The sequence below is a fragment of the Abrus precatorius genome, unplaced genomic scaffold (assembly GCF_003935025.1).
Source record: "Abrus precatorius isolate BTA unplaced genomic scaffold, Abrus_2018 Scaffold11, whole genome shotgun sequence".
In the NCBI taxonomy this organism is placed as follows: Eukaryota; Viridiplantae; Streptophyta; class Magnoliopsida; order Fabales; family Fabaceae; genus Abrus; species Abrus precatorius.
Window position 1 is genome coordinate 21,723,057 of NW_020874303.1, and position 121,580 is coordinate 21,844,636.

General features: G+C 31.3%; 13 protein-coding genes across 22 annotated transcripts; 6 read left to right on the forward strand and 7 right to left on the reverse strand.

Moving 5' to 3' along the window:
• Positions 1 to 8,926: 8,926 nt before the first annotated feature.
• On the reverse strand, positions 8,927 to 10,488 carry LOC113855152 (nudix hydrolase 4-like). 3 transcript variants are annotated; one of them, XM_027486655.1, is made up of 6 exons: positions 10,416 to 10,488; positions 10,051 to 10,206; positions 9,758 to 9,857; positions 9,599 to 9,682; positions 9,249 to 9,377; positions 8,927 to 9,147 (listed from the first exon to the last, which is right to left on the reverse strand). In XM_027486655.1, exons 2-6 carry the CDS (start codon positions 10,119 to 10,121, stop codon positions 9,058 to 9,060), a joined length of 474 nt encoding a protein of 157 aa, XP_027342456.1. In that variant the 5' UTR covers positions 10,122 to 10,206; positions 10,416 to 10,488; the 3' UTR covers positions 8,927 to 9,057. The 3 variants fall into 3 exon arrangements, with proteins under 3 accessions (XP_027342456.1, XP_027342457.1, XP_027342455.1); XM_027486656.1 differs by lacking the exon at positions 10,051 to 10,206 and having other exon boundaries at positions 9,758 to 9,868; positions 10,420 to 10,482; XM_027486654.1 differs by lacking the exon at positions 10,416 to 10,488 and having other exon boundaries at positions 10,051 to 10,387.
• Positions 10,489 to 14,553: 4,065 nt separating this feature from the next.
• On the forward strand, positions 14,554 to 19,794 carry LOC113853713 (NF-X1-type zinc finger protein NFXL1-like). 2 transcript variants are annotated; one of them, XM_027484261.1, is made up of 2 exons: positions 14,554 to 14,762; positions 15,013 to 19,794. In XM_027484261.1, exon 2 carries the CDS (start codon positions 15,043 to 15,045, stop codon positions 18,235 to 18,237), a length of 3,195 nt encoding a protein of 1,064 aa, XP_027340062.1. In that variant the 5' UTR covers positions 14,554 to 14,762; positions 15,013 to 15,042; the 3' UTR covers positions 18,238 to 19,794. The 2 variants fall into 2 exon arrangements, with proteins under 2 accessions (XP_027340062.1, XP_027340063.1); XM_027484262.1 differs by having other exon boundaries at positions 14,757 to 14,820.
• Positions 19,795 to 22,434: 2,640 nt separating this feature from the next.
• On the forward strand, positions 22,435 to 26,171 carry LOC113853715 (potassium transporter 25-like). Its single transcript, XM_027484263.1, has 10 exons — positions 22,435 to 22,617; positions 22,801 to 23,026; positions 23,134 to 23,376; positions 23,499 to 23,555; positions 23,662 to 23,712; positions 23,920 to 24,180; positions 24,301 to 24,353; positions 24,445 to 24,562; positions 24,651 to 24,905; positions 25,071 to 26,171. Exons 1-10 carry the CDS (start codon positions 22,585 to 22,587, stop codon positions 26,138 to 26,140), a joined length of 2,367 nt encoding a protein of 788 aa, XP_027340064.1. The 5' UTR covers positions 22,435 to 22,584; the 3' UTR covers positions 26,141 to 26,171.
• Positions 26,172 to 28,533: 2,362 nt separating this feature from the next.
• LOC113855320 (mitogen-activated protein kinase kinase 9-like) lies at positions 28,534 to 29,874 on the reverse strand. Its single transcript, XM_027486914.1, has one exon. The coding sequence runs from the start codon at positions 29,824 to 29,826 to the stop codon at positions 28,891 to 28,893; it is 936 nt and encodes a 311-aa protein (XP_027342715.1). The 5' UTR covers positions 29,827 to 29,874; the 3' UTR covers positions 28,534 to 28,890.
• A 6,239-nt stretch (positions 29,875 to 36,113) lies between these two features.
• Positions 36,114 to 42,157, forward strand: LOC113853618 (potassium channel SKOR-like). Its single transcript, XM_027484093.1, has 11 exons — positions 36,114 to 36,410; positions 36,854 to 37,482; positions 37,584 to 37,879; positions 38,035 to 38,115; positions 38,357 to 38,455; positions 39,035 to 39,253; positions 39,741 to 39,929; positions 40,313 to 40,388; positions 40,478 to 40,772; positions 40,951 to 41,072; positions 41,478 to 42,157. The coding sequence occupies exons 1-11, from the start codon at positions 36,265 to 36,267 to the stop codon at positions 41,735 to 41,737; spliced, it is 2,412 nt and encodes an 803-aa protein (XP_027339894.1). The 5' UTR covers positions 36,114 to 36,264; the 3' UTR covers positions 41,738 to 42,157.
• A 2,078-nt stretch (positions 42,158 to 44,235) lies between these two features.
• On the forward strand, positions 44,236 to 46,754 carry LOC113853621 (UV-B-induced protein At3g17800, chloroplastic). Its single transcript, XM_027484096.1, has 4 exons — positions 44,236 to 44,317; positions 44,402 to 44,524; positions 44,912 to 45,192; positions 45,602 to 46,754. The coding sequence occupies exons 2-4, from the start codon at positions 44,417 to 44,419 to the stop codon at positions 46,413 to 46,415; spliced, it is 1,203 nt and encodes a 400-aa protein (XP_027339897.1). The 5' UTR covers positions 44,236 to 44,317; positions 44,402 to 44,416; the 3' UTR covers positions 46,416 to 46,754.
• A 2,829-nt stretch (positions 46,755 to 49,583) lies between these two features.
• On the reverse strand, positions 49,584 to 51,468 carry LOC113853623 (purple acid phosphatase 3-like). 2 transcript variants are annotated; one of them, XR_003502675.1, is made up of 8 exons: positions 51,251 to 51,468; positions 50,973 to 51,129; positions 50,740 to 50,847; positions 50,521 to 50,648; positions 50,280 to 50,408; positions 50,125 to 50,192; positions 49,769 to 50,043; positions 49,678 to 49,707 (listed from the first exon to the last, which is right to left on the reverse strand). XR_003502675.1 is itself a non-coding variant. In XM_027484099.1 (7 exons), exons 1-7 carry the CDS (start codon positions 51,428 to 51,430, stop codon positions 49,833 to 49,835), a joined length of 981 nt encoding a protein of 326 aa, XP_027339900.1. In that variant the 5' UTR covers positions 51,431 to 51,468; the 3' UTR covers positions 49,584 to 49,832. The 2 variants fall into 2 exon arrangements, 1 of the variants encoding a protein (XP_027339900.1); XM_027484099.1 differs by having other exon boundaries at positions 49,584 to 50,043.
• Positions 51,469 to 52,928: 1,460 nt separating this feature from the next.
• LOC113853624 (purple acid phosphatase 17-like) lies at positions 52,929 to 55,541 on the reverse strand. 2 transcript variants are annotated; one of them, XM_027484100.1, is made up of 7 exons: positions 55,123 to 55,541; positions 54,676 to 54,832; positions 54,479 to 54,586; positions 54,227 to 54,354; positions 53,719 to 53,847; positions 53,568 to 53,635; positions 52,929 to 53,483 (listed from the first exon to the last, which is right to left on the reverse strand). In XM_027484100.1, exons 1-7 carry the CDS (start codon positions 55,294 to 55,296, stop codon positions 53,270 to 53,272), a joined length of 978 nt encoding a protein of 325 aa, XP_027339901.1. In that variant the 5' UTR covers positions 55,297 to 55,541; the 3' UTR covers positions 52,929 to 53,269. The 2 variants fall into 2 exon arrangements, with proteins under 2 accessions (XP_027339901.1, XP_027339902.1); XM_027484101.1 differs by having other exon boundaries at positions 53,129 to 53,483; positions 54,563 to 54,586.
• A 10,862-nt stretch (positions 55,542 to 66,403) lies between these two features.
• LOC113853626 (annexin D5-like) lies at positions 66,404 to 70,594 on the reverse strand. Of its 2 annotated transcripts, none has more exons than XM_027484102.1 (6): positions 70,308 to 70,594; positions 69,786 to 69,931; positions 69,335 to 69,550; positions 68,450 to 68,665; positions 68,276 to 68,365; positions 66,404 to 66,881 (listed from the first exon to the last, which is right to left on the reverse strand). In XM_027484102.1, the coding sequence occupies exons 1-6, from the start codon at positions 70,381 to 70,383 to the stop codon at positions 66,678 to 66,680; spliced, it is 948 nt and encodes a 315-aa protein (XP_027339903.1). In that variant the 5' UTR covers positions 70,384 to 70,594; the 3' UTR covers positions 66,404 to 66,677. The 2 variants fall into 2 exon arrangements, with proteins under 2 accessions (XP_027339903.1, XP_027339904.1); XM_027484103.1 differs by having other exon boundaries at positions 66,471 to 66,881; positions 68,495 to 68,665; positions 70,308 to 70,570.
• Positions 70,595 to 73,849: 3,255 nt separating this feature from the next.
• On the forward strand, positions 73,850 to 77,467 carry LOC113853622 (monoacylglycerol lipase). Of its 2 annotated transcripts, none has more exons than XM_027484097.1 (7): positions 73,850 to 74,395; positions 74,482 to 74,520; positions 74,635 to 74,705; positions 76,233 to 76,297; positions 76,457 to 76,546; positions 76,648 to 76,740; positions 76,845 to 77,467. In XM_027484097.1, the coding sequence occupies exons 1-7, from the start codon at positions 74,019 to 74,021 to the stop codon at positions 77,244 to 77,246; spliced, it is 1,137 nt and encodes a 378-aa protein (XP_027339898.1). In that variant the 5' UTR covers positions 73,850 to 74,018; the 3' UTR covers positions 77,247 to 77,467. The 2 variants fall into 2 exon arrangements, with proteins under 2 accessions (XP_027339898.1, XP_027339899.1); XM_027484098.1 differs by having other exon boundaries at positions 74,641 to 74,705.
• Positions 77,468 to 79,222: 1,755 nt separating this feature from the next.
• On the forward strand, positions 79,223 to 87,948 carry LOC113853619 (putative 3,4-dihydroxy-2-butanone kinase). 3 transcript variants are annotated; one of them, XM_027484094.1, is made up of 22 exons: positions 79,223 to 79,316; positions 79,391 to 79,402; positions 79,525 to 79,576; positions 79,780 to 79,853; positions 79,981 to 80,044; positions 80,307 to 80,419; positions 80,526 to 80,573; positions 81,106 to 81,177; positions 81,274 to 81,363; positions 81,562 to 81,735; positions 82,013 to 82,096; positions 82,914 to 82,969; positions 83,829 to 83,959; positions 84,046 to 84,138; positions 84,349 to 84,413; positions 84,757 to 84,900; positions 84,993 to 85,033; positions 86,121 to 86,204; positions 86,306 to 86,379; positions 86,475 to 86,587; positions 86,663 to 86,758; positions 87,617 to 87,940. In XM_027484094.1, the coding sequence occupies exons 3-22, from the start codon at positions 79,537 to 79,539 to the stop codon at positions 87,737 to 87,739; spliced, it is 1,779 nt and encodes a 592-aa protein (XP_027339895.1). In that variant the 5' UTR covers positions 79,223 to 79,316; positions 79,391 to 79,402; positions 79,525 to 79,536; the 3' UTR covers positions 87,740 to 87,940. The 3 variants fall into 3 exon arrangements, 2 of the variants coding, with proteins under 2 accessions (XP_027339895.1, XP_027339896.1); XM_027484095.1 differs by lacking the exon at positions 79,223 to 79,316 and having other exon boundaries at positions 79,370 to 79,576; positions 87,617 to 87,948; XR_003502673.1 differs by lacking the exon at positions 79,223 to 79,316 and having other exon boundaries at positions 79,370 to 79,576; positions 80,832 to 81,177; positions 84,349 to 84,900.
• A 6,720-nt stretch (positions 87,949 to 94,668) lies between these two features.
• On the reverse strand, positions 94,669 to 95,175 carry LOC113855827 (zinc-finger homeodomain protein 2-like). The gene has a single exon (XM_027487457.1). The coding sequence runs from the start codon at positions 95,173 to 95,175 to the stop codon at positions 94,669 to 94,671; it is 507 nt and encodes a 168-aa protein (XP_027343258.1).
• Positions 95,176 to 105,542: 10,367 nt separating this feature from the next.
• Positions 105,543 to 108,607, reverse strand: LOC113854919 (zinc finger protein SHOOT GRAVITROPISM 5-like). The gene is made up of 4 exons (XM_027486254.1): positions 108,225 to 108,607; positions 107,860 to 107,973; positions 107,278 to 107,677; positions 105,543 to 106,489 (listed from the first exon to the last, which is right to left on the reverse strand). Exons 2-4 carry the CDS (start codon positions 107,969 to 107,971, stop codon positions 105,736 to 105,738), a joined length of 1,266 nt encoding a protein of 421 aa, XP_027342055.1. The 5' UTR covers positions 107,972 to 107,973; positions 108,225 to 108,607; the 3' UTR covers positions 105,543 to 105,735.
• Positions 108,608 to 121,580: the final 12,973 nt, after the last annotated feature.

Here is a 121,580-nt window from a genome sequence, read left to right on the forward strand (position 1 = left end):
TTATAAATATATTAAGCTAATTTTTATGTATGACCTGTAGATGCTCAGTCATTAGAAAACTCTCTTTCCCCTCTTCTCAAGTCACTACAACCTCCAATAAGCGATAAGGAAAATGCAAGTAAAGAGAGTCCTTCTGCTCTTAATGATAAATTTATCGTATTAAAACCCCTCTCTCTTCTATCTCCAACATGAATCTTCTTCTGTTCTACTATTATGAATATACATAGGGAGTTAGATTCTCTTTGTATATTAATTAATAAAAATGTGTTGTTTCCACCTTAAAATCAAAGGATCAGAAACTAATAATAATAAAATTTTATTAAAAAATAAATAATATATATATATATATATATATATGTATATGTAAATATGAAGAAGAATTTTCTTACACCAGTGTAAATATAAAAAATTTTACACTCAATCTGAAATTTTTATTTAATTTACATCTAATGGCTAGTGAAATAATAAATTATAACTAATTAGATATAAGTTAAATGAAAGGTTTAAATTTAGTATAAATTTTTTTAAACTTATATTAATGTAAGAAGATCTTTTATATATATATATATATATATATATATATATATATATATATATATATATATATATATAAAACTACACGTATTATTAACTTAAAGTAATCTTGTTCAAATTAAATATAATTATTTTTTGGCCTTCTAAATGTTTAATACAAATGTATTTATTCAAACTTAGACTTGAAAATATAGATTAAGTTTTTTTACTTTTTGATTTATGTACTTGTGATATATTTTTATAATTTTAATATGATAAATATATAAATTTTTATAATTTTTTTATTTATGAATACTTAAATTTAGTTTTAAGGGTTAAAGTTTAAAAAAAAAACCTTAATTAATTGATGAAACTGAAGGACAAATCCGGTCAAGGAATTAATTTAGCAGATCAATCATAACTTGTTAATGTTCAATAAGTTATTATTTTACAAACATGTTGGTTATTTGTATTTTTCTTCGTTGTGGCTTTGGATAATGATCAGAGGTAATGATATAAAATAAATTAATATTACATTATCATTCAGTGCTAATATAGAATTTGAAAATACACGGTTGATAATTAAAAAGAAGTATAAGTTATAATGAAATCTGACATCATTAATAATCATATAAGTGAAATTAAACATTTTGAACTTTCTATATTAAATTGTTATTTGTGATTGTTTATGCTATTTGAAATTCTTCTGAACTTTTTTATTGCTTATTTCTTTTTCATCTTGAATTATATTTCAAATTTCATATATTAAGTATAGTTCAAATAATTGAAAAATGATAATCTTAATACTTATTTAATAATTTAAGTGGGGAGATATTTTGAGATTTTAAATATTTATCGTTATTACTTATTGATTAATACAATAAAATATCAAAACAATGACATTTTAGTGATTCCTATGCAAATTAATTATGATAAGTTTTAAATGAGTGAATTTTTTTTTTCTTTTATTGTATTTGCACCTTTTAACATGTCAAATTAAAGTAAATAATACATGTTGTCTTCTCAATTAGAGTGAAACAAGACAGTTAAAGTATTGCTTGTATGACGTTGAATGATCACTCATATACTAATTTATTGATTTTATGATGATAAACAAGACAGTTTATTCTGTCTTGGATCCAAATCTCTAGCTTCTGCTCAAATCATAATGATTGGAAGGTGATAGAAAAATTAATAAACTTCAAAATCTATTTATACGTGCATAAAATCAAATCATCATAAAAATATTGAAAAGATTAACGAATATTCACTTTTGATAGTGATGACCTTGCCATAAAATAACTCACCATCAATTCATTACGCGTGATTAACAAATCATTCTTCATCAGAAAGTTTATCCACACTTCTTTAAGTAATTCTCCCATAATCATATCCAAATTATAGTCATTGACAATACTTAAGATAGTAACTTCATTAATAATGAATGATATATTATATCTTGATCCTTTTAATTAAATATAATTCTTTCATAGCTATTTTGTTATACCTCTAAATTTATACCCTACACTTATTAATAATTAAGATTAAGAATATAATACAAGCTGAGGCTGGCTGATTGATCAATATCCATAATTTTAAAGTAGTTTTTGAACACTAGTATTCTCAAGTGGAGAGACGTTTTTTCAAATTAACTGAAAGGAAAGAGTTAACATGCCATATTATTTTGATTGAATCAACTCAATTAACTAAGAGTGGAACATATATTATATATGTAAATTTAATTTCTCATGACATGATTCGTTTCCTTTCCATTTTCTTATTCTTTCTCTTTTGTAAGGCTTATTAAGAGTCTTTCTTCAAACTAAAAATGAAAGGAGTATCACTTTAACCTGATAACCACGAGCTCATGTAAATAAAAAGAAAAAAAAATGATGGTGGGATTTTTTTATAGGGTAAATTTGCTCTCAAGCACATTGGATTCTCGAATTGTAGCTCTTCTTGTCAACCATCGCATTTGATTAACTGAAAACCAATAAAAAAAGATGCTGAATATAATTTGGTGATGGATCTAATAATGAGGACTGGACCGACCAGAAATTAAACTGTGGGCCACATCTTAATCTTCTCAAATCTTCATTGCATTTTAAATTGCATGCCAGCCTCTATGTATCTGTGAACTTTCTTATTATAAGAGACAAAGTAATAAAATACGAAAAATTCCTCAACTGAAAAATATATAATTGGCAAAGGCTCCTAATGATTGCAGGAAGTGACAAAGTCATTATCTTTTTGTATGACTCATCTCATTCTCAGCTATGAAATTGAAGTTGTTTTTTTCCAGCAAAACCTTGTTCTAATCAATGTTTCCAATTCCTTTATGTTAGAGCCCGTGATTTAATTTCATGTCGGTCCTTGTAAAAAATTGACCAATTCACCAGCATTCAACGAGGATGTTTGATAAGTGCTGACTGTAAAAAGAAATAGAAACTATTAAATATTGGCTACTAAAAAAAAGTTGTAACTTGATTCTTTGTCTAGATTCAGACGAAGCTTACATTTCAAGGAAGCTAACCATAAGATATTGCCAACCTATCAGGGAATTGTGTAGCACCGCACCTTAAAGACGAAAAGGCCAATATATGTTTGCCGACAAATACGCGCCAGAGAGCCGAATTATCAACCTAAAGAACATATATGCTATATTTTTTAAGATTATAAAAGTGCTCATACAATCTCAATGTCTTGAATTTGATCACATAATAGCAGCTTAATAAAAAGTTTAAGATCAACAAAGACACGAACCCTTGCTGAATCCCACGAGTAAATATTTCCAGTCTTGCCGTAATGCAACGAGAAATATCTTTTCCATTTCGTATATATAGTGGAATTTGTATATGCAGTTTCTATGAAAACAACATTCTCAGTATTAGAATTGAGGCTTGTGAGTCCTGCTTATGGTTGTGAGAGAATTTGCATATGCATTTAACTTGAATACTAGTTGTCCAAAGATATTTTGACACTTTAGATTTATGGTCTTCTTACTTATATATATATATATATATATATAAATTATTTCTAGCTGGATAACATAATAAAATTGTGTTGCCTTCAAATGCTTATACAGATTTGCAGAATTCCAAAAATTAAAACGAGATACGCATGCATCGTAACAAGTTATATCAGTCTAGAACTTAATTATCTAGCAAAAACTTTGTAAATGGATTGGAAATATATTACATGATGCAGTATTGAAGTTAAGGTACAGGAGTTGTAAAGATGTCCTAACAACCCCAAGTAGCTAGCTCCAGGTTGTCTAAAGATTATATTCTCTAACCTAAACTTGGGATGACAGGAAAGACATTTATTTTTGGGTACATAAGGAAGACATGTTTGGTCACCATAAAGTTCGGCAAATCAAAGTGTACAAAAATACAATTTTTGATGACACAGATGATCAAATGTTTAAAGAACAATGAATTACAGAAAAATTGGCTCAAATATGGCAGGGTTTTCACATAAAGCTAGTTGTTCGATAAAAGAATAATTAAAGTATCTTTTTTTATTAAAAGAAGAATTTTTTTTATCGAAAGAACCAAAGTTTAAGTCCTTGGGAAAAGAGATCCTCGTCCAACCCTTCTTCCTTACTTTAGTTGTCAGGATATTGTGCTAAAGCTTCACTGAATACAGATAAATGATCCAACAATATGAAAGGTTTTAAAATAACAATAAACTTCAAATATTTGAGAAAGCTTGTTCATCAACTCTAAGATTATCTTTCACTACTTTTCCCTCACTCTTCACAAAGGAATAACCACTCTACACGTTTATTATGTTTCTGGTAAACTTTCAAGACCTTATAGTTTACAAATTAAATTGTCTTATTTTTTTAAACAGAACCTTTCTAAGACAACTTATTAGAATACTCAATCTAGTACATGATGTATATTTGGAAGCACATTAAAAAGTCGGTGGATCCACACAAAACTATAACTAGTAATGTAAATTAAAGGTAAATCTATCTATTATTTAACATCAACCCAAATATATTAATAAACAAATCTTTTGACCGAAATTACAAATTAATGAACCTTAATAGTCGTCAATGTTATCGTGTCCTCTTAAACACAGTCAATCCTCCAAAAGTTTGGACAGAATAACAAAAGACAAATTTGACACAATTTAAATAAAATTTTTAATAAGTCTTTATAGAAGTAAAATAAAATAATTTTTTTTATAAATTAAAATCAATTTATAATTCTATTTTTTTAAAGTTCTTTCATTTAACTTGTATAAAACTTGAAGAATATAAGTTATTTTTAACTTATAAAAAAGAGTCTTATTTAAATTTTATATCAATTTTCTTTTATATAAAGCCTTATTTAAAACTTACCCAAATAAGACCAAAATCAACTCAAGAAAAGCAAATCTTAGACAGCTAATTCCATCAAAATATATTTCGGTAAGAAAGAAACAAAAAAGCATATACCTTCCTTCTACAAGTCCGAATTATCACAAGAGCAATCACTGTCATGGTTTTTTATTTCTTTTTAATGCTAAAAAATAATAAATAATAAATAAAGATAAAAATATTGCCCACCCTCCCATTGAATAGTACGAGGAAAAGGACACATGAAAGATCATTAAGTGCCATCCTTGATCAAATGATTGTTATATATAGCTATTAGAAAAAAGCAGTAGCAGCATCCTTGCTTCAGACGTTGTTCGTACGTTTGAACTATTTTGACATATTTTTCAAGAAAATATTCTCTCGTGAAAGCAAAAGCTGTTAAACAACTACCTAAATTTTAAATTTTTTTTTCATTTTTCTAATGTAAGTCTAATGCCAGGAAATAACAGTCTATATAGTAAGTTCTTATTAGAAAATAATAAGATATCACAAAATTCTCCATCTTTTATTGTGCTTCCTTTAGTATGGCTGCGTCCATGCATCTGAATGTGCTACATGAAAAGATATCATACTTTAAAACTTAAATGTTCATCATTTAGTAAAACCAAATTGAACATAGATAATCAGAAATCATGTTGCAGTGGTACTCGGCATCTGATCAGGTTTTTTCTGTGATGCAAAATATCTTAGAGTTGGTTCCTCCGAAGCATGACTCTTTCATTTTAAGAGTCACCAACTATTAACACCCATCGGATAGGTTTGAGTACTTTATAAAATCTTTTATTATTAAAAGGATACATGACTTGAATATGGCTTCACCTTATGTACAAGCGAAATCATTTTTGTAAAAGATACTTTTTCAGTTAAAATTATAAATTTTCTCCCTTTTATTAATTTTCTCATTTTTATTTCCCTACTCAGTCGAAATCATTAATCTTGTGAGATGTTAGATGTGAGTTTATTAATTTCTTTATTATAAATACTTCTACAAAAATCTACTTATGTTTTGAAATTTATGTGATACGTTTTTCGTTCACTTTAATTTGACTGCTATTTGGTCCTTAAATCCCATTTTTCTTTAAAAAAAATATTAAATTTCAGTTCTCAAATGACAATGAGACATTATTAATAAAAAGTGGGCACTTACTAGATGAAGCAATTACAAACTATCCAACAACAGAGGACCTTTTACTGTTTATCAAATCAGACTTAATAAATGTAGATAATTGCAGCTAGCAGCAACAATAACCAATGAGCCATGTCTGTAAATAAATATACATTTAGTATCCAACCAAAAGCATTCAAGTTTTTTGTCCATCAAAAGTATCACTACTAACTCCTCTCCAACAAAGGAAAGCAAAAACAGCAAGCCAATGCGATGAGTGAAAAGCCACGGATAATTTCCACCAATTCAAAAGCTCAATGAAATAAAAAAATATTGTAAACCATTAAGAAGAAGCCATTATTTGGACATCTAAGACGTACAACTTCAATGGTGCAATCAAGGTGTGCAGGTGTTTTACTTTTATTTGGTGCCTGGTTTTGGAAACGGCACACGTGCCATAGGCTGAAATAGGAGAAGGTTCAGTATTGGTGATAACAATCATTTCTGTTTTATCTTAATTCATTGTAAACAATCAATTTTTTGACTGCTATTCAGGTAGAAACATTCAACAGGTTGTAAAAAGCATGCTAAGGATTTACTACCAAGGAATATAAACATAAACAAGAAACCATCTATCAAAAAAAATTTATCAAAAGATTCTAAACATAGGACTCGGTCAAAATTTCATCAATAATGGTCAGACAAGTTCCACGTCTATAGCCATGTAATGTCAAATAAATACTCTCACCCTTTTGAGTCATTTCACAAGACCTTCATTGACCACTTCTTAAAGAATTTTCTCCGCCTTATTTTTATTTTTATTCTCTAGAAGTTCATGAATAATTGTATCAAAAGTGATAGATTAGCAGGGCAACCATTGTGAAAATTTATGAAAGCAAGTTCTCTGCCTCACCAAACAAGGCTACGAATCAATCATAGCTCTATTAGTTTATTTAATCAAACGTTTATAGAATGCATCTTTTAGGTTTTGCTTGAGAGTTTAGAGAGAAAAAAAAAAAGGGAAGTGGGGTTTGAGGGGGAAGGGAAGAGGAGAGAAGAGTGGTTAACAAAAAAATCCTCCAATTCAAAGGAACTTAAAAAAATGAGTTCACAGGGATTTTGGAAGGTTTATATAAAACCCTCCCACTCATTTAAGAACTCACAAACAAAGGTTACCATCAAATAATCCTTCTCCTTCCCTCCCTTCCCCTCAAAAAATTAACTCCCAAACAACAAAGCCTTAAGAAAAAGATACTAAACATAACTAGTTCATTATTTAGTCTTCCTCTTTTTGTGTAGTCCACCAATAAGTATAGTGCATAAGCACACATCTGGTTAGGTTTTCAACTATGCTTAAACAATGCAGTTACCGCATCATTAGAAAATTTTCCATGGTAATCAAAATCAGAATATAAATCATATGTCATAGTTATACCCCATCGAGCAAGGTTCCACGGCCAATTTAAGTGAAATCCTTGTGTTTTCATATTGTCAAGTGAGGGAAAAAGAGAAAATTAGGATTTATATATATACAGGCACATATATTAGTACTTTATTTGATTCAAAGGTTTGAAGGGAATAAAAATGAAGAAATTAGAAATCCTCCTAACCAATTTTTGTCTCCCTTCAATATTGACAGAATTTTTTTTTCCTTTCCATTTCTTTGAAGCAATCACTCCATGAAAGGGACAGCAGCGTGCCATGAAAAGTTGCTAGTATACATAAGGTCTAGAGAAAATTCTAACCTACTATGTGAGTCTATAGCATGCAGTCTTTGAATTTGAGACCAATTCCACAACTTGTAATCCCTCTGGGTCAAATTGTGACACTCCACCATTCTCTTATCATGGTGATTACTGTTTCGTTTTTAAAAGGGAAAATAGACAAAAGAAAATAATTACTATCCCCCCATCAAATAGTTATAGAGAAAGAGAATTTTTTATTGATTGTGAAATGCAGAACCCGCGAATCCACCAATAAACGTAACGCACCGCACAATAGTGTCACACGAGTAAAAATTACAAAAGAATAGAGCTGAATTAGTGAGAATATTATGATTATACAGTACATAGGAGTGTTTATAAACAAGCTGAAATATCTTTGCCATCGATTTTATTTCATGGTATCGAGATCGACCATTAAGTACCTGTGTGTTTGGTTTTCTTTTGAGAGTTTAATGTACATTTGTCGTCGAGAAGCAAATAGTTATGATTTAAACAAAATTTAGGTGTATTTTTTAGTCATTTGTATTGTTCACTAATTAAAATTAGAGTTCTAATTCAGTAATGTGCAAAAACACCAAATACCTACTTTTTATCTATGTAAAACTCTAATTTTAATTAAAAAAACATATAAAAATACTTAAAGAATCGCCTAAATTTTGTCTTTTTTAATTTTTTTTTTTTAATGCATAAGAATTCATGCGGATGAGAAACTAAATGCACTAAGTGTCTGTTTGCTTTGACGTTGCCCTTCCTATAATCCATTTTCAATTCAACATAGACAACCGTGACACTTCTAACATGAAAACCAAGGCACGTTAAACAACAGTGATTAATTTTTGCGTTTGAAACGATCAATTCTTGGCCTTATACAAACAGGCCTTAAATTGCTTATGTTTTAAACAAAAAAACTAGCATAATTGTTACAACAAAAGGATATACCGTGCATAATCTTTGTGGAGAAGCCTGAAGTAGTGTGGATACTAAACACAATTTTATTAAAAAGTTGCATTACAAAAGCATCAAATGAATAAAATAATGAATCAAATTTGTACATACATCATAACTATGACAATTTGACTTTTGTGCTAGATCTCTGTCAACTACATCCTAGAAATATGTAATCTGCTGCTGTACTTCCGGTTGCACCTCCTACCGTCAAAATTTGAAGACAGGAGAATAAATGTCCTCAGGTTACAAATTACTTATAATGCGTGTTTAGTTTGGCATTGAGTCTCCTTGGACAAATGTAATTTGTAAGCTACAAAGAGTAGCCTCTGGAATTTAAACGTACATTTGCAGCATACATGACAGTATTCAGACATACTAATAATGTCCCTCATTTCTGGCTAGGATTGAGGTTGTCTACTGACCAATACATCTAAAGCCTCATTCATCCAGGAATGTGGACACACTTGCTTTGCTTCACCAACAGACATCTGCATGGTGTAACAAACAAAACTTTAGGACACCAAGGAAACCAACAATAATGATCACCCAATTGGGAAGATAAATCAGCTAAAACTAGACATATACATACCCATCTTCGTTTTCTAACATTCTTCTCTGGCCAATTCTCCAACTGCTTCTTGACAAGCAAAGGGAACATATATCCCTCGTGGACAATGTCTTGGCGTTTGCTCTTATAAAACCATTTACCCAATTTACTCTGCAAGAAAACCAAAAGGGTTAGAAACAAAGGTGAAATATTTGCCAAATAACCAATAGTTTTTCTATCGTGTGCTCAAATGCACGCAGTAAAAAATCAACATATAGTAAGTTTTTGTTGAAAATACAACATTTACTCTTATTAATACATTAAGTTATGTGATATCCTGTGATCTTCAATAACCAAAAAACCAAAGCCAATACCCAATTGTAAATACTAACTTCGACGTTGCCAGTGACCCCAGCTTCCTCTATGGTCTCCCTTAAAGCAGCTTCCTCCATGGATTCATCTATCTCCCAACCTCCCTGAAGCCAAACACATATTAGAAACCAAAATTTGAACCAGTTTTCCATATGACATATTCACTGACAATACAATACCTTAGGAAACTGCATTCCATTGCCGTTCTGAGCACTAATCACAAGAACCTCTAATTCGTTCTTTGGGGTTCCGTTTCCGTTGTATCTATATGGAATGCACCTGTGCATTTTCAAAATCACACAGAACATTACATTGCAAACCCCGCAACTTGAGCACAAAAACAATTTAAATTCAAAATCATAATGTAATGTGAAAGATTATCATTCTTTCTTCGTTTTACTGATTTTTTTTAAGCCATTTTGAGGAAACCCAATTGAAATTTGAAGTTGAATTTCAGAAATATAACACAAACCCCACAACTTGGCGACAGCCATCATCATAACGTTGCAAATGCCTGCCACTGCGAGCAACAAAGCACATCATGTGCTCGAGCTCCTTGGGGAACAAATCCCCAGAAACTTTCTTGGAGAAAAGAAACGGTAGGAAAAAATTGGAAGTCAAATTCCGAGAAAAGAAGATACCCATGAAGTCAACTTGTTGGAGGGAAACAAAGGATAAATCAAAATCAAAACTTGAGGGGTGGATGAAGAGAAAGAGCGGAGAATGGATGAGAAAGAAGAAGAAAATTAAGAAGCAAAGACATGAAAATGGGAGGGGCAAAAATGGCGGTAACGGTTTCATATACAGCTACCTATTTATGGCGTGCTTAGTTTATAGTGATTGGAGAGACCGCAACGTTAACTTGTGTTTGGGTAGCTTCCTGTGAATTTTCTCTGGACAAAGATATTTTTAAAAAACAATTTGTTTATAGAAATTATTATTATTTATGAGGAAATTTTGGGATCAAGTTGGTGAAGAAAATATTGCGTTTAAGTCCACTTGTAATTTCCTTTTCTCACGCTCTCTGCTAATTTTAAACAACACTTATCCATCAAAATTAATCTACCATTGTCATTTTTTTTAGTCAAGATGCCATCCCATTCCAATCTGGGAAATAACATATCCAATAACTTTCGAATTTATCCACCCGCCAAATCCAAATGTTTATATTTAATTCATTAAATAAGATAAGTTTAATTTGAGCATTATAATTTTCTAACATATTAATTTTTAAATACTCAATTCGACATACATAATTAGACATTTATCTTTAAAATTTAGTTACTAATTAATTAGACATACATGACTATAATTGGCAAAACAAGTTACCATCTATTTAGCTTAACCCGTTATAAGTGTTAAGTTTTAGTTAAACTAGTTAAAAAAAAAATATGAATCTAATTTTAACTTCTAAAAGATGTCTTAAATGAGTAAAACTTAATTTTTTTTAAAGTTTATTATCAGCTTAAACAAAAATTACAAGACTAAACATTTTGAGCACGTTTGTCTTTATTTATAAAAAAAATTCAAAAATAATTTTTTAAATAAAACAAACATGCTCAAGTAAGCATTCCAATTTAGTATAATTTTTATGTTGAACCATTCAGCTTTCTTTATAGTTTTTTGAAGAGGGAGTATTTAAACTTATAATATAAAAGGTGGATGAAGGTTGACATAGTTTGTATTTTATATTTTAATTTAAATTTCAATATTGAGAGATAGGGAGAAGGATGCAGAATTATTTTAATGATTAAGAATTAACCTTGACATGGCTTTTAATATAGTAACCAAAATGTGAAAACGTTGAGTTAAGTTCCTTTGAGGGTGACTAACACAAACAACTTGTATACACTGTTATTGACTCCGAGCAAATGTTGAAAGAAACTGTCCTCGTTCATGTTTCTATACACAGATGAGTTTCTTATTTGACTTTGAACGCACGCTGGTCGCTGTGCTTTTTCATGGGCGAGGCTTTAGTAATATCAAACAGACGAAATAGATAAATTTTGACTCCAATCTAAATAACATACACTATTCATTTATTTTTATTATAAGACTTCAATTCATACATAATTTATTTATTTAATATAAACAGCAGCACGTTCCTTTCTACAATTAAGCTTAATTGTCCTACCCTACAACGGTGTATGGCCAATGAATTTATAAATTTTCAATATATAGTTTTGATTTATGATAATTTATTATGAATAAATTATATAGTTGAAAGCAAAGATAGAGCTAAGTGGCGTGGAGATGAAAAACGAGGGAGGTTGGGTGTTACACGTGGCCTTTTTCGTAAAAGTAGACGCTAACGACGACCACGCTATCAAGCATAACTGCCCGCCATGTCGATCACGACGTTTCGCATTCCACAATATTGCTGTGAACTTACCGCAATGCCCCTACCTCTCATATACTTGTAATCGCAGCTTAGTTAGTTAAATTACCTGTTCACAGACACGAGTTTGATCCAGTTTTGACCTTAGCCGTGAGGATTTTTATTTATACTTTTTAGTTGAAGCCGTGTAGATATTTTCAATTCATCTCATCCGAGTGTAATTTGATTATTTGAAAGAAAAGATAAAATAATGTTATTTTATTTAATGCTTCTTATGAAGATTAGGAGAATTAACAGGAGCAATCATCTTATGAAAATTGTGTGTGTGGGGTGGCGATCGAACGGTGAGAAAAGGTAACAAGTTAGTGGTTTAGAGTGAGATAGCGCGTTGGTGATGGGAACCCATGGTATGTGTCAACGCCACGGTCCACGATCCCAAAAGTTAGACCTTTCCCACCAAACTTCTCTCTTCCCTTCTCCCTTGCGTTTCAATCTTGAACTCCATCCAATATTTATTTTTCCCTCTTCTCCACGTGCTCCTTCTCTTTCTCTATATATACACACACAAACGTGTTTGCGTGTGTGATTTGTGTAGCATGTACTAGTGCTTCCGTTGGTGCCAAGCGACGAGGAGAGTCTCATGCCTCAACATCAAAATCAAAGCTTGTTGAAGATGGAGCGCTGTGAAAGCAGAGAGAGCTCAAGGAACGACCAGAAAGGAGTTCCGGTTCATAGCCAAGTTCAAAAAATCAAGCAAGAATCTCAGAAAATCCTTGACTGGTCACCGGGGCATCCTGAGATTAGACCCCTTTTCCGAGAGATTAACCGCCAGATTTCCCGGTCACCCTTGGGGATTTCCGGTCGACCCATCTCCGTCGGTGACTTGTAGGGTTGAATTGCAGAGAGAGGGAGAGAGAGGGAGAGAGAGAGAGAGAGAGGTCTTGTATGCTTCTCCTGCTCTGTTTTTTTCTTTTAACGGAGAATATTTAGCTATATTAATATTCTCCCCCCGTTTTTGTAAATTTAGTTACAGTATATATAAAATATAATATGGTTTTGTATTGTAGTTTTTGGGTTTAAATTTTCTCTCCTATTTCGTGCCCCTTTTCAATTTTGAGTGCTTCAAAATGATCATATATTGGTACCCTGATTTCTTGCTCACTAGTGATGCTGATTTCGATGGTGTTCCGTTTGGATTTAGATTTAGTTTGTGTTGGATGAGAGGCTAAAAAATTGATTTTCCATTAATGAATAATAATAAGATTGAAGAGGATTTGGTCTTCTATGTTGGAATCACGCCAGCCATGATGACCCGGTAGGAGACAGTGGTGGGTGGGGGCAACGAAGCAGAAGGGAGGCTCTATCAACCAACCTAATCGCTTACGTAACCAAAAACAGTAAACAGAGGCTTAAAAATCACACAAGATTCGACCTTCACCGTGGCGGTAGCCAATTATCGTACGGAACCAAATAGCAATGAGAAAAACAACTCTGCTTCCAAATCATCATTAATTATTTTATTTTAATCGAAACTATAAGTTGACTAGTAGGTTTTTAAATTATAAGAAGTTCATTTAAACAATATAAAGATCACAAGGAGATTTTTTTTGTATTTTATCCTTTGATGTTTTAAATTTTAGTTGTCTTTAAATTAATTTTACTTATTAAACTCAAAATTATGTTTTCGGAAAAAAAAACTATCCAAATACTAGACCAACTTGCGGTTAGTTCAAGTAGCGTATTCTTGATGTTCTTTAAGTTAGATTTTGAGTATGAACCAAAAAAATTACCAGAAGAATTAATTTTATTAAGTTATGAAAATTCTTGATTTAAATAGAATTATTTCTTATAAAAATATTGCTGGAATTAGAAAAAATAATTGTGCGGAAATTAATTATGGGTAAAGATTACATCATGCAGAGAAAAAATACAAATAAAAAATAATAATACAATTAGTGAAAAAGTGTAAAAATTTAAATTATTTAACAGTTAAAAAATTTCTCTAAAACATCGAGTTGCTTATAATTTTTTTATTCTCTACCTACAGTTTCATCTGTTCCTCCTAATTATTAATTATGATAAGTTTTATGAATGAAAAAACATAATTTCAGTAATTAAACCCAATATTATTAAAAATAATTTTATTCAATTTAAAAAAAAATCTTACATATCTGTTTGACAAATATTCATAATCAAAATCTCTGATTACAATATAAATAATTTTAATGCATTTTGTGATTAACATTAATTGTATAACAATTATTTTTAAAAGATAGAATTTAAGCTCTAAAATGGCGAACTGATACTACAGGCATCAGCATGGGCCTATATTCATGAATATACGATATCAAATTTATCTAAGAAAACACTGATCTCGGTTCGCTGTTTCTAGTTCTTCTCGATATTATGAACCTCTGTGAAGTATACTTAACAAAGGAATTAAAAATTCTTATTTTTCAATTAGCAAACAAAATGTCATTAATTAAGTCAATACTACCGGAACTAAAATCGACCTTAAAGAAGAAATGGGAAAAGAGGGTAAAATTTATTTATTTTGATAAAGCTATAATTAAAAAAAGTAGGGATAAATTTTAAAATTATCTTTTAGAAATAAGAAAATAGGGCACATGTAGGGTTAAAAGAATGTGTAACGAGCACGCAGAGGAAGGAGAGAGGGACCAGCGCGTTTTGCTTGAGGTGCAAGGAGTGCGCAGCAGAAAGAATCCTATATAACCGCTTCTCCTTTGACCTCGATTCGTCACTCGCCTCTATTTCCGGGTCGAACCGACCCGATTTTATTCTCTAACACACAACTTCTACAAGTTTCGTTTTCTTCCCCAAACCAGGTTTCACCCTTATTTCTCTTATCGCAATACTATTTTTCTTTTCCGCTTCCTAATTCTAGTGAGTAACCTTTGCCAATAGCCAATAGATTATTGTCAGTTTATTTGGTGTTCGTTGGCGGTGCAATTTTCATTTTGAGAGTTGAGACTCAAACGTGCTAATTGATTGATAATAATAATGATATAATCAATATTTGTCTTTTCAATCTACGATTTGATTTCGATTCTTATGGTTTGAACTTTTTTGTCTTAGTTGGAGGTCGATCGATTGGAGTGGCGCAGGATGAGCTCGCAAGAGCGAAATCAACGAAGGGATAGGTCTAGGGTTTCTCGTCAGGAATGGATTCCTAGAGTGTCCACCGTCACCGCCGATCAGAGTCAGAATGGTGAAGCTGTTGGTAGCTCCAATCCAACTATTCGGCATAGAAGGAGTCGTCCTGTTCCTAAGAATCACGTGCACAAGGGATTGGTTTTGAAGGACTCTGATTTACCTCAGCTGCTGCAAGAGATTCAGGACAAGCTCACGAAAGGTGCTGTCGAATGCATGATTTGCTATGACATGGTTCGGAGGTCTGCACCTATCTGGTCATGTGCCAGTTGTTACTCTATCTTTCACCTTAATTGTATAAAGAAGTGGGCGCGAGCACCCACTTCTGTTGATTTGTCTGTAGAGAAGAATCAAGGGTTCAATTGGCGGTGCCCTGGTTGTCAGTCTGTGCAGCTCACATCATCCAAGGAGATTAGATACTTATGCTTCTGTGGAAAGAGGCCTGACCCGCCATCCGATTTGTATCTGACGCCACATTCCTGTGGAGAACCGTGTGGCAAGCCTCTTGAGAGGGAGCTTGGAGGGAACATGGAGGATCTTTGCCCTCATGTTTGTGTCTTGCAGTGTCATCCAGGCCCGTGTCCTCCTTGCAAAGCATTTGCGCCTCCACGTATGTGTCCTTGTGGGAAGAAAAATATTACCACTCGTTGCGCTGACCGGCAATCTGTTCTTACCTGTGGCCAGCCCTGTGAGAAGCTTCTTGAATGTGGGCGTCATCGGTGCGAACGAATTTGTCATCTGGGTCCTTGTGATCCTTGTCAGGTTCCAATCAATGCCTCTTGCTTTTGTAGTAAAAACATGGAGGTTATTCTTTGTGGAGAGATGGCTGTGAAGGGTGAAATCATAGCAGAAGGTGGAGTTTTTTCTTGTGGTTCCACTTGTGGAAAGAAACTTAGTTGTGGCAATCATATCTGTATTGAGAGTTGTCATCCAGGCAGCTGTGGGGAGTGTGACTTGTTACCATCCCATGTTAAGACATGCTATTGTGGGAAAACTAGATTGGAGGTGGAACGGCAGAGTTGTTTAGATCCTATACCTACCTGTTCACAAGTATGTGGGAGGTCCCTTCCTTGTGGGATTCATCATTGTAAAGAGGCATGTCATGCTGGGGAATGTTCTCCTTGTTTGGTTCTAGTCTCCCAGAAGTGTCGATGTGGCTCAACTTCCCGAACTGTGGAGTGCTGTAAGACAACAATGGAGAGTGAAAAATTTACTTGTGAAAAGCCTTGTGGGCAGAAAAAGAAATGTGGAAGGCACCGATGTAGTGAACGGTGTTGTCCCCTTTCTAATCCAAATAATATTCGAAATGTGGAATGGGATCCACACTTCTGTTCCATGCCATGTGGAAAGAAGTTAAGATGCGGGCAGCACGCATGTGAATCCCTGTGTCACACTGGTCATTGTCCACCTTGTCTTGAAACTATATTTACTGATTTAACATGTGCTTGTGGCCAGACTTCAATTCCTCCTCCATTGCCTTGTGGCACACCACCTCCCTCATGTCAGCTTCCATGTTCAGTTCCTCAGCCTTGTTCCCATCCAGCCTCCCACAGCTGCCATTTTGGAGACTGCCCTCCTTGTTCAGTGCCTGTAGCAAAAGAATGTATTGGTGGGCATGTAGTTCTTAGGAACATACCATGTGGTTCAAAGGATATTAGATGCAATAAGCTCTGTGGGAAGACCAGACAATGTGGTTTACATGCCTGTGGCAGGACATGTCACCCCTCTCCTTGTGATAATCCATCTGCTGCACAAGGCACCCGAGCCTCTTGTGGGCAAACATGCGGCGCTCCTAGGAGAGACTGCCGGCATACATGTACAGCTCCTTGTCACCCATCAACTCCATGTCCGGATATAAGATGTGAATTCCCTGTCACAATTACTTGTTCTTGTGGCCGAATAACAGCAAATGTTCCTTGTGATGCTGGTGGCAGCTGTGCTAATTATAATGCTGATGCTGTACATGAAGCTTCCATTATTCAAAAGATGCCTGTACAGTTTCAACCAGTGGCTGCAAATGGCAAAAAAGTGCCCCTTGGACAAAGAAAACTGATGTGTAATGATGAGTGTGCTAAGTTAGAGCGTAAAAAGGTTCTTGCTGATGCTTTTGAGATAACCACTCCAAATATGGATTCTCTCCATTTTGGTGAGAATTCTGTTGCTTCTGAATTGATTGCTGACATGTTGAGACGTGATCCTAAATGGGTTTTATCTGTTGAGGAGAGATGCAAGTTTTTAGTACTTGGCAAGAGCAGAGGGACTACACATGGTTTAAAAGTCCATGTTTTCTGTCCTATGATGAAGGACAAGACAGATTCTGTGAGGGTGATTGCTGAGAGATGGAGGCTTGCAGTGAATGCAGCTGGTCGGGAGCCAAAGCGCTTTGTAGTTGTTCATGTTACACCGAAGTCAAGACCTCCTCCTCGCGTGCTAGGGGTTAAGGGTACTACAACAGTAAATGTGCCTCTTCCTCCTGCTTTTGATCCTTTGGTAGACATGGATCCTCGACTTGTTGTCTCTTTTCTGGACTTACCAAGGGATGCAGATATTAGTGCGTTGGTGTTGAGGTTTGGTGGTGAGTGTGAACTTGTTTGGTTAAATGACAAAAATGCATTGGCTGTTTTTAATGACCCTGCCCGGGCTGCAACTGCAATGAGGAGGTTGGAGCATGGAACTGTTTATCAGGGAGCTGTTGTGGTTGTTCCAAATGTTGGGGCATCCGTAACATCTTCAGCTACCAATGCTTGGGGCGGATCTGGGTCAATGAAAGGAGGAGGAGCACTGGCAGCATTAAAGGGGAATCCGTGGAAAAAGGCTGTTGTTCAAGAGCCAGGTTGGAGAGAAGATTCTTGGGGTGATGAGGAGTGGGCTACTGGTTCTGATAATGTCCAATCATCCATTTGGAAGAAAGAAGCCCCACCAATATCTGCTTCATTAAATCCTTGGAGTGTCTTGGATCAAGAATCATCTTCAAGATCATCTGTTGCAGCCGTTAAAACTGATGTTTCTAGGAAACATTCTGAAAGCAGTGCTGTCACAAAGTTGGAGCCTCATGACGGTGGTTCAAATCTAGAAGGGCGGCATGCAGTAAACTTAGACGCATTAGAAGCTTCTGATGTAGTAGATGATTGGGAGCAGGCTTGTGAATAGTAAGGAGTAGACAAGGAGTAAACGGTTTTCCTTTTCTCCCAATTTTACGTTTTATTTTGTTGAAAAGGAGTCAGGTATTGTATGGGCCTCCCAGCCTCTCTCAGTTTTCTTTTGGCATGACGTGCCCACCCTGCCCTGGGGTTAATATTTTAATTTTCAAAATGCCGTGATGGTGTATGAGGCGATTGAAGGAAAAACTTGGCTTCGCGTTGATACCCTGAATTGTGGTTGAAGGACTGTAGTACATTTGCTGGTCTGAAGTGAGTAATTCAGTCGTCGTGCATTCTCATCTTACGTTTTTTCAATGGTTAATATACCAGTGTCCTTTCAATACTAAAGGAGGGGTTGTTATCTTAGCTTTTTATTGGTTATTAAGGAGTATTAATACATGAAAATTATGCATACCCGGCAATTATTTATATTCAAATGCGTGATATTAAGATTTAGTTTTTTACTTTATCTATAAACAATACAGCTATTAAGGTTCTAAAACCACTCTGTGTGGGCACAATTCATGCCATGTATAAAATATGCCTTTTCTTTGGACTTGTTTATTCTAGTGCTACTCTATTCTACTGAATTATAACCTCATTTGGGTGTTATCTCTCATTTTCCTTCCATATGAGAAACGCCAAATTCCGTATTCCCTTCTTCCATTCTTTTCTTATTGCCTGCACTAATAATCAGTTTTGAAATTTCAAATATTTCATTGTTCTCCCTTGTCTAATGGTGTCAAATATTTCAATTTGGATCGATCTCTTCCAAGCCTTGTCAAATGAGGTAATTAATATTATAAACTTTTACAGTTTTGAGTATAGATTTTTACGGATGAATTGCATGTTTGAATGTACCATTAGAGGGCTAAGGGGTAGGGATATAAAGAGTTGGGATGGGATGGGGGTTTGACTAGGAGACAGTCAAGATTTTAAATGGAAACTGGCTGTTGGTCTTAAGACTATATATAATTGAAATAATGCTTTGATGGTATTGACATCAATGACAGCAATTGCCTACTTGCTTTATAGTTACTCTGATTTAGCTTTGGAATCGGATCCTCTACAGCGGTATTTCTCTCTTAACTCTTCATCTTAAATTTGAGATGATAGATTCAAACTTAACTGTTAAAAAGCAATAAAAAGATAAAACAAGGAGCATATTGTGCATCTCCCCTGTCAAATGGTGTTTAATGGTGCGGTGGAATAAACTCAACATGGAGGTTGAAGCTCTGACGCGTTACTTTCGCTGGGTGACTGCAGTTTGCGAGAGGAGATGCACAATGTGTTGATTGTTCGCAGCGACCCGACATATTCAAACAACGCATCGGAGCTTTAACCTCTAGGTCGTGTTTCTGTGTTTCATCGTGCCCCAACGCATTGCTCAAACGCGTTACTTGATACTGGTTTATTTCTTACATGATACTTGTCAGAAATTGGCTTCTGCTGATCTTATCTTATGGCCGTTATATTCTTTATTTCTTCAGGCATTGTAATATATGAACAGTGAAAATTCCAAACCATTAAAATTGATTATTTTAGTTTGATTCAATTATGAAATTTCTTTAACATAAACGGATTGGTTCACAGGGGAGGGGGAGGGCGGAGGTTTTCAACCAGAACTTTAGCCTTTTCGAGATTGAGCTTTAACTGTTCAACATTGGTGTTATCCGCTGAGATGCGGTTAGTGACCGTCGATCAATCAGTTGTTGCAATCACATGAAAAAGAATTCAGAACCTAAAATGTTGTGCACCTTGAGATAACGTAACCTCCCTTAAGCAAGTTAAAAAATAGTTTAAAATGGAACTTATTTATTGTTAATCTAAAATTTATTATGTTTATAAAATGTTTAAATTCAAATTAATCATTAATAAGTTATTATTTTTCTATTTTGTACATTCTTTTAAAGAGCTAAATATAGAATCTATTAGTTTTTAAATTAAGCTACTCAATGTCCAAATTAATGGTTATTGATTTTTTTATTAGTTTGATTTTTTTTAGTCTTATTTACAAATATTTTTCGTGAGAGACAATTATATTCGAGTGAATAGAATTATTACGGATAGCAAATTTTTTTCTTTTGAATATTTAACACTACTGTATTGAAACTTAAATTTAAATATATAAATTAAACTATTAGTTAGTTTTTGTATTTTAGTAATTTTTATTAGTTTGGTTTGAGTATGATTGAATAAAATAATCTAAATTAAATCAAATATGTTTATTTTAATTGGATTTTTTAGTTTTAGTAAGTATCCCTTATGTACCATCAATGTAAATTTAGTTGTGAAAATATGTTCGTAAAATTCATTTCTAATATAAATGCATTAATTTAAGTTGAATAGTAAATATAATTCAAATTCATTTAATCTTACCAACAAAAGTTAGTACGAGTGGTAAGCGATTGTTCTTATATATGCAAAAAATTTATAATAGTAAATTTATTCATCACATCAAAGTGCGTGACTCAAAAATTAGATGAAAGAAAAAAAAACACATTTAATTTTAGCAAATAAACTCTGAATATATTTTAAATTATTAATTTCTATTCTTAATTCATAAAAAATATATTATAATTGCCTTAACCACTAAGTTTTGTTTCTGTATTTATTATTAGTGGAAAATATTTTAGTTTGGATAATATTTATGTTTATAAAATAATAATTTTATAATTTATATTTCCTGAAATTAAAATTTTAAATAAAATATTATTTATTATAAATTTTTTAAATATGTGTACAATTTATTTCTTTTTATATGTCTATTAAGACAAAGAAAATACATAAATTAAGAAATACATTTAACATTCTTATTTTCATAAAAAGTATTTTTAAGTTTTCTATTATACCATCCTTTATCTATTTTACATTAATCTCCTTATTGACTGATAATTTATTACCATTTAATAATTATAAAAAATATAATTAAAATTATTTTAAGGACCGGTTTGATAAATATGATACAATTTGAGAGTTAAATAAGAGTAGAATATTATTTATTTTACTATACATTTGATGTATTTCACAATAATAAATAAGATACATTGTATTATTATATCTGGACTATTTTTAACTTAGACTTCCATAAAATAAATTTTATACTAGAAAAAAAAGTATATGATAAGTTTATAAGATAAATTTATCTTATTAGTTAAATAAATAAAAACAATTAGAATAAAAAAGTATCTTATCCGATTCTTTTATCATATTTACCAAATAATGTTTAAATTTATATGTAAGTAATTACATAAAAATCATTTTATTGCTTAAAGTAAACAGATAAATAAAAATAGAAGCGGTAATTCTTACACATATAGTTAATCTAATATAATAATTAGACATTACTTTCGTTTTAGTATCCACAGGGGTTCAATAGTTTTTGGACGCTAGTCAACACATGTTCATTAATTGTTTGTATTATATGTCGCATCCTTCATGGTTTCAACTTTCAGCAATAGAACAGTTGGAAGTATAAATTAGAAGAAAAAAAGAGAGACACGAAAGAAACTATGGATCTTTTTAATGTGGAAACCATGTGATATGATTTGCCAATCATTTAATTAGTGATTGATCAAGAAAATGACGGCAATATTAAAGAACCTGTTTTAAGGTACTCTGCTTGTTGCGAATACGTCCATGTGCACTTGTTTCACACTTCGTCCCCAATTCTTGACGGAAATCCATGTGATTCTAAATAATGTTAAAAGTTTGCCAATTTCAATTTTTGGCCCTTAATTTTTACCTTTTCAAACTTTTTTTTAAAAGTAATTAGGTAATTTGTACCAAAAAAATCCATTAAAAGTATAGTTTTTTTTTTCATGATTTTTTAAAAGGGTAGTCTTTTAATGTGGTCTTGTTTGTACCATTTGACTCTTAATTAATGTTGCTTTGTGCATCCCATTTGACTCATATTTTTATATTTGAATGCATGAATCAGAAATAGAACTCACGCTTCTGAGTGAGAGTGTGTGAACGAGAAAATCTGGGTGTCCATGTCACTCCGGCATTCCCTCCCTACTACCTTTGATAAAATGATAAAATAATGGAAAAATAAAATGACTGTTGGTAGTGTGTTGGAATCAAGCGAATCACGAGATCAATAATAAGCCGTCTACAGAACTGATACGTGAAGATCACTATGTGATATCAATTTCATTTTTCTGTTTTTGACACTGTTGTGTTGTGTAGGGCCTCTAAACTCCATCATTTCATCTTAGTGTCCTCCGTCTGTGTCCTCTTAAGCATTGCCATAATCGCTTCTCATTCATATATACCTGTCGTTTTCTTTCTTCTCTTAATAACTTCCTTTTCTACTCTCACTTCCTTCTTCATCTTTTGCTGTCTGCCTTGTAATATGGATCCTGATGCACCCTTTGACGAGGATAAGGTAAGAATCCTTGCTTTGTACAACCTCTAGCTTGGTCAACACTGTAGCAGGATAACTAACTTTATTTGATTTTAATCTTGTGTTGCTGTGAATTAGTTTCTGTTGAATCTTGATAGGGATGGTAAAAGGATCTGGTGTGTTTTTTCTGCTAATCATAATTCATGTGTCCATGTTGTTGTTCAGAAGAAAACATGGAAGCAAACTATTCTGCTATCATTTCAAATTGTTGGAATAGTTTATGGTCAACTAAGCACTGCACCCTTATATGTATTTGGGACAATGCAAACAGGAGATCTTATATCAGAGGAGGTTGTTTATGAACTTTTCTGCTTCATTTTCTGGACTCTCACTGTAATTTCTTTGCTCAAGTATGCTTCTATAGTGCTGAAAGCTGATGATGAAGGAGAGGGTAATTATTCATTGTCTCCAGTAACAACATATATATCACTCCACAGTATATATAAATTTTAAAGGACTTGAACTTTAAGATTAACTTTTCATAGGATATTTTTCTAGGTGGTACTTTTGCTTTGTACTCACTGTTGTGTAGAAACGCAAAAGTTGGTTTGCTCCCAAGTGATAGAAGCGCCAATGAGGTTATGCTTTATGAGGAGAAAAGTCCTTGTAAGCTCAAAGCCGATTCAAGAGCACGAAGGGCCATTGAGAAACACAAGATCTGTCACTATTTAATATTGTTCTTAGCTCTCTTTGGTTCCTGTATGACTATTGGAGATGCAGTGCTCACTCCAGCACTTTCAGGTTCCTATCTAAATTTTATTTTTCTTAAAAGTACTTGCATGTGTAAGATTAAATAATTACTTTTCTTTATGTTATTAAATTATTCCGCCTTAATAATTATTTGTCTTTGTGTATATTACCAGTGTTCTCAGCTTCCATTGGGGTTCAAATATCCTTGTCGTCTATATTGAAAGACATATGTAAGGCCTTGTACTAAGACTAGAAATTATAAAACCCATGATTTTTTCTAAGGCCTTATCGTTAATAGCTACTACGTGTTTTGATTACCTTGTTGTCTATAACCAGTTGCCTCGTCGCCCCACACTCAAGACACCGTGTCAAAGGCTCTAAGAACATGTAAGACTATACATGCGGTTGATTCATCCAGTTTTTTTTTTTGAAGTCCCTTTGAGTTGTATAAGTGAATTTTACTTGTTTAAGTTCCGATTGTTTACTGAGTTATTTATTTGGTAAAGTAAATGAAAAATAAATGCATATAATATATCTATCTCCTGCAATTATTTTACTCGAAATCATGTTCATTTTGTGCTTCATTTATTCCAGATGTACCTGTTCCCTCTGCGTGTGTTATATTGGTAGGCCTGTTCATGCTGCAGCATTGTGGTACACGTAAAATTGGGATCATATTTGCCCCAATCATTGCTGTTTGGTTGTTGTTTGTTGGTGCCGTGGGAACCTATAATATTTTCCACTGGGATGTAAAAATTATGTATAAAATATCCCCAGTATACGTGTTCAAATTTATCAGAAATGTCGACAAAGGTAGATGGAGGTTGTTAGGGAGCGTCATTTTATGTGTAGCAGGTAGGTAGGCTCTTTTTTTATTTGAAAATAAAACTATGCAAATATCACCAAATGATTAGTATTCATAACTATGTATTTTTTTTCTAGTCAGAAATCATAATTGTTATGGTTGATTTGCAGGATCAGAGGCAATGTTTGCAGACCTAGGCCATTTCTCCAAGAAATCAATTAAAGTATAATGCATAACTTCTTTTGTAATTCTAATATACTAATTGTATATTGAAGATTATTATTACTAACTTGCGGATCATGTGTCTGTTGTAGATTACATTTATATGCTTGATCTATCCGCTTCTTGTCTTATGCTATGCTGGTCAGGCTGCATACATCTCCAAAAATTTAGGTGTTCAAGATTTTAATCATCTTAGTCAATCTATGCCACGTAAGTGACCGATTGCCTTTATTTCGAAGATATTCTTTTTCATGCAAATTCACTTTGCTTAAGTGATTATTGTTGGTTGTGATTTCAGGTCACAGCAAACACTTGTTCATAGTATTGTCCCTACTTTCTTCAGCTGTAGGAAGCCAAGCAACCATAACAGCGTGTTTCTCCATCATTAACCAGTGCTTGGCATTAAATTGTTTTCCAAGAGTAAAAGTTATTCACACATCAAAAACCATACATGGGCAGATTTACATCCCTGATGTCAACTGGTTATTGATGATCCTTAGTCTCACTGTCACTGTTGGTTTTAGAGACCTTGTGAAAATTGGCAATGCAACAGGTATGCTTTTGTTGACAACATCTTATATATCATGTTTCTTATAAAAGGATGGTTCTTAATATGTGTGTCATTGTGATTAAAGATAATTGCATCAAACTTCTAAACTATTCAGTTAGCATGTTCATGCATGACAAAATCATAATATAAGCTCACGATTTGTGGCAGCTTTGGCTATAATATGTGGGATGCTTGTGACAACTAGTCTCATGTCACTGATCATTGCTTTGTATTGGGAGAAAAATTTGATGGTATCTGCATGCTTTCTTATATGTTTTGGCTTTCTGGAGGCTGCATATCTTTCAGCATGTTTGCTACAATTCCACAAAGGAGCTTGGTATCTTGTGGTCCTATTGGTGGTGTCCATGACAATCATGATTTCATGGCACTACGGTACTATGAAGAAGTATGAATATGATATGCAAAACAAGGTATCAACTGAATGGCTAATAGATATTAGTCCAGGTCTTGGGATATCCAGGGTACCCGGAATTGGCTTCATTTACACTGACATAGTAGCAGGGATCCCAGCTTTCTTTTCACACTTTATCACTAATCTTCCTGCATTTCATCAAGTGTTGATCTTGGTGTCCTTCAAGTCTATAACAGTGCCTCATGTGCCAGAAAGTGAAAGGTATCTCATAGGTAGAATTGGGCCAAAAGATTATAAAATATATCGCTGCATTGTTAGAAGTGGATATTGTGATCATATAAGGGACACAGGTGATTTTGAGGAGCAGATTATTCGGTCTATTGGGGAATTCATTTCCATTGAACAAAGTGACATTGAATCCATGATTTCCCCAGATGAAAGAATGATAGTTGTTGGAAATTCACCCCTGGATGGAAATGCTTTAGTTCCTCTAGATGAAGCTGACTCATGCATGAGGCCAAGCCCTGTGAACAATGAATCTCAGATTAATCCACTAGATGAAACATTGGAGAGTAGTAATCGCTCTAAGAAGAGAAAAAAGGTTCGGTTTATGTTGCCTGATAATAGTCCTAAAATGCATGCATCAGTGAGAAAGGAACTTTTGGAGCTAATTGATGCTAGGGAGAGTGGCAGTGCGTATTTCTTGGGGCAGTCACATTTAGTGGTTCGTGATGGCTCAAATTTTGTCAAGAGATTCTTAATCATGGCCTATCGTTTCAGTGAAAAAAATTGTAGGGAATCTCCTGTAGCTCTTAAGATCCCTCATGCTGCTCTTGTAGAAGTTGGTATGGTATGTACTATATAAGTCCAAGAAAAAACCAATAGAGAAGTTATAGGTACAAAACAAAAAGAAAGGATAGAGATCATTGGAGTCTGGTACCAGAAAGGAAGACATTATAACCATATATATATATATATATATATATAATGGTTATGTATAGCTGGGTGAGTGAATTATAGGGTGCAATGTATGAAAACTTGCATATGGTACACAACTTAATGTGACATGCTAATGTAAGTTGTAAAACTTTCAGAAATTGGTTGTTTTGCAGCAAGCTCTTGGGATTTGTCCCATCTTTTGTGAATTTATCCTCATTATTAGTGTTAATTGAATTAGATTAATTCAATGTATTCGATAACAAACTAAATTAATTAACACAATTCAGACCTAGTTGGTTAGTCAATCTATTTCACTTTAAATTCAAAATGAATCAATTACTTTAATAATTTATTTTTAAGACTAAATCAATGATCCAACCACTCTATTTAAATCCGTGAAGCCTTAAATTTAAACTGGAATATGCATATCTATCAATTAACAACTCACATGAATCCCGTTACTAGAGAGCACCACCCAAAAGGATATTAACCTTTATTCGATCACCAAAAACCAATTATAGATAACGAATGGTTTGGTTGGTAATGTGCATTCACTAAATTCATGGTCAAATTGATAGAAACTATAAATAGGAAGAGCAAAAATAATATAGGGCCGGCGGGAATTCATCTTATAATATATTTATCCTCTCATTTGCTAACATAAAGAAAATGTCAAAGTGATTTTGAAGCTTTGATGTTCTAACAAATGCACACACAATTAGCAGAGGAACAAAAATATGCGTTAAGTAAAGACAAGAGGGTACAACTAACAGGTAATAAAATATAAAAAACCAGATACAAAGAAAACACGAAAAATATAGTTCAACTAAAGATATGTTAATGCTGGCTCCTGGATATATTAATTAGGAGCTAAACATTTGTTAGTAAACTTTTTATTAAAACAAATTGATGAATTTCATAAAATAATCTTGTAATTTAATTATATCGCAACGATGTCTCTTGTTAATTAATTAAGTATCTTAACAAAGCTCTTTTAAATTTGTAAAGCTGGTACGAAGATGCAAAGCTACGGAATGTAGAGCAATATGGAATTATACTTATAGGTTCTCCCTTGCTATAACCAAAGTAAATAGATTCTTTAGTAAACTGAGTTTAGGCTACTTGAGTGCAGATACAAGTTACAATAATTAACTTGTTAAAATTAACTTGTATACCCAAAACTTTATCATATAATTGAAACCTGACAAATAATCAAACATTAATACGGGATTCAAATAATATGAAACCTGTGTCCAGTCCTACTACAGCAGTAACACTAAATCATAAAAGACTAAGTTAAATAAGTTATAAAATATAATAATTATGTAATTATATTTATTATGTACAGAACATGTTATCTTTTATAATTTAAACAATATAATAATCGAGAAGAGATTAATTTATACTAAAATAAGTTACTCCAATTCTTATATGTCATTAATAATTATATATAAAATATTATTTTTTTATTAAAATATTAAATTATAATAATTTATTATCTTAATTATTTATATTAAATTCTATCAAAAATAAAAATGATAAAATATATTAATAAAAAATTATTTGTATGAATTTTAAAATGTATATTACATAAATTTTGTTATACATAAACGAAGTATCAAACAAATTATATTATTCTAAAATTTAAACTAACAATTAATTTCAGAATAATTGTCTAATAAAAAATGTAATTTATGCTATCTTTCATAATAATTTAATACAAAATAAATTTACAACAAATGATTATGAATGAATTGACTTAATTAATATTTTGTAATTGAAAAATGAAGTGGGCATGTGATGAGATGTGGTATAGATCTGCTGCATTGATAGTGTGATTCAGAAAATTTGTTGGTGATGATTAACATAGAAGTTTGATGTTATTAAATATTGTTTCATATTTTTGGAAAGAAAGGATTATTAAGATTATAACTATAGGGGGAAGTTGGTGTATGTAGGTTGAAGATATTGAAGTAAAAACAAAAATGATGAGGTGGGGGATGATGAGTGATGGTGAAGGTGTTAGTGATAAGTAATGAGTAATAAATGGAAAGGGGTGTCCTGTGTCCAAGTTCATGAATCATGCATTGCAAATTGCTGTCATATGATCTATCATACGTCCGTTTCTCCGGCTGCTTACAGCGACTGACAGTGCCACCCACCCACCCATCTCTACCCAACTATTTTCAAATTCTTATATTGCAACTTGCAACTTCCACTTTTCCCCACGTTAAGCACTCAAATTACAAAATATGATAACATAATATATTTAATTTATTACACATAAATATAAAATAAAATAAAATATATTTTGCTCTTATCCTATCATTCTTATGTCTTGGTCTTTGATAATCTATTATATCCACTGAGCACACCCTTATTCAAATTATTTTCTGAAACAAGCGTTCACCTTATATAAAGACGAACTCTTTTAAGGATCAGTTGTTATATACTTAATACATTTTGTTCTCATTCGTAGAACTCCCGGGACGTGCTGAGAGTGAGCTTGTTTGGATTTTACAAGACAGATAATGCAGCAGAAGATTTAAGAAAGAGATAAAATGGATTTAGAAGAACAAAAATTATACCCGAAAAGGACTGAAGAAGTAGATTGAGAGAATATACAAAGGGAATGATGGTGTTTACAAAAATGGAATCGGAAAACAGAAAGAAAAGCTAAGAATGAGAACGAAGAAAAGGGTGCGTTAATAGCTGAGACGCTGTCCACCGTTCAGTGGACTCCTTAATTAAGCAACACCCAATGAAACTCCCAAACTCTTCGGAAGCACCCTCAGGTAAAGTGGGTGGCTCCCCAAAACAAATAGCGCACATAAGCGTCGCCCAATCGGGCCTCTGGCCCATCGGAAGGAACGGAAAGTGGCCCACGTAAAGCTCAAAGAGGGTCAAGCCCAAGCTCCAAATATCACCCGCATACCCGTTATAATTCCCGCCATAGGAATCCGGGTCGAACCGCTCGGGACTCATGTACGCGCAGGTTCCTACGTATGAATTGCACGCGTCAAGAGTTCGACACATCACTTTGCTCACACCAAAATCCCCGATCTTGACCTCCATCTTCTCGTTCACCAGGAGGTTAGAGGGCTTAATGTCGCGGTGAATAATCTTGTGCGCGTGGAGGTAGCTCAGCCCGCTCAGCACCTGACGCGCCACTGCCGCCAGTTGGGCCTCAGAGAAAGTGCCGTTGTTTTTCAGAAGCGTCTCAACCGTGCCTAACTCCATGTACTCCATCAGGATTGCCACGTCACCAGAGGGTTTCTCGAAGAACCCGTGGTACTGGACCACGTGAGGGGAATCCGTTCGCCGGAGGATGTCCATCTCTCGCCGGACCTGCCGCCGCGTGGCCGCGTCCGAGTCGGCGTGGACCACCTTCAGGGCGTAGAGTGCGGAGGTGCGCTTGTGGCGGACTTTGTAGACTGTGCCGCCGTTCCCGTGGCCGAGGACGTGGAGCTTTTCGATGTCGCCGGGGGCAATGGCGTCAGGCCTGGCGGCGGAGGACGGCGGAAGTGGGAGTGGAAAACGGGGACGCCGCTCGGACGGTTCCGGGAGGGGGAGACGGAGGTTGAGATGGCGGCGGTCGCGAACAACTGCCATCGCGAATGAGAGAAAGAGAGAGAGAGAGAGATAAAATAAAAAAACGAAATTGTGAGTGAAAGTGAAGAGTGGGGTTTATATGAGAGAGTTGAGTAGGATGGAAGAGACGGCTACGGAAGGATTAGGAAAGAGGGAGGATGTGGTGTTCTCACTAACTGACAAACATGGTGTGTAGGTGTGGCGTCCAAGTTTTACTTTTTTATTGTCTTCTTATTTTGCATGTGACTAAATGTAATATACTACTTTTCTTTTAACCAAAGTAAGTGATGATTATGACATATCAATACATTTTCATGACACATTGTCACAAGCCTTAGCCAAACACTGTCTAACCCTGTATTAATATCCCAAGAAACAATGCAATTAGACATCTAGCTTGAGGTTTATTATGCACAATTTGGACATCTCAGTATAAACTCAACTTGCGTATACACATTTTTTTGTCTCTCCATGTTTTGTTTGTTTTCGATTGTATACAAATATAGCCAGACATGCTCTGTAATCGCAGAGGCCATGTGTACAGGAAATGGGTATGTCCAAAGTTTCTAACTTGCATAGGGCAAACATCAACGAACTAAGCCTCATTCATTTTGAGGTGATGCATCTATCTATGTCATTAATTGTTTACAGGTAAATGTGGCTTATAATTAACCACCGTATGCCGTCATAAATATTATGTATTGCATTCATATTTTTTAAACTGAAAACGATGTAAATTATGTCATACCCAAATTTTTTTTTAAGGTATCCTACGTGAAAAAATTTAATTAATAATATTTAGATACATATTTAAATAATATTTATTTAATAATAAATTATTATATTTAAATAAGTTAAAGAGTATTTAAGTTAAAATTAAATTAATTAAAATTTTAAAATAAAATAATAATATTATATTAATATATTTTTTATATTCTTGATTTAATTATTATTAATATTTAATCATTAAATTAATATATTATTTATAATTTTGTTATTTATAATAAATAAAAATTACTTAAATATAAATTATATTTTATTTAACATTAAAAATTATTAAAAATGATAAAAATAAAATAAAAAAATTTAATATACAATATATATATATATATATATATATATATATAACTATGTAGTAAATAATATAAATAATATAACTTTAAATAAATTATGTATAATAATTTTTTTTAACTTATCACGTATCTTTTTTTATTGTTATAAATTTTTTGAATACAATATCTATAAAAAAGTTTTAAGGTATCACAGCACACACTTAAAATTATATCCATATAAATCATAATTACTTGTATGTTATTTAATAATTTTTATTAAATAATTTAATCTTAAAAATATTTTTTAATTTAAAAATTATTTTATATTTATAAAATTTTAGATCAATTTAAAATTATTTAATATTTTATGTAAAATAAAATTAATGTAATATATTTTTTAAAAATATATAAAAAGCCCTGTTTTTTTTTTTTTTTAATGGCATGAGATTTTGTGGAAGGTGGTGGTGGGTTCGGTAATAAAGATGTTGGACCATTTGTCATTTTATTAATGGGCAGCCGGCTACAACTTGCATCCATAAGTTAGATCATCTAGGAATGGTGAGGGTATATAGATTCTAATACAATGTTAAACTTTTATGAACAAGTTCAATCTAAATCTTACAAATAAAGATAGTGATTATTCAAAAATTAAACATAAAAAGAGAACCGTTGAGTAAAAATTATATTGATTGACGTGCTAGACAACAAGGGCATGTAATCGTCACCAGCATCCACAAGTTATATTGTGCACAATAGTTTATAGCGTGTATACGTGCGGGATGTTAATACTTGAATTAAATATTTAAAATATAAACAAACATTTGAATTAAAATACATATTGTTATAGTTATAATTTATTAAATTTAAAAATTAAACTAAAGTTAATTAATATTATAGTAATACTAAATTTTAATATGTGTAAATTCATACATAATACAATATATTTATCATATAAACACATAAAAAAATGTATAATATAAGTCATTGTAGCAACGTAATAATAACAAGGAGGGTTTTGGAGGCATTAGAAGCTGTTGCTTCGTGCCCGTTTCGAGTTTCCGTTCCTATCCCCGTCACTTGACAACGAAGATGCCGGGCAAGAAGAGTGTGGCGGCCCAAGTTGAGCTGCTGAGTGCAGTCGAAAATCATGGTCCACTTCGTCCATTAGATATAGATAATGATGATATAGTCATATTATATAACTCAATTTTACCTTCAAAATATTCATTCTATTTCTTGTAAATAAATAAATAAATTTAACAGTAATTTAAAGTTGAATTTTTTTTTATTTTTTTTTAGCTTTTTTAAGTGTATTATTAAAATAATGACCAAATTAACACCATAAAGTATAGTATTAACCAGAAATAATAGAAATAAAAACAATATGAATCTGAAAGTAAACATTTATAGAGATGTATTAAATAAAGATATAATTGCAGGAAAAAAAAATATAAAATAAAACTGAAAATAAATTATAGAAAAATAAATATACGACTTCAGCAATGAATAACAACAATCGTGGTCTCTTTATAGCTAATGTCTGATTTGGTGTAGAATTTTAGCATAGAGAGAGTTTTAGGTGTAGTGTATGGATGTAAAAAATTATATCTGGAGTATGAAGTTTTATAATATTTATAGGCAGATGAACTATAAATGCTCGCCTTTTTTGCAAACACTTCTTAGTAATTGTTTTCTGTGTGTGCTTCTTCTCAATCGTTTTTGCCCGTAATTATTCATGATTGTGTCTTCTCCATAAATGCATGTTACCCACAATCATTTCTTCATACTCACGATCTTTGACCTTTAACTGATATTAATTGCTGGTAACTTCTTTGATAGTGACTTCAGATTTTATGATTTTTTGTCATGTTTCCTTCCCTCTTGGACTCTCTATCTTGTATCATGGCCTTAGAATAAACTTCTTATGTTTTGACAATTTCAAGAAAACCCTCGTGCAAAGGGAAATCTGTAAGCTCATTCTTATTCCATGACTTAGAATAATTCTCTTCTCAACTCCTATTCCAACAAGTTTTGGCTCTTTACAATGTGAGACTTAAAAATCTTCAAAAACTCCTTAAAAGTTTATTCTCTTTTTGACAAAGAATGAGACTTTTTATAACTTTTTAAAATTACTCGAAATATTGCTTTCTTTTCGACGAATGATAAGACTTTCTTTATGATCCTCTAAATTTCTTTAAAAAGTAATTTCTCCAACAAGAATTTGAACTTAAATATTTTTATAAGTTCATGATTGTCAAAGTGTAAAAACTTAATATTATTTAATTTTAGTCGAGAGATATATTCATGGCTAATTTTTGTAAGTATATTTCTAGTTAGAAATATATAGTCTTTTTTCTATCACGAAAATCTGACCAAAGTCTTTGTAACTTACAAATTTTTTTTTTCTCAAACAAATATCTTACTTTTCAACAAGCAACATACTTTTTCGCAATAGCATGGCGAAAGTATCAAAGCCGAGGATCAATTAGAATATGGGCTGGGCCCAAGACAAACCCAGTGGGCTTTAGCCATGTATTTCAACCTGAGACTCACTTGAACAAAACAATACCAGACTCACCACCTAAAACCTGAGACTAGGAAAAGTCTTTTCATTATTTTATTTCTGTTTTTCGTCCAAAAACTTATATGTTCCTCTCTCTCTATTTTTTTTTTCTTTATATTTAGTAGTTTCAAGTGGTCGAACTGTTCTTTTGTTAGCATCTTGTTTTATTTAATTTAGACTTTTATTATTGCATAGCAATACGTATGTTTTTGAGATCTTTTTCCTCCTATATTCTATTATAAAATAAAACCATTTCAATTATTTATTTCCTTACCTATAAAAGTTATCTTTGAGAATTTAAAAGAAGAGAAAAGGAAACATTTAAAAGTAAGGAGGAGAAAGAGAAAAAGAAGAAGAAGAAGTTAATAAAAAATTCTCAAAATTAAAATAATTTAAAAATATGGAACTAAGAGAATTTTAAATTATTCCCTCTTATTTAAATTTTTTTAGACATAGATAAATATCATGTAAGTCTTTCTCTTCTCTTCTCTCTAAAAATCAATTTCTAAACAAAGTTTTAAAATAATACTATTTACATTAAAAGTTTTCACCACACTTTTTTCTCGTTATCCTATCACTCATTTTATTTTATATTTATTTCTCTTCTTTTTCTGTTTCCCTCTTCTTGTTATAAACGTTATTATAAAAATTTATTGGAAAATAGCATCACTCAAAAAGTTAACTGTGGTGGTTAATTGCTTGCAATAGTTTTATCATATATAAGGTTGTGTCTGAACCGTATTTTAAAATTCAAAATGCAACAATGATTTATACAAAACGAAACCCTCTCATTCATAATTGGTTAAAATGAATAAAGAAAGTTAACTAATCCTAAGACCGAAGTCACTTTAATTAAAAGTAGTGAAATAACTGAATAGATGCGTATAATTGGACACAAGCGTTACTGCTTATTTAAAATAACAGTTTTAACTAAAATAGAGGATTTTATAGTGACGTTCATAAACTAGTACTCCCTCGATTTTTTTTCTTTAATGTTTTAAGTTTTATATAGGAATTAAAAAATGTTGACATTTTAAATTTCATAAAAAACTATTAATCAACTTCGTGTTTTATCTTTAATTTATTATATCAATTATCTAACTAATTTATTATCTTCTATCAAATAACATTATTAATTAATATTACAATAAAATAAATATTACTTGTTCACTAATTTTATAAAATAGCAATAATAAATGAATAAAATAATATTGCTAAAGTGTTAAAAAAAAAGAGACAAAATTCTATATATTCGAGCACAGATCCGCAGTGGACTATCCTTTCCCCTTGAGGTTGACTTGCGATACCTATTGGATCTGAATTCGAATTGATGCTCAGATGTTTCACCGTTCAGGCATTTAAGAACAATAATATTCTCCCCAGAAAAAAGAAAAGAACAGAAAAGAAACAAAAGACAAGGATAATGCTTATTTTCAAAAGTAACATCAACATCGTATTTTTGGATTGGTTCAATCCATTCAGCGTCAATATATTCTATGCAACAGCCAAAGCAATATAATTTTGAATATATAAAATGCAGTAGTAATATATTGAATGTCGTAATAAAGCTTATTAAATTTCCAGGTGTTTTGAACAAAGAAAGCTAGTTTACAGTATGCAATTGTAATGTTGTGTGGGAACAAAAACTTTGCATGAGAAATGGGTTGAAATATCATTTGTTACTTGTCAGCACTATTTTTTATCAGTAAGAAAACATTAAGAAAGAAATTAAAAAGTTACAAACGAAAACATGAAAATATCATTTGTTATTGTTGTTTAATCACTTTATTAATCCAACATTTCCATAACTTCATATAATAAAATACGACTACAAATTAAAAAGGAGTTGACGCATGTTTCAGTAGTGTCATAATGTGTGAGAACAAATATTTAACAATAAACACTTAATATAAAATGAGTATACACGAATCACGATAATGTTAAATTAGCGTGTGCTTATATTAGCTTATTTTAAAAAATATATTGTATTTTTAAATAAACTTACTCTTATTGCATGTTTAATTTAGTTTATTCGAAAAAATAATTACTTATTTGCATATCTTTTTGAAGAAATTTCATAAGTTTTGAAGATAAACTATTACAAAAAAGCACTTAATATAAAATATTTATAAAAGAATATGCATTTATGTTGTGCACAGGGGCAGGTAATAAGTCCTCCTTGAGATGGAATTATTTATTTATTTATTAAATTAATTATTCTATTAACGGTATTGTTTTCTATCGCACCAATTAAAATGATTTGGGCTCGATTGTTTTTTTTCACTTTCTTCATTCTACATTTAATTTGTTGGGAAAAATACATTTTTAAACTCAACCATTATATCAATGATACTTTTCCCTTACTCATCATCGATCCCAATGAAACGATGTTTTTGAAAGTTCTAGAAATAATAATTAATTTATAACTTGTGATTAAGGTTTCATCAAATATAACAATAACCAATGTGAAATAGGAAATGAAAACCTTTCCGTAACTTATGACCCAGATAGCGCAGAGAATTGATAAGAGGGGAACGGAAATGATTAAAATCACATAAAAAAATTTTAATTTAAAAAAAAAAAATAATAAATTCTTTATAGGATTCTGTTTGCCACCACTAAACTCACTGTTAAAGGTTCGGATGACATGGTGGCGTCCATAATACAAAAGTGGAGTGAGGAAGGCGAAGTCGGTTTGAGGTGAAAAATAAATAAATAAACTAGGCCTCACCTCACCCCTTCAGTGCCTATTTAAGTCACAACACAATTTAGGGGACAACCCATTTCTTTATATAACATTAATTAGTGAAAAGCTTTTTGTTGTGCACATAAGGAGGATCATGCATGGCGGGGGCGGAGGAAGGAAGGAGGAGGAGTAGACAAGACAGCGATAATCTGGAGAAGGGACACATGTCAAGGTTTAGGCGTTGTTATTATGACACACACGGCGGAGATGCAAGGCGGCAATTTGTGGTTTATCCTGATGACCGGTATGTATATATATATATATGTATGCATGCATCATGTATCTCTCACCGATTCCCTTTGTGTTATGCCTATAGCCCATGGAAATATGGAATAGGTAAGTAAGGATACACACAACACCAGTAAGACTTAAGCTGCGTTCACTAATTAATTTGCTCTCTTCGTTTGTTCTTTATTACTGTTACTTCTTTCGTGATACTTCATCACCTTTTTTTTCAACATTTATTCAAAGAAACAAAATAAAAATTAATTAATAATATTTTTATTAAAAATTATAATGTTTAATATTATATTATTTCCAAATTTACTAACTCAAATAATAATTTGTGTATTAGAATAAAAACAAGTTTGTTAATAATAATATACAGTAAGCTGAAAAAGTTAGTTATAACGGTAAGAATGAAACTAAAGCGGGTGTTTTGGCGGGCATGGGGAATGGAAATGGCAGGTGGTACCTTGTGTGGAAGCACTTCATTCTGATATGGGCAGTGTACTCATCCTTCTTCACTCCAATGGAGTTCGGTTTCTTCAGAGGTTTACCGGAGAAGATATTCCTTCTCGACATCGCCGGCCAATTGGCTTTCCTCATCGACATCGTTATCCGCTTCTTCGTCGGATATCACGATGTTCACGCCAACTCCATCGTCGTCAACCGCTATCAAATCGCCATTAGGTACCTCAAGTCTCGCTTCTTCCTCGATCTCCTCGGTTGTTTCCCCTGGGATTACATCTACAAAGCCACCGGCAAGAAAGAGCTTGTTAGATACCTCCTCTGGATTCGACTTAGCCGAGCTTGGAGAGTCACCGAGTTCTTCGAGAGGTTGGAGAAGGATATTAGAGTTAATTACCTGTGTACAAGAATTGTTAAACTCTTCGTTGTTGAACTTTACTGCACTCACACTGCTGCATGTATCTTTTACTATCTCGCAACCACCATGCCTCCTTCTCAGGAAGCTTACACGTGGATCGGTAGTTTGAGGATGGGTGAATACACCTATTCTGATTTCAGACACGTGGATCTCTGGAAGCGTTACGTCACGTCGCTCTACTTCGCAATTGTTACCATGGCTACTGTTGGTCTGATTCCGTTCCCTTCTATTTCTCTGATTCATCAATGAAATAATATTTTATTGTGATTTCTAGATTTGATGTGAGGATTGAATTTTATTATTTTGCAGGCTATGGAGACGTTCACGCGGTAAATGTGAGAGAAATGATATTTATTATGATTTATGTTTCGTTTGACATGATTCTCGGCGCTTACCTTCTCGGGAACATGACTGCGTTGATTGTGAAAGGATCCAAAACAGAGAGGTTTAGGGATAAGATGTCTGATATTATTAAGTATGTGAATAAGAACAACTTGGACAAGCAGATATGTCATGCTATTAAAGATCATTTGCGCTTGAAGTATGATCGCAGTTACACCGGACCTTCTGTTCTTCAGGACATACCAACCACAATTCGCGCAAAGGTGTTTCTAATGATTTATCTATTTGGCGCTAGTCATTTGAGGTCAATAGGTTTTCACACTCTTAGAATCAATTATTGATGTGCCATAGTATTGAAATGTCAATTTTTGTTCATCACTTTTCTGATATTTATGTTGTTATTAATCCGTGTTTGCAGATTTCAATCAGTTTGTATGAGAAGTTCATTCAGAGAGTTTCTCTTTTCAAGGGGTGCTCTGTAGGGTTTATAAAGCAGATTGTAAGATATTCTTTACATGCTCACACTTTATCATCTAGGATATCAGAATGGTATAGTAGGAAATGGAATGTGTAGTTTAAATTTTGGTATTTATACATTACATCCTTAAACTTTTCAAAGGGGTGCTCTCTTGAAAATACCACCAGTTTTTGTTATGTTACATTTATTTACACAGTCAGGAATTGTATAGAAACTTGGTCGGTTTTGTCAGAAATATCTAATCCAAAATGTGCTTTGATAGGCAACCAAAGTCCATGAAGAGTTTTTCCTCCCAGGAGAATTGGTTATGGAGGAAGGAGATGTTGCGGATCAACTTTACTTTGTATATCGTGGTGAGCTGGTAAGAACTCGGTAGCCCATCGATTTGTACATCTATATCTTTTCCTTTGTTTTTTCAGCGATGCACATTCTTTTATGCTCTGTGATTTCACTTCAATTCATCTGTAATATATTCCAATTTTTCAGTTCTTGATTGTTGTGATGATATGACAATATTTTTGCTTGAGATGAACGCTCAGTAGGAAAGATATTTGACATTGGGTTAAGGCAATAACGAAGGATAAAAAACTTAGTCTGATTATTTGCACCTTATATTCATAGAAAAACTGCCTTCTCTAGTGTCAACTGTTTGATTGAGAAATCAAAGTGTGCTACTCTTTATATTCTGGCCTAACTGTACCTGACTCCAACAAATTGTCATAGAAGATGGCCATGCCGACATTTTTTACGTTAAAATGTATGTAAGAGCACTTGAAATATATAATCAGAACCAGGAAGTGATATATTAAATTTTATACCTCAGAAAAAAAGGCATTTTTAATAATAATGAGCTATTTTACTTTTAACGTTCAAGCTTCTATAGTTGAGAATTATATCTCATTTTAAAATCTCGCTTGACAGCTTTTCTTGTTGTCAACAGCATGAGATAAGGAGGGAAGATGGCGACACAGAAGAGAAAATCCGATTGCATATCTATAGTTTCTTCGGCGAGGTTTCTTTTTTTTGTAATATGCCTCAAACTTCCATGGTTGAAGCTCATGAATTTTGCAAGGTTTTGCGACTTGATAAGAAATCGTTTACTGAAATACTGAAGATATACTTCTTAGACGGACGTATTATCTTGAACAACCTCCTTGAGGTATATGTTTTCTGTGCATTTTTTTAAGTGGAACTTTCGCGTTTCTTTTTTGCTTCCTTTTGATTATTACATCTATGACCAAAAAATTAGCTACTAGATGTATCAATGCCCCTGATTTACCACCAATACTGAGGATTTGGAAGGAGTATGTCGCACTAGATTTTTTTATTTTCATTTTTTTGTGGTAGTTTAATGAGTCTCAGGGAGAAGATTGCCTAATTGCATTGCTTCCAAACATGGCTCATGATAAAGAGGTTTCTTCGACAATTTTGAGATGATTTAGGTAACCGAGTCACTTTGAAATAATCACCATCACTCTCATGCTTATGATAGGTGTTATGGTAATTGCATTTGACATATGGAATATTTTAGGGAAGAGGAAAACATATGGTAGTCTCTGGTCTTTTAATGAAGGAATTCTTAGGCCTTTGGCTAGAACTTCTGAGTTGATAAGTTTATATAATTCATGCTTGTCAATGGCTGACAGGTAAAAGACTCGAGTCTCCAGCATAAGCTTTTGGAATCAGACTTCAACCTGACTATTGGAAACCTAGAGACAGAGCTGGCTACGAGGATGAACTGTGCTGCCAGTGATGGTCACCTTGACCTTGTGAAACGTTTGATTGGATCAGGGGCAGATCCTAATAAGACTGATTATGATGGCAGAACACCCTTGGTATGAACTCTGGGCATCCAACATATTTCCATGAACTCGATAATAAGTTAATAACAAATTTTCATTTCTGCTTTATACATAATTGCATATAGTTAACTTTGCTCTATAATATATTCTCTCATTACTTGTAAATTAATTTGTCTTGTCTCTACAGTATGAGTTAGTAAAGCTTGCGCTACAATCATAGTTAATTTGTGGATGAACAAATACTTGACACAGTGGCACCAAAAAAATACTAGTCAGGCCCTCAGTTCTGGATTTGGTTTTTCCTCCGGTTTCCCTCTAAAATCATTAAAAGAAAGAGCATAGAGTAGTCATATGATCAAATATATGGTGAGAAATTTCAATTTTTTAACTTTTTTGTTTGTTTGTTGTTATAACAGCATATCTCAGCATCAAAGGGCTATGTAGATATTTCTGGCTTTCTTCTTGAACAAGGAGTAAATATCAATTCCACAGGTTAGCTTTTGAGTAATAGCAGATAATATTTTATTGAATATGCTTGCTTGAAGCAATAATGTTACATTCTAAACAATCATTTGTTTTAGATAAATTTGGCACCACTCCCTTGCTTGAAGCCATCAAGAACGGACATGAAGAAGTAGCATCTGTACTCGTTAATGCGGGGGCTATCCTTACTATTGATGATGTTGGAAATTTTCTCTGCACGATTGTTGCAAAGAAGGAGTTGGATCTTTTAAAAAGGGTTATGGCTTGTGGAATTAATCCAAATGCCAAAAATTACGATCAACGTACACCTCTTCACATAGCTGCCTCTGAAGGCTTGCTTACAATGGCTGAGTTACTTTTAGACGCTGGAGCTAGTGTTTTATCTAAGGACAGGTATGATCCAAATTTTGTGTTAGCATATCTTATCAGAAAATACTTTCGTAATCCATTAGCAGCTCTATGGTTTTAATGCGAAATCATGTCATTGCTAACTTGGGGGTATCTTAGAATAGCATTTTCGTCTTGTTTATTGAGTTGCAAAATAACATGCTTCAATACTTCCTGATGGCAGATGGGGAAATACACCTCTTCATGAAGCTCATACAGGTGGAAATAGAAATATGATCAAACGGCTTGAAGTTGCAAAAGTTTCACAGTTGGTTGAGTTATCCAATAGTATTCATGAAACTCAAGGTATGATCATGTTTCTGAGCACAGGTTACCATCTTGTGCGTCCTTTAGGCGTTTAGTTCATTGACATTTGAACCTGGGGATGTTATATACTCAGCATTTTGGATGCAAGGGATGTCAAGATTCTTATGTTTTGTAAGTAATGAAAATTCATTAAAAGCATGTACATTATGTCTCCGAATGTGGGTAAGATATTATGTCCCCTACAGAATGAATGCAATCTTGGATTCTGAAGCACCAAACAAAGCATATGCTATCTTAGGCATCTTGCATTTTTTAGTTTAGGTATAGGGATACCAAACATCTAACGAAATACATAAATTCATTAATTCTTTTATTTTTGTTCTTTTCTCCCATGTAATCTTTCTTAGTTTCTAATAAATCGTGTAACATTCACCGATTTTGCAGCAACACCAATGTTGCAATCAACAGATGAAATTTCCAAAAAGAGATGTATAGTATTTCCTTTCCACCCGTGGGTTCACAAAGAGGATAGAAAAGAGGGAGTTGTCTTATGGGTTCCGCAAAGCATTGAAGAACTTATAAAGGAGGCGATGAAACATTTGGAAATTTCAAATGGTTCATATATTTTATCAGAAGATGGTGGCAAAATTCTTTATGTAGACATGATTTACAATGATGAGAAGCTATTTCTAGTGAGTGTCTGAGTGAAGGACAGAATGAGGCGCACAAAGTGATCAGATGTTCTGGTCAGCCAAGTGTCCAGGCACAGCAGTAGGAACAACAAATAATGCAAACGCAGTTACCACTAGCTGGTTTTAGTATACTTTTTCTTTCCTCACTCCATAAATTTTTCTATTCCAGCTTAGAGCGAGTGGAAAATAGATCCAGAAAGAAGCGGTTGTTAAAAGAAAACGGGGGTTCTATTAAGCTATTAACATTCAACCAATTTGCATTGTATTTTATTCATATTAGACCATATTTGTGATCGACATTGTATTGCAGACTCTAACGTAATTTACGCCAAAAAGAGGACTGCGGTTTTTGTAAGTGGTAACAAACGTACTATCACCCCTACGTCTTTCTACTATGGTACATGTCAATAGATAAAATTAATATCCTTATTCTTAATTTACATCTAATAAGCAGCAGACCTGCAAGCATCATTCAAGTTTTTATTGCTTCTGTTGTTAATCTGAGGGCCTCGTAACAAGGGATATAGGACTGTATTAAAATCTAATTCTTTTTCTAATTTACTTTTGGAGTGATTCTCTGCACTTTAGTTATCATTGGATGAATGTGCTAAAATTGAGGCAAATTAAGAGACCTTTTCTAGCTGATCTCACTACTCGTCATATTCAGTTTGGAGATGTCGAACAAAAGGTTCTTAGCCATTCTCAAACTATTATTATTATTATTATTATTTTTCTTGGAAAATGTTCCAATGTAAAAGAAAAAATAGGATCCTCGACGTGCATGTGGTTGAGAATATATGCGGCAGGCTGCAGCTACAAAATATTGGCGCCTCTTATCAGATTGCGACGCTCATTATATGCTTGCACTGATCAAGCGTTTTATGCTCCTTAAATCATGCACGTGCTCGATGAATTTTCGAGAAGAGAATTGGAACTGAGAAGAGAAAACTGAGAATTGTAATAATGATCAAAATGGTTTTAGAGAGTAATTGGTTTTATGCAATAACAGGAACCTATACGTTAATAACTTGGATCTTCTGACTCGGCAATATAACTATATCTACATTTTTTTGGAAAAATTAACAGGAAATATAAAAAATAATAACAATAACAACAATAGAATAACTAATAATTAATTATAATTATATGAAAAATAAAATAAACACAATAAACCCAGATTTGGAGTGAGACTTTAAAAATAATGGGTTAAAAGTATTTAAATTTTATTAACCTCAATCTTAAGATTTAAGATAAATAATTAATAATAATAAAATTTTATTAAAAAAGTATTTATTATATTTTTATAATTTTAATATAATAATTATATATTTTTTCATAAAATTTTTTTATTTCTTGATCACTCAGCCACCTAAACAAATACAAAGTATTTTACTCGGTCAATTACTTGCGGAACGGAATCAAATATGACAGCAAGAAATCTACGCAATTTAAAAAAAATGATACTGAAATCACGACAGGATGCCACGTGCACCACAGAAATGAAGCATCAGTGGCCAATTTTGCACCTCAAATTGGGACCCAATACTTCTCCCAATTGCAAGATTCAAGTTTGAACAAGTGTGTTCTTCTCTCTCAGTTCTCAGCCTCAGAAATCAGGAAACTTGGCCAAGGGCCTCATTTTCTTTTCCAAAACACGCTTCGCGAACTCTGTTTCCAAACCCCCTCCGTCTCTCTTAGCAAAATATCTTATTTTCTTTATCTCCAGTTCTATTTGCACTTCTCTTCTTTCCTCAAGTTATCATTTTAAATGAATTTAGTGTATTTCGATTTTATTGAAATTATAAAATCAAATAAAACACCATAAGAAATTAGTCATCTTTATAACAATATATATGCGTAAATTAGTTGGTCATTGAAAATTAAAAACGGATAAATTTGGCAAGATGGAGTTAACTCATTTAATAATAAAAATAGAAAGATATTAATTACAAACACTTTTTATGTAATGATAATCATGTAATCACAGACACTACTCTCGTAAATCACATATACGATAAATTATTGAACTGATTAACAGCTGATGCTATGTTTTTAACGAAAATCTTTAGCAAATTATTTCTCCAATGATAAATATATAAATCTATGAGACATAAAGTTATACTTTTAAATAATTTTTATTATTTTATAAGAAAAATATTAAATAATCAAAAGGTAAATATATTAATATCTTGAAAATAAAAGTATTATTTTTATCAAATGATTGAAAATCTCAATAAAAATATCTTAAATAATTTTGAATTTTTCTTAGGCAAACTTATAAAAATATATAACAGGCATAGTAATTTATAAAGGAATTTTATTTAAGAACAATAATTAATGAATAAATTAAAAATTACAACAAAAATATATTAATCTTGATGGTTACATTTTTAATAGAAATTTCTTATTATTGAACTTTGTTTGGAGGGCTGAATGGTCATTTATAGGGGTTTTGTGGGGCCTAGCCACAAGAGACGCCATATAAAATCTGACAAATAAATTTTTCCGATGATTAACGCCCATAGGAATAGAATAGTATCATCGACGACGCGATTATCACTCTCTCGGTCTCTCTCTAGGGTTTCTTCAGAGGTTTGTATTCTTTGCTCCTTATTTGTATTTCTCAGATTTAAGTTTATTTATTCACTTCTTCTATATATTCAACTTTTCTGTTAGCCCTCGTAGCTGCAAATGGACGTCGCAGCAACTGCCGTCCGGTCACCGGCGATGGTCCTCGGAAGACCGATCAACGGTTCCTCCTTTGCTCGGTTTGGTTCCAATATTCGGTTCTCCACTAAGGTACGTAATCACAGTGATTACGTGTTCTTTTGTTTGTTGTGCTCTTGATATCACGGATTGCGTGCGGGTAATTCAATTAAGGAATTGAAAATTGTTTTCTATTTTTTCTGATGTCATCAACGTAAAATGCTTTGTAAATTAATTTAGTTTTCCAACCAAACAAATTGCAATTGCATCCAGACGATTAGATTAATTTCTTCATTTTGTATTGTTAATTAATTGAGTTTTACAACCAAACAAATTGCAACTTCATTCATGAAGAGATTAATCGGTTTTATTGTTTTTAATTTTTTTTATTTTGTATTGTTAATTAATTGAGTTTTACAGTCAAACATATTGCAACTTCATCGGTTTTATTGTTTTGTCATTGTTATTGGTGTTTGGCAGCTACGCTGCACTTCATTATCTATCCCCAAACAAGGTCGAAGGAGAGGGTTAGTAGTTAGAGCTTCATCGTCTTCTTCAGAATCATCTGAATCGAGTGCCAAGATTGCTCCTCTTCAGTTAGAGTCTCCTGTCGGTCAATTTCTCTCTCAGATTTTGATAAATCATCCGCATCTTGTGCCTGCTGCAGTAGATCAACAGCTTGAGCAGCTCCAAAGTGACCGTGATGCTGATCAGCAAAAGGAAGAGCCTTCTGCTTCAGACACTGATTTGGTTTTGTACAGGTACATGCTTATTTAGTATGACTTCTGTAGGTGGCTATAAGCTACAAAATATTATCATGTACTCTATAGTTCAGGTTTTGGCATAAAAAATTTCAAATTTTGTCTGATGCAACTAATTCAACTTTTGTGACATATTCTATGGTTTAACTCAATTGATAAGTTCTTTTTAGAGTATATAAGAATTTCTCTTAAACTATAGTTTTGAGAGTATATTTTTGCCACCGGGCATTGCCAGAATGGTGAGAGTCACTTTTATTTTCTTCTTAAACGTTAACTGTATGTCACATCAGTGTGTATGGGGGGTGGGTTTGAAACATTTAATTCTTGCTCTACTTTCTCTCCTATTATTAAGTGTTAAACAAGTCCGCTGTTGACCAATGTACTGGCTCTGGCTTCGGAACATTTTCAGGAGGATTGCCGAAGTGAAGGCTAATGAAAGGAGAAAAGCTCTAGAAGAGATCTTGTATGCATTGGTGGTGCAGAAGTTCATGGATGCTAATGTTTCTCTGATACACTCCATAGCCCCAGATCCATCTGGTAGGGTTGATTTATGGTCAAATGATGATGGTAAACTTGAGCAGCTTCACTCACTTGAAGCATATGAGATGATTCAAAATCACTTGAGTCTCATTCTGGGTAACAGAGCAGGAGATTTGACATCCATAGCTGAAATCAGCAAACTCAGGGTAGGGCAGGTCTATGCAGCATCAGTGATGTATGGTTATTTTCTTAAACGAGTTGACCAAAGGTTCCAGCTGGAGAAGACGATGATACCTCTTCCGAATGAAACAGAAGAGAATAGTGTTCATCAAACTACCATGGACAATGCAAGACCTAGTAGTGAAAAGGACACTTCTCAAGTGATGTCTCATCCTGAAGTATCTACCTGGCCTGGTGGTGACGTCAGTCCTGGTGGATTTGGTTATGGTATAAAGGCAACTAGGTTGCGTAACTATGTGATGTCGTTTGATGGGGATACCTTACAGAGATATGCAACAATAAGATCCAGAGAGGCTCTGAGCATCATTGAGAAGCACACAGAGGCGTTGTTTGGAAGACCTGAAATTGTTATAACACCTGAGGGGGCAATCTCTAAGGATGAAAACATCAAAATTAGCTTTGGTGGTTTAAAGAGACTTGTTTTAGAGGCTGTGACTTTTGGCTCTTTTCTCTGGGATGTTGAGAGCTATGTGGACTCAAGGTACCATTTTGTCTTGAACTGAGGCTGCATATGTCTATCCTCCGCAAAGCCTTGTGCATTGGGTTGTCCTTTTTAGTTCTGTTTGCTCCCATACATCACAAGGCATAGTTTATAGTGTTTGGTACTGACTAATGGAGTATATTTAAATGTAACTTCCGTGTTGAAAATCCAAATATTGTTCACTGGTTGATCTGTATATACTATATAGTGATAGTGGCTCTGGATTTTGCTGATGAAAAGAAAGTTCTTGGAGGTAGATATTTGCTTATTTGTTCTTTCTGTTACCCGCAACAAATCTTTACAAATAAATTCCCAGCTTTTGCGATTGTCATATTGCGCAACGGTTAATTGCTGCTTCTTTCATACTTTGCTGCCTGAATTAGATAGCTGAAATTTCCTATTTAGATTTGCACAGCAGTGTATATGTAATTATATGAGAACGTGGGTTTACTTGGTTGAGTGGGTGGTTACATGGAAAGGAAAGGTCCTCCTGAAAATGACTTCGAACAGAAGTTATGGTTCAGAGAATAGGCATGGGGCAATTATAACGGCTTTGTTTTTACTAAAAAAAACTTTTTAAAAACCACTTACTAAAAATATAAAAATAAAACAATCTACCTGTATGAGATTATTTTGGTCACATATATGGTGTGTATCGTTCATGTCAAGATAAAATTAATTTTTAAAAATTAATTAAGTACTGTATACTCAAAGGGCTGTATTTTTTGACTAATTTTTTAAAAAGTTAATAAAGTATCACATGCACAGTGAATAATACTATCTGGGGGATATGTAACACATTTCTAAACAAGGATTGTGTAATGGGTGATACTAACAAAAATAAATAAATAAAAATGCTCTGGAAGAGTGCAAAATATAGCAAGTTCTATGAAACTATGATTTATGGAAGCTAAATCCAAAGGAGAGAGGGGACAGAACTCGATAAACTTCTCTCATTATTGCTTTTCTTGTTAGCTGCTTGAAGTTGGTCCCAAGAAGGAGTGGCCTCTACTTCTTGCTCTAAAAACAACACTTTATATTTGATATAAAGAATTTATCCAGTAGGAGATTCCTATACCAATGTATCTGATTCATGGTCGTATAACCTACAGGATATTCAAGCATAAAACAATTATCAATATTCTTGGAGTTCCTAAGCTCACCAATGTATCAAGCATATTTTGGATTGCCTGGAAACGATACAAAAATTGCAAGACTAATACATTAAAAAAGTTGTTGAGCCAAGTTAACACTAAAAAAGTCATCAGACCAAGTAGGTTACTCGGGAAAATTCACGAGGACAAGTTGTTTGCCTTAAGAGAATTTTTGATATTAGTTTTTTTTTTTTTTTCAATCAATGGTAGGCCATTGTCAAATTTACTATAAGCTCTTATATATATATATATATATATATTGTTTACGGTGAAAAATAACAGTTGTAAACAAATAATCCAAAGATCAATCTGGGAACTGGATTTAGGTCCTCTTTGGGTTCTTTTAAGTGTGTTATTAATGTAACGGCGAAATGGACGTGTAAATTCAGCAATTTAGCAAGAATAGTGAATATCAAACGTGCAGAATTGACTCAAACGTAGAGGTTCATTACAGAAAAGTATGAAATAAGAAATGAATTGTATAAACAAGAACAAAAGCAAACAAACGAAAAAACTTGAATTAAAATACAGAATGTAAAGGTACAAGAATGTAAATATGCTGAAATGTAAATGTACGACTCCTCACAACGACGAACAGCGGCCACTGTGGGTCTCCTTGTAGGTGGTGTCTGGCGCGGTGCAGGGTTTCAGCGTCTCAGAGAGTTTAGGTGCGGTGTCTGGGTGCAAAAAGTCGTCCCTTGTGAAATAGTGCTTTGGAGTATTTATAGACATGAAGATCACCACCGTTTTCCTCCTTTTGCGGGTACTTCTTAGTAACTGCCTTCAACTATTGATGCTCACTATCCACGATTACTTGTGATCGTGCTGTTCGTTGAGGCTTCTTTTGTAACCGCTATCGCCCATGATTTCCTTTGCGTAGTGGTGAATATTGATAACTACTGGTAATCGCTTTTGGATTTTTCAATACTCCTATTTTTCGAGTATTTCTGAGAGAAACCTAGGAGACTCCTTTAATGTTATGGCCTTAGAATAGTTTCTTCTTGACTTCTCTTTTCGAGCTATTCTGGAGTTTTGAGAGTCTGTCTTGGTCTTGTGGACTTAGAACATTTTCTTTGCTCATTTTTGTTTTTCGAGCAATTCTGGAGGAAATCTGGAGCTCAGCTAGGTTTGTGGACTTAGAATATTTTCTGACTACTTCTTGTTTTTCGAGCAGTTTTGGATATCAGATACTTGGAAACTCCTCAAAAACTCCTCGAAAAGCCATCAGTCTTTATGGACTTGGAATATATTCCTGTTAGTCCTGTTTTTCGAGCAGTTTTGAGTGTCAGAGACTTGAAAACTCCTCAAAAACTCCTCGAAAAGCCATCAGTTTTGTGGACTTAGAATATTTTCTTGCCAGTTCTATTTTTCGAGTAGTTTTTGGGTGCTAGTGACTTAAAAAACTTCTCAAAACTTCTCGAAAAAAGCCTTTAGTTTTGTAGTTTTGGAATATTTTCTTGTCTTTTAAGCAGTTTAGAGAAAAATCAATAATGTGACAAAAATCTCCTAAAATAGCTCGAAATGTGTCCTTTTTAATTAAAACTAAAGATCTTAGATAATCTTCCAATATTCTCTTATGTTCAGGCTTATCTTTGGCTCCTTCTTAAACCCTAAAACTTTGTTGAAATGTAGTTTCCTTCGAGATGATTTTCAACTTAAAAAATTTTTCATTATCCCGAACATATACATATATTATTGTACATTAAATTGACCCATATGTGCTGTATTCATAGGTACATATTAAAATATCAAAATTTAATTACAAATTTAATAAAATCTACACTATCCCTAATTATAGTAACTGCTCGTTATAATATCAACCCACGATAAATATGCTTTCTAACATGGCCCAAGGGTGCTGTTGCTATTGCTTCTTTCAAAGTTGAAACTCGAAAACTTCTTTGAAAAAACTCACATGGTATTTCACATTAGACCGTTTTCTTCCTTCTCCAAAGCTCTTTGAAGAATGAATTAGATAGAGATGATACGAAGCTTATTCGACAAAATTACTGATAAAACCCATAACAGATATGCTAGCAGGAGAAATGATAGTCACCACTTCGAGGACTCTTATCACGACCGTAGTATGAGTCCTTATTAAAGAAATAGTTCAAGAGTCTTAATAGTAAAATTACATAATTAAAGGAAATAATATATAGCCTAAATGAAAGGGATACATAATTAAAATCAAACAATCTAATAGCCTATTCAACCGGATTACATAATTAAGGAAACAATTCTACAAATTAAAGATAGAGAAACATCTTGTACTAGCGAGACTCTTCCTATATCTGGAGTGCAGCCCCCTTGGATAGACTCAGAACATGCAACATTTTGCCAAAAATATCATAATAAACAGCTTTGGCATTTGTTTTTACAAGCTCCACAGACATAAATCCTTGCCCATCGTAGTAAAACTTTGCCCCATCTCTGTTGTCTTGGATGTCTCCTTTCCATGCCTTTGAACCTCCGCCACTGGTTAAGTACTGAATTTGGCTGCATGAACACATTATCATCAAATATTTATCATGATTTAAAGGTGGTTCAGTTAACATACAAGTCTAAGTTAGTACACACCTGCTTGTGCTACTTATGTGTTCCAAGCAATGGTCATGCCCATTAATGTACATATCAACATTATTTGCCTGCAATTTTAATTTTATCAGCCTCATTTTTCACTAGGCTAGGAAAAGGATTTTCTTTTTATATAATAATATATTTTGCCAATTGACCTCAAGGATCGGAAGGAGCTGTTTTTTGAGCTCTTGTGTGTCACCATGGTGTCCTATGCTTCTTATAGGATGATGCGCCACAACAATCTTCCAGTTGGCAGTAGAACCCTTTAATGCTATTTCCAGATCCTATGTTCAGAACCACATACACACACACGAAAAAAAAAAGACAAGGAAAAAATTGTATTAGATTGCTTTCTATCTTAATTTGTTGTAATTATAATAAGATTGAGATATTTACCTTTAAGAGCTTTGATAAATATTTCTCCCTCGGAAGTACACCTCTCCAATCATACTTGTGGTCCTTTGGCTCAAGAAAATACTTGTCCACAAAAGGTGTTGTATCAACGAAGAAGAACTCAGCAATTTCTGGATATTTTTAAGATTAAAAGAGCACTTAATGATGTCCTTAATTTACTATCCAGGATATAAGCCTTTATTTATTTAGAAGTTACTTTACCTGTGTCAACAATGTATGATCTTTGGCAGATCCATCTGTTATCAATTTTCTGAAGGACTGGATTTAGTTGTGCTTCAACATCTCCCCTGTAGTCATGGTTGCCCAAGACTACAACCAACGTAGATAATTTTAGATGGACAAAAGAATGAAAGGTTGGAGGAATGGTTTCTCATGTATAAGAAGCTTGTTAGGATCTTTTGGCTTATATATCTTTCTTTGGTGTTAGAACTCACCATTGTACCATTGTTTTTGGAGGCTTTTGGCAGTGTAGATTTTTGAGAAGGAAGCTTCAAATGCAGGGTCATCTATACCTGTCAATCCATCATCATAGAAATTGTCTCCAGTGGATATCACAAAGTCAACCTTCAACTTTGCAGCAACTTTTCCCATCTGACATACACAAAGAGATGAGTGTTAGAGAAGTACCAGCTTTTGCTTCAGCAGAGAAATTTAATGAACATTTGTGTAACTAGTGAGACATAAGCATTATTGGATGAAGCATGGATGTAACCTGAGTAGCAACTTTAGATTGGTTGAACCCTCCTTTCCTTCCCCAGTCTCCAATGACCACAAAGCTAAGTGAGCCATCAGCTTTGGCAGGGTGTTCTAGGCGCTGGAGCTGAGCTGATACAGACAGAAAACACAGACTAATGAAAGCCATCCATACGAGACTTGTTCTAAAGCCAGCCATGTTTTTGTGTGTGGGTCTTGCCAACAAATGTAGAACAGTTTATATAACGTAGGAGTTGATGGGCAAGATGTATATTATTTTATTGAGGTAAATCTCTATTTAATTTGCTGGATTACTGTTAGTCAATTATTTATAGTGGATTGAATTATTGATATAAATTGTGAAAATAAATTTATTAATTTATTTAATTATGACACATGACCAGTGATGAATATTATATTGAATTTAAATGGACTAGACAATTTATTTTAAGATAAAACTTAAATGCAATATTATAAATACTGTTAACGTTGTATTTTGATCAGAATTAAATGTTTTTTTCCGGTCAAAATTAAAATTTTTACTTTTATAATATGTAAAATAAAAATCAATGTTAAAGATTAATGCATCAACATTAAAGATTGAGACACGTTACGGAAGTAAAATTCTAACTCTAGCCTGTAATACTTTATGTTGGAATGATCTTTGACAAATTAGTGAACTGTTCTCCATCAATGTGCACATACGCTCATTCAGAGGATAACTCTCTCATTCTCTCTTCGACAACTTCATAAACTAGGATGAATCAAACCCTATTGTACAGAAACATGCTATAGTCTTGTGTTTTTGTATTGTTGATCATATTAGGGGCTACTTTTAAGATGACATAATATAACTTGTACGTACCAATGGCACATTGGCACGCCATGCATAAATGTGCAATCAAAATAGCGTTAACGGACAAGCCAATAAAATGAACTGCTACGAAGTGGACGCAAATGATAGTGTCACAGGGTCCCACATGTTAGTTTGTGCATCTTCATTGCAACTTCCAAGCTCAAGACAATCTTGCTTTGATTCCCACATATATTCCATTCAATTAGAGCCAAATGATTCAATATCAAGTGCTTAAGGTGAAAGCAATTTGTGAGAGCGTGTGATAAATGCAGTTTGTAGAAACGTATTGGTAACTAGTCCCAAATAGTTTGATGTTGAAGCCGATTGGTGAAAAGTAGGTGTTGTCACGTTCCAATTTATCTTGCTGAAGATGGCAACTTCACATTAACTGGTCCAGAGGTTGATTATTATTGTCACAAATTCACAAGTAAATTTCCATTTGTACAATCACCCGAGACTTCTCTTCCTTTGCTCTTCTAAAATTCATTAATAAAATTGAAGTTATGTTAAGTAAAATTTTATTAAAAAAATATTTATCATGTTAAAGTTACGAAAGCATGGTATTTATCATTTTTAATAAAAATTTACTACTTTTAAGTGTTTAAATTTAACTCTAAGAGTTGGAATTAAAATAAGTTTAAATCAAGTTTTGGAGATCCCCTGTTTGTCTTTGTGATGTTCTCTACAGGGTGTTCAGTATGCTAGTATTTTACTGCTGGTGTATATAAGACACCAATAAATATTGGATATCAGCGATTTATGGTTACAATTGGCCATCCTTACAAATCCATTATCTTACAAAAATAACTGGCATTGCGTGCTTATCCACAAAATCTCGAGTATCCAAGACTTGAATATATTTATAGATAAATCAGGTTATACGGCACATACTCATGAAAATTGTCAAAATACTTAATAATTGACTCGGATGTTTACCTCAATGCCTTTCACAATATTAAGTCCTTAATCTTTCCAAATTAATAAGGTAAGAGGATTGAAATTAAATACATCTACTTCTGACATTACACCACCTTAAATTTAGAAATTTTAGTAATAACAATTCGTATATAGGCAAAACCAGTTTTAATCGATTGATAAATTCTCAAGATTTGGTTTCAAAATTTCATCAATCAATTTTGGCAGGCCTTGTCAATCTCAATCTCTAGTATCCTGCTCCAAACTTTATATGGAAGAATGCATCAGCTTTGAAGAGGTTAATCTATGCAAAACCTTGCCAAAAACATCATAAAACTCAATGGTGGCATCTGTCTGAGTCAATTTCACAGACATGAAGCCTTGTCCATCATAAAAGAAATTTAGGCCTTTTCTATTCATTTGTTTAGTGTCTCCTCTCCAAGCCTTTGACCCTGCACCACTAGTCAGGAACTGAATAGGGCTGCAAACAAGTTCCTCTATCAGACAAATCTCATAATTTTGTTTTACTCCGTGTAAAAATTTGCATGAATTCATTTAGTTTTACCTCTGTGTGTCACTGATGTGTTCAAGACAATGATCATGCCCGTTCATGTAAAAGTCAATATTATTTGCCTGAAATTTGAAAGTAAAAATCAGCAGAGCTAGGTAGGGGAACTAGGATCATCATCAATTTCTCAATTTTAGCTTTTAGTTACCTGAAGAATTGGGAGAAGCTGCATTATAAGTTCTTGAGTATCACCATGATGACCAACACTTCTAATGGCATGGTGACCAACAACAATCTTCCATTTTGCTGTTGATTCCCTCAGTGCCAATTCTATGTCCTGAAACATAATAATTCATAATATTATAACCTTATTTGAGTAAATTACTCTCACTTATGCAAGATGAAAGCACTATTTCTAATCAAACATCAAGTGGATGGCAACAACTAAGCTTGTCAAAACAAAGAAAATTTTCCAGTTTACATTCCCAAATGGTTAGTTTCATCTATAAAAATATGGTTACTCTCCTATCAAAAGCAATTATGGATTGAGCTAGGAATGTTTAATTTTAAATTCTGCAGCAAATTGAATATTTAAAATTCTCTCCCAACCAGAATTTCACAGCTACACTGTCAGCAGAAAATTCAGATATCATGTGCATAATAACAAAATGTAAAATACCTGACGTTGCATAAGTGGAAAAGCAATATATGCATACCTTAAGTAAGTTTGTAATATAAGATTTTTGTGGGCTAATGCCCCGCCAATCGTAGTCGTATTCCTGTGGTTCAGTGAAGTACTCCTCAACAAAAGGAGTGGTGTCTACAAAGAAAATCTCAACCAGCTCTGCAGAAGGAAAAAAAAATGAAAATGCATAAGATCACTTATTGCATAGATTTTTATCAATTTCAATGCCTAGAAGTAGAAAATAACCTCAAACAAAGAAAAACATGAACAAGCAAGAAAATACCTGAATCTAAAATAAAAGACCTTAAACAAAGCCATCTGCTATCAATTTCCCTAAGGATTGGACTCAATTGGGCCTCTGCATCACCTCTATAGTCATGATTTCCTAACACTGCATTCAAATTATCCAACAAGTTAGAAAAGTAGATGATAAGGTCTAGACTCTATTGTATGTCATCATTGATCGGTTGAGGAACTTGCCGCTGTACCACTGCTTTTGCAAGCTTTTTGCTGTGTAAATTTTAGTGAATGACTCTTCAAACGCGTTGTCACGGTCACTAGTCAATCCATTGTCATAGAAATTGTCTCCAGTGGAAACTACAAAATCAATATCAAGCTTCTCTCCAACCTTTCCCATCTACAATCATGCAAATTCATTTTCTCAGATATAGCACAAAAATAAACGTAACAATAACATCGCTTTCATCCATAAAGAATATATAGTAAACAGCATCAAACGAAATTAATCTAGAACATTAAAATGAATAATAAAAAAATTCTAACATCAATTCTTCTAATTCTGCATCACCAATTAAATGAAGATTTGACATAAATTGCATGCATGAAGGAATGATCAGCTTCATATATTTGCATGACTTCCATAATATTTTTTCCTTAATAACTCATTAGTTAAACATAAAAGCAAACCTGGAAAGCAACTTCAGATTGGTTATAAGCGCCTCTTCTTCCCCAGTCACCAAGCACCAAAAAGCTAAGAGAACCATCATGTTTTGAAGGGTGTGAAAATCTCTGGAGTTCTGCGGATGCATGAAGAATACACAAGACAATGCTAATCGTAAAGAGAAAGGAATGAATTGCCATGGCTCTAATGGGAACAGCTAACCAAGCCAATGCTTCTCAGTTTAAAACAGCTTTATGTCCTAATGAAAATTATTTAAATATGATATTTGGACCCACAATGTCAGATTTCGATACCACTAGAGAATCTGTAGACACATAGAAGAGAGAGGGAGAGACAGGTTTAGGGCAAATAAAAAAGGTTTTGGAACTTTAAAACTCACAAAGGAATGGATCCTAGGTCTAACGTGAAGTTGTTCAAAACTGATGTCAATCAAAATAAAAAATAAAAAAGAATACTTGCAAAATTGTTGGATTGCAGGGGTGTTTGGTAACAAGTTAATATAATAATAAGTTTAATGATACAAAATATATCATATTTTTCCAGCATGCACCATTCTTCTAGTTATTAACACCTAAAAGACATATAATTAGACAAGAAAATAGTAAATTTTTAAAAATATAATGCATGGTTCTCGGATATTATTTGGTTGTGCCAGAGAAACGGTGATGGGAAAATGTTGTGTCGTGTCCACATGCAATTGAACAGGGAAACATTGGCGATGGGAGCACAATTTGGTGATATATGCGAATATGCCATGCAGTGGCTGTGGAATGCGCAGAATATTCTGAACCCATATTCAAATAAAAAGGCATATTTATGAGAATATTCGGATGTTCTGATTCCAAAATAGCTCTTGTACGCAACTTTATTGACCATTTATAGCCTATAAACAATAAAAAAAAAATAAAAATAGAATAGGTGAAAATTTGTCTTTTAGCTTTTTCCCTCTCTTGGGATACAAAAAATAGTAGAATATTAATGACCAAAAGAAAAAAAATATTACAAATTTGGAATATAGAATAAGATTAGCAATTCTGGCCACTTTTGTCCAAGGAAAGTGTCTGATGATCATTTTCTGGCATGATTATATCCATGTGATGTATGTTTTTTTCCTTTATTTCTACTTCTTATGTCGGTTTAGTTTTCAAACTTAATGGTAATCAAAGCTGGAAAAAGAAAAATATGTCAAGAAATTGTTGTATTCACCTAATAACTCTCTTTATTATTTTATGAGGTAAGCAATAAATTTTAAAAAGTTTCATGTATTTATTATATTAAAAATATATAAATTTTTTATTTTTTTATTAAATAATTAACAAGATTTGTAGAGGATTTAGAACTATTCTTTTACGTTGCGTGAATTCTATTCTGAGCTGTTTACATTAAACTAAAAAATGAGTGGTTATAAATATGACAGCTTTCATACATTATATTTTGCAATATATATATATATAAATAACGAGTTATAATTTATTATTTAATTGACTGTTAGATTTAAATTAAATAAAAAATTTAAATTAAATATAAAAATTTTAAAATTTATGTAAGTGTAAATCTTGCTATATATATATATTACTTAATAACAAATGAACATAACATAGCCCAAAGTACTAGAAGTAAAGAAATGTTATGGTAAGGATACTAATTGGCCCAAGTAGTATAGTTTGGGACTATTAAAGCCCATTTGATAAGCCCAAAGGGGCCAATTTGCCTTGCATAAGATAGCCCAGAATGGAAGAAGGATGCTGTGTTGGGCCTCCGTATGGTCCAGCTTATATTTTGGATATTTTTCTCCATGATGGAAAAAATGAAAAAAATGATGATTATTTCCATCAATTAAGATTTACTTTTACTAAGATGAGTGATGACTGCAATTAGATAACAGTGCAAAGCAAAAGAAACGAAGCAATAAAGTCAAAAAGGGATTGAAAAGAAGAAATAAAACGCCTCGAAATCCCAAAAGTTGGCCATGCAAATGCCATTTTTTTCATAAAGCTGAAAGACTTCCTCGATGTGTGCCAAACTTGACTCTCCTTTTTCCGTCAAAAAGAGGTTGGAATCAATTCAGAAAATTAATCTCTTTTTCTTTTCAGTGATGTCATCTAATATTTTTTATTTATTTTTTAACATGTGTATTTTAATAAAATTTAAAATATTATATTTATATTTTTATAAATTTTTATTTATACTTAAGCATATGTTATAAAAAATACTTATTATTTGCCATTTTATTATTTATAAAATATTAAATGCATTTCCTAGAAAGCAATTATACTCAATATCTTTAAAACATAAAATTATTTAATATTTTATCAGATAAAAATTACTAAATATAGTGTAAAAAAATTAAAGTTATTTTTTTTTCTTTTCATGCTTTTCTGCTTTTCAATCATAAACTAAATGATTACAAAATCATTTCTCACTGGACTCTGAACTCTAGTGATGGTGTGCCTAAGGTTTAGGGACTCAAAATATTAACACATTTTTTTCACATAATTTTGAATTCATTTGTAATAAAAAATTATTATTAATTTCTTAATTTTAGAGTAATAGTAAACAAGACCCTAATTTAGGTAACTATCTTATTATATTAAAATTTTAACGATGAAGGAGAATAGTGAACAACTTATTTTAACAATGAAAGAATATACTTGATTTTACTTTTATTGAAGAGAATATAATTTTATTATTTATAAAATTTTATTGTTTTAAACTATTAAATGATATATTAAATTAATGAATTAAATATAAATGTGAAAATATTAACATTAATTTTTAAGAATAATTTTAAATATCTAAAGAATATATTTTTTATTTAAAAATAATATTTATCATATTTTAATATTTATTGTAATAAATTATTTTAGTCAAGTGTGGAGATAAAGGAAGATCAGGTCTGGATAACACAAGAAAATTTTAAAATGGTAGATTGGTTGTTGAAGATTAGATGGGAATATTTGATAGATTGAAAGGAATTAAGAAACCATGCAACCATGGAATTATAAAGAATGGTTCACAAATCACAAAGACCAATATATGGTAGCAAACAAACATCCCTTTAGGCCTTTTTTCTTTATCACTGTATCTCACTGTCCTTGTCTCTCTCTTCACACATTCAGGTCAATGGGTCCATTCACAGACCTTTCCCTAATTTGATTATTGCAATCACCATTTTGATTCATTACATAGAATGACAGAGTCATCTAAATCATAGAGTGTGTGATTATGTTGGAGACAATGATGTAAATGAAAGATGACTAAATTATTGCATACCGAATAAATAAATAAACAATCTATGCTTCTCCACGACTTTTGTTAATAATAAGTTATGTGTATCAATTTCGGTAACAGTATAAATTTTTTATACTGTTATTTGTCATAAATTGTGTAATTAAAAAATTAATATTTATGATAATTTTTTTAAATTTTTATTTAGTATAATTTTATTTCGTGTAAAAATTTTTACACTAATAAAGTCTAAACAAAACTATGAAGCTTTTAAAGAAAAATAAAAAATATAAAAATATTTTAAAATAATAATAAATGAGAAATAATAAATATTTATTTACTTTAAATTTAAATTAAATACTTAAAATAATCACAAAAACATATTTATAAGAATATATTCCAACCTGTAACTGAGTAGTGTACATGAAAAAAAAATGATAAATGGGGACTGTAGTTTTGGAAAATAAAAAATGAAAATTTATCATTGTTGTAATAATACAAGAATCATATCAGATTGTTGTGCAAATATTTAAAATAGTATTTGTCGCCATTATAATATTTATCATTGAATTTTTTTAAATAGTATTTGGAAAGATAAACACAAACATATAATTAGGAGAGCTGAATTGTATTTTTCAACTCTTTTTAAGATTAAGGGCAAATTCTTTTAAGCAAAAGATTAAAAAATCAAGTCTTGAATAAAATACTTAGCAAGTTAAAACCAAACACATAGTTAAGCAGATAACAATTTTTTGAAGAAAAATTATCCCACAAATTATTGAATTAAAAATCACACTAATTCAAATTTTAAAAAAGATATTAAATGCCCCCAAAATATCTTCAAATAAACCATTTGATGAATAATTTAGGATTCAATCCAAGTAGTCAACAGTAACTGACCAATTAGTTGTGTATAAAAAATAATTACTTTCTAACATATATTTTAAAATATTTATTTTTATTATTGATTAAAATATATTAAAATTATATGAATCATATTTTTAATTTAAAAATTTTTACTTGTAAAAAATGTGTTCCGGAGACTCTTCCAGCTACTAATATGTATTTCACAAATTCACAAAAAGTTTGCACTTTGCAGTGTTTTGCATCTGAGTGTATTGATATGTAAAAAAGATAGAAAAAGAAATAACATGGTTTACTAAAGGGTCACTTTTTCCTATATATATATATACCCTCAAAACTCGAGTTGCCGAGGAAACACAGGCATCTTTTTATGTTATCATTCATTCTCTTTTCTATTGTTTCACTCACAGCGTGCGCGCGGCACATCCCTCTCTTTCTTTATTCTATTGTCTTTGAAGGATGTCTGTTTTTACATGCAGATAAAAGGTCGTTTTTTATACCATTCGTTTCTTATACCATTGTCTTTCCCACAACACGTTTCATTTTCTATTGATTTGCACCTGAATTAATATATAGTTGTAGCTGTTTTTAGTTCTTGAGTTCTATCTCACTTATTATACTTGCATATCATGCAAGTAAAAAAGAACAAATGCATACACCCACTTGAGCCTTATATGTCAGTTATACTACACATGTTTTTTAATCAGTTCTGACCTCTTGCTCTTTCAGGTTGCGTTGGAATAAATGATTGAAATGCCCCACACTAACCAAAATCATGATCTTTCCCTGCACATTAGCCTCCCTCTCCAACAATCCCACAACCATATTTCTTTCAGCGTCACTCCACACCTCTCTCTACTCAATCCCACAAGAGCCTTTGAGGCTGAGACCCCCTCCACATGGAGAACACCCTTTTTTAAAGAAAGAGAAGAAGAAGAAGCAACAAGGCAAATAAATCATGGGATAAGATCTATTAATAAAGAACTATCAGTACCACCACTCTACAACAATTGTTCACTCCCCTTTTCTCCTTTCTACTACCCTTCATCATTAATAGACTCCATGTTTCCTCTTTACCCACTTCCATATCCACAAGCTAGTTCGGTTGAATCAGCTTCTTGTTATAATGGAAGAGTTTGGGGTATAGAAGAAGTAGAACTGGTCTCAAGGTTAAATGGGATAAGCAATATGGAGTGTTTAAAAGCCAAGCAGTTTCAGTACTTGAATCAGTTTGGCATTGGAGATTCTGAATTTTCAAAAGGATATGGAAGGTCAAGAACACTGCCTAGGAGGATCATGAGGCCTCCAAGAATGCGTTGGACACATTCACTTCATGCTCGCTTTACTCATGCTGTTGACCTACTTGGGGGCCATCAAAGTACTCATTCAATCTTTAATTTGCCTTGTGTGTGTGACTACTCCTTCTGTAGTTTTGGCTTTGTAGTGTTTTTAAGTTTTGTAAGCATGGTGCTTGTATTTTTTGGTGATAGGGGCTACACCAAAGTCAGTTTTGGAGCTCATGGATGTCAAAGATCTAACACTAGCTCATGTCAAGAGCCATTTACAGGTATGTAGACATCTCGTGTACAACAAAATTACAAAAGCCACTGTGTGGAGTCTGTTCGAACTTCAAAGTCCGCTATGTGGCACCACTGTCGAGATAAACAGTTAAATCTGTTGTTTGAAACAGGACAAGTTCTACTTTTTATGTCAAAGATAAATAAAGGCAAAGAAAAAAAAAGGGACCATCATTTCTCAATAATGGAAGCAATTATTGACTTTGTCAAATATCGCCCTCTTAGTTGTTAAAGAAATCCAAAAATATCAGAAAAAAGAAGTCTAATTTGATTGCTTTGTATTATGATAATCATATTTTTTACTTCTTCAGATGTATAGGACTGTTAAGAACATGGACAACCCTGCAGCTTCTTCAGGTAATTCTTCTTACCACCTTCAGTGATGGTGTAACATTTTAGCTAATTAATGCAATGTATACTAATTGATTCCTTGATTTCCGCTCCAATTCTGTGTCCACTTTTCAATTGTTTTGAAGATTCCATTCTACACTTTATGACTTTTCAAAAATTAAATAACGGTACATGCATGCGTGCACATTTATGCACATGTAACATTAAGTTAACAAGCACCCCATTGGAAAAACTATTAGTTGAGTCTGTATTGCATTTACGTATACTCTCTGATTAACTTAAATTTTTTTAATAATTATATATGCAATACCAGACGGTGACGAAGATTTCATGTCTCTAACTCCACCCCATATTCAAAATAAAAACACTTCAACTAATAAGAGAGGACCTTCACTAAAACAAGATATGGGCTACACTTCCAGTCATCATTGGGGTAATTCTTCCAGGTAATGTCTCTTTCGATCTTGTGTAAGTGTCAGTCATGTTTTAATATATTTTATGTACATGGATGTGAATACTATATTGTAAAAAGATTGTTAAGCTTATATGATTAAAAAAATGGGTATATGTACACAAGTAGCAGAGAGAATGTATCTCTGGAAGAAAAAATTAGCTCAATCCCTATAACTAATCCTCAAAATTAGCTAATGCAGCAAATCAGTATATATTTAGTAATTTATAAGACTCTGAATCAATCAAAGTAATATGTGAATGATACTTTGGTACAATACTACAGTATCACGCAACTTCTTTGAACTTACATAGTGAAATTTTCTGAAACTAGAAGCTTTTAAAAGTAAAGTGCAAATAAATTATAAACAACCCTCATTCACTTTTCTGTGACTTCTCATATACGATCAACATTCTCTACTTTTTTAACAATATATTCCTTGGATGCCTTTTATTTTTATGCTGTCTTAATTTCTAAGTCCTTATAATTGCACATCTTAATGGTTGAACCTGTTCAATAAAAGTATCCAATTTGATATGGGGGCTTCTCACTGTTCAATTTAGGTTTTGTTTAGAGCCATACTTTTAGGATTAATTCCATTGAACAAAAAACTTTAAAAATTGTGCTAGATAATATATTTTTTGTTTAAAAAAATTTAAACTATAAATATAAATATTGTAAGTCTATATTGACAATGTAATGCAATATAAGTATAGTGCAATGATAGTATCCATCTTACCTACAAAAGAGAAAGTGTATATCTTTGTTTATATTATATCAATAGAACTTCATTCTTAGTATAATACATTATATTAATTACTGTAGAACCACAGTACCTAATAATGGAGACAAACTGAAATCCTAATCATGAACATATAACATCTTTTAATCGTGTTGTCAAAGATTAATATTTTAATACTTCCACTTTTGCATTATTTATCTAACTCAAATATTCTTCAGTTACTAGTACTATAAAAGGAGGAAAATCTAGGTGAAAATACCTACTAGGGTTAAGAAGCAGAACAAGAACATATAATTTCTACCCGAAAAGGGAAAAGTGAGTAAATAATTCCTAGTATGTAATTGATGGTTAACAAAATCTTTTTTTTTTTTACATTAATCATTAATGTGTTTTATTTTATTTTATATTTTTCTAGTCTCTTGTATATATTGACCTTTAAGTCTTGGGCTAAAAATCTTTCATTAAATTCTCAATAAAGTTGCTAAATATTAAGTTTGAATATCATGTTAAATTTTATGAACAAGTCTAATTCAAATCATTCAGTATACATAGAGCTAGCTAATTTATTTTTTTTGTGTGTGAAACTAGACTTAATATTACTAAGTTATCAAAATATCTAATAAAATTTTCAACTATTACACTTCTTACCTATATTCTATTTACTTCATTTATTTTCAAAGAACCTTACAACTTTTAATTTTTCAAGAGATATGTTAAAAAAAAAATTTCCACTCATTTATATTTATATTTATTTTTTATCACATTATATATCACATTTTTTTCCTTTTTACATTTTTCTTTCACCCCAATGGTATGCACATCGTAAAAGGGTTCCCAATAGTTTACGTAATTGCATATGATGCTTGCAATAAACTCACAGGTTCCAATAGTTTACTGGTGTATTTGGTAAATTCTAGACTATGACTTTCCTTATTAGATATATTATTAAAAACATTATATATATATATATAATAAAGCTATTAATTGAGAACCACCCTATACAAATCCATAATTACAAGAGACAAAAATGATTTAAAAATAAATTATCTAAAACTTTAGTTCAAATTATATATGTAAAGAATGGAATATAATTTATTGGCTTTAGGAGGTCTTGATTATTTATTATGAAATTGATAGTATTTTCATCTAACAGAATTTATTTGTTCCATGAAAGTAAGTTAGTCAGGGTCCGCTCTTTTTGTTTAATAAATGTTAATTAAAAGGTATGTTTAAAAAATTAGAATAATTATTATATATGTAAATATTTTGAAAAAATATTAACAAAATCTATTTTGATTATTTTTTTAATTTACTAAAAATATGGATTTGAAAAATTAAATTATAAAAAAGCTCAATCGTAGAATCAATTTAAAAAAAGAAGAAGAAAAAAAACACACCTTAAGAATTTGAGAGGAGTCTTTTTATAGGAAATGGCAATAGTAAATAAACAAGTAGATGTTCCGAATTCCTTAAATAAGACCTTATAGCATAGAACTAAACAAATTTTAAATTGACTTTATAACATAGGTTTGAGTTTTTGTTGCTTCAAAATGAGATAATTTTTATATATTTGTCTTCTCATATATGTAATCAAGTGGTTAATTTTTTTTAACGCATTTCTCACATATGCAGTAAAAGATCAAGGATACAAGCTAGTTTTAGAGATCAGGATGGTTTTAGACCAGAAGAAACCATGTCATCTCAGCTCAGAATTGGAAAACTTTCTGAGGTTGTGACCTACTTATCCCTGCTCTACGACAATACCTAATTTCTTCCGAAAGAACATGCCATCAACAATGATATATAGAAACCTTCAACATATAAATTTTTCCTTTGTAAAATATATATTCACACTAAATTTATTTTCTGCTTGAAAGTAACAGTGGTGTGATTCCTGAGTTGTATGAAAAATGCTTACTTTTGTGCAGGAAAGCCAACCCATATGCTTCATTGTGGATCAAAATTTACACACTGAGATTCCGAGCTTGGAGTTTACCTTAGGGAGATAAATTGTCGCCTTAGAGAGAGAGAGAGAGAGAGAGAGAGAGTGAGAGGTACGTAACGCTTTTGTAAAGACAAGACAAGACCGTGTGTTTTCTCATGTCTAAAGAATGTATGTATGAACTATGAATTCCTCATTCAGCTGGTAAATAGTTAGATCTCTTGGATATGTGTTTATCAATGCAAAAAAGATTATGAAAAGAGATAATACTTATTCAGTGTTCTCGATCTCTGCCTAAAAAGAATTAATCTCGATCCTATATATAAAGAAATCTCTGCATATTCTATTTTGGGATAAAGCTTCACGTATTTTTTAGAACATAAATGCATGTCATAGTAACCGTAAAAGCTGAAGAAACTACCAAAAAAGAGGAAAGTAAAAGCTGAAGAAAAGAAGGATTATCTTGCAGACTCTGTCCATATATACTTTTTCGCGGCTTATCTTGATTCTTGAGTAATTAGAGCGTGAAAGCAGGGATGGGTGTGACTCAGCCAAGATTACCTTCAAGATTTCTTTCACATACAAAACCACGTCTTTTTGGTATTTATTATTCATGCAAAATTATTTGTGCTTAAAAATTAGACTATTTCCATGTTGCTATACCATGATTAGAATGTTAATTTGTGTTTGTGGGTTGCATTATGCCCCCACTTTTATGACCACCTTTTAGCTCGATGCATTATCTAACATAATTACTGGCTCGCAGTTGTATCCTTAAAGCATATTCAAAGGCTGCAAGTAACCTTAAAACAAAATTGAAAATTACATTACAATACATATCAAAAATTACTAGCTTGATCTGCAAGCTATAATTCTGTCAGCAAATTGAGAACTTCACAAATTCTCCAAGGCCATTTATACGTTCATTGAATTATTTATATACATGTATATAAAATATAATGCATATATACTATACATTCCTCATTTGTTTTGACACTAGTGTAATTTTGATTCTATAGAATGAGTGACAATAAACAATAATGTACCGGTATAAATGCTTGAGTTCTCCAGACATTTATAATATCCACAGTACTGTTTTGAAGGATAAAGCACACAAAGTGATGATTCATTTTGTTGAGAAATACAGCAAAGCCAGAATACAGAGAAATTTAAAAGAAATTGAAATAATCATAAAATATATTATTTATACAAGTGAAGATTATATAATTAGTCTAATATATCTTGTATATATAGAAGGAATTAATTAAAAACTAACTATGACTACTTGTAATTAATTTTTGAACGAATTATAACTTCCTAAACAAATCTCTATCTTCCTAATTAATTTTTAACTTATCTAATATCACCTCGATAAAATACTTTCACGTGCCGTTTTGAGGAATACATTTAATATTGTATATTTTCATTTTTCTTTTACACTTAATTTTTTATGTTTCTAGAATAAGGTTATATTGTAACTCCAAAAAATAAAGTGAAAATTATGATATTATTAAATCAGTGTTCAACAATGATTATAAATAAATAAGTATTATATTTAGTCAATCTGGTTAGTTTCACTTGTTATTCAAACATGCGTGAGCTTAAATTAGATTTTGAAAAATAAATTTAGTGAACACGATTTTATAAAATTAATTTTAATCAAAAGAATGTTTGAGTGAATTAAATTTTTTTTTAACATCTGCACAACAAAGAATTTTGACATAATTAATGTTATTTGGATATAATTGGTAAAAATTAACTTTAATTGTATAATTATTAATCGATATTAGCATGTAAATATTGTCATGTAAAGTCTTTCTTAAATGTAACATTTTAGCATAATGATATAAGAAGCTCCATAATTGACGTGAATGACAGGGAGATCCTTACATTGAGGAGAGAGAAAGGATAGTGGTGGAGAAAAAAGCAGAGAGAGTGGATGCTGTGAGAAGAATGCCGAAAAGAAAGGGCCTTGGCAATGGCAATGTTATCGTCTCTCACACAATCCATCCCTCCCCGGACACCAAAAACCAAGGTCATGTCTTCCTCTTAATCGTTTCATGATCATTTGAATTATGCTAAACTGGACTGATGTTGAGTCTAAGAATAGTAAATAAGGTGACTAGTGTATAAGGGGTGACGTTGGTTTAGGTGGACGTGTACATATTACTTACAAATAGTTTACACTGTCAACATACAAACTATTGGTACCTTTCGTATTCAACATCATGGAGTGAATTTATTACACACAAAAACATAATAATTGAACATTTTAACTACTGGTTGGGACCTAAAAGGGACAGACTATAATTTACACTGTCAACACACAAACTATTGGAACCTTTCGTATGTTCAACATCATGGAGTGAATTTATTCCACACAAAAACATAATTGAACATTTTGACTACTGGTTGGGACCTAAAAGTGACAGAAGAAAAGCTCTATAGTGGCCGGATGTTTCTGAGTGAACTGCATCGTTAAGTGTCTTCTTGTATTTCTTCAAATATTCGGCTTTGATATACTGCAAATCAATCTCAGCCCTTGTTACAATCACCCTAATAAGCTTCGTGTCATCAGTTCCCAAACCTTTCATTGCCTTGCGCAAGACCTGCACAGTGCCAAAGGTGAAAACGTATCTCCATGCTTGGCAGTACGAAATTTTAAAAGGCCCACTTCATGCATATAGAACCAACTACCACAAAATCAGCACTAGATATTAGCTTTTTGACCATTGGAAGTTGAAAAAGACGGAGAGAATGGAGCACATTACTACAACCAATCACTGAGGCAAACACTATTAGGGTAATGGCAATATATGCAAACAATGACTGAAAGATACACCTGTTCAAGTGACCCCTGCTCCTATAAAATGGCCTCCGAAAAATAAATGTCACAATTTCTTGCATATCAGAAAGTGTAGATACTGATTCACAGAATTGCTGAAATTCAGGTCACCCAAAAGCTTAATATGGGCATCTCAGCGGATACTTTTAGTTGCTCTTGTATATGAAAAATATACAGATAATTAAAAAAGAAAAGAGAAAGAAGAATGTTTTAATTAATCAGGCTAAATGGGGTTAGGATCATCTGCAGTGTATAGATCACTGCTACAGATTCCATATATATATATTGAGGTTTGATAATATAAACCCACCTATTTTTTTCAGAGAGTATTTTAGCAACCTACACCTTAGGTATATTTTAAGAAATCAAAGTTATAACTTGCTAACATACTCCTCCTAAAAAATAAGTAGGCGTATGTTAGCAACAATGAGTGCTAATATACATCCACTTTTTCATTAGTTGGAGTAATTATAGATTTCTAAAATACTCCTTCTAAATATAAGTAGGTACGTATTAGCAAATCCATTAGATATAACCAACCTAATTCAATGTCAATGTCAACCTTCTGATCAAATATCAAACACTTTCCTCTGCAGTGATTTTTACACTGAGGATCCTAACCTTGATAAAAGTATATACTCCATACAGATACATACTAAATGATTAACATATATCAGGTTTCTAATATTTTCAACCATATAATTCATTTGTTTCAAGAACTCGGAACTCAGCGTTGATGCCAGTAACAGTTCAGTGGAAAAAATATAAGTCACGAGAAATTTCCAGAATGTTGTGGTGCACATATAATTCATACAAAAAGGCTGAGGAAAATTTAGACACAATTTCAAATGAAAGGTTTTTGGTTTGTGTAAGATAGAACTGGTTAAGAATATCCTACAGAAGTTTCTGAGAAACCCAATCGTTGCTTACCTAATAATTATAAGCATACAGCTGCTTTAGAGAAAATATTATTAAACATTTTAACAGTAAGTGTAACATAACCATCATATCTTGCACCACTTATCTCTCAATTCTTAGTCATCCTTGTTCTTACAAATTACAATAAGTGTTGCCATCGAATGCAAACATTGTGGCCTCCATTCAAGTTTAATGACATTACAAGAAGCAATTACCCAAAATTGAAGTCAAGGGAAATACCTTTGAGAAATATCTGGCAGGATTCTCAGCACATTGGACTATTGTCAAAAGTGCATGAGCAAAATTTCCTGATGCTTCCTTCTTTACAGCCTGATACAAATTCAAATTAGATAAGCACCAGAAAAAGACCTGAGGAGAGACTATGTTCAAAGGAAATAAAAGTGATAAAGATACCTTTTTCAATGAGTGTCCATACATGTCATGGTAATAAGAACTTACAGCAGCCAAATGTGCTGAACTCCGTTCACTAAATATTTGCACAAAAGTCTTCTCATCAGTTCCCAGTCTCTTCTCTCCTGCTTTGTAGAGAACTTTTGCATCCTGCTGAGCCATCTCTCGATGGACCTCTGGGCCTTCAGGACGTGGTGTGCTTACATATGCAAGCAAAATCTGAATCAAAGTCACATTAATGTCTTAGTAACACTTCATTCTTCGAACATCTTGGAAGAAATTTTTACTGAACAAAGTTTCCCTCAAGAGACATATGAAGTGACACACATGCACATTCAAATAAATGTAAAAAAACATAAAATTAGTCCACATTCAACCCATAGTTGACTTGTGATTGAAATTTTACAACAGCCAACAGGCATTCAATCTTTTGTATGGATCAAAAAATCATTTTCTTGGCCTTGAGGCTATATTCTTGAAAGGAGTAACTAGAGGCCTTTGCCTCAAGTGACTTGATAGAAGCCATTCAGGTATTCAGCTATAAGTTTCTGAGAAAAACATGGAGACCACAAACAGTTGCTTTAATGGAAATATCCACCATTGATCACAATAGAACTATTCAGGAAGCAGCACCCCAAAGATTTTAGAAATATACACATATGCCATTGACAAACATCTGGAGTCCTATTATACTTTTATTTTTTTTCAGTATCTTGGATACTTCAACAAATAAACAATAGAAAGTGCCTAATTGATGTCACCTCTATGACAGGTATGGATAAAACTTTCAACTAACAAATAGAAACCTTAATGTGACTGATTCCTGATAGCAACGATGTCTTTCATGAAAGCTAAACACAGATAAGGACGGACAAAGAGAAGATTCACCTTTTTATGATCCCCGGAGGTGTTCCTTTCAATGTCATGCTCAAGGAAAACACCAAATTTAGAATGGTATATCTGTCTTAAATATTGTAGCTGGGATGGAGTTCGTGAACATATTACTTCAGTAGCAGCTTCAAGATTTTTGGCCACAGTTAGAGACTGCCTAAGGATTATCGCATCACGTCCAGCAGGGTCATGTATCCAAAGCAGAACTGCATTCTAATAAACAGAAAAATACAAGCCAAACCAAACCAAGTATAAATTGTTAGGAAATGAAGTATTGCCACTTCACTTGTATAAATTCTGAAGTACGCAACATATAATTTGGTCAATAAACAGAGAAAGGCATGATTAGTCTGTCATAAAAAACGATTTACAATGATAATGATCAACCAGTATATAATTCATCGAGTACAACTCATAACAAAAAACTTAATTGTGTAAAATTAAGTACCTCCAACTTGCCAGAAAGCTCCGAAGATAAGCGTTTGAGAAGGTCCCCAGAATACATAGCTCTGTATTCTTGTTGGATGTAGGCACGCTGTGTAGCATCTCGATGAGCAAGTATATTGATGACAACACTAGTATCACACCCAAATCCTGTAAAAGCATTGATTGAGTTAAGACAAAGAATGGTTCAGGGGATTAAGTAAAAGGGCCATCTCATTAAGGTAAAACAGGTCTTAGAAGATCATCAATAGACCGATCAACGGCAATCTCTACATGAGATGAACGCATAGGACAATTTCCAATTTTGTCAAACTTAAAAAAAAATAAAAAAAATAAAAAAAATTAAAGTATGCTTTCAAAAAGGAAAAAATCTACGAAATGATTTGGGTATATATACCACCATCAATTGCATGTTGACTATGTTAATGATAAAATTGTCCCATCCCATGAGACATGCCTTGAATATTATTGATCCACAAAGTTCCTAAATTAGCATTTAACACCAAGAGACAGAAAGAGAGGGTACCCTTGAAAGCAGTGTAAAGTTGTATGGCGTCGTCTCGGGGGGGAGGAGGAAAAGGGGGTACAATGAGGGTAGCCATCTACGTCCCCGTGTCCAAATTCAGGGTTTTTTTGTTTGTTCTGTTCTGGAACTATACTTAGAATGCAGAGAAAGGGTGATCTAAAATGTTTGAACCAGAAAGAAAATGATGACTGAATCTGAAACAAAAGAAAGAGGATCGGTTCACCCAATTCCATTTAATAATACAGAGTTACGACGTGTCGTAGCGTTCACAGCGGCCTGCGTTGATTTGGTCTCAACATTGCTTGTATATGATAATATATATCCTTGTCATCAAGTTAAAAATATATTAGAAATTATAAACTATGTTGTGTAGGCTTAAACTTGTAGGCTAGAGAAAATCAATATAAGTCCTAGTGATGCAGAAAACGATGATGCAAAGAATAAAATAATGGAGTCAAATAACAAGTTTTCGTAGATATACTTGAATCATTAGTTAATATTATAATCGATCTAAACCTTAAGTAGAAGATTAATTTTGATATAATATTAGATGAAATAATTTATATTATTTTTAAAACAATTACTATAAAATAAAATTTCTTTTAATAATATAATAATTTATCATTCATTAGTAATACAGAAATGAAGGCAATGATTTCAGGGCTTACTAGCATAAATCGGGTCAAAAGTGAGTTGTCGGTTTTTTTCTTTATGAATTTAATTTTGATTGGTCCAATATTTTGCAAAAATGTGGATTAAAGAATATCTTGGATATATTTAAACATGTGATTTAATCAATTACTTATTTAATAATTTTTTACATGAAAGTTTACTTTTACATTATAAGTTTGATGATAACATTTATTAAAAGAAATTAAAAGTTATTTTAACAATTTACATTAATAAAATTATTAAAATAGGATAAAAAGAATTTATAAAATTCATCAATTGTTTTTATAAGTTATCTATATACTATTAAAGTCTTTTATAATTTTTTAAATCTTATATCATATGTTATGAAAAGCTCTTATATTATGAACTTGGTTTAGTTTATCGTCATAATTATGCGTGTGTTTGAATCTAAAATTTACTTAAATATTATTTAATAATTTTAAAATAATATTTTTATTATAAATTTAATGATAAATTTTATTAAAATAAATTTAAATAACTTATGTAAATTATAAGCTATTTTATGAATTTTTTAAAACAGGTTTTGTAGCAAAAATGTGTTAAAACTTCTCTTTTATGATATTACAATGTTTACATGTCCATTTAGGTACAAACAAAGTCGTATTTCTTATGTTACATTAAATTATATATTTAATTATTTCAAATTTTAAAAAATTAATGTTAAATAGTTTTACTTTCATTTTAATTCTTTAATGTGTGGAATGTTAACACAAAATTAAAAAATGTCATTAGTAATAGATAAAAGAATCCACCAGAATGTTAAAATTTGTTATAAATCATTTATTGCTAAGAGAATCTGGAACTATATATATGCATGTATTCGCTTTATTTGATTTAAAAGTTAAGGAAGGTTAGTCGCATATTTTTAAATTTAAGATAATATATTATAAAGTATATTGGGTCTTAAAAGTTTATCCAAAGAACAGGAACAGCTTCCACGTGTGAGGTGGATATTAATTTCCTGATATATTACAGTGCCAACCAAAACCACTAGTTTGCTTGGTTTGATATGCAATCACGTTTCTGGCCGAGAAAAAAATTTAATAGTATTTTATTAATTTTATTTTAAACATTGAGCATAAAATTCAATTAGAGAAGGTAATAAAGGAGGAAAAAAAATGAAAAAAAATCCTTATTTATGAATTTTTTATTTTCCTTTCAAAATTTTTCTTTTTTTTGTTATTTTAAAAATTTTATACAAATGAACATTTAAAAATTTTGCCTGTCCTTATTATTTTTATAATTTGTCTAATATCACACATAATTAAAATCTGTATATAACATATTTTTATTAAAAATTGTAAATTTAACAATATTTATGCATTCAATTGTATTATTTTATGTAATTTTTAATAAAATTTATTATAAAAATATTGTATAAAATTATTTTTAACTAACTATAAATATTCATTGTTAATTTTGTGATGTTAAAAGATAATAAAATAATTGTAATGCTACGTTTAGATAAAAATAAAATAAAAATACAGAAAATAAATAAATAAAAAAGATAAAAATTTGTTATTTGAATCGATAAAAATAAGTTATGACATACTTTGAGTGAATAAGAAAGAGGATAAAAAATTAAAGTAAAAATTATTTTTATACTAAATAATAAATTTTTATTTTAATAAAAAAGTTGCAAAGTTTTTCATTTTATAAGAAATAAATAATAAATTTGATTTAAATTTTTTTTAATTATATAAAATAATTTTTCTTATATTTTTTTTTTCACTTAATTATTTGTTAAAAAATAAACAAAGCATTAGAGTGCGTTGGACCACCGCGGGGAACATGTCCTTGGAACAGTGATTTGGATGACATGGTCAATGTTATGCTTTAACAGTTGAGAATTTCTTTTAGCTGTTTAAAGCAACACAGCACTGACGAACAAATCAGTGGTCATAAATAATCAGAATCATTCCTTTGCATAGTTCTTTACTTGATTGACCAATCAATCACCAACTTTAATATTATGTTTTTATTTAAATAACAGAAGGAATCCTATTAAAGAGCAGTAAGATCAATGCAAACAATTAATTATTTATTAACACAGATTATCTTTAAGTATTTTTTTAATCAAAATTATTAACTAAGCTGAAACTTAATTCATGCACTCATTAGTTCTAACTTACTATTTTCTATAACATCAATTAACACTAATTTTGAGTATATAAAATTATAAATAATTTTGTATTAAAAAATAATAATATGTTGTGAAATTTGTTATATTAATAATATTGAATGTTATAATTTATTTATTTTAATTTTTAAGGCATTGAGTAATTTCTTACTTTTTATAATTTATATTAGAAAGATATTTATTATATAATAAATATTTTCTTAAAATAATAAATTTCAAATTAACTTTAAAGATTAATATTAGTATTTTTTAGAAAATGTTATTCTCAAAATTTTAAAATAAATTATGAATTTAATATAATAAATTAAATTTTAAGAACGGACGTTGACAAAATACAATTTTTTAAATATCGTATGGAGTAAAAAATACGCGTGATAAAAGCTAAGAAATCCAAACGGAAAGTTAGGATACGGACGAAACCTAACAGCTTCTTCGAGGCGTAAGTCATATTTTTCGCCGCATATAAAACACGTGTAGCGTGAGTAGAGTGACACGTGTGATGCGGTTCTTTTGAAAATACCTACCTATGGGGCTGAGGACCTTCTGGAACGTGGTGCACCTTCTGGAACGTTATTATCCTTTTAACTCCACAAATCCATATCAAAAATCTTCATTTTGCTTTCGTTTTTAATCGAAGCGAGAGAAAGAAAGAAAGGGTTCTAATTTTCATCAGCACGCTCGAATCCAATCGTAGATTCTCAATAAACAAAGAGGAAACTCTCAACTCACATAGAAGAAACGAGCTGTGGTAGCAAAATATCGTTGTCATTGATTGCCTATATTTGGCAACGAACTATTTTGTGGTTTGGATTTAGAGACGGGTTTCATGGTATATTTGTTTGACGGGAGAAGCAACGGTAACGACAACGGCAGCGGCAATGGCGAGTGAGGGTATGGTTTTGAAGGGAAAGGACGCGTCGACGTTGCTTTTAACGTCGGGGGCCAGTGGGCGCATAAGCGCCTTATTCTCCCTCCGAGCCTTGAGGGCTCTGCTAACCTTCTTAAACGGCGTTGTTTTGCTCCTCCTCTTTCCCTTCCGCAAAGGAACGGTGTCGTCGCGATTCTCTTGGAAGAGTACCGGTGCCGGTTCCAATTCCACGGCGAGGAGGGCGTTGGCTATTCGGAGAGTGTTGGAGGAGCGTGACTCGGACGCAGATGGAAGTAGCTTGAGGGAGTACCGTCTCTTCCCTACCTCAAGGGGTGACACAATTTTCACCCAGTCTTGGATTCCCCTCTCTCCCAACAATACCGTCAGGTTTCTCTCTTTCCTCTCGCTTGTTGTTTAATAATTTGGAGTTCTGAAATTTCTTTTTCTAAAATTTTGAAATGCTATTTGTGCAGGGGAGTTGTTGTTCTTATGCATGGACTTAATGAACACAGGTTTGTATTTGTTCATTAGTGTAAATTAATTTTCCTTCCCTTTGCCATTTTCCAACTCGTTCGCTTGATTTATTCCTGATCCTGATCGTGAGCGTTGTTTCTCTTCTCTGACAGTGGCAGGTATACTCATTTTGCGAAACAGCTCAATGCTAATGGCTTCAAGGTTTACGGGATGGATTGGGTTGGTAAGATTTGTATCTCCTTAGCACCATTATTGAATTTTGATTATTATTCACTATTGAGTATTGACCACGCGGGAACGTAAAACGATTATAAACAATCAATTTTCTATTTTCCCTATTGCTCTTAAGAGATGTTTTCTTGCCCCTATGCTCAGTACTGACTTTGGTTCTTTTAAAATAATTTTCAATCGTTGTTGTTTGAGTTTGTGGAAAATAGAGTTTAATTTGTGACCAGCTGTTGTTCTGGAAGGAGTACCCATTGGTTCCAATGGATTCAAATTTACAACATCCATGCTTTTAGTATGAAGTTTAATGATTTAATTTATTCTCCAATTTAACTGGTATTTCTTTCCTCCTCATCATTACTAGAGAATTTTCTAACTATGTAAACTTTCTTTACAGGATCTGTCTCTAAATTTATTTATGATCTTTGAGTATTTTCTAGTGCCAACTTTTATGTCACTGTTTTGCATATATGTTTATGGTACTCCAATTAGGCAATCTGCAGAAGACAGTGATCTTTTTGTCATGTGCTTTAAAGATCATTGCACTTCAACATTTATCTATATTCGGATGTTGCAGGACTGAGTTATTTGGATTCCATTTGTGTTATAAAGTAGTATGTGAAGCTCCAAGTAAGCTTAGCGTCTGACAGTTTTGTGTTTGACTTGCATTTTTAAGATTTGTAGATAATGCGTGATTTAGCACATACACGGCAAAGATTGTTTCTCTGAAGTCTGGAAATATATGCATTTTGAATTAAAATTTAATATTTCTACTTGTAGCTATCAAAAGCTCTATATTGAATAGGAATATGGTCCATGTACTCATTATAAGAATCTACCAATAGTCTTCCCTTGAGCTAACTCTTGGGTTAGGCGTAGTTATTTCGAATATTGTATTCGAGCCTCTTGGGAGGTCTAGTTTTGGTTGTAACTTGTACAATGGGTGCGCTAAGATGTCATGCATCAGCTAAAATGTGACCGAATTAGATTTTGTTTAAGCAATCATCTTCCCTTGATTTATCTTTTGGAATTGAGTTGGGTGTGTTTCATTTCTATTGTAAATCGTGCTTCTTCTTTTTTAGTTTTTTTGGGGGATGGTGGAATTTTGGGTAATTCATTTTGGGTTTATGTGATTATTTTCTTTAGCAGGTGTGTGATGCTTTTTATTAGTTCTATGGAACACTAGAGTGATTCAACTGACCCGCCTAGGTGCCTCCTAAAGCAGGAGTAAGGGTCATGGAATAGTGAGTGCAACGTATGTTACCAAGTTCTCTTTTAAATAAATAATTAATACAAGTATCTGATTTAAAATTTACTTATTTTGATTCCCTTTTCTTCATTAGTTAAAGCATACGTAGGTTTCATAAATGGTGATTTATTAGAATATGAAAATTTCAGAAACAATTATTTGGACTCAAAATCTATCCAGGAAACTTGATGCTTTATTTTCCTTTCCCGTATTATGCTTTAAAATATTTTTCATCCTGTCAATATTTGCTCAACTTATCTCTTATGTTTCACCTAGGCCACGGTGGAAGTGATGGGTTGCATGCTTATGTCCATTCTCTTGATGATGCTGTTTCTGATATGGTAAGTCCTGGAACTGCATGAGGTTGTGATTTCTGTTTTAAATCATGCATGAGGGTTAACTGTTAGAGAGGTGCAGTGGGTAGGATTAATATTTATAGATTTATTATCTGATAGGAATGTCTTTGTTCCGATAAAGAATTTTCTCTTTTCGATGTACAGAAAGTATTTTTGGAGAGGGTTCAAACTGAAAATCCTGGGCTTCCATGTTTCTGCTTTGGACACTCAACAGGAGCAGCCATTACTCTAAAGGTAATGTCTTTATGAAATATGATTCTTGCTACCATTAGTAAAGGGAAAAGAGGCTCAAGAATTATAAATGATTTAGCTCTTGATTTCTGTCTTCATTTTAGGCTCTACTTGACCCGAAGGTTGAAGCTCGCATAGCTGGTGCAATATTGACGTCACCTGCAGTTGGTGTTTCGCCTTCTCATCCAATTTTGGTGGTAAAGCATATTCTAACGATTCCATCCAGTTTATCATTTGATACACGAATGCATAGATCACGGCAGAATTAGAATATTCATCTCCGTAGTCCTCTTCATTGCAGGTACTTGCTCCTATAGCTTCATTTTTGCTGCCAACGTATCAATGTAGTTCTGCATATAAGAAAGGGTTGCCTGTGTCTCGAGACCCAGATGCTCTAATTGCTAAATATTCTGATCCATTAGTATGTACTGGACCTCTTAGAGTACGTACTGGCTATGAGATTCTCAGAATTACGAGCTACTTGCAGCAAAACATGAGAAAATTGAGAGTTCCATTTTTAGTTCTCCATGGCACTGCTGATTCCGTAACTGATCCTGCTGCTTCTAAAAAATTGTATGAAGAAGCCTCCTCAACTGACAAAACTATCAAATTATACGATGGGTTCTTGCATGACCTGCTCTTTGAACCCGAACGAGATGCTATCATACAGGACATAATTCAATGGCTGAACAGGAGAGTATGAGATTAGGTAGTGCTGTGAGTGAAAACATAATGAAAATTTTCACCCATAGAAAATTGAAGCAGCACCTCGTCTTAGTGGTTAATTTCCGGCTTTTCGTAGAGAGGGGAGAGAGATTTGAAGCTGAAGCTACATCAATTGAAGCATTCTTTTAGATGGAAATATCCTGAAAACATGAATCAGCTTCTTTATTGTTAGGATCAGATTTATTGCTCTTTTTTCTCGGACCCGGCAATCAATGGAGCACAGTACGTATTTACACTTCAATTAAGCCTTTGCTGCATTGCCCGTTGCTTGACCATTTTCTTTTCGCCGTTTTTGTTCCTTCTATTAACCCATTGCTTATTTTACTCTCTTAAGCTTATCATTTTTGGCCGACCAAGATTTACCATCCGAAAAGAGGAAAAAACGGAGTCCTTGTCCAAAAAAATGTCTTGAGAAAGGGCAAATGCATAGAATCTTTCAATGAGATAGTGCTTTTTCAACTCTTTCAAAATGGAATCTATTTCAAACATATATACTATAGTTCCTTACTTCGACAGAGTACAAATATATAAATTTCATATTTTTAAATATTTTTTTAGACCTATTGCCGATACTAAGTAGTAGTCAAAAATTTGTATCTATTTTTCATGATATTATGCATGGATCAGATATATCATGGCGAATTCTTTAGATTCCATTGTGTCTTTTACAGTGCAATCTGATAAGTGAAATTTTGAGTAATTATTTACATAATCTTTTTCTAACAGTCAATACGTTAAATATAAATTAAATAAAGTAATAAATTATAATAAATAAAATAATAAATTATAACATATATAAATTAAATGAAAGATTCAGATTTAGTAATAAATTATAACACATAGGTTAAGTAAAAGATTTTGTCAAAAAAAAATTTAGATTAATTATAATGAAAAGATACAGTAAAAGTTTCTTCAAAATCTCAGTAAACTGAATTAATTAAACCATTGTAAATCAATTTTTTTCCTCAAATTTTGTCAAATAAAATATTATATTTCACTTAAAAATAATATGCATTAAATGCACGTAAAAAAAATAAATCAAATAAATTTAGCAATGAGACGAAGTGGTATAATTAAATTCTATTAGTCTATTACATAAAAAGAAAAAATTAATATTAATCTTTAAAATTGATTTTAAGTATTTTAAAAATGTGATATTTTATTTTAAAAAAATATTAATCACATTTAAAACATGAAATATAATAAATATTTTAAATAAAAAAATTCATTTTTATATACTTAAAATAAACTCTAAAAAATTATTATAAAGCTGATATATAAGTTAGACTCCTAATTTAGGGAAGCAAAATACTCATTTAACTCAGTCTTTTACACATTGACACTTTTTTTCTATCACTACTCATTCTCTATCTTTATCAAATTCCTCCATAGTTTAATCCTATCTCTTTATGATTCAATTAATACTTTTATAAATAGTATAAAATAAAAATTCTGTGAATACTGTAAAATTACATATTTTTAAAAATTAAATCAATCATAAAAAAATTTAAACATACTTTTAGCTAAGGTTATTTTTAAATACACAAACAGAATACCAATTCTATGGTACTCCAGTGCTGATTTCTCACAAGTTTAGTGTGTGTATAATAAAGTAAGTTTATAATTTATTTTTTACATCTTTAACCATTTGTTTTTAATAATTTAACACATTTTAAAATGACCAAACACGCACTGCGAAAAAGGAGACGTGTTAAATGTTTAGGGGCACATATGAGCGTGTGGGTTAACTCTCATATGCAGGATTACATTTCGGAAATGTTTATGTACATTTTTGAGGGGATCTTCTTTTTGATTTTGAAAAATATTTCTACGAAACCTGTATACAAGAAATGCAAAAAAGTAAGTAAGAAAGATAAATATATGCAGCATTTTGAAACGAGGGAACTGATTAAGTTCGGTGATGAAATTGTTGTAAGTAAAAGGAGAGTGTACACTTGAATTTGTTCTTCTTTTCCTGTTCCTTACAAATTAGATGTATGAAGGAGGTGTTCATGAACAAAGCATTTGACATTGTTTGAAAACCCTACTCAAAATGTCAAGGCGTCAACTATAAAATCCAAATATTGTTTGATTTCCACTAACATGAGCAATGCATTCCGCACTCTACTCACTCCACTCGAAACAAACACTTTTTATACATATAATATTTAGTAATAACGCCTAACCACAGAAGAGAACCCAATAACTTCCCTCTCTCTCCGCCAAACCCATTTTATTTATCTTTCAATTTGCAGGGTTTCGATTCCATGTCGTTTCCTGCTAAGAAATTCATCAACCACCCCAACGGTATGCTTTTCTTCCATCCTTTTGATTTTAATTTTCTCATGTTCTTACTCATCTCTTTTGTCGCCCTTCCTCACAGTGAAATTCATCTCCTATGCATTGCAGATTTCAGATTAGCCATCCTCGAATTCATTGTTTTCTGTTTATTCCATATCATTTTACACTTATCTTGCAAGTTTTATAACCTCAATTTTTATTGATCGCAGATGTTGTCACTGAATACATTGAAGGTCTTGTGCAGACTTATCCTGGCCTCAACTATTTAGATGGCTTTCCGCAGGTGAGTCGTTACTTCCACCTACTTTGTTCTTTTTTGTATGTATGCGAACATGCCTCTTGTACTTGTATTAACTGTGAAAGTTCCTTAACATGTTTTTTTTTTTTTTCATTTGCTCGGCGGAATGCAGGTGAAGGTTGTGTTGCGTGCCGATGTTTCATGTGCAACGAACAATAAAGTTGCAATCATATCAGGTGAGGGACGGGAAGCATAAGACCATCCATTGAATTCTGTTCAGTGCTTTTTCCGTTTGATTTTGAGGAGTTGTATTATTAGGATTCACATCAAAACATATTGGGGTTGATAGTAGCCGGAAAGAAAACATGTATACCTTTACAATTCCTGATAGATTCTCATGGATGAACCAAATTGATCTGTTGCTTGTTTTTTTTATTGCTAACCTATGTCCTGAGGAGAATTATCACGTAGTGTGTTCCTTTCTAATTCCTCTTCCAGGGGGAGGCAGTGGCCATGAGCCTGCTCAAGCTGGATATGTGGGAGAAGGAATGCTGACAGCAGCCATTTGTGGGGACATCTTTGCCTCTCCACCAGTTGATTCAATTCTAGCTGTATGGGTCCATTTTATTGTTGGAAGTATCGTGTATATCACCCTTTCAATTATAAATATGCCGGTGGATTCTGCTTTATTACCCTGATACATTCTTTTAATATTAGGGGATACGAGCTGTAACTGGTCCGATGGGATGTCTTCTGATTGTCACGGTATTATTTGCAGTTTCTTTTATTGATACATTAGTGCCCTTTCCTGATAAGTACATGTTTTTATGTTGCACGTTCTGATCAAGAAGGAAAGGGAAAGAAAAGTATGAATGATATTTTTTTTATCTGATCTTGAAGTCCATAATGTTTTTGTTTTACAAAAGCAGAAGTCTAAATAAGAAAGTGTACATTAACTAATTTCCTTCATCCTTTTCTCTCCAACAATTGTGAATTTCCTTATCTTTCCAATGAATCCCACAGGATTGTGCTGAGGAGCCGGGAGTTGTTGCTAATAGATCAGTTTCTATGTTTGACAATCTGCTCATTGAAGTTAATGCTTGCTGTAGTTAAGACAGAGATGAAAAGAATTAGAAGAACTTACATTTTTTTCTCCTTAAATGTTTTTGGCAATCTGCAAAGTCAGTTTTAAATGTGATAATGTGTGGTATTTGCACTAGTATGGTCAGATCATGGGGAGTCAATAGGATCTGCTTTTGTTTCTGGATTCATAGTGTTCAAATTTGGGTGTTGATAGAACTATACTGGTGATCGTTTGAACTTTGGTTTGGCTGCTGAGCAAGCAAAATCTGAAGGTTATAAAGTAGAGGTATGTTTAGAATTTAGATGGAGATTGTTTTCATCTTTAAGCTATAATAATTACTATTATATAAGTAAAGAATGACAAGTATTATGCATTGTGCAGACTGTGATTGTTGGGGATGATTGTGCCTTACCTCCACCTCGAGGAATTGCTGGAAGAAGAGGTTTGGCAGGCACTATTCTGGTTCATAAGGTTCATTTGCAAATCCCTTCTGTGTTTATTGCATTATGTTTGTCTAGCTATAAGAAGGAACTTTCTGTTTCTGGCATGTGTAATAATGTGATTTTATTTTCTTGTTGAAAGTTGAATTAAAATTTTAGCAAATTATGTTTATAATCAAGTTCTTATTGACTTTCATATTTAATCATATTTTTGTATTGAGTGAGGCAGGTTGCAGGAGCTGCAGCTGCTGCTGGCCTTTCTCTTGTTGATGTTGCTGCAGAAGCAAAACGTGCATCTGAAATGGTGGGCACAATGGGTGTTGCGCTATCCATTTGCACACTTCCTGGTCAGGTTACATCAGATCGTTTGGGCCCAGAAAAGATGGAACTAGGTCTTGGAATTGTAAGATACCTTCAGTTAGGCACCTTGTCTAAACAAAAACTGTAAAACTTCAAAATTTTTGTAAATAGTACGAATAAGTCATGCAATGTCTTTTTCTCTCGTCTCATCTCTCTTTTTTTTCCTGGTTGATCGAGATGAATTGCTTATCTCACCTGTTTGTATTTCTCTCCTTTCTCTTAATACAGTCGTAATAAGAAAAAAAACTACAAAAAAATTATTATTTTGTCTTCACCTTTCACTGCTTTCATTTCTCATTCGAATTCCAAATATTATACAGCATGGAGAACCTGGTGCAGTTGTGGCGGATCTTCAGCCTGTAGATATAGTGGTTTCTCATGTTCTTAAGCAAATATTGTCTCCGGTATGCCACAATTTTGTATGGAAAGTGCTTGGTTCCATTGATTGATTGGTGTATACTAATGGAAACAATTAGTTTTTGTTTATCCTTTAAGCATGTACCATGTCACCTCATCAATGATAAACGAAATTACTAGTACATGTCTTATAATGACATACAGTGCTCAGCCTTGGACTGTTTTGGGAATGTTCCTATATCTGATATTTAGGGAGACTGTAGAGTTTGCGTGTTGAGTTCATCTTTTTACATTTTTTTCTTTGCATCTGAATTAGAGGTTTTTCTATTCTATTCTATCATCTCTTGATATGGTTTCTTGTCTGTATATTATATTCTTTATCTTTGAAACAGAGATTTTCTGAGTTTTTATTTTCTTCTTGTCTATGTATGCATGTTCATTATGTTTGTCATAGTCACCTTAGGCATTTATATACTAGTGTCTAACATGCATGACTGCATATGAACCAGGTTTTCATTTTTTAAATTTAGCTAATATGGAGAGTAAATGAATTTTTCTTACACATTTTACATAGCTACCTACTAATCTCAACTCCCTTTTTTTTAAGGTTAATGTTTATATCTTGGTTTATCCATATTATATCAGTATTAATTAGTATAAAGAGGAGAGAGGTCAGGAGAATAAATAGAGAACAACAGCTGAATTTTGCATTTAATTATCTTAAAGTTTTACTTTCTTGCTTCAGTGTGAGAGCTACTGTTTTAAGTTTGAGTCACTTATTGCATACAATCTCACCATGAAGCCTTTTATATGATCTTTCTTGTGAATAAGTTACAGTCATTTTACTTTTGGTAATATTTGCAGGAAACAAACTATGTTCCAATAACACGAGGTTGTAGAGTGGTCCTCATGGTCAATGGGTAGGTTCATTAATATTATTCTTGTTTGATAACCAAATTTATCTTTTTGTAATTTTTGAAAGCTTCATAATTTCCTTAGAAATAATATTCAAATCAAAAGCACCATTTTAAAAAAATCATGCAAGTATTTTCATGGATCTTTTCATTTTAAAAAGAAATTAACTTCAATATTGTCCACTTGAAGCTTTTTAAAATTGGTTATCTGCTGATTTATTAAAAATATGTTGACCTTTATTTAGGTAGCACTAAATTTTTATCTACAAATATGTCAGCTATCAAGAATTATGTGGTTTGCCTACTCTTCTTTTTCTTTTATATTTCACTATTGTTGAGGGCAAGTCTGTCATGGGTTCAAATCTTGGATTAAACTTTTCTGCTTGTAGAGTAAGGCTGCATACATCTATTCTCCCTAGAACCCAGTAGGTGAAAGATTCCTGTACTTGGTCGCTCCTTATATTTCACTAGTGGCTAAGAAAATGATTAGATTTGTTACTTCTTTGATTAGGAGTCTGCACATCAATTATTTGCTTTTGCTGAATACACTATTGTTAAACACACTTTTTGATATCTTGCTGTTTTAAGTGTTGAGCTGTTTTTACTACAAGGATTCAAGCTTCTATACTTAATTTGTCAATGGTATGACAATGAACTAAGTAAAGTATTTCTGAGAAGTGAGTACACGTGTGATTCCATGAACACAAAATAATATAATTTTTTTCAATGAGTCCTATTATTTTATTTAGATGTCTTGTTCCAAAATTTTAGTAAGCCCATAGCTCAAATGTTACATTAGACCATAATTTTATTGATATTTATGATTGCCTTTGAGGAATCCTAAAGCGGCGTTCTTCAAATGCAGGTTAGGTGGCACCCCTTTAATGGAACTAATGATTGCAGCGGGAAAAGCAGTTCCAAAATTGCAACTGGAGCATGGACTGGCTGTTGATAGGGTCTATACAGGTTCATTTATAACTTCTATCGATATGGCAGGTAAGCAGGTTTGTTATTGCAGATAATGGCTATATACCTTTTCACTCTGATTCATTAAGCTGTTCTGATTAGCATTTCTCTCTTAGGTTTCTCAATTTCTATCATGAAGGCTGATGCATCTATTCTTCAACGTTTAGATGCTGCAACTAAAGCTCCTTATTGGCCTGTTGCAGTAGATGGTCAGTCATCGCTCATTTGCTTCCTTTAATTAAATTCATTACTTGAAGACTTGAAAATGTTATTAATATTATATGTGACTAGTGTATATATATTGGGCTAATAGCCTAATACCAACCTGATTTTTGTCTCTTTTAAATCATTTGTTAACTGTCACAAGCAAATTAATTAAATAAAGCATTCATTGAACTTTTGAAGTTCCTTGTTGACAGGTAATCGCCCACCTGCGAAGATTCCTGTTCCAGTTCCACCATCTCTGTCAGCTAAGAGTGACAAAGTACATCCATGGAAATGTTTTGTTTCCCTTCTATGAATTTTCAAATAATTTTAGTCTAGAAAATGTTTACAAACAAAATTATTTTTTGTCTCGCAAATGTACAAAGAATATAATTGGAAGTTCTTAATTAAAATTAAATATGTATACATCATCCAACTGAAATTTTTGTACCAGTAGTTGGTTTGTTTAATGGGAAATTTCTAGCTCATAACTATGTTGAAAGAGAAAAAATTATATACCGGCATATTTTCATTTGTATGTTTTCATAATTTTGTCTTATCTAGTGTTGATTACGTATTCTAAATGTGGGACTGCTTCTGTTTACATTTTTGCTTCATGTAAGCCACGGAGTCAGCCATTTCCATTAAATGAGCAAGGCCAGCTTCTTCAGGAAGCCATCAAAGCTGGTGCAAATGCAATTATAGATCTTAAGGACAGTCTAAATGAATGGGACAGCAAAGTTGGTGATGGTGACTGCGGATCAACTGTGAGTCCTGTCCTCAAAATCATCATGGAACCTGTTATATATTTGTTGACGTATCCACTGCATGACTTACTACATCTGGTCTGCTGTTGCAGATGCATAGAGGTGCAAAAGCAGTTCTTGAGGACATCAAAAAGTAAGTTTATGCTCGTCTTTGCTCTAGGGAACACTGAGGACAATCTGCACATATGTTTTTGCAAGGAATGCTTATCTCATTTTTCCTGGACTTGTAAATCCCTTCTAGAAAATGGATAGGTGAATTTTCATTGATCCAGAGAAAATGATATGCTTCAAAAGGGTTTCATTATTTATCTTAATTGCATCTCAGAATTTTCTACCAATAATTTTTATAGTAATTGTATTATCTAATTTCACGTTTAACAAGTTAATAATCCATTTTAAAATAGCTTGGGCATAAGTTGTAATGCTTTCTAGGAGGCAGATCTTATGAGTGAATTATTTAAAATATTGCTATTTGAAAATTTTGTAGTTTTCCAAAAACATTTTATCGTCTGAGCAGAGTCAGCTTTCCCTGGAGTTGAAACTGACATTATGAAGGATGAATCATCAGTTATTCTGCTGAGTATTTATAAATTGGCTTGTTGCATTTGCTTTTTTTCTCACTGTTTATGCTGTTTTACTCAATAACGAGAAAGAGTCCCATTACTCTTTATTAATGGACCAGCTTACTCTTTGAACAATTTGATTACCTGGTGCAGTTTGGTTTTCAAAATGCAGATTTTAAGGGTGGGGTACGGCCATATTGAGAAAACACTTCAATACCTTATTTGGTAATGAAGTATTCTTAGTCAAATAAAAATTCAAAATACATACCCATGGAACAGACCCCTTAAGGATATCTGTGATTTCCCATAGATTAACTGTTGTAATAACCAAGCCAACTTTTAATTCTTCTTCCTCCTGCCAACCCAAATTTATGTATTAATTCATCTGTGCAATTTAGTCAGTTGTGTGTAATGGGTATACTCGTAACCATGAATTATTGGCACTAATATTTGCTTTAACACACTATTTGTGGGTGCACAAGGGTGACCAGTTATTTGCTCATGTTCTGGATTAATTTTGTGTTGATGCATGTTGTGTTAGGCCTTCTATGTGCCCTTGAGAAACCTCAAAACGACTGATGGCTGCTTCAAACTCATTGTTAATTTAAATGGTAATCATGATCTGATATGAACTGACTGACATTTTTTTGTTCATAGTTATCCTCTAAATGATGCTGCAGAGACTGTTAATGAAATTGAAGCATCAATTGGACGAGCTATGGGAGGAACAAGTGGGATCATGTATAATGCCATTCCTATGTCTTTCATAACCCATAGTATTTATGCTGTCTCGTTATTATCACTTTCACATTTAATTATATGTGTGTGTGTTGTATTTCCAGATATTCAATTTTTTGTAAGGCAGCATATGCACAACTTAAAGCAATTTCCCACTCTGGTGTCACACCAAAACAATGTAAGAATATTCTCCTAATCAAGCAACAACTTATTTTTATTTCATTTATCTTGTCTTGGTAGAATCATCTTCCATCGTTGATTCTTTTGATTCAGGGACTGAAGCACTTGCAGCTGGCATTGCTGCTGTCAGTAAATACGGGGGCGCTAGTGCTGGTTATAGAACATTGCTAGATGCTCTTATTCCAGCATTGTCAGTTCTTCAAGAGGTATCAACAATATTTTTCAATTGCCCTTAATTATTGACACAGCCTTATCACTGTTGCTTTTCTCTGGGCTTACAGAGATTAAGTTCCGGTAATGATCCTTCCACTGCTTTTGTTCTTTCCTCTGAAGCTGCATTAGCTGGAGCTGAGTCAACCAAGAACATGCAAGCACAGGTGACAATCTCATTATATATTCTTTGCTGTTGTAGGCTGTTAGGAGCTAGTATATGCTAGATTGATCATGTGGGAAATATGAATGAGGGGCAGTAGAGGGATTTGGGTTGCAACAACTTTACGTATGTGGCAAGAAAGGGACGACGGAAGGGGAAATGGTTAGACTTAGAGGCAAAGAAAAAATGGAGGGAAAGGTAGGAGAGAGGGGAGGCCGTCATTGAGTGAGTTTGGGGGGCCTTTAGGCCAGGAGGTGCAGATCCTTGAAGTTCTGCAGTGTTCTATTCTCATCTTAGTAATTGGGGCTGACTTTGTTGAGTAAAACAAAAGTTGTAGGTGATAATTGATGCAAATCAATCTCATGTTAATTAAAAAACATAACAAGCCTCTGCCTTTTAAGTTATATATACAATCCTACTGGTGGATCAAGGTTGTGTTGCTACTTGCTTGACGACTGACTGCCAAAAGATAAACGGATAATTACATACAAAAAAGGTTATTGGTCAGAGATAACCTTCTTCCCACTGCATTCTAATTTTGATTATATTAAGTTGATTACCTGTGCTTAATTGATCTCAGCCTCATTGGGTCTATGAATTCTTGACTTGCCATGCATGACAAAGTGGGGCTAAAATACGGGGATTTCCTATTTTGAGATGCTCCTTTTGAGTAACAATAACCTAGTCACATTTAAATATTCAACCTAAGGATTCGTGGTAATCAACTAATCATTATGCACTCGACTAGATGAATTGAAGTTCTGAATAGGATTTAAAATTCAGAAATTGTTCCAGAAATTCACTTCCAACTTTTTATTGTGTTGTCATGGCCTATATGGGTCTGACGATGTAACAAATGCAGGCTGGGCGTTCAACTTATGTATCGAGAGAGATTCTTTCATCAGTTCCTGACCCCGGTGCTATGGCTGCTGCATCATGGTACAGAGCTGCAGCCTTAGTTGTGAAACAGCAAAGCAAGAGTTAAGCTACGCATATAGCGCTTCTGTGTCTTCTTTATGTGGAGATATAGCAAAGTTGTTCTGGATGTTTACTCTGTATAATACCAGACAATAAAAATTATGTAACTAATAACTAATTGTATTACTGTAAATATTAGTCGTACTTCCATTTCCATTTGCCAGTCGCTTTTATATATGCTAAATTAAGTTGATGTAAATTTGAAAAATAAATTACTACCATCGACAGCACTATCCTTCTCAATATGACCTTAGGATTGTAATGCTCATCGTTCGCGTGTCTATTATTAGTTTAAGGGAATTTATTTCTGGAAATCAAACTTCCGGCAGATGATCTATAAATCACTTGCGGAATTAAAACTTTGCAAGGATTTTTTTTTTTTTTAATTTCGGAATTAAAATTTCGGATTCATGGGTGGGGGGTAGGTATCTTCAGTTTAATACTCCGTGCTGGATCATAAACTATATTACCCGTCCTGTTATTTGCTGTGGCAGTTATGTCCTTGCTTCATTCTTTCATTTCTTTGATTTTGCATGAGTGATTACGTCCCACAAAGCGCATGAATGACTGCTAGTAGGGATAATTATCTTTTTTTTAAGATATGACACACGGATTAGAATTAATGAATTCTGATTTCATTCGATCAATATTAAAGGCTTATAAACAGGGGGTCATCAATGATAACTACATAACTTGTCAACCACCCTAACTAAATAGCTGCCTACTGTATAAATACAGTGTGTACAAAATACAGATGAAACAGATTATGTTAGCTCCAATATACCTGGCAAGTTGGAGAGTGTATGTCATGCACTGCTAGCTTGGATACTAAGTGTGAAAATGGGTGAAGATCCGAAGGCCTAGTAGTAAGAATATCAGCCAACTGAGCTGAGTTACAAATCAGGAATAAATGAAAGAGCTTGACTTACAACTTTTATCTTATAACATAGCAATCAATACCTATATGTTTTGTCCTCTCATGAAGGCAAGCATTAGCAATTATATGTCTAGCTGATTGGCTACCACAATACAAGAGAGCTGGTGAGAGAAAAGGAACATAAAGTTCTTGAAGAAGGCATGTAAGCCACTGCTAATAAAAAGTGGAAACAAGAGCACAGTTCTTTGCTTCAGAGGAGGACCAAGGTACAATGTTTTGCTTCCTTGAGTGCCAAGAAATCACCAAGGAAGATACCGTATTCGAGTTAACACTGATGATCATCAGTAGTTTATACACACTACTTGTACAATGGTAGGCTCACCCTAAAGCTTCAGTAACCTCTAGTAAAAACGCTCAAACCTATCAAGATCCATCGTTAAATTTTTTAAGCCCATTTTAAATTCACTCTAGTGAAAATTCAGGCTTTATGCTTGTTTCTCTGCCACTAAATGGAAGCAATTATGACTCATGGAGTTGAGGCATAAAGCACGAATTTACTCACTAAGAACAATTTGAACTACTGCTCCAAGCTAGTAACAATGGTTCCATTATTGCTTCAGCTATTAAGAATCCATGCACTCTGCGAGACATGGGATATGCAACGTTATGGCGATCTCTTCAATTACCAGAAGCCTATCTAACTGCCTACTGTATAAATACCATGTTTACGAAATACAAATGAAATATAATTTTTCTTCAATGAGAATTTTAGGAAGACTAATAAGAATGTTTTTTAAGATAAATGCTAGTAATATTCTCCATACCATGTTTTTTCAAAAATTATTTATTATTTAAAATTTATTAAAAATTATAAAAAAAATGTGTAAATTTCATTCATTCATACTTTATAGTTTTTAATAAAATTTAGTCAATAATAGAAAATATATTTAAAAAATTTGGTTTTAGTATTTTATTTTTTTAAGTATAAAATACACAATTTATTTCTCTGGTTTCGATGTTTTGGGCAAATTTTGTTCCCTAATACCATTTCTTAATTCTCATAATACTTGAATGGGATCGAATAAGGATAAGGGTCTATCATTGTCAAATTAAAATTAAAATAACTACTAAAATACAGCTTAAAAGGTGGAACATCAATTAATCCATGAAAAAGAAAGGGCATTGTTAAAACTAGGTACATCCAGGCTTCGCGTGGAGTGCGTTAAGAACTGATACATAGCTCATATTTTTCATAGTAATTTCTTTTTTTATTTATTTTGACTCTTGTAAACAATTGAAGAACATGTGAAGTAATTACAGAAGATGAGGATGCGATTGTTACAGCAGCAAAACTAATGATTTACAAATACCTTATATAAATAGAATTTTTCTTTGATGAACCTCAAATATGTTGGCGTGACAAATTCATGAGAATGCTGAAAATAGCTTAACTGGCAGCTTCACGGTCCAAGCTTCGCATATTATATATATTATATGCAAATTTGAGTAAGAGGAAGGAAAACAACGTAATTTCTTTAATTCTTTAGATTAAAAACGGGAAAAACATTAATTTAATAAAAAAAAAAGTAAAATTTCCAAATTTTTATAGTTTTTAATAAATTTTATTCAATAATAAAAGATGTATTAAAAAAATGTTAAACAATATATTGCATAATGTCTACTGGCAAAATGTTACCGATTAGAATGGATTCAAGAAAAATAATAATTTTAGAAGCTACAACTTTATATATTGGTGAATCTTTAATAAATGTTAGGCATGACATTTTAAGCATATTTAATGTCATTGTAATTTAAAATTTATTTTTGATCTCAATAATTACTCTAAACTTTAATTCTAAAAAGATAATATCAAAATATATAAAATGCTACACTTAATTTTTGTTTATAATATTTTTTTAGGTATGAAATAGGATATCTTGTAACTTTTTTTTTTCTTTATTGTGTAACATTGAAGTATTAATGCTTTCTCTCAGAACAAAGAATGTGTTAGCTTTTTCTAGTTTATAGAGGAAAACAGTTGTTCAGGTAGTTTAATCACTACCATACTGCTTGATTGGAAAGAAATGAGGGAAAGGAGAGAAAAAAATTAAGGAATCAAAACTTCCCCTTTCTCCCTCTAATAGTGGAAGGTTTTTATCTTTTTTTTTCTTTTCCTAATTCCTTTTATTAAAATTTTTCTATTTCTCTCCTTTTATCCAAAAAGTCATTCCGAGTCACCCAAACAAATATACAGTTTTTGTTATTGGAAATTCAATTTTTTCTAACAAATGTAACATTACACAGTAAAATTTTATTAAAAACTATAAAATTTAATACATTAAAATTATTAAATATGATTTTTAATCATGTACGGCATTATATGAGTTAGAAAATTTGTTCTAAATAAGGAATTTGGCGTCTGTAGACGTGTAACTGGTACTCGTTGGTACATGGTTCACTTTTTTTTTTTTCTTGTTTCTCAAAGTAATTCTCAGTTTTCACATTTCTTTCCCAAATGTCAGAAACAGACACAACGAGAGGTGACCATGATGATTCAAGAAGTGGATGTGGATGAGCTCAAAGAACTTCTGACGACTTCGTCTCAATGATCCAAAATACATGGCTGCAATTGCTCTTTTATCACAAAACAAATAATATTAAATCATAAAATTTGACGGTGGTATCAGATATCCGCATTATATCAATTGTCAATTTGTCACATATTTAAGTTCCACAGCAGATATGCAAAAATATCAACGTATATTTGAAGAAAAAAAATGTTGATAATCGATAGCCCTCTGAAAAATAAACAAGTAAGTAAAATGGCCTTCTGTTAACGATTTTTCTGTTCTATGCAATAGGTTTATATATTAAATAGTTGAGAAATAATTTTTTAGTAAGATATTTTTATTTTTAGCAGAAAAACTAAAATAAGATCCAAGACCTGTAATGCAGTTCTATTGAAATTTAACAAAATGAATCAGCGTGATAGATGGGTCCTTTTCTTGGAAACGTGGCCATTGGAGATGTTAATGGATTGCGAATTCGTGCATGCATTGCTACTAAGCTGAATAAGACATGCCCTTCAAAGAATCTATCGTGTTATCATAGTGTCGTCTCTTTAAACATGTGCGTCCCCCCAACTTCTGGTTTCCATTCATTAGATATAGCTAGGGACCATATTCTCAATCTACCACTTCACCTGTGAATAAGTAAATAAGTGTTAATTATATTTTCAGGTGGAAGGTTGAAGTTTTTTACCTCCTTTACCTGGTGGTAAAAAAAGTTACAAAATCAAAGAAAGAACACTTTTTATTTAGATTTAAGTATTTTCTTTAGAAGAATAAAAAAAACCTACATAAAGAATTTGCAAAAATATAAGTAATAAATACATATTTAATCCTTTCGCTTATCATCAATAAAAGAGTTCAATCATCTGAGCAATTTAATCATTAGTTATGGATATTGAGTTTGATCTCTTTCCATAGAAACCATTTGGGTAGGGCTCAATGTGATGTAGTAACTGAGGTTGGCCCTCTACATATCTAGATAGCAACATAGGAGCGCATGTGCTGTCTTTTCTTGTGTCCCTAATTGGAACGGCAACACCTGATTACTGGCAACATGCAGGGTGGTTTCACCAAAACCATGTTCTTGTCTCGGGGGTTCTATCTAAGTGCTTAAATTTCATTAACACTTGATTGCCTTTTATACAGACAGTGCACAAAAGCAAGATCATCTCAAGTTTGAAGTTCCACATGGTGTGACAGTGTAAGTTAGAAGAGTGGGAGCCATTATCCATTCTAACACTAACTTCCTTTCTTGTGGAAGAAGGGACTTCAACAACTATTTCATTTCCTTTTGGATTTGCGTGCAGACCATGTGAAGATTGAGGGAGGGAGAGAATGAGTTTGTCAATTACTGTGCTTACTGCAACAATTGTGATAGATCAAAGTCATTTTTTAATAAAATTATATTTGTGTGGAGTTTTGGTATATCCTCTTATTTATCTTTTTAATAATTATTTTATACAAAGTAAGAATTAAATAAAAATCACACACATTTATTATTTTCAAAGCATAAAATATATTTAATATTTTTATTTATTATATAGAAATATTTATAAAAATTAAAAAAAAGTATGATTATTTATCTGTACATGTTTGTACTATAATTAATTTAAACTATTTATTTATTTAATCTAAATGAATAAATAAGAATAGAAATAATAAAATAAATGCGTAAGAAGTCAATCTCCACACTCAAGTTAATAAATTTATTATATTTACTAGAATGAGTGATACCTAAAAGGCATGCCTGATATTATTCTTTTTCTGTTGGATAATAGTTAACAAATTTAAAACATATTTTTTTATTAAAAAATACAGTAAAATATATTTCAAATTTTAACAAATTATTTTTAATAATAATTTATACTTTTTTTAATTAGTGTTTTCTTTTTAGGTGTAGTGGTGAGAATACGCCATTCATCAACACAATTGTCAATATCTATATAGACTGCGAGCATGGGATTCTTCGGATTGGTTAATCCTTTGGGCCTAAAGGTATAAATATGGCCCATGGGCCCTATGATGCTATCAAGAACAAAAGACAAATTCAAACAAAACAAAAGATAAAACCTCAATTGTTCATATTAGTGTAGTCTAATTCAATACAAGAAGTTAGTTAGTTTGATATTTTTGTTTTAGTTAGTTATGATAGCTAAAACTCTTTTTTCAAGTATTTTTTTTAATGTGTATTTAAAGGTCACACAATAAAATAATAATAATGAATAATTTTTTTATTAAAATTTATAATATTTAATACTATCAGTATATTATTCTATAATTTAAAAAATTATATATAAATTTTTATTATGTATACTAAAAACATATATTTTTTTCATTTTTTTTATTGTTTCTCAAAATAATTTTCAGTTTCCACCTTCCTTTTCAGATGTAAGAGACACAATGAGAACTAACCATGACAATTCCAGAATTTTTTAATTATTAGTATAACAAACAGTGAAATTTATAAAATGTTATTTTTACTACTTTCTATATAAATCTTTAAAATAGAAAAGAAAATAAAAAAAAAATAGTAATAAAATGTGATTTTTACTACTTTCTATAAAATTCAAAACTAATAAGCTCCATAGCTTTCACGTTTTACACAAATTTAGAATACTAATCATTTAACCATACCAAAGTCCTTTTAGAAATTCGATTAAGTTCTCAATAAGTATTTATAAAAGAAAAAAAAAAAAAAACCAAACTCCTATAAATAAAAAATAACTTATATTTTCCATTTTTATTTTTTATAATTAGCTTTTTTAAAACATGATACAAGATAATTTTAACTTAAAAGAAGATTATTAATTATTTACTATTTTGTTCCTCCTACAATTATTTCTATATAAGTTTACCTAAATTTGAGAACGAAAAAATTGTAATCTAGATGTGATGTGGCAATCAATCTCAAGGTTACAAGAAATGAAGGAAATTAAATGAACTTAGAGATTGAGTGAAGTGGCTGGGCAAATTGCTATTATTAGTTTATTAATTTATTTCGTTAGCTCTTTACTAAATGATGATAGCATAATCCTCACAACTCTCATTCTCTTCTCACAGTGTTCAATTAAATTAGTACTATTAAATTTCAAATTAATGGTAAAGAATACTAATGAATTTTCACGGTACATTGAAAAGTTTTATTATAAAATTAATTAATCCATCTAAAATATTACCACACAAGTGCCTTCATTTTGGTGGTAACTAGAATGATTTATCATAAACACTTGTAATTGGTTTTTTTTAATCTTTTTCATCGCATTATCGATCTGATCTCATGTTTATCCAACACTCTTTCTCAACATGCAGTTGCAATTTTATCTTTCTAGTTATTATATGAATATTTTAACAAAATTAAACTAAAAAAAGATAGGCTATGCTGATGCGCGGAATTAATGAGGAAAAATAAATTATAAGAAAGCAAGCGTTGAGAATTAATTAAAAAAGAAAAGAGATTAACGACAATAATGTTGTTAATTAACATAAAAACTACTGAGTGAGAGAAGAGACATTGCCGGTAGAAGCAGAAGCAGAAGAAGAAGAAGAAGAGTTCTTATGGTTATGCATCCAAACTTTGAAAACTTGTCTACTCACGCCAACACCTTTGCAGAACCTCTCAATCTCATCATCCATATCCTTCCTTTGAAGCTTCCAACCAAGCTTCTCAGCAAACGCCAACATCTTCTCCTTCTGCTCCGCCGTGAACTTCGACCTGAACCGCTTCTTACTCCCTGAACCCGACTCAACCACCCTCCCTCCTTCCCCGTACTCCACCACCGTCGTCTCCGGCGTCGCCGCTGTTGTCGCCGCCGGGTACTTCACTTTCCGGTGGAAATTGCGGTGACACCCGCATGCGGCGCATTGTAGCGCCTCCGACATCTCCTCCACCGTGAACTCGCCGCAGCCGTCGGTGGCGTAGCTTCCGAGGCTGGCTGCATGGTTTCTTAAGCACTCTCTATATACACTGTTCCACTTCTCTGCAGATCCTCCGTCCATTTTAATTTCTTCTTTCTCTCTCTCTCTCTTGTGGTTTGGTTTGTTTCGTGCGTTTGATGGTTAATTGCAAAGTGCATATTCTATATAATCACATTGTGAGCTTTGCAATGACTACTATGGTCATATTTGGATAGGATATTTACAGTGTCCCCCGTTTTGTGGACACTACCACTATGCAAAAGAGTACACAAATTCAACACTTGAATATTATCTATCTCTTATTCAAACAACATATATATACATCTACGTACTATTTATAAGTAAACGGAGAGATCCCAAAATATAGCATCCAAGTTCAGATAATGCTTTTGTAGACATTGGTTGTATATAGTGATATGCAAAAAGGAGCACAAGTCGTTCATTTTTTATGTTAATTATTTGCTTTTATTTATTTTTTAAGAGACTTTTTTCTATAAAAATTGTTTTTTTTTTTGTAAATTTAAGTAATTTCAACCATGGTATAAATAATCAACTTTATGCAGTGAGAATATGAACTTAACAATAATTATGATTGGGGGATAGAGGAGTTAAATGGAGCAGTAATTTAGAGCCCTGGGAAGGGACAATGGCGTCTATCCAAGGAAATAAGGAAAGGTTGAGAGGCAGTGGGTCCCACAACAGTATGGCCTCTGTCCAATAATTGACTTTGGAATGCAGAAAACAAACCCTTCCGGAATTTCATTATTTTCTATACAGACAGACCCCTCTTTTTGTACTTTTGTACTCTTTCCCTAAACCTACTCTGTATCTTCCTTTCTTTTCTACTATAATATGGACAAAATCTACACCAAACCATTTTATTTATTCATTTCAAACACTCCCCATCTCTCTAATTAACCCTCCTATCTTGTTATTTACTACTTTTTAACCCCACACAAATTCATTTGGCACAACCATATATACATGTTTGGGAGTTTAAATACATCATATATGCTGTGCTTTTTATTTGATTTTCAAAAATGTTACATCTATGATATAAATTTAATTTAAACTCAAGGAGTACCCATACTACAAGAGAATAAAGAGAAATATGAGGGAGAGAATGATAGAGATTGACTTTGCAATAGTTGATTGAAGACATGAGCTGTATAAGAATGGTGCGAGCATAAACAAATGTGAGTGAAATAATCAGTGGGTGGGAAATTGAGAGGGCAAAAGATGAATTCACTTGATGTGTCGGAAAATAATAATGCTTTCTTCAGTGTCTTTTGGGAACCATTCTGCTTTGCTTCCTTTTCTCCCCTCAGTGTCCAGTCACTGTACTATGTGACCCTTCCTACAGTGCCCCAATGCCCACAAACCCAATTACCACTTTAGGTGTAAAGTCTTGCTCTGTATGCCTTTTTTTGGTTAAGGCTGCAACCAAAATATCCATGCTCCATCTCCTTATATTATTACAGATTCTATCGTTGATTATCATACTAAACAGCAAATCGATGAATACAAATTTAACTTGATAAATTAACAAATTTAAGAAGAAAAAAAAAGTAAAAGTACTATAAAACATCATTATAATTGGTCGTTTCCAAAGGAAGTAAAAAGGCTGCTGAAATTAGTTAGCATTTTATTAACTTCTGCTACATACGAGACTTCCCTGTTCGTCATCTAATGCTCTGATGGAACTTACCCCCATTTGCCTGCTCTTGCCTCAGATCCTGCCAACCTATAAGTTTCTTCTTATTTCACTGAAATCTCAATTTAGTCGAAGTACAAGTGTTTAATTTGGTTCTTGATATTGTCCAAAGAAGATTTAGATTTTATTTTATCAACCATCTCTTTAACTTTACATTTTATATTTAAATTTAAGTGTTTAAAGATTTTTTTATTAAAAATATATGCTTAAATTGGGTTTTCAGTTCTCGTATTTTTATTTTTATGTTGTTTTATTCTTTTATTTTTAATTACTTTTATTTAATATTTTTAGTTTTATAATTCTTTAAGTCTCTTATTTTAAAATTTTATCTACTAGTTAATAAAATTTTAACAAGAATATAATATATAATTAATTTGTATAAATTACAAAAAATAGATAAAATAATTAAATAAAAACAATTTTATTATATTTCATTTATATTTGTTAAAATTTTTATTTAAATGTTTTTTATTTATATAAATTAATAATACGTTAGATCTTTATCATATCTTCATGAGTTATTGAGATGAAATTATCATGTAAAGAACTTTTAATTTAATTTTTTAATATAATTTAGTCAAAATGTTTTAAAAAATTATTATAGAGAATAAATATTTATTAAAAATTGCAACATTAATTTTATTAACCTGTAACTTATAAATAAAAGTTCAGTATATATAAGTAACTTGTTGTCATGCATTTTAAAATATATTAAAAAGGACGGTTTAAAGAATTAAAATGATTGAGGATCGTAATTTATTGTATATTATACCTACGAATAGTAAAAACGAGCAAGTTCATATAGTTTAGAAATTATAAAAACAGTTTATATTTTTTTATAAGTCATGTTTAATTTATTTTAATAATTTTTTAAGTATATTTTAAAAATAAATCGTTTTAAATTTATCACAGTATATTTTATTGTTAAATTTATTATTTTAAAAATTATTAAACAAGTGATTAAATAAGTTTTGTATTAAAACATGCTTTTTAAAACTTATTTTTTACTAAATAAATTAGGATAAGACATTATTAAAATTTAATGAATTAAAAAATCAGATTTAAAATGCTTTTTAGGTTTAACAAACTCACTTATTTACATAAAATGTATATTATTATTACTGTTATTATAAAAAAAATATAAAAATAGTTAAATCTATTAATTAATATATAAGTTTAGACTAATTAATCTAATTAAAGATATTTTTTTTTATTTAAAGGACATTATTATAAAATAAATTTATAAGTGAAATTATACTTTAAAAAATAACCTATATTAAACAGAAAAGTGTGCAATCCAATAATTGGCATTTGGCATGAAAGAGGATGTGACTTACATCATGTAACTGCCACATCCAACATAAAGATCACCATAATCAATTTGAAGAATGCCGCACGAACTTCCTAGACCTGAATTTTATATTCAGTAAATTATTAAATTAGTTTTTCAAATTTCAAAAATTAAATTATCTGATTTATTCAATTTTACTTTATTTTATTTTAATATAAAATAACAATAAAAAATAAAGTAAATATGACTCAATTTAATAATATTCTGTAAAGTTATAAATTAATAGAAAGTTTTAAGATGTCATAAATTAAATAATTATTTCATATAATTTCAGAAATTGACTTGAAAATTTACTCATTTTATAAATTAGTTGTTATTCATGAAATCACATATGGAGGGCAATGTTAATGGGTCCCAGCAAAACTCCTTAACCAAATGTTTTCTTTTTATTGCAAAAAGCGTTTTTATTTTTTATTATTTTATGTTTTTAAAACATAAAATTAAGAAAAAAAATAATCATACATGAGTAGAAATTACTACATGCATCACTTACAGCGTTTGAATTCTGAAATTAAAAATTTCTCACATCTGCTTTTTACCCTTTCCCAAATTCTAATCTCCTAGCCAGTCGTCAATTATCAATTTTTTTTTAATTATGTAATCTTTATCAGTTTAAATTACTTATACTTAGTTAATTCTAAATTAAATTTAAATTTAAATTTTAGCAACCATATCAAATTAATAAATGCACAAATGATGTGTCTTAATTTACATATTTTTTATATTTTTATTAATTTAAAAAGTCTAACTTTCTAATTCAAATTTATTTTATAAAAAATTACCATTATTAATAATAATAATTCCTATTATAATTTACTTTATTTATAAAACACATAATTTTGCCAATGTGCCATTAACTTGTTGATAAAATTTGAATAGTGTATTAATCGGTTCAAGTAACATAGAATTTGTGTGTGTGTGTGTGTGTGAAAATTGAGATTCATTTACCAAAATTTCTATATTTATACTACTTAAACTACAAATTTGATTTAAAAAAATTGGTTTTCTTGATATATAAATGTGAAAAAAAGACTAAAAATCAAGAAAAAGTTGTATCACGTAAGATTCAAAAAAACAATGGTTATTAAGTGTAAAGATTAAAATTCTTTCATTTCTCCTTTTATGTAATCTTTTTTTTTTGGGGGGTTCTAATTTAAGTCATAAGTCTCCAAATTGCAATAAATAAATAAAATTACTCAATTGGGTTATATTCAATTTTTTAATGCCTAGTTCTTTCATTTAATTCATGAATCATAATTTTTTAAGTAAAACTTAAATCAAGCAAGTATTAAACAGTAGAATTTTAAAATGTCTCTTTATTACTTAGTTTTATTTCTAAGATTTAAACAACTAAGATGGTTCACTTCACGCTTAGTTTTCAATTGTGAAGTAAGTGTAGGTTTATTTCGTAGGCGTACAATTTAAGAGAATCACAAAACATAAAAGAAATCATATTAAGATGAAAGAATCAATTTATGCAAAAATTAAAATGAAATTGATATCAAGAGGTATTATATTAGGAGCAATTGTTTAGACTATGTAACGAGTTGTTTCAAGATTAACAATAACACATGGCTTCCAATTTCTTGTGATGGGAGTGTTGGAGGTCCTCACTCCTCAAGTTGGCCATAGTGACACAAAATTTGACTAGCTTATATGTTTCAAACATTAAAACTATACCCATTAGCATGCAAAGATCCCTAAGAGAAAAATAAGAATAAAAAAGATAAGTAATAAATGTGGAATAGGTATTGATATTGTTAAGAGTCTTTATAAAGTGACAAGCACTGTCTGGCAAGGAAGCTTCGAGTTGTAGTTAGAAGAAGCATTGATCAAAGAAAATTACCAATTACGAGCAAAGCTTGGACCACTCTTTTTGATTGGGTCATCAACCCATAAATTTGGTTAATGTTAAATGTAGGCCTCATTTAAACTCATAACCACAGGGAAACCACTTGAATTAGTAGGTCCAGTTTACAATGATGATTTCTTGCATGGAATCCTTCACAGACTGGTCCAGTGGAGGCCCATTGTCATGTGTTCTTCCATTACTAATGATGGCATCTTTTTTTGTAAGTATCTGTTTGGATCATTCTCCAACTTGGGCCTCATCTCTGTCTCCATAGCCATTGAAAATTGACCCTTTCAGAATAAAATATAGGAATTAGAATGAAATGAAACGAACGAAACAAGACCCACTATCCTTTTTTATATTCGGTGATTTCTAAAACAATATAACATTATTTTCACCAACTATAGATCTTTGTCTCGTTTAACATTTAATGTTCTTTCAATTAACGACGATCGCTATATCATATATATATATGTATGTATGCATAACATGTTAATTTTAAATAGAATAAAAATATAATTCTATTACATTTGAGTTTATCTTTATAGTAGAACAAAGTGGTGTCATTATATAGATAATTAATAGAGAGTTTCAATTCTATTATAAGAGACTAAATGCTTAGACAAGGTCCCTATAAAAGTGACTTAGATTAAGAATTTCAATTAAAAAATTTTGCTTAAGAAAAAGTAAAAAATAAACTAACTGAAGAACATAGTTATGAAAGAGAATTTTGATAAAAGAAAAGAATGGAAGTAAAAGAGAGAAGCACAGGATAGATCATAGAAAAGCACGTCATATATTTTTCGAACTTAGAAAATATCACATCATTTTTTTAAATTATAAATTTATACGTCGTTACGTTCTATTCATGAATTTAATTTATACGCCGTTATGTTCTATTCATGAAATACATTAAACACACGAGATATTAAATATATATATTCCATGTTTTAGCATTTCAAGTATTATTTTGTACATTAAATATATATTTAATTTAATAATTGAAAATTTAATTTAAAAATTTATTTTTCAACTTAAAAGTTACCTATTTATTATTTTTTAATCTTATATCGTGCTTATTATTAATAATTAAAATACTTATTTTAATTTTATAAAACTATCAATTTCTAAATATTTAATTTTATTGAATGTAATAAAATATTTATTATTTATAATTATGATTTTTAAAATTCATACCAAATATATCAATTAATTTTATCAATGTTATGAGAATAAATTGAACGTTAACTATTTTTGATTGATATCAAATCGGGTAGGGATAATTAACTGCTGATACATCATCGACTGTAAGAGAAATCGTGTATAATTTTAAACAATACACAGTTCTTTGTAATCGATATTAAATATATTAGAACAAGATGCATTAAAAATTACAATGCATGAGATTGCATTCTTAACACTTTTTATGAAAAAAATATATTTTTTAACTAATGTCCTTGTTAACATTATAAAAACCACATTAAGTAATTATTCTAAAGTTATTATAAAGTGTTAAACAATGTTATGGTTAGAAGCATGAGTTGGTTTGGCTATTGGGACTCTACTTGGAATGGTGGAGGAGATGGATAGATGGATGGTACATTAAGAAAGACACTCTGATGCTGAATCACAGACAAGAAAGGGATAGATAATTGGAATTGCATAATATGTAGTTAGTGATGGAAGACTATCATCCTTGTACAGTACAACTCAGCTCCGAGGTGCAACAAGTGTAACTCCTCAAATCCTAGGATTGTGGCTTTTATTTTTATAGTTATTTTTTGTCAACTAGGATTGCATTTGTGCCTAAATAATTGTTAGAAATTGCAAATGCTACATTTGGGCCTGCTATCGTATGGGTCCGATTCATCTTAATTATATTTTTAAGAAAAATATCTTTTTACACCATTTATTAAAAAAAAGGAAAATTGGAATGGAAGAAAAAAGCAATAAATATAATAAAATATGTAATGAAAAGAAAAGAGAAATAGAAATAGAAAGGAGTTTAAGGTAGGATAAAAAAGGGATGTGAAAATAATTATAGTTGAATGTTTAAGATTTATCTTATTATAAGTGTAACGAGGTGTAAAGTACAAAAATAATTTATCTATTTTAATAATTAATGTTGATTTTTAGTGTCAAATTGATCGTGTTGTTTGAGAGAGATTTTGAAAAAGAAGAGAAAGGGGAGAAAGACAAATTTTTTTATGATAAATATATAAGTAATATACTAAATTTGTCTTAATCTATTATTCTATACATCTTTTATTCTCAAAAAAATATTAAAATAAATAATAATTATTTGGAATACAAATTTTGTCCTCCTCTCCCTTTTTCCTTCAAATATTTTCAAACAAATTCTCGGCTAAAATGTTTAATTTGATTGAAGAATAATGTCAAAATTAACTAAGATAGTATATCTAAAATTTTCACTTAATTTATATCAACGGTATATAAACATATATTTTTTACTTCATACCAAATCCGATTACGTTTAATGTTGTGACAGATGTTTAATGCGTTTTTGTTTAAGTTCTTTATATATATATATATATATTTGAAAGTTCTGAAGGAGTACGTAATTGTATTCTACAAATAAAATGGTTTATTATATTAAAAAAAATTTAAACCCTAATTAATTCGAAAGTTTAATTAATCGGAGAAACTATAACTAACACGACAATCACAGTTTTCATCCCATTAATAACATAGTTGCTCTAGTAATTATGTACCATATATGAACATATCTCGTCGTCCTTTGCATTGATTTCAGCAATTCTCAAACATTACAACTCCACATAACATTTAATCTTTCTATCCAATAAAATTTCCCCCTTTCAGTTCTTAAAAAGACAAAAGAAAAAAATGAAGAAAGATTCCCTATTCTAAATCACCTACCTTCAGAAATCAGAAGATTGAGATGTTATAGTATCGTATGTAGTGATGGTGGTGACTTGTTCAAATCTAATAACCATTAGGACTGTATATGTGAATGGCTGAACTCCACATTTAATCGGATATCCTTGTTTTACGGGCCATGTCAATGTGATGCCAGGACAATATCGAAGCACCAAAGCTTTATCTATGGAAAGGTCTTTTTCCTTCTTTTCTTATTTAACTATATCTTCCTTTTTTTCCTTTCTATTGTATCCTTAGTCAGGTCCATATAAATCGCCCATTATTGTTCTTCTTCTTGACTACACAGCTTTATAGCGTAATAAGCTCAATCTTATCCAAGAGACCAAGACTTTTCAAAACAAAACAAAACAAATCCTTGTGAAAAATGCCACTTGAGTTGCGTAAAATTTATTTCACAAAATTTCTCAATTTAACAACTTGTATTTTAGGAATAGAAATTTTCTTTGAATAATCAATAAGCAATGATTGACAAATTGAAAAAAAAAAAAAAAAAACCAGGTCTAGGTGAAAAAATACAAAGTTTTTGAACTGGGTTTGTATGTGTAGTATTCAATCATGCTTCGGTAGGTTTCTTGTTTTGTTTTTTTATGTTTTGGACAGTCTCTTCTGACAGTTAACCGTGCTATTTAAAAGATTAGACGCTGTAACTCTACTAACACTGTTCCCCTCTCCTATCCATTTACCCAAGTGAATCACACATGTGTCAATCATTTATTAAAAATATAATTTAACAAGCAGTAATTCATCACGTAACACAACAAAGAAGCCATACAAGTGCGCCACTCTTTCTGAGTCTACGACCGCGAGCTGTGTCCACCATAATAATTAATTAAGTTGCAGAATATCAGTTAAAATCAATTGCCGTGTAATTTTTCTTTGAAATTTTAGCATCGGATTCTTTACAAGAAAGAAAGTTTTAGATTGGATTATATATATTGAGAAGGACCTCTAGTATATTATCTATGTTTTTTCTCGTTTTGGCAATTATCATACTTGTACATATTATCATTGCATTCAGATATCACAAAAACTAGGGTATGTTGTCTATGTTAAGATAACCAAAATGATAGGCTATGCTTATATGTTTATCACTATATATATACGCACGAATGCATGCATAAATTAAAGTAATCTAAAGTTTAACAAATAAAATAATTTAGTCGGATCAAGTCCATTGTTGATGCATGATTCCCCTAACGCTAGAAAACCACAGGGCCGGAATTTAATTGGATGCTAACTATATTAACACGATTTCTAAAATTTGAATTTGGACAAAATGAAAAATGAGTTTAGAGAAAAAATATTGGTCCGAAATGAAGAATCATGTCACATAATTTATATAGTTAGCGTGGTAATTTATCCGATTTTGTTGATTTGTTGAAGATGGTGGGGATGGGAAGTTGAAAACAAAAGGGGTGGTAAAATAGGAGCGAAGGCACCCACCAGTTAGTTAATGTGAAGAAACGAGCATAGAAAGGGGATAGGACCCCTGGGTCAATTGACAGTGCAACCTCCACCACTTAATAATAATTGTACAGCAAATGCAATTTTTGTGCGTCAGGTAAAGGTGAAGACTGAAGACTGAAGCTGAACCTTGCAATTACAACGATACATAGACGAGAGAGAAGAAGCACATGGTCCAAGATAAAAAGCTACTAGCTGAGGAAACTAAAGAAATTCGACTCTTTAAGCTGATCATATCTTTGGCCTTTCTACGGCTTTTTGTATTGGTTGTAGCAATGAAAGATAACAAGGACCACAGAAGAAGCACACGCAGTGTGAGTGAGTGAGTGAGTTTTGAATTTAATTTATGTTATTTACATCACAAGTAATTCGTTTGTAACCCCAAAAGCTTAGAATGGTCTCTGCATATTTGGAAAGATGCTGGTTCTGGTTCTGCCTCTCTCTGCGCCCACTACTGTCACGGCCCTGATTCAGATGCAAGAGACGTTAAGGTGGTCATCATGAATAGAGTTTGTTTGTGTCTGTGCGCTTTGAGACCCTTGAGAGGGACGACTGAGTCTGCCACTGTCATTAACCCCTCACACCAGTGGCACTGAAAAACATGCTGCTTTTTATTCACATTTATAAGTCACCAGAATAGCAGTCCAAAAGGAAGGACTATATCTGATTCCATTTTCTCTCTCTCTTTCTCTCTCTCTCTCTCTACTCCTTCTGCACTGTATTCATTTCCTTTCTGATTTTTTTTTTATTCACTTTAGTACGCTTCTTTAATGCTCGTTAAAGAGAAAGACTCTTCTTCGCTTTCTGGCCTACTCGACCAACTAAGATCTACACATAGTCCAAACAGATAATCCAAAACAACCAAAACTAAAGGGTAGCCTATTCAGTGTTTTTCTGACTCTCATTCATTGCAATGCACGAGAGAAAAACCTAACGAGAATCAATATATATACACACACCACATCATTACACCATCCACGATATTATTATAATTAATATCTACACAAATTAATTAAAGAAACAGCTTTAACCATACATCCAGCAGTGCAAAACTCAAGCCCGTTCATCATATAATAGTCTGCATTTATACCAAATTTAATTAACAAATAACACGACGCAAACTGCGGTTAATTTACATTTATAACTCTCGTTTTCTCACCACCTCCCTTGCTTTTAATCCCACTTACGTAATCAATACCACTCACTTCATATGGTATACAAATTCACAAAGGATATTAATTAGGGTACAAAAACAAAATGATAATAATTAATGAGAAAAAAATTATAACAAAAGCAAAGAAGGGATCAGAATAGAAAAGAGAGATAGAGGGGTGATGATGTCTAAGAGTTAGCGTTTTTGACATGGTTTTCTACTTCGCCACCTTCTGTTGTTATGTAACTCAAAACCAAAGAGTTGTCGTCCGGTGAAGCTGTTGTGGTTCGTGATTGAAATTCTTGTTTACAAGCATGGCATGTGATTTGAAGCATGGTTGAATTTATCTGTTTGATGGCATGTTCCTTCAAACCATAGGCTTTGTCCAGTTCCGTTTGTGCTTGTTGTCTGATCCTCTTGGCGTTTGTGAACTCAAGCTCAGCCAGCTCGATCTGCTTCTTCGCTTGCTTCCTTGCCTCTTCTGCATAGGCTTTCTCCGCCATCGCTATCCTCAACTGTTCACGTGCCTGTTCCTTAACACTTTCACCCAATGACTTTTCACTGTTTGGTGATGATTCATTCTTCTCATTCACTATTATTTCCGATGACCCAATGGATAGCTGCAACTGTGTGGAGCGGTTTCCCTCTCTCTTAGCTTTAGGCGATGCTACAGAAATAACATCAATGGGATTGGATGTTGTGGTCGTAGAGAGCTGAAGCTCGAGATTGGGGTAGAGATTGTTGTTGGATAATGTGGTTTCAATAACTGTGTGTTTTGGAATGATTACGCCCATCGGCCAAGGACCACCTGTGCTGAAATTGGTGTCGCTTGAAGGGCTTGAAGCTGTTCGAGACAAGCATGCAGTTGCTGCAGCTTGCGTTTCTGGCTGTGTAGACCTACCCATGTTGCATGCGTCTTGGTGCTCAATGAAACTCTCCACCCTACAAAACAATGCAACAGGAATGAGAAAGAACCGTTCCGTACAATTCAAAAGACTCAACAGATCCTTTCCTTGGTTATGTTGTATAGCTACAGTTAAAATAAAAAAGAATACAAGACAAAGAAAATAGTGGTTATAAAAAGGTGCTTGGAAAAGAAGTCAAGAGGTGGGGGAGATCCCACTAAATAAAAAAGGACAATCAAATCTATAAGAACTCATGTCATTTTGAGCAATCTAGCTTCTTCTCCTCATCAGTTGGTCCTTGAAGAAAAATACACAATACAATGCTATATATATATATAGATAATGATCACACAGATTAAGAGAGAAAGTATACAAGGTATTGGAATGCCGGAAGGTTTCTAGGTAACGACTAACGAAAGATGAGTTTCGGGAACCGCGTGTTCCCAACTGTCAATTATAAACAGCTAGCTAGCTACCTAGCTCTCGCTTAACATTTTAATTAAGGTTCCATCAGTCAAATATCAAACTTTTTATTTATTATTTTCCTTTTGTTTTCCCCATTGCTTACTTTATATCCCGTTTCAAAAAATATATCTGCCTTTTATTGAAGTCAAAACCTAAATAAAACAAAAGAGCTGGAAGTTTAGCCAAATTGATAAACATGGGATTTTAAAAAAGGCAATAGAAATTATTTAAAACATACAATAGAGAGAAAAGGTGATGAATTAACACAACTATTGACAATGATTTAAATTATGAATGACAAGGATCGATGAAGAAGCTGGTGGTGTAGGAAATGATGAAAGATGGAAGTAAGTGATTAACCTTGAGAAAACGCGGCCACAATCACAAGAGTGGCCTCTGGTGCCACAAGTTTTGAGATGTGCTTTGTAATCAGACTGCACTGCATAGCCTTTGGAGCATCTCTCACAGACCCATTGCTTGTGATTGCTGTGTTTCCTCCTGAAATGCTTCTTGATGCCAACGAGATCACCAAGAGCATGGCAAGGGTCATGGTGCAAACAAGTAGGCTCAGGGCACACAAACACTCGCTTCTTCACCACCGGAGTTTCTCTCTTTAGTAGCTTCCACGGCACCTTGTGGCGCCGCCGGTGCATCTGAAGGTTCTGGTCTCTCTGGAATCCCTGGTTGCAGATCTCACACACATAACGATCTGATTCAAGCAAGGTCTTGGGTGAGAGGGATACCACTTCTGCATCTGGATCTGTGCTCAATTCACACCACCCCAGCATAAATATGAATTAGCTATAAAGTATATTCAATTATTAAACAAAACAATTAAGATACATAGACCCACCATTCCAAAATAGACATAGGTTAGTGAATAATTGATAAAAGAATTTAGTTTTAACAAATTAAGAAAAAAAAAGGATTAGAATCGTGCACCTGGTGTTCCTGCAGGCCTTCTCTTCCTTTTATTAGTAGAAGTACCATTCTCAGCGCAGGAAAACGGTTCAGAAGTGGGAACTAACGAGGGAGATGAATTATTGGCTAACATAGCTATGTGAGGATTCAAGAATATTCAACCCTCACTACTTGTTTGTGCTATCTCTTAATTCTCTTGTATGGTATAATAGCTCAAGTGTGGTGTGAGTATGTACGTTAGTGATAGAATTAAGAGATCATGAGGGGGGGGGGGGGGGGGGAAGAGAGAGAGAGAGAGAGGGGTACTATGAGGCCTAAGAGGAGGAGATAGAGAGGAAGAGAGAAAAAGTCTTTATTTTTTTTAAAAATTGTTATCTTGGGGTTACCTCATGAGCTTTCTTTTAGCTTGCTTTTGAACTTTAAGCTTTTGCAACAGCTTTCTCTCTCTGGGTTGCTCTCTTCCTTCCAACCCTCATCTTCAACAGGTATTGTCTGTAATTGTATAGCGCTCCTTAATAAACTCTCAAAAAGAGACAGAGAGAGAGAGAGACCCAATCACAAAGCTCGAAACTTGATCCCACAATGGGCTCCAGAAGAAAAACATCCCCACAAAGAAACAAAACCCTCTCATAATTTCATAACACAGTAAAATTTTGCTTTGCATGCAAAAATACAGGCCAAGCCCCCAAATACACACGTAAGCTTCCTATTTTTGTCACTCTCATAATCTCACGCACTACCTTCTTATTTCCTCTGCCCCTGCGCACACTCTCTCTCACCTGTGGTTAGTTAGGAAGAAAGAATAGGGAGGGGGCAGATATATCTATCTTTATAGACCATTGTACCCATACGCAGGATTTCTAATTAATTTCACTTGAGGCAGCTTTTATAAAGGTGATAATGAGGATGTGAAGTCACCCTCAGGGGCATTCCCGTCAATTTCCCTCGTTATTTTTTCTGTCCAAGATGCTTTGCTTTTTGGTAAACTATTCGCATCATGCTAGCAGTTGCGAGTAAAAATTGGCAACATTGTCTTTTCTAGGTCAGCTTCGTAATCTTGTTCAGGGGAAATGTTCCATGAACGTAAATGTCGGATAACAATTTTTTTAATTTTATTTTTCCTATACGTATTTATATTATTATTATATACTTTATCATATAGTGCATCAGTTTTTTTTTACGTTCAAATCATGAAACTCGTTGCAGAAATGCCCCAACATGTGCATATATATACATACAGTGCTGCAAACATCATTTTACTTGAAGAAGAGAGGAGCAGCAAAAAGCTAAAAATGAAACCATGTCATCGCATAAATGGCATTGATGTCACTTACTTTCCTAGTACTGATTAGTGATTACACCAGATGAAGAGTATTAATTCTTATGCGATTTTTATTTTTTTTGTACTTTTTTCCATTTTTAAATAGTTTTATCATATTATCTATCTGTTTCTTCTCCTTTACGTTTCACGCCCCCAACTGGGTGCCAAAAACAAAAAACATTACCCAGTCTTATTCCAAGTTGCAACATCGACAAGTCCATAACAAATGTTCAATTCAACTAATTTTGATTATGTCTAAAGAGCATGTATGTTAAAAAAAAAATACATATATATATATATATATTTATAAATATTTAAAGTGTGTAAAAATTCATTTACATAATTTTCATGATACTACTATAATATGAAAAATAATATTATAAACGGTAAAATATATATTTTAAATATTTAAGTTAAAATCAATAATATTACCAAATTTAATTAGATACTACTATTGGTATATGTAGCCGCGCGCTAGCAGAGATTACAATATACTATTTTTTTTTAACTATATACTATCTATTACCTCGTCAATCGTCATTGATATTTCCATACTTAATAACATGTCTTTAGAATCAATTTAACGATCTTAGATTATTTCGAGTAGATGAAATGGAACTCAATTATTTTGAATTGAGTATAATTAATTTAGCAGCTATTAAGATTAATTTTCAATATATAAATAGTATTTTTATTAAAAATATTTATCATGATTTTATATTTTTTATGAAAAAAATATTTATTTTTAAATAAAATTTTAATAATTTTTAGTGTTTAAAATTAATTTTAAAGACTAATATTAATATTTTTAATTTAATAAAAAACTTAAAATATGTCTAATCATTCAAATAACTTTATTTATTTTTATATAAAATGATCGGTCCATAAAAATTGATTTGACCAAGATTCAATGACTCTAAGTGTCATATACTTAAAATAAAATAAAATAATGCATTTCGAAATATAAAATGTAAAATTAAGAAGCAAAACCCATGCGTCAACTTGGTAATCCACTTAACCCAAAAGTCGCTTGAGTTGTGAATAAAAACGAAAAATAGCAAATATTACAAACAACACAAACTTAAATCCCAATAAACTCCATCTCTCCTCCCTCCCACCATCAACACGATTCCTACTATGAGAAACATTACCATTACTGACTGACCCACAAAAATTGTCAATAATTGTGAAAAGTAATCAATAATAAAAACTAATGAAAATGGCATGCTCGAAGTTTGATCTCCTATACCTTGGCATACTTCAACCTTCAAAACCAGGTTTAGGCAACATGATCATTTTAATTAGTTTCATTTTCAAGCTGGGAATATGGACGCCACCACCCTTCACCCTTCGTCTTGTGAGGGGTGTTAATAGAAGTCATAACATGTTGATGTTGAGCATCAAACTATGCTTTCACTGGTCAAGTACTTAGATACGTAGTTAAGCATATATTAACTAGTCAAAATGCATGAGTTCAGTTAAATACTCAATTAGATACCTTATAGTAGCTTCTTCTGCTATCTTTGTTATAAATACAGAGACGTTGTATTAGCATATTGTAATATTGAATAATGAAACTGCATTAGCTGCTCTTTGCCAACTGCTCTTCTTGATGTTCTCCCTCACCCTCCACTTCTAATAATGGTTTTGTACTTTCTCCATCATCTTTTAAATGTTATCATTTAATAATTATTATTTTAAGAAAACTAATAATATATAGTTTTATTATATTTTCATTTTTCATACCCAATAAATAAATATTCATTTGAAAAAGTTCTTATGTATAGATGATAATTATTCATGTGAGAATATAAAATTATACAAATGTAAAGCTTTAAAACTTTGTTTCAAACTTAGTTTCAAAAAAGAAAAAAAATGTATTTAATAAAAAAAAGTAAGAAAAATAGATGAAAAATTTATAAAAACTCTTTAAAACTTTTATAAATTCATATGTTAAACTTTTTTTCTTATTTCTCCTCTCTTCTCTTATTTTTTAAACACTTTTCTTCTCATTTTTTTTCTTACTCTCAAAAAAACCTTTAAATCTTATTCATAATAAATTTTTTATTATAACTATTTTTTTTATAAATATTCATTATAAACACACTTGTAAATAGCATGCAATAAATGTTTTATAACAAGATAATACATTACACACATATATATATATATATATATTTAATTTGATACATTTTAAAATTAAAGAAGAACAAAACATAAAACTGAAAAAAAAATCCCATTTCGTTCTGGTGACACGTATGCAATACCTAGAATAATTTTAGTCCGATGAGCGCTTTCAACCTTAAAATAATGGAAACATATCGTCGACTTTCAGTGCACCTTGAAAAAAAAATGTTGTTAACATATTTTTTTAATGTATTTTTTTATATATTTTATGTGATTAAATTATTTTACTAAAAAATAAAAGATATATAATAATTCGAATTAAAAATAAAAAATATTACAATGTAGAATTTTAATAAAAAAATATATGAAAAATGTGATAAAGAAATCGTCCCTAAAAATAATATAGTAAAAATTTTGAGTAGATGAATGGTGCAGATTGTGTTTAACGTGCGAGAATGATTAGGCAACACGTGGAAGGGCGAAGGATTGATAGGTTTGGCGGTAAGATGAACGGAGGAGAGTAAGTGGACGGGCATGATTGGTTTGAGGGGAGGAAGTATCGCTGTCGCGGCAACACAGTGTGATATCCACAGTTGTGAAATGACGAAATGGACAGCGAATAATAAAGGAGAGATTCCGACACCAAAAATAAGGGCTGTAGCTGCTTCTGTTTGGTGGCTGCCTGGGCCAAAAGCAGTGGGCCCCCTTTCTTTCTTCTTCCTTCTTTCTTCGTTTAATATTAAATGCATTACTTTAAATCGTCCCCATGCAAATTTCCACCAACAAAATACAACTTCTTTTCAACAAATATCATAATACAACATCCATGCAACTCAATAAACACTTTTCATTTTATTTTAACATTTTTTTATCATAATTTCTTGATCCCACCATCCCATGTAACTCCTTTATTATTACATGTTCTTAAATGTATTTTGTCTTTAAGTTTATTTTAATACATTGTTAATATAAAAATTTTAAGATTATCAACCATTAAATTATAATTTTTATTATGTATCAATTCATATTCATTGAATGACAGTATAAACTTTTTTAACAATCTGAATGAATTTAAATTAAATTTTATATAGATCCAACCTTTAAAAAAATATTGTTAACATTTCAAATGTTACTATTATAAAAAAAAATATTATCATTAACTCTAAAAATTAATTTTAAATATTTAAAAATAGTGTGATTTTATTAAGAAACAAAGTATTTATCATAAAAAATATAATACATATATACTTTCTAAATTTAAAAAAATTACTTTTAAATATTTTTATCTACTTAACTAAAAATTGTTTGTTCCATCAGTAAGCATATAATAAAATCAAATAAAAAAATTAAACATTATAGGCATTTGTTTTCTCTTATACATATAGTGTTAGTGTTAGGACAAAGGAAGGGCAGAAAAAGGTTATAATTGATAGGAAAAAATTAAATTATCTCTTATTGAAATTTAACTCAAATATAACTTTTATCAATGTATATAAGAATAGAAAAAAAGGAAAAAATATAAAATTAATAAAGAATTACAATTTGATTTGATCCAATTTAATTTAAATTACGAAATAAAAAATAAAAAAATTAAATTTATTTAAGCAGTTTTTGTGAATTAATTTTTATTTAATATTTTTTGTACAAATTTGCGGTTTAAAATGGTTTGGCTCGAATCGTGCACTCCCAGTGCAAATGACTAACTTGGTGTAATTTCATTCGTTGTGTCAATGCTGTATTTTGTTGAAGTTTCTTATGTCTAACATAATGTTTTGTGGTAAATGTGTGTTCTTTACTAAACAATTAATAATTTTATCAGTTAATTTACTGCTTAGTTAGCAAGAGTACAGTTTTAAAGACTATTTTAAAAAGAGTTTTTAAATATACTATATTTAGAAATAAAAACAGAAAACTCTTTAATCAAACATACTCTAAACATCATATTAATTAATTGGGTAGGTGTACCTTTATGTGTCTTTTTTGAAATAAATTTACTCTGTTTAAATTTAATATGACAGGTTAATGTACAAATTTTGTATTTATTGCTAAATATTAAATTAGTGAGTCTCTATTAAGAATTATAAGTAAAACGATAAACAAAAAGTTTATTGTAATCCATCATGTATATGAAAAAATTCCTTCTCTCCTTGATTAACGGACAATTGATTTCATTGTTAGGTAATGTAAAATGTTAACTAATTAACTATGTTAAAATTGGATGAGAAGAGAATAATTATTATAGAATATAAATTTTGTATTAAATTATTAAGAAATAAAAATAAAAAATAAAGTGAAAACATATTTGAATTGACGAAAAAAATGAAAAATAAACTCTTAATCCTTTGATCTTAAAGTCTTTGTGCATAATTGTTATTAATTTTTTTAATAATAAAATATTAAAAAATCACACATTTAACTTTAAAACTACAATCCTTTATATATAATATTCAAATACCATTTCAATAATAGTCATACATTCAAAACTTTTTCTTTCCATAAAGAAACATTGTTTTCAAACTTTTCTTGTTTTTAATTTATTGTGTCATAAAAAAAAAGTAGAAAATAGGCTTATAATATTTATACATAATAAAATTCACACTAAAATCTTTTACAAAATTTTAATAAATGTATCTAAATAAATATATTTTAACAGAGATAAAAATTTACAGAGGTGGTTAATAATATATATAGGTCCGCATATTGGGAAAACATTCAACAAATTAAGAGACACATTTTAAAAAATAATAATATTTATAAAATGGTGACATTTTATTTTATTAGTATTTTTATTATAATTTTTAATAAAAACTTATATTGATTATTGTTAAGTTAATATTTTAAAAATCATTAACAAAACTTTTTAATTTCTTTAATTGAAGTTTGAAGATCATTAGTTAAGTTTTGCCTTAAAACTATGTAGTTCTAAAATCCGTATTTTACAAAGTAGCTTAAACATTATGGTTATTACGATAAGAGTTTAATTATTGAAATTACGTTCCCAATGTAAATTTTATGTCTTTGAAGCATTATTTTGGTTAAAAATCTGGTATTACTTGTAATTTTAATTTTAAGTGAACGTAGTTATGTTAAATATTAAGAAGGAAAATTTTAATTTTTATTAAACTATATTGTCTGTCATAAAAAATACTTGCGATATAAATAAAAAATTATTTATTAATAAATAAAACTAATAAAAATTATTATGAATTAACTTAAAATATTCATTTGAATTGGTAGTTAAGAAATATTTTTTTGTATTTTGAATTCTTTTGAATATTTTTATTCTAATTTTTTAAAAATAAAGGCAATATTTATTTATAGATTACTATTATTTAATTATTTATGAAAAAATATTTCATTTTTAATTATGTCTACTTTTTTAAAGATAGCACACCTTTATTTATATTTTTGATGATTTTCCAACCCTTTATACACAAAAATTAAAATAGAGAGTAAAAAATATAATTAATATTTATATTATTAAAGTAATTTTTAACTCTATGATATAAATTCTACTATTGTTTTTTCATTTATAAGAAGTATACAAATATTTTAAAATTAGATAGAGATTGAACAAAATTAAAAGATAATAATTAATATCACGTTAAACTTTAAATAAATGAATGAATAAAAATAGTTTTTTCTTCTACAAGTGGAATAAAAGGAAATAATGGATTAAGATTTTAATAAAAACACACGTACGATAAATTATAAAACTATCAGAATGTATTTATTGATTTATTGATTAACAATTATAGCTTTACACAATATCTTTTAAAGCTGCTTCTCTTTTTTCTTAAAAAAAAATCGTCGATACTAGTTATGATTGCTGTTACTTTCCTTTGATCTACTTCATATCGTAATGTTAATGTGTAATTTACAATTTAATTTGTATCCATTTCTTGTAATTTTCTTACAATCATTTAATTATGAATTGATGACACTGTATAGTTTGACTTTATGATTATTTAGAAAATATTATCAATGATATAGTATTGATAGGAAATTAGATGCAACGTAAAAGTTTTGGATTGGTAGGGATATGTTTAAATTAAAGAGATTTTCCCATCACATAATATGCCACAAAATTTATATAATTGTTAATTGAACGCACGCACGTACGTACCAAACTTGAAGCATCTTCCATGAAGTTTTAGAACGAATGAGTTTTGGCAGCTCTATGTTCCCTCCCATATATGCTATTTGATACACAGACACTGAAGAGAAAAATAGATAATATATGTAGTTATCTATTGTACACCCAAATCTATAGCTACAAAAACAAATCAATAAAAAGTATATTTGGTAGATGTGATCCTGTTTAAGAAATTATAAAATAAGATAAGCGGTATAATTGTGTAAATGAGACCAAATATGGGAATGGAGAGGGTATGAATGTTGGGTGAATAATGGTATCTCTGTCTACCCTAATAATTTGAAGATGGGTCCCCTTACCACACACTGTTCACTATTGCCCGATGCCTATTTGTCCTTTTTGTATTTGTTTGTATTTGCAGGGCAGTACCATACAGACATTATATATACACTCACACTCACAAACACAATCTCTCTCTCATTATGGAAATCTTGAATCTTACTTCTTACGATACAAGTATCAAGTGCAAATATTCTCTTCCATTCAAATTATGCCTACATAAGACACTCTCCGTAGCAATTTATTTGGTTATAACTTTTGTCATCGTCTAAATTTCACAGCCTTTTTTCGCAAAGATCATTCCATGCTAAAGAAAATCCACATAACACACGCGAGGATATGAATATGATCCAATCTAATTTTAAATTTTCAGAATATTCACAAACTTTTTATATTGAACATTTTATTTTAATTAAAGTGGGTGTGACAGGGTTATGATATAATGGTTGTAGGAAGACAAGCTCTAAAGGAGGGCCGTGTCTGTAGGCAGGCTGCTGACAATGTTTATGACAATAACTTGTCACCCAAGACCGTCGTAACACTGCTATACACATATTTCAATCAAATAATCATATTCGCAAACCCTTTTTCTATAAATTTATATGTCAACAATAGAAGAGAAATATAATACACCCAAGTGTGATAATATAGAAATGTCAATAGAAGAGGAATTTTCTCTCGCAAAGGAAATTCTTCATCAACACTTTCTTTTTATTAACTCATCCTTGTTTTCCATTTGCGTATGTTTTCAGCCATTGGGAAATTCTCTTTCTCTTGTGGTGCTAACAATGATTTGCATAGTTAGCAGGAGTTTCTTTCATATGGTTTGAATGCATAACTAAAATTGATTAGGTTTAGCGGTCATACAACACCATGGAATTATTTTCAAGAATTCCATAACTGACCATAATAAGGTTTTGGAATTAAACAAAGTCAAATGAAATTATTTGAACTAGTTTTTATTTGCCCATTAACAACTTATAAGTATTTTACTATACTTAATATTTTAAAATTTTAGAGGTTAATTATTATTTTTTACAAGTTATTCAATTAATATAAGTAAACTTTCGCTAGTGGTTTGATTTGATCTACTTTGCAGATTAGGTTTCTATCGATAGTTTGAGTTGAGTTGAAGTTATAATTATTTATTTTCCTAAAATATATAATCATCACTGATTGAAGTTGAAGCAAAATTCAAGATTCGCTTTTGATCATACAGCAAACGTGGTTTCTACAGCGCCCCCTACCTCTATAAATATAAGCTAAGGCATTTCATTTACAAGAAAACCGCATGCTGGTATCTAGTCAAATGCGTTACATATGTAAAATGTTTGATAAAGTTAATGAACAATGCGTTCAATGTCTTCTTCTTTTTGTTCTAATTTCATTAATTTGTTTCGTTCTTTTTGTCTTACCATATGAAAAAGATATGAATCTGGAATGCTAATTTCATGGTTCCCACATGTTGCCATCCAAACAATAACGGAGCGAGAATAGAAACAGTAGGATCGTTCATAATTGATGGGTTAAGATCACAAAGATTGTGAGAAAATGGATGTCTACTAAAAATAATAAATTGTTAGGGCTTTAGATGTCAATTTCCTTCTTTTCGTAATATTAATTATTTATAGAATTTTAGAGTGATTGTATATTGATCAGCAACTCGTCAGTTTGAATTGTTTGCCTTTCAATTTGCATTGAGTTTTAAGTAAAAAAATCAGTAATAACTTTGTTTATATCAATTTGAATATACTATCGAACTCAATTTAAATTTTTTCGGCTTATATTTGATTAATTATTTGTCATTTTCTTTCTTAGGCACGAGATATGTTAAATAAATGTAATAAAAAACTTATTCAATATACTAAATATCTAATCATCAATTATAATACGATTCAAATTATAAATCACAAATTAAAATAATTTATTTTTTTAAAAATATCTTCTATTTTTTTAAGTAAATTCTGTGGTACCCTTAAAATTTTTTAAAATATCATATATAAAAATTTTTAACTAATAATATTTAGACACGTATTTAAATAATAAATTTATTTAATTATAAATTATTATATTTTTTACAAATAAATTAAAAAACAGTTAAATCTTTAAATTTATGCAATTAAAACTAAACAAACTAAAATTTAAAAATAAAATAATAATATTATATTAATATATTTTTTATATTTTTAATTTTATTATTATTAATATTTAATTATTTTTATTTATAATAAATAAAAATAACTTAAATATAAATTATATTTTATTTAAAACTAAAAATTTATAAAAAATAAAATAAAAAAATTTAATAATAATAATACATAATATAATTTTAAATAAATTATATATAATAATATATATTTTTAACTTGTCACGTGTTTCTTTTTTATTGGTATAAATTTTTTATATATCATATCCATAAAAAAAAAATTATTCTTTATCAAAATTTATGGTTCGGTATGAAACAAAAAAGTTACATTAGATGAACAAGAGGTAAATATACAAACTTTAGCCTACTAAACTAATAAAATTAGAAAAAATCAGTATAATAAATTTATAAACATGTATATAAACTTAGTTTGAATTCTTTATTTAACTTTCAAAACTACATCTAAAATATAATCCAATATCTATTCAAAATTTTAATTATTTCATTTTTATTATTTAATTTAACAAGTTGTGTTGAATTAAATCGATTTATCAACATACTTATCTCAGTATTTACAATTCAGAAGTACTGTTGTACAATTTTTATGTGTATAAGTTGGTTTTATTCAGTTAAGTATCCTCTTTAAAGTAATCACAATTTCTCAGATGTTTGATTATTCTACAATAATTGTACTCTCTCTCTCTCTCTCTATAGGTTCCTAGATTCTCTCTCTTTGTTTTAGCATTACTTTATATGTTTGTCATGGAGTCCAAATCTGTCTTGAACATAAGTTGAATGTACCCTTTTATTTGTCTCCCACTATCCTAAGTTGTTTATCCTTAATTTTTATCCCACACTATTTTTTGTAAACGATGCAGAATGAAGACTACAATTCTTTCCCTTATAGATGCTACAACGAATTGAACAAAATATGAAAAAGAAAAAGAAAAAGCTAAAAGCAAAGCGATAACTTGCGGGCTTTCAAAATTTTCCCATTATCATTCCTCATCGTATATACATAGAAAGAAAATAATCATTTCACATTCAATAGTGCGTTTAAGTAAGATCAACTTATTAAATACTTTTAGAAAAGAACTTGATTAAATATTTATTTAGTAAACTTCTAAGATAGGAACTTATAAAAATAATTTATGAATATGATCAACTTTTTAAATCTTATTTTAATAATTCAATAGTGCGTTTAATTGTGAGAATGTTGAATTTCTTTCAGACATTCTAATAATGATCTAATACAATTTAGAAGTCTTTTTTCAATGTTCTTACCCTTTTTCAAAGAGTAAAATAAGTTTTAGTTAATTCATAATATATTAAATATTAAAATTAAATTTTGTATATAATTTAGGTGATTTTAATAGGTTAGCATTTACATAAATTTGACTATTTTAAATGTGATTTTAAGGAATTTTAAAATAAGTATATATATATATATATAATAATATAAATCTAAAAATTTTATATTTAATCTGAATTTTTTATTTAACCTAATAGTGAAGTAATAAATTATAATCGTTAAATATGAATTAAATAAATTATTTAAACTAAATATAAGAATTTTTAGGATTACATTACCGTTAAAAATCTGATATATATATATATATTTTGGATACTATGTATATATGGTAACACTTTACCAAAATTTTGAAGGAACATAATAATTATAGAAGTTAACCTATATATGATCTAATTCCCGTCCCCATCCCCTCCCCTTTTTGACATTCGGAGAAAGGGATGGAAGAACAAGCTTCAGACATGGGAGATACTGAGAAGATTAAAAGATGGATGGATTCTTTTTGTCAAATGTAGAATTCAAGTTGAACAAGTAAAATACACAGGTAAGAACAAAATAATTGAGCTCACTGTCGTTGATGCTATCATCTTATCAAACTAATAGCAAAATCACAATCTTTAGTATATTAATTAATACGATTACAACCCCATGATTGTGATTACTCCATTGTCGATATTATCAACAAGCTAGCATCACTGTCGTTCATGTGATCTTTTGTATTGTGACAATCATTTTTTCTCCTTTTAACTTGATTGCTTGTTTTCCATATATAGAAAAAAAACTATATGTAGAAATAATAAATTAATTTAAATAATAAAATGTATCTGCTATATATCTTAAAATTAAGACTTTTATCATGAATGACTTGATTTAAAATATTAATAGACAAAATACAATAAATAGATCGACATGTCACATATTCAATGCAAAATAATAAGGGGAGCAGAATGGTGCAATGTTAATGTATGATTGTTAGTAATTTTTTTTAATATGCAGAGGATTGCTTTAATAAGAAATTAGAAGCAACATTGCAAAGTTAAGACTAAACATTCATAAAAAAAATGAAACAAAAAATTGATTCATTTCATACTCTGAATAACTTCTCATTTGTGAACGTATTTTAAGAAAGAAAAAAAATAAAAAATTAAGAGTATATTTAGTTTCCTTTTTAAAAACAATTTTTTGTTTTTAAAAATAAAATACAATACAAATTCGTATTATATTTTATTAACTATAAATGTTTATCCACCTTTTATATTATTTCTAGTTTTATATATACAAAGATATTTTTATGCCATTGTTGAAAAGACCATTAGCATTGCCTTCGCACTAACTCATATGTAAACATGGTAGCAGTGAATTCAATGAAGATATAAAAGGGAGAGTTGTCTCGTTATAATTTAATTAACAAATTAATTAAAATAAAAAAAGTAAAAATAGATGTATTATCAAAGAAATAGATAATACATGTAAGCAACTATTATCTATTTCTTTAATACTATTTTTATTTAATAATTTATCTATTGTTGCTTATTTATGATTTTAATCTTTTTTTTTTCTTTTCACATTAAAATATATTGAACTGTAATTTTTTATATTATCTTTCGATTATGAATTATCATATGAAAAATAATTAATTTTTATAATAATTAATATAAAATATATTGACAATATATTTTAATTAACTAATAATATAAAATTTTTCACACTAAACTCACATTACACCAAATCAAGCTATTTTGTCATAATCACTATCAGTTTTTATTAATTTGAAATTTTAAAATTAATTCGAATAATTGTTGGTACTTTTTTTACACTTTATATCAAGAATAATCTATTACAATCACTTAGAAATTAATTTAGCTTAATTATTAGTAATCATTAATTTAGTTTTGACAGTAGTTTAAATCAATTGATTCAAATAACTATTTCAATGATAAACAAATAACATTAAAATGAATCATAATAAATTAAAATAACCTTGTCGGTTAATCTATGAATTTGATTAGAGTAATATAGATATTTTTAATATAATAATTTAAAAATTAGAAAAATAAAAATTTTAAATACAGCGTGTTTAAATCAGGTTATAAAAAAAAGGTGTGTATGTGAAGGAACGAAAAAGAAGGAATGGTGTACTGTAAAGATTGTCACATTTGCATACGTAAAGACAAAACCATTAGATGCCATCCACGTATTAGCCGTCAAAGCCCAATTCCCGCATCCAACGGGTTGGGCCCCACTCATCCCACTTGTTTTGTTACAATCATTCTCTGGTCCACTCATTTTCAATTTCAAATTTATAAATAAGTTATACTTTAAATTTCTAAAAATAATAATAAATATCAAAATTGGTGATCAGATATACAATGTTTATTTTTTAACTTGACATTGTAATTTTTTT

Bases quoted from the DNA above. Each gene is read 5' to 3' on its own strand.
- LOC113855152 (XM_027486654.1), bottom strand. From the start codon at position 10,379: ATGAAACCGTTACCGCCATTTTTGCCCCTCCCATTTTCATGTCTTTGC. The intron at 9,683-9,757 runs GTATTGTATTGT...GTTTGGCTTCAG, and splicing joins ATGGAATGCAGTTTCCTAAG to GGAGGTTGGGAGATAGATGA. The intron at 9,378-9,598 runs GTTAGTATTTAC...GTTTTCTTGCAG, and splicing joins GGGTCACTGGCAACGTCGAA to AGTAAATTGGGTAAATGGTT.
- LOC113853713 (XM_027484261.1), top strand. From the start codon at position 15,043: ATGAGCTCGCAAGAGCGAAATCAACGAAGGGATAGGTCTAGGGTTTCT.
- LOC113853715 (XM_027484263.1), top strand. From the start codon at position 22,585: ATGGATCCTGATGCACCCTTTGACGAGGATAAG. The intron at 23,377-23,498 runs GTTCCTATCTAA...GTATATTACCAG, and splicing joins GCTCACTCCAGCACTTTCAG to TGTTCTCAGCTTCCATTGGG. The intron at 23,556-23,661 runs GTAAGGCCTTGT...GTCTATAACCAG, and splicing joins GTCTATATTGAAAGACATAT to TTGCCTCGTCGCCCCACACT.
- LOC113855320 (XM_027486914.1), bottom strand. From the start codon at position 29,826: ATGGCAGTTGTTCGCGACCGCCGCCATCTCAACCTCCGTCTCCCCCTC.
- LOC113853618 (XM_027484093.1), top strand. From the start codon at position 36,265: ATGGCGGGGGCGGAGGAAGGAAGGAGGAGGAGTAGACAAGACAGCGAT. The intron at 37,483-37,583 runs GTCTGATTCCGT...ATTATTTTGCAG, and splicing joins TGTTACCATGGCTACTGTTG to GCTATGGAGACGTTCACGCG. The intron at 41,073-41,477 runs GTATGATCATGT...CCGATTTTGCAG, and splicing joins TAGTATTCATGAAACTCAAG to CAACACCAATGTTGCAATCA.
- LOC113853621 (XM_027484096.1), top strand. From the start codon at position 44,417: ATGGACGTCGCAGCAACTGCCGTCCGGTCACCGGCGATGGTCCTCGGA. The intron at 44,525-44,911 runs GTACGTAATCAC...GGTGTTTGGCAG, and splicing joins ATATTCGGTTCTCCACTAAG to CTACGCTGCACTTCATTATC. The intron at 45,193-45,601 runs GTACATGCTTAT...GAACATTTTCAG, and splicing joins ACTGATTTGGTTTTGTACAG to GAGGATTGCCGAAGTGAAGG.
- LOC113853623 (XM_027484099.1), bottom strand. From the start codon at position 51,430: ATGGCTGGCTTTAGAACAAGTCTCGTATGGATGGCTTTCATTAGTCTG. The intron at 50,848-50,972 runs GTGAGTTCTAAC...CGTTGGTTGTAG, and splicing joins CCAAAAACAATGGTACAATG to TCTTGGGCAACCATGACTAC. The intron at 50,044-50,124 runs GTGTGTACTAAC...GTGTTCATGCAG, and splicing joins CACATAAGTAGCACAAGCAG to CCAAATTCAGTACTTAACCA.
- LOC113853624 (XM_027484100.1), bottom strand. From the start codon at position 55,296: ATGGCAATTCATTCCTTTCTCTTTACGATTAGCATTGTCTTGTGTATT. The intron at 54,587-54,675 runs GCAAGTTCCTCA...ATTTGAATGCAG, and splicing joins GCAAAAGCAGTGGTACAGCG to TGTTAGGAAATCATGACTAT. The intron at 54,355-54,478 runs GTATTTTCTTGC...TTCCTTCTGCAG, and splicing joins GTCTTTTATTTTAGATTCAG to AGCTGGTTGAGATTTTCTTT.
- LOC113853626 (XM_027484102.1), bottom strand. From the start codon at position 70,383: ATGGCTACCCTCATTGTACCCCCTTTTCCTCCTCCCCCCCGAGACGAC. The intron at 69,551-69,785 runs GTACTTAATTTT...TCTGTTTATTAG, and splicing joins AGCTTTCTGGCAAGTTGGAG to AATGCAGTTCTGCTTTGGAT. The intron at 68,366-68,449 runs GTATCTTTATCA...AATTTGTATCAG, and splicing joins ATGGACACTCATTGAAAAAG to GCTGTAAAGAAGGAAGCATC.
- LOC113853622 (XM_027484097.1), top strand. From the start codon at position 74,019: ATGGCGAGTGAGGGTATGGTTTTGAAGGGAAAGGACGCGTCGACGTTG. The intron at 74,521-74,634 runs GTTTGTATTTGT...CTTCTCTGACAG, and splicing joins CATGGACTTAATGAACACAG to TGGCAGGTATACTCATTTTG. The intron at 74,706-76,232 runs GTAAGATTTGTA...TGTTTCACCTAG, and splicing joins TTACGGGATGGATTGGGTTG to GCCACGGTGGAAGTGATGGG.
- LOC113853619 (XM_027484094.1), top strand. From the start codon at position 79,537: ATGTCGTTTCCTGCTAAGAAATTCATCAACCACCCCAACG. The intron at 86,380-86,474 runs GTAAGAATATTC...CTTTTGATTCAG, and splicing joins TGGTGTCACACCAAAACAAT to GGACTGAAGCACTTGCAGCT. The intron at 86,759-87,616 runs GTGACAATCTCA...TAACAAATGCAG, and splicing joins CCAAGAACATGCAAGCACAG to GCTGGGCGTTCAACTTATGT.
- LOC113855827 (XM_027487457.1), bottom strand. From the start codon at position 95,175: ATGGACGGAGGATCTGCAGAGAAGTGGAACAGTGTATATAGAGAGTGC.
- LOC113854919 (XM_027486254.1), bottom strand. From the start codon at position 107,971: ATGTTAGCCAATAATTCATCTCCCTCGTTAGTTCCCACTTCTGAACCG. The intron at 107,678-107,859 runs GTGCACGATTCT...AATTGAGCACAG, and splicing joins AAGGCCTGCAGGAACACCAG to ATCCAGATGCAGAAGTGGTA. The intron at 106,490-107,277 runs GTTAATCACTTA...ATTGTTTTGTAG, and splicing joins TGTGGCCGCGTTTTCTCAAG to GGTGGAGAGTTTCATTGAGC.